At 42.3% G+C, this 144,179-nt stretch overlaps 1 protein-coding gene across 2 annotated transcripts; it reads left to right on the top strand.

The window, feature by feature from the left end:
* The first annotated feature begins 63,307 nt into the window (after positions 1-63,307).
* On the top strand, positions 63,308-128,145 carry NRIP1 (nuclear receptor interacting protein 1). Of its 2 annotated transcripts, none has more exons than XM_075263443.1 (2): positions 63,308-63,587; positions 122,240-128,145. In XM_075263443.1, exon 2 carries the CDS (start codon positions 122,534-122,536, stop codon positions 125,939-125,941), a length of 3,408 nt encoding a protein of 1,135 aa, XP_075119544.1. In that variant the 5' UTR covers positions 63,308-63,587; positions 122,240-122,533; the 3' UTR covers positions 125,942-128,145. The 2 variants fall into 2 exon arrangements, with proteins under 2 accessions (XP_075119544.1, XP_075119545.1); XM_075263444.1 differs by lacking the exon at positions 63,308-63,587 and adding an exon at positions 113,899-114,387.
* The last annotated feature ends 16,034 nt before the right edge of the window (positions 128,146-144,179 follow it).

Genomic DNA, 144,179 nt, shown 5'->3' with positions numbered 1-144,179 from the left:
CTCTTTTCAGATGGGACTGCCCAAGTCACATATAAAGAGACTTGCCAAGCCGATGCAATAACACTTTGCAAGATCCAGGTCATTTGCCTGCTTTTTTGGACGTCCAGAAGGTCATTCCATTTTACAGGAGCCTTCCAGACTTTGTGGGAGAGCTGGCAAGAATTTTATAACCCTGGTTCAATTGTTCCAGTTCACAGGATATCTACAAGCTCAGCGATATGTATTAGAGATGAGCAAACCTTTCAGGATTCATTTTGTTTTAGAGTCCAGGTGGCTCGGAGCTAAGATTTGTTTCGGGTACAAACTACATCTTAAAATGGCTTAAAAATATTGTAGAACACTATTAGGGCTCCTAGGAACCTGTCTATAACCCATAGTGTATAACACTGTCAGGACTCCTAGGAACCTATCTATAATACATAGTGTATAACACTGTCAGGTCTCCTAGGAACCTATCTATAAAACATAATGTATAACACTGTCAGGACTCCTAGGAACCTATCTATAATACATAGTGTATGACACTGTCAGGGCTCCTAGGAACCTATCTATAATACATAGTGTATAACACTGTCAGGGCTCCTAGGAACCTATCTATAAAACATAGTGTATAACACTGTCAGGGCTCCTAGGAACCTATCTATAATACATAGTGTATAACACTTCCAGGGCTCCTAGGAACCTATCTATAAAACATAGTGTATAACACTGTCAGGACTCCTAGGAACCTATCTATAAAACATAGTGTATAACACTGTCAGGGCTCCTAGGAACCTATCTATAAAACATAGTGTATAACACTGTCAGGGCTCCTAGGAACCTATCTATAAAACATAGTATATAACACTGTCAGGGCTCCTGGGAACCTATCTATAAAACATAGTGTATAACACTGTGAGGACTCCTAGGAACCTATCTATAAAACATAGTGTATAACACTGTCAGGGCTCCTAGGAACCTATCTATAAAACATAGTGTATAACACTGTCAGGGCTCCTAGGAACCTATCTATAAAACATAGTGTATAACACTGTCAGGGCTCCTAGGAACCTATCTATAAAACATAGTGTATAACATTGTCAGGGCTCCTAGGAACCTATCTATAAAACATAGTGTATAACACTGTCAGGGCTCCTAGGAACCTATCTATAAAACATAGTATATAACACTGTCAGGGCTCCTGGGAACCTATCTATAAAACATAGTGTATAACACTGTGAGGACTCCTAGGAACCTATCTATAAAACAAAGTGTATAACACTGTCAGGGCTCCTAGGACTATATATCTATAAAACATAGTGTATAGAGATGAGCGAACATTAAAATGTTCGAGGATCGAAATTCGATTCGAACAGCCGCTCACTGTTCGAGTGTTCGAACGGGTTTCAAACCCCATTATAGTCTATGGGGAACATATACTCGTTAAGGGGGAAACCCAAATCCGTATCTGGAGGGTCACCAAGTCCACTATGACACCCCAGGAAATGATACCAACACCCTGGAATGACACTGGGACAGCAGGGGAAGCATGTCTGGGGGCATAAAAGTCACTTTATTTCATGGAAATCCCTGTCAGCTTGCGATTTTCGCAAGCTAACTTTTCCCCATAGGAATGCATTGGCCAGCGCTGATTGGCCAGAGTACGGAACTCGACCAATCAGCGCTGGCTCTGCTGGAGGAAGCGGAGTCTAAGATCGCTCCACACCAGTCTCCATTCAGGTCCGACCTTAGACTCTGCCTCCTCCGGCAGAGCCAGCGCTGATTGGCCGAAGGCTGGCCAATGCATTCCTATGGGAATGCAGAGACTTAGCAGTGCTGAGCCAGTTCTGCTCAACTACACCGTGTGCCGAGTGTGCACACTCGGCTCTGCTATATCAGATGGGCTGACCGGCACACGGTGTAGTTGAGCAGAACTGGCTCAGCACTGCTAAGTCTCTGCATTCGCATAGGAATGCATTAGCCAGCCTTCGGCCAATCAGCGCTGGCTCTGACGGAGGAGGCGGAGTCTAAGGTCGGACCTGAATGGAGACTGGTGTGGAGCGATCTTAGACTCCGCCTCCTCCAGAAGAGCCAGCGCTGATTGGTCGAGTTCCGTACTCTGGCCAATCAGCGCTGTCCAATGCATTCCTATTGGAAAAAGTTTATGTCACAAAAATCACAATTACACACCCGATAGAGCCCCAAAAAGTTATTTTTAATAACATTCCTACCTAAATAAAGGTTATCCCTAGCTATCCCTGCCTGTACAGCTATCCCTGTCTCTTAGTCACAAAGTTCACATTCTCATATGACCCGGGTTTGAAATCCACTATTCGTCTAAAATGGAGGTCACCTGATTTCGGCAGTCAATGACTTTTTCCGATTTTTTTCGATGCCTCCGGTGTCGTAGTTCCTGTCCCACCTCCCCTGCGCTGTTATTGGTGCAAAAAAAGCGCCAGGGAAGGTGGGAGGGGAATCAAATTTTTTTGGAGTTTGCCACGTGATGTTCAATTCGAATCGAACACATCGAACAGCCTGATATCCGATTGAACATGTGTTCGATAGAACACTGTTCGCTCATCTCTAATAGTGTATAACACTGACATAGAAATGACATACAAAACAAAAATGTTAAAAACTATCAGGCTCATCATTTTTTTATGGTCCGTGTTTTCACTGTCATGTGCATGTAGCCTTCAGCTTGACGCACACCATCTACTGCCAAATTTCTTAAAGTCATTGAAATGTTTATCGGGTTTTCCTGATTCTCACCAAATAGCGAAGATAAGGGATGAGTAGAGGGATTTCAACAGCTCCATTCTTTTGTTCTTAGGGAGATGAGCTCTGGCAGTAGCTTTTTCCCCTCTCCCAGTTTATTATTTATTTATTATGCTTACTTATATAGCACCATCATATTCCGCAGCGCTTTACAAATACTGACAGTCACTGTCCCATATAGGGCTCACAATCTAAATTCCCTATCAGTATGTCTTTGGTGTGTGGGAGGAAATCGAAGTACCCAGAGGAAACCCACGTAAACACGGGGAGAACATCCAAACTCCTTGCAGATGTTGTCCTTGGCAGGATTCGAACCCAGGACTCCAGTGCTGCAAGGCTGCAGTGCTAACCACTGAGCCATTATAATAGATATATTTTTGTACATAGGAGCAGTATTATAATAGTTATATTCTTGTACATAGGAGGCAGTATTATAGTCGTTATATTCTTGCACATAGGAGGTAGTATTATAGTTGTTATATTCTTGTACATAAGAGCAGTATTATAGTAGTTATATTCTTGTACATAGGAGCAGTATTATAGTAGTTATATTCTTGTACATAGGAGCAGTATTATAGCAGTTATATTCTTGTACATAGGAGTAGTATTATAGTAGTTATATTCTTGTACATAGGAGACAGTATTATAGTAGTTATATTCTTGTACATAGGAGCAGTATTATAGCAGTTATATTCTTGTACATAGGAGCAGTATTATAGTAATTATATACTTATACATAGGGGGTAGTATTATAGTAGCTATATTCTTGTACATAGGAGGTAGTATTATAGTAGTTATACTCTTGTACATAGGAGGAAGAATTATAGTAGTTATATTCTTGTACATTGGGTACAGTATTATAATAGCACTTTTTCCATTTGGTTAAACAAAGCTCTTGTCTGTAAGTGTGATTTACACTGCAGTTTTCCTGAGCGCCACTTTTAATAATTAAGCATTGGGACCAGAATGTTCAAGGTGACACTGAAGACTTTGACATCAGATTAGCATCTCTATAACAGTGCACCAGCTGCCACCTTTTACTCTGTTATACCCATACCCTTTATACTGTTGCATGTGGTGCAAGATACTCCAACAGGGAGCATCTGTATGTAAAAAAAACATTTATTGAAACTAATTACATTGATCTGTTTTTCTCATTATCCAACTACCCAGCAGGGTCCCATCCCATCCCAGGTCCCCTCTCCCAGTTCAGCACATCACACCCATTGACTGAGCCGAGCCTAAGGAAAATGTTTGTTTTGGTACCGTGTTAGCCAGTGGTTATGAAATATTAAAAAAAAAAAAAAAAACTTTGAAAGTCTTCAGTAGGTGATACCTTTTTTAATGGCTAACTCATAATGATGACAGAATATTATTGAGCCGAGCCTGTATGTGTATGGGGGAGTTGGGTGAGATAGTTGATGGCCAATCAAACTGTATGGCTGACTTTAGACTGTGTAGGAACATACCCCCAACCCGTAGGCACCTAGCTGTCAATTTATTCATAAACGTTCAGGAGGAATAAGAGAGTAGCGGTACAGTATGGATCACGACGAGAACGACTTACACGAAAACATCTCCTGAATTGTTATTATTAGGGTGCATTCAGACTACGTAACGCCGGGCGTGTATGAGAGCCGTACATGCCGGCATTACGGCAGACTGCCGAACACTTCCCATTCACTTCAATGGGAGCGCTCGTAAACGCCGCTGTTACGAGCGCTCCCATTGAAGTGAATGGGAAGTGTTCGGCAGTCTGCCGTAATGCCGGCGTGTACGGCTCTCATACACGCCCGGCGTTACGTAGTCTGAATGCACCCTAAGGGCAATACAATTATTTACTAAAAATAACAGACATGGCAGGACAGGTGACAGGTGACAGGTCCTCTTTAAACAAAGGCATCCATGAGAAACTAAGAGGAAATAATGAAGAAACGGAGACTTTTCTAGTTATTGTAGATGAATAGTACAACGTCTTGAGTTCTTCATGCATCATCACCATTGACCTCGCACCATTATTTCTAATAGACAATCCATGACAATGAATGAAAACAAGCTCAAGTGACCACTGGGGGGAGAACACACAAACACTGGCGTAGCCGGATTGATAAATTCCCCCATTGTATTGTTATTGTCAATTTTGGGGGTATATACACTATGTGATCAAAAGTATCCAGACACCCCCAAACACATACGTTTTTCATATTCGGTGCATTGTGCTGCCCCCTACTGCCAGGTACTCCATATCAGCGACCTCAGTAGACATTAGACATCGTGAGAGAGCAGAATGGGGCGCTCCGCGGAACTCACGGACTTCGAACGTGGTCAGGTGATTGGGTGCCACACATCACGCAGGTCAATGCCAAACGACGCCTCGCTTGGTGTAAGGAGCGTAAACATTGGCCGATTGAACAGTGGAAAAACGTTGTGTGGAGTGACGAATCACGGTACACAATGTGGCGATCCGATGGCAGGGTGTGGGTATGGCGAATGCCCGGTGAACGTCATCTGCCAGCGTGTGTAGTGCCAACAGTAATATTCGGAGGCGGTGGTGTTATGGTGTGGTGGTGTTTTTCATGGAGGGGGGTTGCACCCCTTGTTGTTTTGCGTGGCACTATCACAGCACAGGCCTACATTGATGTATTAAACACCTTCTTGCTTCCCACTGCTGAAGAGCAATTCGGGGATGGCGATTGCATCTTACAACACGATGGAGCACCTGTTCATACTGCACGGCCTGTGGCGGAGTGGTTACACCACAATAACATCTCTGTAATGGACTGGCCTGCACACAGTCCTGACTTGAATCCTATAGAACACCTTTGGGATGTTTTGGAACGCCGACTTGGTGCCAGGCCTCACCCACCTACATCGATACCTCTCCTCAGTGCAGCACTCCGTGAAGAATGGGCTGCCATTCCCCAAGAAACCTTCCAGCACCTGATTGAACGTCTGCCTGCGAGAGTGGAAGCCGTCATCAAGGCTAAGGGTGGGCCAACACCATATTGTATCCAGCATTACCGATGGAGGGCGCCACCAACTTGTAAGTCATTTTCAGCCGGGTGTCCGGATACTTTTGATCACATAGTGTATTATACACTGAAAACCATTTAGTAAATGTTTTTAAATGAAGGAATAGAAAATTGATCCTGAACTTCATCCGGGTACCATAATAAATTCCTATCATTTGTCTATGCAGGGGATTTGGCGTTCTGTAACCGCAAAACGAAGCTTCGATCCCCATAAAAATATACAAGGAAAATAATAAAAGGTTTCGACTTAAAATAAAATAAAAATAAAATTAACATAGTGTTCCAATAAAAGCTTCCCTTGCGCAGTGTACAGCTTCCCCCATTACAGGCCTGAGGATTTATATGCAGCAGACTTATGGCATATTTCGGAGATTCTGCAGACATGCATCTTATCAGAGTATTCGTATATAGCGGGAAGCGTTTAGAGCCTAAACAAATATGTAACAGTGTGAATTACCATTTATTGTCTACAAATAACCAGAAGCGCAGTATAAATTATTGCTGACCCCTCTGCGCTGCCTCGGGATAGAACACGTTGTTCATTACTGCTGTATTATAGTGATCTCTCTGCAAGTTTTACTAGTCTGAGCCTTTTCACCCAAGAATAGTAAACCCACATAGTCAGCTTGTAGGGCTTTTATACTGGGGGTGTTGAGCACAGGTCACAGAGGTCTTCCCTTAGCTACAGTCAGCAGACTGGTATGTATATTCAGGAATATTTAAAATTTTGCTATTTGTAGAAGGGTTTGCTGTCCAGTAGAGGTGTACTAGTACAGTGCAGGTAAAATACAGTATATTAGAAGGACTGACTGCGACATATCACTAAGGAAGAAATTATAATAAAACAAATGTAACAAAACTTTCAAACAACTTTGTATCATTAATACATTTTACAACGCACTTTATTAAATGTTAGCTCCTTTGTGTGAAACCCTGCATTTATTCTTTCCCTTGCTTCTCTATTAAGAGCTGTCCCTGCTTCTCACTGTGTACGGTTGTATATGTAATGCCAGAAAACTAAGGGTGGGGGGGGGGGGACTTCAAACTGTTATGTCTTAGTCAATAAAAAATGTAGAACTTTGAGTCTGATGTCGTATGAAAGAGAAGATTGAAAGTTTTATCTATATTATTTCCAGAGATATCACTGATGCCAGTAAAACATAGTGTATAACACTGTCAGGACTCCTAGGACCCTATCTATAAAACATAGTGTATAATACTGTCAGGGCTCCTAGGAACCTATCTATAATACATAGTGTATAACACTGTCAGGGCTCCCAGGAACCTATCTATAAAACATAGTGTATAATACTGTCAGGGCTCCTAGGAACCTATCTATAATACATAGTGTATGGCACTGTCAGGGCTCCTAGGAACCTATCTATAAAACATAGTGTATAACACTGTCAGGGCTCCTAGGAACCTATCTATAAAACATAGTGTATGGCACTGTCAGGGCTCCTAGGAACCTATCTATAAAACATAGTGTATAACACTGTCATGGCTCCTAGGAACCTATCTATAAAACATAGTGTATAACACTGTCAGGGCTCCTATGGAACCTATCTATAAAACATAGTGTATAACACTGTCAGGGCTCCTAGGAACCTATCTATAAAACATAGTGTATAACACTGTCAGGGCTCCTAGGAACCTATCTATAAAACATAGTGTATAACACTGTCAGGACTCCTAGGAACCTATCTATAAAACATAGTGTATAACACTGTCAGGGCTCCTAGGAACCTATCTATAAAACATAGTGTATAACACTGTCAGGGCTCCTAGGAACCTATCTATAAAACATAGTGTATAACACTGTCAGGGCTCCTAGGAACCTATCTATAAAACATAGTGTATAACACTGTCAGGGCTCCTAGGAACCTATCTATAAAACATAGTGTATAACACTGTCAGGGCTCCTAGGAACCTATCTATAATACATAGTGTATGGCACTGTCAGGGCTCCTAGGAACCTATCTATAAAACATAGTGTATAACACTGTCAGGACTCCTAGGAACCTATCTATAAAACATAGTGTATAACACTGTCAGGGCTCCTAGGAACCTATCTATAAAACATAGTGTATAACACTGTCAGGGCTCCTAGGAACCTATCTATAATACATAGTGTATAACACTGTCAGGGCTCCTAGGAACCTATCTATAAAACATAGTGTATAACACTGTCAGGGCTCCTAGGAACCTATCTATAAAACATAGTGTATAACACTGTCAGGGCTCCTAGGAACCTATCTATAATACATAGTGTATGGCACTGTCAGGGCTCCTAGGAACCTATCTATAAAACATAGTGTATAACACTGTCAGGGCTCCTAGGAACCTATCTATAAAACATAGCGTATAACACTGTCAGGGCTCCTAGGAACCTATCTATAAAACATAGCGTATAACACTGTCAGGGCTCCTAGGAACCTATCTATAAAACATAGTGTATAACACTGTCAGGGCTCCTAGGAACCTATCTATAAAACATAGTGTATAACACTGTCAGGGCTCCTAGGAACCTATCTATAATACATAGTGTATGGCACTTTCAGGGCTCCTAGGAACCTATCTATAAAACATAGTGTATAACACTGTCAGGGCTCCTAGGAACCTATCTATAAAACATAGTGTATAACACTGTCAGGGCTCCTAGGAACCTATCTATAAAACATAGTGTATAACACTGTCAGGGCTCCTAGGAACCTATCTATAAAACATAGTGTATAACACTGTCGGGGCTCCTAGGAACCTCTCTATAATACATAGTGTATAACACTGTCAGGGCTCCTAGGAACCTATCTATAAAACATAGTGTAGAACACAGTCAGGGCTCCTAGATACCTATCTATAAAACATACTGTATAACACTGTCAGGGCTCCTAGGAACCTATCTATAAAACATAGTGTAGAACACTGTCAGGGCTCCTAGGAACCTATCAGTAATACATAGCGTATAACACTGTCAGGGCTCCTAGGAACTTATCTATAAAACATAGTGTAGAATACTGTCAGGGCTCCTAGGAACCTATCTATAAAACATAGTGTATAACACTGTCAGGGCTCCTAGGAACCTATCTATAAAACATAGTGTATAACACTGTCAGGGCTCCTAGGAACCTATCTATAAAACATAGTGTATAACACTGTCAGGGCTCCTAGGAACCTATCTATAAAACATAGTGTATAACACTGTCAGGGCTCCTAGGAACCTATCTATAATACATAGTGTATGGCACTGTCAGGGCTCCTAGGAACCTATCTATAATACATAGTGTATAACACTGTCAGGGCTCCTAGGAACCTATCTATAAAACATAGCGTATAACACTGTCAGGGCTCCTAGAAACCTATCTATAAAACATAGCGTATAACACTGTCAGGGCTCCTAGGAACCTATCTATAAAACATAGTGTATAACACTGTCAGGGCTCCTAGGAACCTATCTATAAAACATAGTGTATAACACTGTCAGGGCTCCTAGGAACCTATCTATAATACATAGTGTATGGCACTTTCAGGGCTCCTAGGAACCTATCTATAAAACATAGTGTATAACACTGTCAGGGCTCCTAGGAACCTCTCTATAATACATAGTGTATAACACTGTCAGGGCTCCTAGGAACCTATCTATAAAACATAGTGTAGAACACAGTCAGGGCTCCTAGATACCTATCTATAAAACATAGTGTATAACACTGTCAGGGCTCCTAGGAACCTATCTATAAAACATAGTGTAGAACACTGTCAGGGCTCCTAGGAACCTATCAGTAATACATAGCGTATAACACTGTCAGGGCTCCTAGGAACTTATCTATAAAACATAGTGTAGAATACTGTCAGGGCTCCTAGGAACCTATCTATAAAACATAGTGTATAACACTGTCAGGGCTCCTAGGAACCTATCTATAAAACATAGTGTATAACACTGTCAGGGCTCCTAGGAACCTATCTATAAAACATAGTGTAGAACACTGTCAGGGCTCCTAGGAACCTATCTATAAAACATAGTGTAGAACATTCTTACAGATGCCATGAACAGGCCCAAGAGAGGTAAGGGCAGGTGAGTATGAATGTTTTGTTTGTTTTTTTCACCTCCCCTGGGCCTCCACCTATTATACTCTTCAGACCCCAGAGTATAATGCAGTGGCCATTTTAGTTTGTCCAAGACGAATCTCCATTTGTTCGGTTTCATAAAAAACTGAACATTTTGGAATATTCAGATCAAACCCAGCTCAAACTGATTTGCCCATCTCTAATTGTGAGTTGACGTCTCTGGTCATTATGTGTTCATTAGATTTTATTGCTTTCAACTTGTGAGATTAATGTCAAGTCTCTGATGTTTCCCATGTTTTAAGTTCTTGACACACAATATACGTAGTCTGAAAACACTAATTGTGTTGCAATAGGTGAAATGTGTTATGTTTTCGGTCCCAAGCTTCTGCCCGTTAGTTAATGTTGGGTAATGGACAGTTTGGGGATCTTGAATTTTATCTCATCGAATCCTATCTTTTCTTAGTAGTTAAGTTGCTGCTAGAGATGTTTGGTAGTAACTTCGCTTTTCTTCATCAAAATCACAACCATGCTCAGCCAAGCCAAGCATGCACATGTTATGAACAATAGCTGTTACCATCTATGTGCCAGTTGGCTGCACAGACAGGGAGAGATGATCCAGGATGGACCACCCGCATTTGGTAAGAGAAGAGTTGTATACTGAATTGGAAAAGTGCATGTGGACCACTATACCACTATACAGTCATGGCCAAAAGTTTTGAGAATTATACAAATATTAATTTTTACAAAGTCTACTGCTTCAGTTTTCCTAATGGCAATTTGCATATACTCCAGAATGTTATAAAGAGTGATCAGCTTAACAGCAATTACTTGCAAAGTCAATATTTGCCTAGAAAATGAACTTTATCCCCCAAAACACATTTCAACATCATTGCAGCCCTGCCTTAAAAGGACCAGCTAACATCGTTTCAGTGATTGCTCCATTAACACAGGTGTGGGTGTTGATGAGGACAGGGCTGGAGATCAATCTGTCATGATTAAGTAAGAATGACACCACTGGACACTGTAAAAGGAGGCTGGTGCTTAGCATCATTGTTTCTCTTCTGTTAAACATGGTTATCTCTAAAGAAACACGTGCAGTCATCATTGCACTGCACAAAAATGGCCTAACAGGGAAGAGTCTCGCAGCTAGAAAGATTGCACCTCAGTCAACAATCTATCGCATCATCAAGAACTTCAAGGAGAGAGGTTCCATTGTTGGCAAAAAAGGCTCCAGGGCACCCAAGAAAGACCAGCAAGCGCCAGGACCGTCTCTTAAAAGTGTTCCAGCTGCGGGATCGGGCTACCAGCAGTGCAGAGCTTGCTCAGGAATGGCAGCAGGCAGGTGTGAGTGCATCTGCACGCACTGTGAGGCGGAGACTCTTGGAGCAAGGCCTGGTCTCAAGGAGGGCAGCAAAGAAGCCACTTCTCTCCAGAAAAAACATCAGGGACAGACTGATATTCTGCAAAAGATACAGGGAGTGGACTGCTGAGGACTGGGGTAAAGTCATTTTCTCTGATGAATCCCCTTTTTGATTGTTTGGGACATCTGGAAAACAGCTTATTGGGAGAAGACGAGGTGAGCGCTACCACCAGTCTTGTCTCATGCCAACTGTAAAACATCCTGAAACCATTCATGTGTGGGGTTGCTTCTCAGTCAAGGGAATTGGCTCTCTCACAGTCTTGCCTAAAACACAGCCATGAATAAAGAATGGGACCAGAATGTCCTCCAAGATCAACTTCTCCCAACCGTCCAAGAGCAGTTTGGCGATCAACAATGCCTTTTCCAGCATGATGGAGCACCTTGCCATAAAGCAAAGGTGAGAACTAAATGGCTCAGGGAACAAAACATAGAGATTTTGTGTCCATGGCCTAGAAACTCCCCAGATCTTAATCCCATTGAGAACTTGTGGTCAATCCTCAAGAGACGGGTGGACAAGCAAAAACCTATTTATTTATTTATCCCATATGTGCAGATACTGAACCGACTAAAATTCCGGGAGATATTTTAGCTCCAAAACTAAAAATATAATTCAGGCTGTTACTTAAAAAGTACAAATATATTCAACCTTTTATGTATATCAATTCTGTATGTAACGTGTGAAATGAACTGACATACACTTTAAGGTGTTAATATTTTTTAAATGAACAGTAAATTCTTGGTGTAAATGCACAAAATGATCCGCAATAAACAACCACGTCAGGGCTCATTCACACTTACATATTACAGGTTCAATAACATTTATTTTTTTGACATTGACAGACTGTTGGTAACACATTTAGAGGGTTTTTATTTATATTTTTGTTATTTTTTCTTCATATGCTTGGTGTTACAATATCATTTTAGCCCTTATAAGTCAAAGGGTTTATTGCAAAGTTCTGTATTTGCATTCTTTGCTCAGTATTTATTCAATTTTTTTTAATCTTCCATATGTCACTAAAATTACAAAAACAGCAAACAAATAAATCCTTCAAAGCGGTTATCTGGAGAGTTAAAATTTCCTTCATTGATCCGGTGGATTCTTGATGATGGATCCAAGAGTTCTGGCCTTATTCTGACCTCTGCGGCACGTGGTCGGAACCAGTCTCCTGACTAGGGTTGAGCGATCGTGTTCGGAAAAGATTGGATTCCAATCATCGATCGAGAAAATTTCACGATCGCGATTGGAATTCTGAACACGATCTTTTTAGGTGGGATCGAGATTGGTGATTATTTCCCACAATGCTTTGCTACTGGCCAAGCATTGTGGGAAAAGATAACAATGTTAGCCTTCACACAGAGTATACGCTCCGCTCATTCTGAGTGAAGTGTATACTCAGTGTGAAGGCTCCGCTGTGGTTCCATAGGAATGAATGGAAGCAGCCGGCACACAGCCTTAACCCCCTGTGTGCCGGCTGCCTCCATTCATTCTAATGGGAGACTAGCTAACATCTCTAGTAGCTACTTACCTGCAGAGATGGCTGGTCCGCTGCCCGGTGTTCTCGTTCTTCTTCGCCTCGCTTCTGCCGCCTCCCAGGTTAGTGTTAAAGAGCTAGGAAGAAGGCAGGGCTTGTGACTTAGGAGAGTGTGGGCGGGTAAAGGGTGGGGAGACGTGACGTCTCCCTTCCCAGTACCCGCCCACACTCTCCTAACCCGCCCACACTCTCCTAACCTGGGAGGCGGGGGCAGTGAGGCGAAGAAGAACGAGAACACCGGGCACTGGACCAGCCATCTCTGCAGGTAAGTGGACACCAGGGGGGACTAAGTAGCCAAAGGATTAAAAAAATTCCTCTGGCTACTTAGTGATTAAAAAAAAACACTACACAGCACGGATTCTAACATTTAAAGTGTTTAATTGTTAGATTCCATGTTGTATAGTGAGTAGGATTGTTTTTAAAATCTGATCTCCGATTAGTAAAAAAATCCCATTGACTTGCATTGGGATCGGAATTGGGATCGAGATCGGGTTCGAATGAAAAATGATCGGAAATCAGATTTCAAAATCGATCCTGAAAAGTCAAGATCGGCTCAACCCTACTCCTGACCCTGGGGTTATCCCCTGATCTCACAAGTAATTTCCTGTGATGTCAGGAAAGGAGGGAAAGGGCAGAGCAATCCTGGATCAGGGGCTTTTTCTGGACACATGACCCAGGGGTTGGAACCAAGCCGGAACTCCTGAATCGGATCAATGAAGGTAATTTTAATTCCCAGACAACCCCTTTGAACTTATTTTTTTTAATTAATTCTTTATTAATTAACAGTATAAAATAATTTAATATCACTTGTCTTACCAATTCCTCCATGTTCTGACGTTTCCCAGGTCACACATGGTCTTTACTTCCTGGTCTCTTTTGACAAACAGGAAGTGACAGCTCAGCCAATCACTATCCTTATCATCCAGTGATCCACCAGTCATTGGCTAAGCTGCCATTTCCTGTGTGTGGAGAATGATCAGGAAGTAGAGACTAGTATGGGATCTGAGAAGCCTTGAAATGGGAGCAGAGGGTGGATAGGTAATATTTAACTTAAAAAAAAATAATGGCTGGCCAACCCCTTTAACAAAAAACACATGGATCACTGCTTTAACATAACCCTGTTGGTACCCACAATTTAAAATAAAACAAAAATCCCATATACTTATCCAGACTTCTGCACAGTCTTACCCAGAAACTAACCCAAGAACTGAAGTTGTTCACGAAAAATGGTGGAGTATACCTTGGCCTCGGTGAGCTGGACCTTGGGCGCATGGGCAGTGAAGTCAAGGTTTACTTACGGGGGCTCAAGCAATTCATGTATAATCCTAGCAGCAAGTATTGAATTTGCTAGCAGTGCCCCCACAGGGAAAATGAAGTACTACGCACTCCCCATTGAACTCAATCAGCACAGACGTGTTGGGTCCTCCAGATTGCGAGACACTCTTTGTAACTTTTATCAGTTCTGGCTTATATATGACAGTCCTGAACGGAGACCTCAGAATTCCCTAATAGGGTATTAAAATGGGTTTTCTAAATTAGACAACTCCTTTAACCTACAGGACATCAATGCAAACCAATAAGGAGAGCGGCCACAGCTGCCGAAGAGCGAGCAGACAGAGGAAACACCAGAAGACAGACATGAAAAGAAGCAGATAATAGGCTGGTCAGACACAGGACAAAGAGGCAGACAGGCTGATAAGGATGTAGATAATCAGCCCCAAGCAAAAAACAAGAAATCTCCAGACATCTCCAAGGAGTCTCAGGATCTCACACATGTCTCATGGTGGGCGGAGGGGGGGGGGGGATTTCTTCAAGTTATGCAAATTTATAAAAGGCCGTTTTTATTTTCTTAAACACTTTCCAATGTGGAAATGCTATTTTTTGATGCAGACATTAAAAATAATAAAAAAACAAGTGATTAACATCTGCTCTTCTATCCAGCAACCCGTGGTGTGAACCGAAATCTTCTTTTCCCACAGTAGAATGTTGGATGGAGATCGGGAACACGAAGAACAGACAGTGAAGTTAGCAGATGTGATTTCTGAGGGTGTCACCATGATTGCTTTTGGACGGGTGCCACCGGCAAAATGTTTTGAAATTCCTATAGCTGTATTTATCCATATTCACTGCTTCCTACCCCGTCTACAGATCGGGACTGACCCCGTCTATGCTTTACAGATGTTCAAACAAAGTGGGTAGAGGAGTTTGTTTTTAACTCTCGCTTTACTGCTGAGGTAAGAATTCAGAATAGTTCTTACTTTTACAAGGGCTTGTCGTGGTAAAGTGTTTTGGACAATACTCGGAATGGAAAATTGGGTGACGGAAATGCAGCTTTGTTACAAATTTTGCTGCGTTTTTTGGGCCAAAGTATGGAGTGGATTGAGCAGAAGGTAGAAGTATAAGAACTTCATATATATTTCCCATTCCTTTGCTGGTTGTTCTTGGCTTTGGCTCAAAAAAATGAAGCAAAATCTGCCACAGAAAAACATGGGGCCTCAGCCTAAGTTGGGGGAACCAGTTTCAGCTGATGGGCTGACCATCTACGGTGTATGATTTGGCCAGTAGCAAAGCATTGTGGGAAATAACCTCCGACCTCGATCCCGCCTTAAAAGATCGGGATCGGAATTCCGATCGCGATCGTGAAATTTACTCACGATCGGAATCCGATCTTTTCCGATCCTGATCGCTAAACCCTAGATAAGACATTTTTTCTTCAAATTTATTTTTATTTTTCAACATGATCTTCTTGTAATTGTATACACTTCTCCCAGCGATGCGCCCATCTCTTTAACCCGTCCCAAAAAAATTTGGTATCTTTCTCTTCAAACTAGTTGTTCACGAAAGTGATGACTTCTTCATTTGATGAAAATTGCTGTCCTCCGAGTTCAACTTTTAGCTGAGGGAACAATAAAAATTTGCTTGGGGCTAGATCTGGTGAGTAAGGTGTGTGGCACATTGTCCTGGTGAAACAGAATTTTCTTCTTATGCAAATGGGGCCGTTTTTCCTCAATTTCCGCTTTCAGCTTGCTTCCGCTGATTCATTGTGCCGAAACTGCGCCAACAGAGCTTTACAAGTGTTCATCCGAACATGTTTTTGGTCCAGCGTGAGCAATCGTGGCACCGAACGCGCAGTCAGCTTTCTCATCCCTAAAATTTCAACCAATATGGGGCAAACACGTTCTTTCGATAGGCTCATAGCCTCTGCTATCTCTCCAACCTTAATTTGATGGTTCTCTAGCACCATTTGGTGAGCTTGAGCAATGTTTTCGTTTGTGGTTGCAGTTTTTGGCCATCCTGAACGTTCATCGTCAACCGAGCTGGTACGGCCACGTTTAAATTCAGCTGCCCAAAATTTGACGGTGGTACATGATAGTGCAGAGTCCCCGTACACAGCGTCCAACTCTTTAGTTGGCTTTCAAAAACAAATATCTAATGACAGCTCGATATTCCATTTGATCCATTTTCACAAAATTACTCACATCGACTCACTACAACGCCTGTCAGAGAAAAACCGCTGGTGCAAAATGGCTGAAATTTTTCTGAGTACATTCCAACGCATGCGCGAATACATTCCCCAACTTTGGTTGACGAGTGTTGCCATCTATATGTGGAGGTCGGAAACTTTTCAGAGTAGCCTCGTATTCCTGCTACTTGTACACCCGGTAATTAACCCTGTGATGGTGCCTGAGATCAGACAACAAACAAGCCAAGGTTTGGTGTTTTGCAGCACAGTGTTTGTCGATGACTGTTGCGTGTAAATGTAGCCATTGAGCAGCCTCATTCTGTTCCCGATCAGGGCTCCGCTAAAAGGGCCCTTTCTCTATACAGCCAAAGGTCACTTTAAAATAGGCTGACGCATAAACCAAATGCATCCTTAGGTCACATATACCTGTCCTCAAACTGGACATATAACATTTCTTGGCCAAGGTCAAAGACATCTGGCGAAACTATTTGTAAGAGATATTTACCTATAACAAAAGCAAGAAGTAGAATGTGAACAGGCCCTTACGCCTTGAGCACATGGACCCAACGTAGTTATATTGGAAAGAATTTAGATCCCTATTGAGGCTTATAATGGTTTGATTTTGGCTCAGTAGAACATCTGAGGCTCCAGGCGTAACATCTATAATAGTAATGGGACAGATTCATATTGGTGCAATAGGCCCGTCTGGGGAAATCGTAACTTCAGTCAGGATTTAGGCTACAAGCCTATACTTTCCATACATCAATTTTATACCCTTGAAAAAGGGCTGTTTTACCCGAAACGCATAGTGTGTTATGCTTCCATAAAGACAGCGCTAGTTCTTCTGTTTTTGTGGGATTTATCCCATCATTGGATATTTTCCATAGGGACAAGCTAAATTGAACTTGACCTATCAGCTATAATATACAGTCCATGTATAGTTATACATTATATGTATGGTGTTGGAAGCCACCACTTCCAGAAGATGGCCTTAGGTGGTCAACGTTTGTCATTTCTATTGTAGATTAGGCTTGTGTGACTATTATGTGTATTTCCTTGCACTTTGTGCATCCTGTGATGAATTTTATGATGTGTATTGCACTGGATATACTGATAACCTATTGCACTGTAGGATATTACACTTTAGTTGTGTTTTGCTGCCGTTCCATCACGTCTACCTCTGTCTGATCATTTCTAGAAGTAGGGCGTTGCAATAATTCTCCAAGTGGGTGAAACCTAGTTGAACCCATTAGCTGTGCAGCGCTCTTTGGTGTAGCTTGCCTCTTACAGACTGACTGACCTTGTAGATGGGTGTGAAAACTCTCATAGAAATGTAAGGACTCCCACATATTCGAGTCTCCCATCTGGAAGTCCATGTTAATGTTCTGGCTGTCCATCTGTGCAGTTCCAGAGCTGAGTCTGAGGTATCTTGGGAATGTTGGGGCAAATCTTCCAAAAAAAATTGATGCCACCACCGATCTTGACTTTTCAGGATCGATTTTAAAATCCGATTTCTGATCATTTTTCATTCGAACCCGATCTCGATCCCAATTCCGATCCCAATGCAAGTCAATGGGATTTTTTTACTAATCGGAGATCGGATTTTAAAAACAATCCTATTCACTGTACAGCATGGAATCTAACAATTGAACGCTTTAATTGTTAGAATCCGCGCTGTGTAGTGATTTTTTTTAATCACTAAGTAGCCAGAGGATTTTTTTTTAATCCTCTGGCTACTTAGTCCCCCCTGGTGTCCACTTACCTGCAGAGATGGCTGCTCCAGTGCCGGATGTTCTCGTTCTTCTTCGCCTCTCTGCCCCCGCCTCCCAGGTTAGGAGAGTGTGGGCGGGAACTGGGAGGGGAGATGTCACGTCTCCCCGCCCTGTACCCGCCCACACTCTCCTAAGCCACAAGCCCCACCTTCTTCCTAGCTCTTTAAACACTAACCTGGGAGGCGGGGCCAGCGAGGCAAAGAAGAACGAGAACACCGGGCACCGGACCAGCCATCTCTGCAGGTAAGTAGCTACTAGAGATTTTAGCTAGTCTCCCATTAGAATGAATGGATGCAGCCAGTGTGCAGGGGGTTAAGGCTGTGTGCTGGCTGCTTCCATTCATTCCTATGGAACCACAGCGGAGCCTTCACACTGAGTATACACTCCACTCAGAATGAGCGGTGCGTATACTCAGTGTGAAGGCTAACATTGTTAACTTTTCCCGCAATGCTTGGCCAGTAGCAAAGCATTATGGGCAATAATCACCGATCTCGATCCCACCTAAAAAGATCATGTTTGGAATTCCGATGACGATCGTGAAATTTTCTTGATCGACGATCGGAATCCGATCTTTTCCGAACACGATCCCTCAACCCTACTCTTAGTCAGTAGTCAGTGATAGGTGAAGTCAGTGCTGATGTCAAATATAGTATGCAAGATTGTGTAGGCTGCAACATGAGGCATCTCAGTGATGGTGGAAGTAGGGGATGAATGTGTTATTTATCCCTGCATCATACAGAGCACCGAGTCCTGCAAACTTTACAATACAGCTAGGAGTAGGAGAATTAGAACAAAGTTTAGTCAGATTTAATCAATTACAGGCAGGTAAATTATAGCAATTATAGTTAGGCATGAGGGAGGATATCTCTGACTGTAACAGTAATGAAGACAGACAAAGGACAGTTAACCCTTTCATTGCCAAAAATCTAATTTTGTCTAAGTGTGTTTGCAATAAAATGCTTTATCAACAGATTCTTCAACAGATTATTTAACAGATAGTTTTTTTTTTTAATGACAAAATCAGTCCTGTTAGTGAAATTTTTTTTCTTAAGGTTTTTTTTTGGTTTTATCTGTGACCTCATGGACTCAACCATGGACTTCTGATGTTCCTCTGCTTTACTATTGGCTATTGTCTTCCGGATTTTGACCTTGACGTAGGTGTTGCTCTCTTGCTTGCAATAAGGTTATTGGACTGGTTCCTTGTCTACAAGTGCACCTATTTTCTGGTACCTTGTTCTGCAGTTGCACCTTGGGTCCCAGGCCATCCAGGAAAGTGCTTGAACAGCAATTCTATCACCATCTGGGAATTGCTTTAGCGGCAATTCTATAATAGAAAAATTCTGTTGAAATTCTTATGTTTGCATTTCTATTTTTGCTTCTTGCCTCTGATCGATTTCCCCACTTCCAGGTGGTCACTTCCTGATAAGTGTGTGACATGAGACCTTTGAAATGGTCATTGATTCTGTTATCTTGTACCTTGTTCTAAACTATCACCTATGTGTGGACTTTGCATCTATACTATCAGCTCTGACCCGGACTCCATGTTCCTGTATGAGTACACCTTTGTTTATACCAACTATTGAGCTTCACACGTCGAGAGATACATGGGACAATTATTATACCACCAAACCTTCCCAGACCATTTGGGTTGAGGCGTAATTTTAAGTCTGGCATTTCTCATTACATCCTCTTGTAGTATTTTATATTTTTAAAATATGTTTTTAAGCAGTAATTTTAAGTGTAGAGATGGGTGTATCAGTTCGCAACGAACCGGGTTTGACCCAAATATTCCAGATTGTTCAGCTTTTCATGAAAACAAACAGTTTGAGATTGTCACAGAAGAAAACTTGATGCCACAAGGAAGCAGAGCCAGAGAGCCGAACCCAACAAGGAGGCCCAAATGGGTAACAGAAGGTTAACATGAATATTTTGTATTTTTCTCACCTTCCCTGGGCCTCCAGCTATTATACTCTAGGGTCTCAAGTGTCTAATAATTTCTTTTTTGGTTCGACCTGAACAAGTTTGGACTGAATTGGGGGGTCGCTTTGTCCGAACACAGGTTGAAACAGATCTTCATACATCTTTAGTTAGTTCACACATTAGCTAAAAGCTCTTCAAACAGCTGATCAAGGGGTTCCTGAAAGTTGGACTTTGCTAATCTAAAGTTGGTGGCCTATCCTAAGGATAAACCCTTTACTATATTGAAGATTTCATAAATTTGGAATCCAACGGGAAGAGCACTCCGTCACTTTAAGGGTCTGCTCACACTGAGTTTTTGGCAGCGGATTTGGAGACGGAATCCACCTCCAAAAAACAGCTCCCATTGACTTCAATGGGAGCCGTTCGCTTCTTCACTGGCATCCCATCTCGGCTAGCAGAACGGAATGTTAACATGCGGAATGCAAATTCCACGGTGTGAACATACCCTTAGAGGAGAATATCTCCAACCTGTGATTCCTCTTGGAGCAGTATTAAGGCGCCAGATTATTGCGAATATCGCTGTTTTTTTTGGGGGTGGTTTTAGACAGAACCAGGATTTAAGATCTTCCTATATATCATTTACTTTTACCCCCCCCCCCAAAAAAAAAAAAACAAAAAAAAAAACAATTGTTGGGGTCCCCATTAAAGGGAGTCTGTCAGGTCCAAAATTCCTTGCAAACCAATAATAGTACTATGCAGTAGCAGATAGAATAGGAGCAGAAATATTCCTTGCGGCCACAAACTGAGATAATAAATCTTTATGGCAGGCATATTGGACCTGACACATTCCCTTTAAGACTAAGACCACATGTAGCAAAACACGGCTAAAAGAAGCAATGACGGTTGCATTTTTCCCTTGTTTTTTTGTTAATTTACTTTGCTGGTATTATGAAATGCAAGGTTTTTCCCGCTGTGTTTCGGAAAGAGCCAGTGGCGTAACTAAAGTCTTGTGGGCCCCAGTGCAATCTTTTGTCCGGGGCTCCCTACCTCATCCCTACATCAAATTCTTGATAGTGATGGTTGAGATAATGAGTTTAATCATCCTTAGTGTGGTTAGAGTAATCTGTGCATCTCCTTGGCTTATGGGCCAGATGGAAGCTGCAATCTCAATATTGAGATTGCAGGCTCCTGGGCCCCCGTGTTACTGCACCCTCTGCACCCCCTCAAGGTACGCCCCTGGCAATATCCAAGACTATGTGACCTCAGCCTAAGAGTAAAATCACATGTACATCATTGCCAATAATTGTCAATTACCCGATCCTTTTGTTCTCATGAAGATAAGAACGATCCGCCAGCAACTTTCACCCCTTCCCAGTTCAGTACACATTGCACCACTCAGCTGGGTCGAGCATGCATGTGTATGCTACGGTCGCGCAACTCTCTAAAGCGTATAGGCGGCTTTAGATTGAGGCCGAGTAGTGTTTGCTTTGTGTCATTTCACGGGTTGAAGCAATTTACTGCTTTGAGACACAATTTTCTTATAATAATGCTACAAAAAACTCTATTGACATCCAATATTTTTATTTTTGCATGAGCCGTCATCGCGAGAATCAGGGTCGTTCTCTCGCCTGAGTATCTAACCACGGATCACACATTACACCTTGTAAAATTTGGGAAGTGAGGGAATAAAGGTCAGACTGGAGGTCTCCAAGCTAAACACGCCAGAGATTATTCCGCCAGCCTCAGCTATACAACACGGAGCTGGTGTAAATTTGACTATGCCGCCTGCATTATCACAGCAATGAAAAGTCACCTTGTGGGGATTTTGTGATAAACCTGACGGAAAATTAAAGTGACTGCATGTTATTCACAATCTGCATTTTTTTTTCCCCGAAATCCCAAATGCAACTTGTAAAACATTTCTCGAAGGGTTTGTAAAGCTGAATACTTAGCAATTCATGAGCAATCTCTTAGACCTAGGTGAAGAAATATTACTTATTGCCGGCTGCGAGGAGTCTGTGATCCAGAACATCGCATCACCTGGGGTATTAAATGTTAGAAAATAGCATAAAGTATTATTAGTTCAGAAAATTGCTTAAAAATACTCTATATCAAATATGTGAAAGTTCAGCGCCCCGCTCCTTAGTGAGAGGCTGAATATATACGACGGTTTCGTTTGAGGCGCGTACAGCCATAAACTATAGAACATAAGAAAAGAAGAAGAAGAAATAAAAGGGAAGAACCCAAATAGATAAAGAGGGAGAACATTCTGCAATTTTGATGGGACCAATGAACCAATGTGTATGGGGTTCTCCTAAGGTGTCCCCAATGGTTGATGTTAAGTTACTACAGTGGCCTAGGGCAGTGTGGAAATGGTGCAGGCGGAGGTAAAGCCACAATGGTAACCTCACTGGTCATGGTGGCCTGGCCACGTTATGCATAGAGCTCATGAATACGGACCAGACTCTTTAGTTGTTAGAGTGGTCCCCGATACACTCTCATGAACCCCAACATGAAAGACTGAGTTGCCTAACAGTGACTGTTCATCAGAGGTGTCTAGTCTAAATCCTTTGATCTTGGAGCTATAACATTCCCCGCTCCCACCATGGCATTAATTGTCAGCCACGAGTGTGAGTGGGGTAACACCAGTTTTAAAGTGGTCATAGGTGCCCCACCCCTGTCTTTCTGACACCAATGAGCGTTAGCCCACTTCGTCCGGCCTTAGAGCGGTGGACCGCGCATGCGCAGTTGATGGGACAACAATAAGAGGGAATTGTGTAACCACAAATCTATTATTAGTTAGGGTACAGTAGCAGGTTGTCTATGTATGGCACTTTACACATGGACAGGAATGACTATGCTCTTCACTTCTTCATCCACTGGGGATCCCTGAGATCTGGTCCTCCTTCCCAGTCACTAGTGGTGAAATGCAGGACATGTCACAGTCATGGACACCTAGGTTTCCACACTTGTGAGCAGTGGAGACGGTCATAGTCAACATCCTTTGTTCTGTAAGTCTGGGGTCCAATGATATGAGACTGTCTGTTATCCCCAACGGCCACTAACTAACCTACAAGCTCAAGGTGCTCGGTGGGAACTAAACCTTGTCTCTAAGGCTAGCTGTCCATGCTCCAGTCACGGGGGAACATGAACTTATTCCTGGCTGTAATACTTATACCACATCAGTATTACAAATCCCTGGTTCTGTAAGTCTGGAGTCCGATGATATAAGACTGCCTGTTATCCCCAACGGCCACTAACTAACCTACAAGCTCAAGGTGCTCGGTGGGAACTAAACCTTCTCTCTAAGGCTAGCTGTCCATGCTCCAGTCACAGGGGAACATGAACTTATTCCTGGCTAAAGGCTGAGGCTTCAAGCAACCATTAAATCCTTCCACCTTCTAGAAAACCCAGGGCACAAGTCACTCCAATGCAGAAACGGCAAAATTAACCCTTACAAGCCCTCCTTAGAGCTGGAACGTGGTAGAACTGTGTGAAGCACATTGATAAAGCAACAAAAGTTATTAGTAGTCTCCTCTCGAGGGACTGTTTTATTATACACGAGCCTTTATTCTCCCTTTACCCCACTGAAAACACATGCAAGTTCAGGTAAACCAAGCGTTCATGTGTACAGGGAAATTGAGAAGGAGAGCTGACAACTGAGTTTGCAGAGTTCCTGTTACCCTTCACAAGGTTGGGTCCTGACATTGGGTGATAAGGTCTGGCTTGTAGTCAGCATTCTCATTTATCCCAAAACTATTTATTGGGTCTGAGGTCAGTGCCCTGTTCATGCCTGTCACATTCAGTTCAGAGACTGTACTGTACGTTCCACTGCCCCAGAATCCAACAGCGACGTGCTATACTATACTTGGCATTGCATTGCACATGAGGATATCAAACTTCTCAGCCATAGAAACCTAATTCATGAGGCCACCAACAAACTAATAACAAGTTCTCGTACTGAAGAGACCATATAAAACAACTCAGGCCGTATTCATGTCACCGTGTCAATTTCTTGGCCGGAAAAACAGAGAAATTGGTCGGGTTTTAGTGGCTGTTCTGGATCTCTTTTTGAGGGATGAAATGGACGGTCACTTACAAAGACGGACAAGTTCTGCATTTGTGTTTTTTGTTGGGCCCAACAGAAATCAATGCGCAGATTGTCACTGTTGTGTGAATAAGTATCCTCAGGGTCTCTAAATCTAAGTTTCGGAGTCCCTTACCAGCTATCAGTGCTTAAAGGGATCCTATCATTGGATAGACCTTTTTTCTGACTAACACATAGGAATAGCCTTAAGAAAGGCTATTCTTCTCCTACCTTTAGATGTCTTCTCAGCACCGCCGTTTGGAAGAAATCTGGGTTTTCTTCGGTATGCAAATGAGTTCTCTCGCAGCACTGGGGGCGGTCCCCAGTGCTCAAACAGCAAGGGGGTGTCCATTTTTTTATGGCCCGGGCATGCGCAGTCGGCTCTGCCCGAGGCCTAGAAGATTGAAACCCAGGACAGGTTAAGGCTATTCCTATGTGTTATTCAGATAAAAGGGTATCCAATGATAGGACATGGGCATTCCTGCACACACTGTTATGCCCAATATTGGCATAAATTATTCCCCATAGTGGCCCCTGCACACAGTATTATACCCCATAGTTGTCCCTGCACACAGTATTATCCCCCATAGTGGTCCCTGCACACAGTATTATACCCAATAGTGGCCCCTACACACAGTATTATACCCCATAGTGGCCCCTACACACAGTATTATGCCCCATAGTGACCCCTGCACACAGTATTATCCCCATAGTGGTCCCTGCACACAGTATTATACCCCATAGTGGCCCCTACACACAGTATTATACCCCATAGTGGCCCCTACACACAGTATTATGCCCCATAGTGGCCCCTACACACAGTATTATACCCCATAGTGGCCCCTACACACAGTATTATCCCCATAGTGATCCCTGCACACAGTATTATACCCCATAGTGGCCCCTACACACAGTATTATACCCCATAGTGGCCCCTACACACAGTATTATACCCCATAGTGACCCCTGCACACAGTATTATCCCCATAGTGGTCCCTGCACACAGTATTATACCCCATAGTGACCCCTGCACACAGTATTATCCCCATAGTGGTCCCTGCACACAGTATTATACCCCATAGTGGCCCCTACACACAGTATTATACCCCATAGTGGCCCCTACACACAGTATTATGCCCCATAGTGGCCCCTACACACAGTATTATGCCCCATAGTGGCCCCTACACACAGTATTATCCCCATAGTGGCCCCTGCACACAGTATTATCCCCCATAGTGGCCCCTACACACAGTATTATACCCCATAGTGGCCCCTACACACAGTATTATGCCCCATAGTGGCCCCTACACACAGTATTATACCCCATAGTGGCCCCTACACACAGTATTATGCCCCATAGTGGCCCCTGCACACAGTATTATCCCCCATAGTGGCCCCTGCACACAGTATTATGCCCCATAGTGGTCCCTGCACACAGTATTATGTCCCATAGTGGCCCCTGCACACAGTATTATGCCCCATAGTGGCCCCTGCACACAGTATTATCCCCCATAGCGGCCCCTGCACACAGTATTATCCCCCATAGTGGTCCCTGCACACAGTATTATCCCCCATAGTGGTCCCTGCACACAGTATTATCCCCCATAGTGGTCCCTGCACACAGTATTATCCCCCATAGTGGTCCCTGCACACAATATTATGTCCCTTACTGGCCCCTGCACACACTATTGTGCCCCATAGTGAACACCCATGAACAATTATAATACTCTGGGGTCTTTTCAGACACTGCAGTAGTAGTTTTACTGGAGACCAAGGCTTGTAAAGTTTGTAGTGTTTCCGCTACCGTTCATGAAGTTGGACTCTGATATTGGTCTGACTTGTAGTTGGCATTCTAGTTCATCCCAAAGCTTTCTAATGGGTTTGAAGTCAGTGCCCTGTACATGCCAAACTCTCCCACAGCAAACTCAGAAAACTTGGTTCTACACGGCGGAGACATCAGCTCAGGGACTGTCTGTTCCACTATCCCAAAATCCAATAGTGATGTGCTATATTCTTCCAGCCAACACCTGGCACTGCACATGAGGTTATCAGACTGGTCGGCCGCAGAAACCTGACTCATGACACTACCAACAAATTAGTAACAAGTTCTTCTGCTGATCTGATCATATCACATCTACTGCACAAGTATCCACCAGATATCTCAAGCTGGCCATACACTTAAAATAGACGTCAACAGGACACTTGTGCCTGCCAACATCTATTGCTTCCAAATCCCCCTTATACATGTATACTCGGCTTGGCGAACCATGTGTCTAATGTGTATTATTGCCTTAAAGGGATTGTCCAGTTTCAGCAAATAAATGTTATTGTTTGTATAATGAAAATTTGTACTATTCTCATATACACCTACTATTTCAATTCCTCACGATTTCTAGATCTCTGCTTGCTGTCATTCTTTGTTTTACTTCCAGTAGATAAATATCAGTCCATGGTCAAGTGATATACCGTCCATGGTCATGTGATATACCTTCCATGGTCAAGTGATGTACAGTTCATGGTCATGTGATATACAGTCCTTGGTCATGTGATATACAGTCCATGGTCATGTGATATACAGTCCATGGTCATGTGATGTACAGTCCATGGTCATGTGATGTACAGTCCATGGTCATGTGATGGACACACAGGTGCATGACTCATTGATTACTGTGCTGTATATCACATATGTATATCACATGACCATAGACTGTTTATCAAATGACCATGGACTGTATATATGACATGACCATAGACTGTTTATCACATGAGCATGGACTGTATATATGACATGACCATAGACTGTTTATCACATGAGCATGGACTGTATATATGACATGACCATAGACTATTTATACAGCAAAAACAAATTTCTCCGGCAACTCTCCGATGATAAAATATAACTTTTAATCAGAAAACATCATAAAATGACAAAAAATTTGATGTCGATCACAAAATAAAGAAAAAAAAATGTAAACCCCCTAAAAAATGCAGACGCGTTGCGGAACCATCGTTCCTTCCTCAGCGCATGCTCTGAATAGAATGACCTGGGTTACTATAGGTTTCTCACCCATCTCAATTTCCGGTGTTAGGGAACCACCCTAGTCATCTTTGCAAATTATTCGTCACCTGGACCTGAAGCTCCACTAGTTATAACATATGCATATATACCTAAATATATCTATTTTACTCCTGAACCCTAATTTATTATAAGGATACAAAAGAAGAACATTCAACCTTCTCTACATGTCATCCAAAAGAATTTTTTAAACCCATCAAGATTGTAAATGAATAAGTATGAATTCACACTGCCTGCGTTCAAAGAAAAAACCAAAACAAAACTGATTCTAATCCTAGGACATATTTAACCCCTTAGCGACCTTTGACGTACTATTACGTCATGGACGCGAGGTACTTTGCGCACCATGAAGTAATTGTACGTCATGGTGATTCCGCCCGCTCACTAGCTGAGCGAGCGGAATCGGAACTGGGTGATGGCTGTTACTGACAGCTATCACCCTTTTCCATAACCTCCAGTCGGTACTTTTACCGATCGGAGGTTTTAACCCTTTGATTGCAATGGTCAAACATGACCACCGCAAACAAAGGGTGCCGCGATCTCTCCCCCCCCCGCCGGCACCCCCCGCGGTGAGATCGGGGGGTGCCGGTATCTGTAGTACGTAGTCTGGGGTCTGGTTAGTGACCCCAGACAGCCCTGAGCACTTACTTACCTGGTGATGCTCCCGGCGTCTTCTGGAAGTGAGTCTGTCCCGTCCGCACAGCTCACTTCCTGTTTCTCGAGTGAGACACGTGCAGGCTGTCACTGCAGCCTGTGTCTCATTCTATAGTAGAGAATCAGTGATGCAATCATCACTGATCCATGTGTCCCATAGGGACACAAGAACAAGTAAAAAAAAGTGTAAAAAAAAAAATAAAGTATTTGAAAACAATTAATAAAGTTATAAAGTCCCAAAAATCCCTTTTTTCTATAAAAAATGAATTATGTAAAAAAAACACAAAAAATTAATAAAAACAATACATATTTGGTATTTTCGCATCCGTAACAACCTGTACAACAAAACTGAAACAATATTTAATGTACACAGTGAACGGCGGTAAAAAATAACGGAAAAAACCCGCCGGTAGTAGTGATTTTTCGCCATCTCACCTTACAAAATGTGCTATAAAAAGTGATCAAAAAGTCATATGCACCCCAAAATAGTACCAATAAAATGCACAGGTTGTCCCGCAAAAAATAAGCCCTCAACCAACACTGTCAAGCGAAAAATAAAAATGTTACGCCTCTCAGAAGATGGCGATGCAAAAATCACTGATTTATGTCCCCAAATGTGTTTTTGTTCTGCAGACTTAGTATTGCATAAAAAAATAACATAAATGAGGTATCGCCGTAACCGTACCAACCCGCAGAATAAAGGTCACATGTTACTTATACTGTACGCTGCATGGCGAAAAATGTAAAAGGTAAAACTCAATACCAGAATTGATTTTTTTCTCTTTTAAATCCAGCAAAAAAAGAGTTAATAAAATGTAATCAGTAAGTTTTAGGCACCCCAAGATGGTGTCATTACAAAATACATCGCATCCCGCAAACAACAAGCCCTTATATGGCCACGTCAGCAGAAAAATAAAGAAAATATAGCCTCTACCAATGTGAAGACAAAATCACGCAAAATCGCCAAATCATTAGAACACAACTGGGTGCGGCAGGCAGGGAATGTATAAGCAGTGTGAGCGAATATCAGGGGACACCCTATATTTACAGCTTATGAGGGAAAATATACCAGAAGTGACCCCCAAAGTGACCCCAGTGTGACTCCCCAATCATAGGAGCTACTGGGGGTACAGTAGGGAATTTAGTGTCTGCAATGTCCTCCGCACCGCTTATATATTCCCTCTTCGCCATCCGCTGTGCAGTCACGTCCGGGATACTAATACTCACTACACCCCCTGATAAATTATTTTAGGGGTGCAGTTTTCAAACTGCGGTCACTCCTTTGGGGAATCCACTTTTCTGGTACCTTACAGGCTCTACAAACATGACATGGCGTCTAGATACCAAACATCTGAATCTGTACTCCAAAAGCCGCATCACGCTCCTTCCCTTCTGCCCCCTGCTGTGTACCCCAACTGCAGTGTATGCCACATGTATGACACTGGTGTAACCGGGGTAATGTCATATGTGAGTATAAACTGATATTAGGGCACATGTATGACACTGGTGTACCCCGGATAACGTACGTAATGTCATATGTGGGTATAAACTGATATTAGGGCCCAGCCAGACACAGAAGGGAAGAAGGTTATTTGGTTTTTGGAGCACAGACTTAGACGGTTTGGTTTTTGGATGCCATGGCACTTTTGCAGAGACTCTAAAATTTCCCCTACAAAATGGGGTCACTTCTTGGGGAACTCCAGTTTACTGGCACCTCCAGGGCTCTGCAAAAACAACATGGCGCCCAGGAAGTCCCTCTAAATCTGTACCCCAAAAGCTAAAAAGCGCAGTGCTCCTTCGCTTCTGAGCCCTGCTGTGCGCCCAAGCAGCAGTTTATACCCACATATATAATTTTTTTGCCCCTCGGGAAGGCCCACTTAATAGTTTTAGGAGTGCAGGTCTCTGACAACACAAAGTGGGTGCAATGCATTGGATACCAAAATGGCATATTTCTTTAAAAATTTCAATTTTTGGGAAGCATTTTTAGTCTCAAAATCATAATACCACTTGATACATTCCTTGATGGGTGTAGTTTCTAAAATGGGGTCACTTTTGAGGGGTTTCTATTGTATTGATACTTTAGGGGCTCAGCAAATGCGACATGGCACCTCAAAACTATTCCAGCAATATATGCCCTCCAAAATCCAAATAGCGCTCTTTCCATTCTGAGCCCCAACATGTACCCATACAGCAGATTATGATCCCATATGGGGTATTGCCGTGTTCAGGGGAAATTGTGTAACAAACTGTGGGGGGCTCTTAATTCTCTAACTACTTGCAAAAATTACAAATATGGCGCTAAATGGACGATTTATTGGAAAAAAAGTAATTTTTCATTTTCACATCTCAATGGTAAAAAAATCTGTGAAACACCTGTAGGGTCCAAGTGCTCACTAAACCCCTTGATAAATTCCTTGAGGGGTCTATTTTTCAAAATGGGGTCGTTTTTTTTTGGGGGGGGGATTCCACTGTTCTAGCACTTCAGGGGCTCTCCAAATGCAACATGGTGCCTGAAACAGATTTCAGCTAAATTTGCCCTCCAAAATCCCAATAGCGATCCTTCAGCTCTGGACTTTACAGTGTGCCCATAGATCACTTTACATCCACATGTGGGGCATTTATGTAGTTGGGGCAAAGTGCTTGACAATTTGTGGGGTGCATTTTCTTTTTTAACCCCTTGTGGAAATGCATAATTTGGGGTTAAAGCTACATTTTATAGCAAAAAATGTCACTTTTCCTTTTGTTGGGCCAATTCTGTTACACTCCTGTAGGGTCAAAGGGCTCACTAAACCCCTTGGTAAATTCCTTGAGGGGTATAGTTTCCAAAATGGGGTGACATTTTGGGGGTTTCCACTGTTTTGGCACATTGGGGGCTCTGCAAAAGGGACATGGTGCCTGAAAAGTATTCTAGTAAAATCTGGCCTACAAAATCCAATTAGCGCTCCGTCCGCTCTGAGAGCGACCGTGTGCCCGTACATTAGGGTACCAGCACATATGGGGTATTGTCGTCTTCAGGAGAAATTGTGTAACAAAATGTGGGGTGCAGTTTCTCCTTTAACCCTTTGTGAAGATGAAAAATTTGGGGCTACAGTGACATTTTATTATAAAAAAAAAGTAATTTTTCATTTTCACATCTCAATGGTAAAAAAATCTGTGAAACACCTGTAGGGTCCAAGTGCTCACTATACCCCTTGATAAATTCCTTGAGGGGTCTAGTTTCCAAAATGGGGTGACATTTTGGGGTTTTCCACTGTTTTGGCACCTTGGGGGCTCTGCAATCGGGGCATGGCGCCTGAAAAATATTCTAGCAAAATCTGGCCTACAAAATCCAATTAGCGCTCCATCCGCTCTGAGAGCGACCGTGTGCCCGTACATTAGGGTACCAGCACATATGGGGTATTATCGTGTTCGGGAGAAATTGTGTAACAAAATGTGGGGTGCAGTTTCTCCTTTAAACCTTAGTAAATGTGTAAATTCTAGGGCTAAATGAATATATTAGTGACAGAAATTGAAAAATGTAAATTTGACCTCCATTTTGTTTTAATTGTTGTGAAATGCTGAAAGGGTTAAGAAACTTTCTAACTGCTGTTTTGGATTCTTTCAGGAGTGCAGTTTTTAGAATGGGGTGATTTTCGGGGGGTTTTATTAGAGAGGCCTTTCAAGTACCCTTCAGAACTGAACTGGTCCCTTGAAAAATGTGTTTTGGAAATTTTCTTGAAAATTTGGAAAATTACTGCTTGACTTGTAAGCCTTGTAATATCTGAAAAAAATGAAAGGGTGCTTAAAATTTGATTGCTACATAAATCAGAGACATGGTTAATTATATTTATGAAAAAATTCGGGTAGTATGACTTTCTATTTGAAAGGCTTGCAATTTCAAAGTTTGAAAACTGCATTTTTTTCAAAATTTTCACCAAATTTCCTATTTTTTCATAATTAAAGACAAAACATATCGACTAAAATTTACTACTGACATGAAGTACAATGTGTTACGAAAAAACAATCTCAGAATCACTTGTGTAAGTTAAAGCGTCTCAAAGTTATCGCCATTTAAAGTGACACATGTCAGATTTGAAAAAAGAGGCCTGGTCCTTAAGTCACTTTTGGGCTGTGTCTCTAAGGGGTTAATGGTGTATGCATATCATCCAAAGAATCACTTCAACCAGATAAATGGGTAAGTATGAATGAGTTCACACTGCCTGCGTTTATGAAAAAAATACCAAAAAAAAAAAACCTGATTATAATCCTGAAACATATTTAATAGTGTCTGCATATCATCCAAAGAGTCACTTCAACCAGACCATATGTGATATATGGCAGAAAGGTAGGTAGGTAGGTATGGAACAATTCACATTACCTGCATTTCTAAGGTGAATTTCCACATTTTAATTGCAACTACCTGAGGTCTGATATGCATAACGATAGTAACCAACTGACCTATTTATCACATGACCAAGGACTGTATATTACATGACCATGGACTATATATATGACATGACCATGGACTGTATATTACATGACCATAGATTGTTTATCACATGACCATGGACTGTATATTACATGACCATGGACTCATTTTAAAAAAAAAAAAAATCTATTTAGAATCCGTAATCAGGGTGTAACTAGTAAAATATGGGCCCTATAGAAAGCATTTGACTGGGGGCCCCTTAGCCCATACATAGTATAGCACAATCTTCTAGCCCCCATATGGTATAGTGTCCCCTTTCCTGACCCCCCATGTGGGCATTTTAAAGGGAGCCTTTTTATTGTGTGGGGGCCAGTAAAGGGGGCATTCTTCTGTGTGGGGGCCAGTAAAGGGAGTCTTTTTCCTTGTCTGAGTCAGTTAAGGGGGCGGTATACTTTACTGTACTCACACGGTATAAAGATCCCCCGCATAGTATATTGCCTCCTTATTGGTCCCCTTACAATTTGCTGACACCTTTAGTGGCCTCCACACAGTAAATGCCCCCTTTATTGGCCCCCACACATTACACTTCTCCTTTCTTGGTGTCTTGCAGGGACTTTAGGCCAATACCCATGGGGCCCATGACTTCCCCTTCAGCCTCCAGGAGATGCTGGGTGCTGCGCTGAATACAGTCAGTGATATCCTGACACTGTACAGCATCAGTGATGTGATGTGGGAGGTACAGGGCCCCTTGGAGGGCTGAAGGGAAGCATAGACAGGGATGGCCATGGGCAGGAGCAGGGATCAGTAAGTAAACAGTGGCCATTACCTGTTGGAATAATACTCATATAGACATAGGATGATGTGTGTAAGAATTACATCTTTTTCAATATGAGTTTTTCGGGTTGGATTTATTTAGGGTCTTTTTGTACATGGATTTTTCAGATTTTTTTTGAAGTTCTTTGGAGTAAAAGACTGAAACAAAGTGACTTGTACACCAAGCTGTGCTTTACCTCTGCAGAATTTTGCCTTTGCTTTTAACCGAAGTAGTAAGACCCAGAGGATCCAATCATAAGTTTATCAGATACAAGTCTAGTAAGAATGTATCCAAGTCCACTAGTTTTTGTTGCATTATCTCTCTCTACTCCGGCCAGACGCCAAGTACTGAACCAGTAGACAATAACAAGGTTCAGAAGCCAGTCCTAAAGGCTGTGGTAGATATAGCAGTCCGATCAATATAGCAACAAACCAAAATCAATACAAAAATCAAAGTAAAAAAACCAAATCTTTATTTCTGCAATACATCATGTGATCCATGGCAGAGGAAGCAGGGAGCACGGTAAGATTAGGACGGGTTCTATCCTGGCACAGACGAACAGTGGGTAGCAAGAATAATCAATCACATCCAAGGAAACTCCCTGCAGCTAGAAATCAGTCACCAGGAAAGTTTCTACTTGCTTAATAACTAAGAAGCTTGTTACTTGGTTCTCCTTACAGATAAATGTTAGGCTTAGGTATAACTTCAGGGGCTGATAAGATCCTTATTAACTCATTAGATGGAGCTTGATGAAAGGGAAGGCGTCGCTGTGCATATAATAGAGAACACTCGTACAAAGTGCCAGTCACAATTAGCTTGTATTACGGTTGCAACTGTATGCCACCATAAGGCTGAGGTCCCACGTGGCAGCTTTTTTGTTGCAGATTTTGAGCCAAAGCCAAGAATGGTTACAAAAGGAATGGGAAACATATAGGAAGTTCTTATATGGCTACCTTCATCTTAATCCACTCCTGGCTTTGGCTCAGAACACCACAACAAAATTTGCAACAAAAAAGTTCCGTGGCCCCACAGGCCGGATAGGCCGCGATTTGCCCATCATGGTGTTTTACAGTAACAGCAAAGTGGGTGGGATTCATGCGAATCTCGTGCCCACTTTGCTTTAAAATCCGCAGCGCGAACATGCTACGATTTTAAAAAAATGGTGCAGTTTAGGAAATTACAGTATGTTAATTATATCTACGGAAATGTTGGCAGGGGGGGAGTTGGGGTGGTGATGGTGTGGGGGGTATGGGGGGTGAGGTTGGGCGGTGGTGGGTGGAGTTTGGGGTGGTGGGGGGGGGGTTTGGGGGGGTTATTTGGGGGGTGAGGTTGGGCAGTGGTGGGTGGAGTTTGGGGTGGTGGTGTGGGGGGTTTGGGGGGTGAGGTTGGGCGGTGGTGGGTGGAGTTTGGGGGTGGTGGTTTGGGGGTCCTCCAAGGGGGGGATTAACCAGCGGGAAGGAGGGGAGAGGCATGGGCACAGACAGCTGTGCAGGGGAAAAAGGTGCATGGGTGCAGGAGCGCGTGCCGGGGGGGAAGGGGCCTGATGCACGGGGGGAGGAGTAAATAAGGAGGGGACCCTATGGCGTAAGGAGTGTCATAACCACCATGAGTTCACTACATATACGTGCCTCGGCACCGCAACCAACCCGCAGACGAAGTCGCGGGCACATGCTAGTGTGTATATATATATATATATATATATATATATCCTTAGTTGTATAACCATCGGCGTTCCTACCTATATCTTTAACACTAGATGCCCAGCTTGGATATTCCCAGCTGTGGTGCTAAAGGTTAGCGGCTCCTTCACTCTCCAGTAGTAGAACACAGATGAGCAGATAAGTAACAATTATTAATGTTATCAGTCTATTATACAGGAGCCGCTTGACTTTCTCCCTCAGCCTATTGACTTCTAGAAACCTAAGCCGCTGGATCATCTATAGAGCAAATAGAGATCGCTCCGTAATACTATCCCCTCATCAATCCCATCTATTACTATATGGCGGTAATAATCCAAACTCACAGGTACTTCATATGTGCTGAATATTTGTATGGGGTCATATTGAGTAACCGCCTGCTTGAGGTCTACCGATACAAATGGAAACTTGTCTGTGTGAGGTTTATTGAGCAACTTACATTGTGTTGGGTGTAATGAAGGTATTATTCTGTATATCGTATTTATTTTTGGATGACTAGGGGCATCACTAGGAAGGACTGGGCCCCACAGCAAGCTTTTGACTTGGCCCCCAAGGCCCTAAAACAGAATAACATATGATATATAGCCCTCTTTACTGACCCCCTACACGCTGTAATGTTCACTTCATGCGTTATAAGGTTCCCTTTACTGCCCCGCCAACCACCTTGGTATATTGCCCCTTTATTTGCCCCTTCACAGTATACAGCCCCCTTTTTTTGGCTCCCCACATGGTATAATTGCCCCTTAACCGGGCCACGCACAGCATTATATTTTTGCACCTTCCCCGGGCCATGTGTGTATATTCTAGACAACCTCTTTAATACTCCTCATTCTGCTTCAGGGCCGGTAATGATTTGCCAATTCTTAAGTTTGCTACAAAGTCACGCTACGGTAAAGTTAAGATTACCTCATAGTCTCGTGAACTCTGGTGAAAGAAAGCGAAGGTTTAACATGACATGACCTGAGGAAAGTCAAGATGTCACCCTGGTTTCAGTGACCTGAGATCTATACAATGGACGCAGTTCGGTTGATGGATTGCTTTAAGACATGTCGTACATTGGATACTTGACCAATGGCCTATTGTGTGAAGTCAGCAAGCGTGCCAATACAAATACATTACTATTGTGGATAGACTTAAAGGGGTTGTTCAGGCAAAATTGGACAAGCCCTTTAACCTTTAAATCAGCTGGAGAAAGTGAAGAAAAAAATCATATTCACCAATCCCCGATGCTTCGGTGTTCTCCCGACGTGTCCCAGTTCTTCTGTTAAGAGGGGCGTTCCTCACAGGTTAGTATCATGGCTGGGCGGTAAGGAACGCCCCCTCTGACAGTACAGAGGTATGGACAGTACTATCAGAAGGGGTGTTACTCACAGCCAAGCTAGACTGTCAGGAACGCCCTTCTGACAGTGAAGAGATATCAGTAACGGCACCGATATCTCTTGCCTCGGGGCACGTAATGGGAAAGCCGACAGTATATAAAACCACATGTGCCCGAGGACACAAAATGTCGTCTTCAAGATCTTGGCTTTTGTGGTTAAATGGTGTTGGTAATCAAATTTCGAGGCCGGGGCTCCATGTTGCGAAAATGTAGCATTCAACATTACCTGCAAAGTGGATGGGATTGCAACTAATCCCATCCACACATTGCAGAGAAAAATCAGCAGCGAAAATGTTGTGAATTCAAAAACACGAGCATTTTTGCAAATCGCAGCATGTAAGTAAGAGTTGCAGAAATGCTGGCGGTTTCCATATGGGTCTAATAGAGGTTCACTCCATGGATTTTCTGTGAAAAGCGATGCGGAACAAAAAGCAATGCGTTTGTGCCGCGTTCTTTTCCACAGCGTTTTTTTGCAACGATTAAAGGTGTTTTCTAACAATGTGTCTCGTACAAGTCTTTAAAGAGGTTTGCCCACCCCAAGTGTATTTTATTCTGATGACCCATCCACAGGAAAGGTCATCGGTAGAGATGAGCGAGTACTATTTGAAACTTTCGAATAGCCATAGGAATGAATGGATGTAGCCGGCGGTCGGATGCTTAACTCCGTGCGTGCCGGCCACTTCCATTCATTCCTATGGGTGCGTGCTATTCGAAACGGCCGTTTCGAATAGTACTCACTCATCTCTCGTCATCAGTATCCAGTTGGTTGGGATCCAACACCTAGACTCTATCATCTGATCTCAGCGCTGGAAGCTCCCGCACATGGCGGGCCAGAGCACCTATTCCTTGAATATGAGCAGAACTTCTTCCAGCTTTGTCCTCAGAGTAGGTCATAAGCATGAAAATTAAAACTTGGGTGCCAAAAAAAACTCCTTTTGGCAAAAGTCCCACACAACAAAGTGCAGCAAAACTACCCTGCGGTAAAGTCAGTGGCGAAAATGTATCATGTTTTATTTTATGTAGCATTTACCTATTCGGAAAACGCCAGCATTTCTGTCGGTATAATTGAAACGCTGCATTTCGATCAGCACATCACCGTCGAAACATATCAAGACCAAAGAAGTTACCACTAAGTTGGTTAGAGAAAATCTTCAAAAATCTGCAAATTTTTTTTTAATTATTTATATTTGCAACAAAGTTTACAAATATAAATGTGATGTGTAAATGTGTCCCTTTAAGGAATGTGACCCTGCATTGTGTCCCTTGGGTAAGTTTGAGCCTGTTTTCTTCCTGTTGTAGATGTAGAAGCATTGCCAGATACATTGAGAATAGCGGCACACCTCGCTGGACCCGCACGAAACATTACAAACATGCAGCAGGATAATATTGTGGTTGATATAGTGGAAAGCCAGCCAAGTGAATTAGGAAGGGGAGATTGGTTTAGCGAGCGATGTATTGAATGGATTACAGTAGAGAAGGAGAGGCCGGCAGCTGGCTGACTAATTAATGAAGAAATAATATTGGAATGAGGTGAGCTGAGGTGAGGCGCTCTACTGTACATGGCAAGATGGGAGCTGGCAGCTGCATGGGCTGCCCCATATAAACACACGCTTTAACCTCTCCACTGCCAGACCTCTATATAAAGCCTGAGAGTGACGGTTTAGACTCTGGGAGCAATGTAGTCAGATACATGATAAAGCCACGTCTGTGCCCTTAAAGGGAATGTCTCACTGATTTATTACTATTATTATCATTATTATTATTATTATTATTATTAATTTATTTTTAATTTATTTTTTTTACCAATTAAAACCAGATAATTATAAAAATGTTCTTATAATCTCCTTTTATTTTCTTATTATATTTTTAGATATTTTTTACTCTATTTTCTGTACATAATTATGGGCACGGCCATCTTTCCTGTGCTGCTGTTAATAGAGTTTAGAGATTTGCTATACAGCAGCCACATGAGCCATAGGAAAGCATCTTTGGGAAATATTATTTGACCTCTTTGGGTGAGTGTTTTAGGCTGGTTCTTTGACGGTGCAGGGAGGAGGAGGAGGTGAAGTGTGACATCAGTTATTTTAATGAGGTTATCTATATAATTACTGTATATACTCGAGTATAAGCCGACCCGAATATAAGCCGAGGCCCCTCAATTTACCACAAAAAAACTGGGAAAACTTATTGACTCGAGTATAAGCCGAGGGGGGGAATTGCAGCAGCTGCTGGAAAATTTCAAAAATTAAAATGGTCGGAGTTTTTGGGTGCAGTAGTTGCTGGGGAAGGGGAGGGGGTGTTTTGGTTGTCTGTCTGCCCCTTCCCTGAGCTTGAGGGCTGAGTTTTCTTCCCCCACTTGGAATTCAGTCTGGCTGAATATAGGGTACCTGCAGTGCTCCTATTAATCCCTTCCCGACAGAACAGGAGCAATGCAGATCCCCTATATTCAGTAGACCGGGCACTGTCAGACACAGGGATACCTAATGTGTATGTGTGTCACAGTCATTTTCTACTTTTATATGTATTCTAGGGAAAGGAGGCATTTACAACTTTTATTTATTTTATTTTTTTATTATATTTTTTTAAAGCTTCTTTTTTTTTCACTGTTTTATGGGAGATTCTATACATTACTATTGCAGCTGGTCATAGACCTCCCCCCCAAAAAAAAAAAATTATATATATATTTTTTTTTGCTTGACTCGAGTATAAGCCGAGGGGGGCTTTTTCAGCACAAAAACTGTACAACTCGGCTTACACTCGAGTATACAGTATATGGTATATGACTGATGAGAAGTGATCTCTACAGAACAGAAGCTGGAGTCCAGATATATAAGCTCCAGGTTTCTGACCTATGTGTGGTACAGGGTGGATCTAGAGTAGATCCTGGGATCATTATTGGGCCAGAAAAAGACTGCAGATCATGCAATGCAGTGCAGTATCCATGGAGTGAAAGGAGGTGTGTGCTTCTATCCTGTAACCTTTTGTCCGGTGAGACAATATTGTGCTTGTTTTGTTTCTGTGGCTGCCAATAAGCCACATGTATAGTTAGGTTATCAGTTGTGATTAGTTAGTGGCAGTTCACACTTGTGCCCAGTGTCCAGTTTGTGCACTCCATCGGGTTTCCATCTTCAGCCCCAGAGAAACTGGATAGGGGACAGAAACCCGGCAGTCAGTTTTAAAATCCATTCACTTGAAGTGAATGGGTTTTAAAACTGACCGCCGGGTTTCCGCCCCCTGTCCAGTCGTCGGGCTGAAGACGGAAACCCGATGGAATGCATAGACTAGACAGTGGGCGCAAGTGTGAACTGCCCCTTAGTTTCTCAGATGAGCAGTTTTTTTTATTTGGTTTTTGCCTGAAGTTAAGGCTGTATTTTGTTTTGCTCGTTTTGTTTCTGAAGTTTATTTATTCTCCTGTTTTTTTCTAAATAAGCCGGTTTGCTGCATATTTTATGTCCCTGTCTTGAATGTTTGGGTCTGCACCACTGCTGCTACCGAGCTCACTTCCCAAATATATATATATATTTTTTTATTTTTTTTTTATTTTACATATATTTAAGCCCTACCCTAGTCATGGCTTGTTTTCTGACAAGTTCTTGCATTTGTGGTCATATCCATTGGCAGCCTATCAAGACCACAGAATGTCACGAATAAGTTGGTTAGTGAACATCTCTAAAAGTCTGGAAAATTTTTGATTATTTATGTTTGCAAAAATTTGAAATTTTTAATTGTCTACAAATTTAAATATGGTTACGTTCATGAAAAAATCCCTTAAAGGGTCATCTACAAGGAACCTCCTTCGGCACTGGAGGAAAAGTGCTGTTGTGTCGCACATGGCACTGCCGTATAGACACACACAGAGCATTATAGACCATTCCTATTGTTATCTAAGTAACCGCCAGGATCCTGGGTGAAAAGGGACAGGGTAACTGGGTGAGGAGACGTCACAACCTGGAGAGTCCCTGCAAGACAGGGTGAGGGTGAGTTGACACCTCTGTTATTGCCAGTCTATTGCTTTGCAGAGTTTATTGGATAATTCCAACTAAAAATCCACTATCATATGTCATCTTCATGTGCCTTAACTATTTTGCCATAACGCTTGTCATAGAGAGTCAGAAAATCCCTACAGAATTGGCAAGTGTCAGCCTATTGTTAGACTATTGGCCAGAGTAAAAATTTACAACTTTTTTTTAAATATGGAAAAAAATTTTTTTTTTAAAAAACCATCTTAAAATTAGGTAATTTTCTGGTGACACATTCCCTTTAAGACTATTTCCTTGTGACACACATTTATATCTCAGTGGATTTAGGATAAAAATATTCTCGTTTTGCACCTGATTCTCGTTTTACAACCTACGAGCACCTTGTACAAGTGTGTAACCCATTCACCAGTAATTCCTAATTCTATCCTAAATTCTGTGCCCATATTAAGCCTGTGTAATACATAAGTCCATTGATGTGGAGCCACATGGCCATAGATGACCTTTTGGCCAAAAAACCCAACATGTGTTATGTAAATTGGATAAGCCTGGGGAAACGCGGACAGTTCTGGGAATGATCTGTGTCTTTCCCCGCACAATCTCTCTAGGATGTCTATTACCAAGGCATGGCCATCAGGACGATTTACTTGTTAGCTTTGTAAAAACTATTTAGGAAGGTCCATATTGTGTGACAGCGCCCCCCGAAATGCCAATTATCACTGAGTCCCACGGGTCTATAGGATGTCATTATGGCGTAGGTCGCAATTGCAGAATATTGTCGTTGTCACTAGGGAACTGTAAGAAAACAGGAGCACCATAACAATATATAATATAATATAACTAGCTTCTGCCCGCGACTTCGTCTGCAGGTTGTTGTTGGCGATGAGACGCAAATAATTAGCCAAATGTGGTGGGCGGTGATCCGCCTGCATCCGCGTGTCGGCTCTGCTACATCTGTGCATATCCGCAGCAGTCCCAGCTGTATGCACATCCGTATGGAGAGCAGAGCAAGCTGTGCTACCGTGCTGCCTCAGCTCAGCTACCTCAGGCAATTTCGATCACAGGGATTATCTTCTCTGAGGTTCCTAGTAGTGTCTGTGTTAGACAAGGCTGAATGGCTGCTGGTGAAATTTGAGACAGTTCGCCCTTCCCTCCCCCCAGCACATTCCGAAAACCACATGCCCCTGTGTTACACAGACAAAGTGCTAGCGCGCCACCTCAGCTCTGCTACATCTGCGAATTTGTGTGAGAGTGTCTGAGCAGCTTCTGTGTTGGACATGGCTGAACGTATGTTGCTGAAATGTACAAAAGTTCTCCCCCCTCCTCCATCCGAGGCAGAACAACAGATTCCCCGTCCTACTTACTGAAACTCTACAGCTGATATTCTCCTCTTGGCCAGACCCAGCCTGTATGTTCTGTAGTCTCCTGATCTTCTATGAGACTCCATTTTCTTGAGCTTTCAGACTGTCCGGCTCCCTCCTGTTTAGCTCCACCCCCAAATGTGTGTGTAGCTCCGCCCAACATATAGCGTGATCCTATGGGACGGAGGAAGGGCCTGTGATGACGTCATCAAAGGTCTTCAATTGTTCAATTCAAATGACCATCCATAACTTTCTTCAAATCCTGACTTGTATGTCAATCTGTACAGATATTCAGTGCCATCTTGGAATTCAGGGACCAAATTAGAAGGGATATAAAGTTCTATAAAATATAAAGTTAAGTTGACATTTTGTAGTCCCCGACATTTTGTCCATAGGAGAATGAAACTTTTTTCCCTTTTCTAATGTGAACAAGTCAAGGTAAAACCAGGTCAGCCAGGGACAATTTCCTATCGTTATTTTTGCTGCCGCACTATTGCTGCTTAACCTAACTCGAAAAGCATTAGGAGACTCGCTAGAGCAGCACATAACAGGGAATGACCTATATTGTAGGAGCCATTATTTACTCATGTACCACTAATGGAACTACTTTACTGGGCGACACGGAGCAGCACGTGGCTCTGTAAAATTATTTACCTAAATGCTTTCGGCCTTGTTCACACTTGGATTTTTGTAGTGCTTTTAAAGACATGTAACAGAAGGTCAACAATTTCATGGATTTTATGCACAGTATTTTATATTGGCTTTAGTTTTGTGTTATTCTGATGGACCCAAAGCAAGGACGTGGTGTTTCACGGACGTTAAAGGATAAGTGTCATATAAGGGTCCCCCAGTGATCATGAGGATAGGGGCCGCAAAATCCCCTTCATGGCCTCCTTATGAATGGAGACCCAGTGTGCTTGTGTGATCGGTGCTCCATTTACGTCTGTGGGGTTGCCAGGACTGTAATGCACGCACAGCTCCATAGAAGTGAATGGTGTTCCGATCACGTAAACACACTAATGTTCCATTCACAAGGAGGCCTTAGGGGCACTTTCGATCCCCTCTTCCTCCTGATCACTGGAGGAACCAACAATCGGGCCCCCAGCTTATCACCCATCCTATGGGTAAGGAATAAGTGTCCATAATGGGGCAAAACTTTTAAAAACAGAGAATGCATCCATTTTTGTAATGTCTATTTTTCCCATGTGAGCCTGACACTAATATGATATACACATGTGTGGTGTACAACTATACTGCCACGCTCTGGCAATTGTCACGGTCATGGTCTGGGCACCTTGTGGGACATATAACCATTTTGACTGCCATTCGTTGTGATGTGGGACCTGTCACGGGACCAGAGTAGACCTAGTCGATCAGTCACTCTAAACATACTATACCTATACTAGAATACAATTAGCTTTGCCATAGAGTGTGAGTGCAAGAAAAATCTGAACGTGGGACAAATCATCTCACCTTTAGCACATGATATGGCCCAAGATATAAGAACGCAATTTACACACAGCAGAAATTTCTGCGACTATCCATTCAACAGAACGGGGCTTGGAAAAATCCATGTGCCAAATCCATGTGCCAAATCCATGTACCAAATCCATGTGCCAAATCCCTGTACCAAATCAACCCCTTTCAGAGAAATGGTAGGGTTGAGCCGATCTTGAGATTTCAGGATCGTTTTTAAAATCCGATCATTTTCCAGCCAATCCCGATCATGAAATTTGCTCGATCGCCCATTGGGATCCAATCTTTCCTGATCCTGATCGCTCAACCCTAATAAATGGAACTTACTTTCAGCTAAAAAAAAAACAGCTTCTCTTCAGCTCGCCGTAATTTTATGCATGTGTCTGGAAGAGCCCGGAAAATTTTTCAATAAAACTTACGAAACGACCAATTCTGAAGACTCCTTGTTTTTAGATCAGGAGTCTGTTCTCCATTATATTATTTTGTCAATGCTACGTGTGAACATGAGAAAGCGATCACTTTGTACATATCATAATCTCGACTCATCAGCTACTTTGCCCAGAGTATCAGTCACTCCCTACAGCTGCCTATTAACTTTTTCCTGTCTGAATCGCTCCAAGTCTCCTTCCCTATCTCTTTACACAGCGAGGGGGGGGGCTGAGGTTCTCCTTATTTGTTTATGTAGGGGAAGTGATGATTCCTCACCTCACTTGCCCTTTAATTCTCTGGTGTTGGCCGCTATCCACTATCCCCTCGGGCTATGTGATATGTCATCATTGTAGAGCCAAAAGTCGAGGTGATATAGGGCCAGTTCTATACGCCTAAAGGGGAAATGAGGTGAGGAATGCTTAGATCCTTTACATTAGAAAACATACTGATTGTTCCCGCACCCCAGTGGACCTACCCATAGGGGAGTAAGGAAAAGTAGACGGGTGTGCGTGAACTGTGATGACCTTCTCTAGTCAACCTTGTCTGAAAAATCAGGAGGACCATGTCTGCACTTCGCTGACCTCTCCTCACCTTTTCTACACCTCTGGTTTATGCCCAAAATTAAATTTTTTTAAATTAAAAAAAAAAATCGAGGGTCAACTGTAACTTAACCGGATCGCAAGAAATGGGTGATTTTTCATAATGTGGAAAGTCCATATGTACATGGAGGATATGGACTTTTTTGGACCATTTAAGTCTGTGTTGTCCACAATACGTAATAACATGGTACTGACCATGGATTGGTATGGTCATTAATTGTGTGGTCCATTGTGGACCTGGATCAATATGGCCATTAATGCATAATGGGTATGACAGGGTTCCATCAAGATTTCTATCATGCATGTGGCCATCTCCATGGTGGTCAGCATTGTCTATGTCCATCTTCTGTTCAAGTAAGTAATACAAATCCTTCCTGGACTATATTTTTCCAATGGATACTACAATATATGTGAAGCAATGAGCATGCCTTTAAAGCATGAGATATGATATGCCTCATATCACCAAACTTTACTTGGGTCCACCAAGAAGGCTTAAAGGGAGTCATTCGCCAGAACCCAAAGTATCAACGCAGCCCTGCAGATAGATAGGCTAGGGTCACCAGAATCAAATTATGTTTTTTCCTTGTGAATTGATTCCTTCAGTGTCGAGATATCACTGTAATGCAAATTAGCAGCAATGAGGGTGTTGCCATTTTTCCAAAGAGGCGAGCAGCCTGCCCTCATTGCTCCTTGACAAAAATGTCAATCTTGGCAATGGAGGCACCAATTTACAAGGGGAAAACACTGTTTGATTCAGGTTCCCCTAACCTATCTATCTGTAGGGTTGACTTACATGCCGGATTCTAGTGAAAGACTCTTAAAGTGGCCATTAGGGTTGAGCCGATCTTGAAATTTTAGGATTATTTTTAAAATCCGATCATTTTCCATTTGAACTTGATCCCGATCCCAATTCCAATCCCAATGCAAGTCAATGAGATTTTTTTTAAAAAAATCGAAGATCGGATTTTAAAAACGATCTTATTCACTACACAGCATGTAATCCAAAAATTGTTTCAATTTTTGGACTCCACGCTGTGTAGTGATTAAAAAAAAAATCCCCCCTGGTGTCCGCTTACCTGCACAGATCCTCTGTCGCTCCCAGTTCTTCTTGGTCTGGTCCGGTCTTGGTCTCTCCTTCACAGGCCTTCAGAGCGCCACCACCTCCCTAGGCTAGTGTTAGAGATGATGGGAATAGGTGGGGCTTGTTGTGCCTTAGGAGAGTGTGGGCAGGGAGACGTGAGTGCATCACTCGCGTCTCCCCTGAGTATACGGTAAAACAGTGGCGAAGCAGAAGAGTGGCAGGCTGCGGTAAATCCATAGGAATGAATGGAGACAGCCGGAACGCAGGGGGTTAAGCGGCCGGCCGCTTCCATTCATTCCTATAGGTGCTAAGCTTTTCCCACAGTAAAGAACATATACCAGCTATTTACACCATTTGCAACCAGATAATGCTTCCATCCTGATTAATACCTCCCGGTATCCAGTGCTCTCCCGGTGACGTCATGCATCAAGTGTCACCAATAGTAGCCCAATCACAGACCTCATATGGGCATGGCGAGCATTATGAAGTCATTATGCCGCAAGGAGGCTAAAAAGAGGTGATAAAAGGTGAGTAGGAATGTTATATTTTTGTCACCTTCTCTGGGTCTCCACCTATAATACTCTAAGGTCTGAAGAGAGTCCCTCACACACAGGTAATGTTATAAATTGTGGGTGGCACAATTACTGTACTAGAGCCCTAGAAGTGCCTCTTATGGGTAATAGTCCCCCTCTTCGCTACACATTACTATAATTACGTAATACACGTTATACACTATGTGTTATAGATAGGTTCCTAGGAGCCCTGACAGTGTTATACACTATGTTTTATAGATAGGTTCCTAGGAGCCCTGACAGTGTTATACACTATGTTTTATAGATAGGTTCCTAGGAGCCCTGACAGTGTTATACACTATGTTTTATAGATAGGTTCCTAGGAGCCCTGACAGTGTTATACACTATGTTTTATATATAGGTTCCTAGGAGTCTTGACAGTATTATACGCTATGTATTATAGATAGGTTCCTAGGAGTCCTGACAGTGTTATACACTATGTATTATAGATAGGTTCCTAGGAGCCCTGACAGTGTTATACACTATGTTTTATAGATAGGTTCCTAGGAGCCCTGACAGTGTTATACACTATGTTTTATAGATAGGTTCCTAGGAGTCCTGACAGTGTTATACACTATGTTTTATAGATAGGTTCCTAGGAGTCCTGACAGTGTTATACACTATGTTTTATAGATAGGTTCCTAGGAGCCCTGACAGTGTTATACACTATGTATTATAGATGGGTTCCTAGGAGCCCTGACAGTGTTATACACTATGTATTATAGATGGGTTCCTAGGAGCCCTGACAGTGTCATACATTATGTTTTATAGATAGGTTCCTAGGAGCCCTGACAGTGTTATACACTATGTTTTATAGATAGGTTCCTAGGAGCCCTGACAGTGTTATACACTATGTTTTATAGATAGGTTCCTAGGAGCCCTGACAGTGTTATACACTATATATTATATCTGTTTGAAGCTGATTTAAGATGTGGTTTGTACAAAACATGTTCAACTTGAAACAAATCTGAGACCCAAGCCACCTGAAACAAATCCTGAAAGGTTTGCCCATCTTTACTTATAGGGAAATTAGATTGTGAGTGCTACTTAGTACAGTGTTGACATTATCTGTAAAGCGCTGCGGAATATGATGGCGCTATATAAGCAGACAAACATAAATCAATAAAATATGTTCTACGACACTGCAGCAACAGTACAGGGTAACTTATAGGTACAGAGTGACTTGTAGGAAAATGTGTTATAGCGTCCATCAATAACATGTGAAGCATATTGTCAGTGATGTGAATGTGAGCAATGATGACCTGTAGAAATCTCCATGGTCAGACTTCAGTATACTTCTTAAGAAACCCCCTGACCTTCCCTTTTTGTATCCTCCTTATCTCTAAAACCCCACGGTTCATTTCCTCTAAAGTCATTCCATTCATCAACAATTTCCCCTTAGAGCAGTCACTCTTGTCCTTGCTTCATCACTTCCCCTTCCGCAATACCCCTAAATGTCCCTTTTCAGGCAGATGTTCACCATTTGATAGGATGTAGTTTAGGATGTAGATACGCAGAGTATTTATTCTAAAATATTTTGCCCACACAACTGTTAATCCTCCTCCATTCTGAACGGACCCTCTTATATTCCATTCTAGATAAAGTCATGGCCAGGAGTGTTGGCACCCTGAAATTTCTCTAGAAAATTAAGTATTTCTCCCAGAAAATTATTGTAGTTACACATGTTTATTTCCTTTGTGTGTATTGGGACAAAAAAACACAAAAATACAGAAATAAAAGCTAAAAATAATATAATTTCAGACAAAACTCCAAAAATAAGCCAGACGAAATAACTGACACCCTCAACTTAATATTTGGTTGTTGAATACTACGGTATTCGAAATACTCGCACTTGATCGAACACTACTAGCTGTTCGAAGTTTAAGGTTCGATGCAGAACCAGCGTTGATTGGCAGAATGCTATACATTCTGCCAATCAACGCTGGTTCTTCTCTTACCTTTAGAAGTCTTCTCCGTGCAGCGTCCCCGCGGTGTCTTCCGGCTGGAATTCACTCTGCCTAGGCATCCGGCCTAGGCAGAGCCGACTGCGCATGCACGGGCATGCCCTCGCATGCGCAGTCGGCTCTGCTCGGGCGTCAGGCCGGGCAGAGCCGACCGCGCATGCGCAGTCGGCTCTGCCTAGGCCCCGATGCCTAGGCAGAGTGAATTCCAGCCGGAAGACGGGAGAAGACTTCAAGGGGAATCCAGCCCGACCGTCACTCGTGGACTTGGTAAGTATAATTGTATCGAATTTTGCGTACCCCAGAAACGAGCATTTCACCCCATAGACTATAATGGGGTTCGAAATCCATTCGAACAGCCGAACAGTGTGCGGCTGTTCGAATCGGATTTCGAACCTCGAACATTTTAGTGTTCTCTCATCTCTAATATCCATCGCTTCCTGTAACCATCCGCAAGCCTCTTACACCTCTCAACTGGAATTTTGGACCGCTCTTCTTTTGCAAACTGCTCCAGGTTTCTCATATTTGAGGGGTGCCTTCTCTTCTCCCAATAGCGATTTTAAGAACTCTCCATAGGTGTTCAATGAGATGTAGATCCAAACTCAGCACTTCAGAACTCTCCAGCGCTTTGTTTCCATCCATTTCTCAAGGATTTTTGAAAAAAAGTATTGGGTTATTGTCCTGCTGGAAGATCCCTGACCTAGGATGCAAACCCAGCTTTCTAACAATGGGCCCTTCATAGAGACACAAAATCTTTTGGTAATCTTTAGATTTCATGATACTTTCCACATAGTCAAGACACCCAGTGCCAGAGGTAGTAAAACAATCCCAAAACATATTAGGACCTCCACCATATTTGACTGTTGGTACTTTTCTTGGAAACTTTTTCTTTTTAGGTCTCATTCTGTTTTCAGTAGACAGTAGAATGATGTGCGTTACCAAAAAGCTCTATCTTGGTCTCCTCTGTCCATATGGATTTTGGCTTACTTGAGTACATATTAGCAAACTACAGTCTAGCTTTTTTTATGTCTGTGTCAGTAGTGGAATTGAATTTATTTGCAACTTGATTGGGGCTTATCCTCTATCCAGACTATCCTGTCTTGTAGCCTTTTATCAATTTTTCTCTTCTGTCCATGCCCAGGGAGATTAGCTCCAGTGCCATGGTGTCACGGAGCAAAGGTATACGTCTTCCTCCGGATGGTCTTTTGAATCAACACGGACGCAAGAGGTCGGGAGACAACAGCAATTTATTGTAATCCACAAAGTTAGTAGCCGGCGGCGGTCACATCAACCGTAATAACAATAAGTCCACAGAAGTCACAATCCAATGATAACTTTGGTTCCTTGGTCCTGTAACTAAGTCCTGGCTCTCTGCAGAGCTGTGCACAGGCCGGCTAACACATACTAACTGCTAGCTACATCTATATACTAAACTGTTACTTCCTATATCTGTGGGTGGGAAGGGCTGAGTCACAGATCCTTCCCCCCTCACCTATACCAAGGAGAGCAGACTCCCTGTCTACTATGGACAATGCACCATCCAACATCTTCTTGGAGACACTGATCAGATTATCTCCACCCATTGTCCTCACTGGTCCTCACTAGTTAGAGGTATTTGCATACAATGTGCTAACACACTAGACCCCAATCAGCCAACTACACACTGATGTTTACAACAGGTTAGAGAATACATTCCACATGAAATATATATTACACATGGCCTATAGTATAGACTCTAACCATCCCGTGACACATGGGTTGTAAACTTCTTGATTATATTATGCGCTGTGGACAAAGGAACATCAAGATCTCTGGAGACGGACTTGTAACCTTGAGATTTTTCCATAATTTTGGTCCTCAAGTTCTCAGACAGTTTTCTATCTGTACTCCATGCTTAGTGTTGCCCACACAGACACACAATGCAAAGATTGAGTCAATTTCTCTCCTTTTTATGTGGTTTCAAGTGTGATTTGTATATTGCCCACACTTGTTCCTTGCCACAGGTGAGTTTCTATGAGCCTCACATACTTAAAACAAACTTATATACCCACAATTTTGAAAAGGTGCCAACAATCTTCTGGAATTTTGTGTGAAATTATGTCCAATTTGACTTTTTTTGCAGTGTTTTTGTATTGTTCCAATACAATAAAGGAATTATTATTATTGTTTATTTATATAGCACTATTAAATCTATGGTGCTGTACATTATTATATTAATTCCATGGTACTGTACACAATTATTAGAGATGAGCGAACAGTGTTCTATCGAACACATGTTCGATTGGATATCAGGCTGTTCGATGTGTTCGATTCGAATCCAACATCACGTGGCAAACTCCAAAAAAATTTGATTCCCCTCCCACCTTCCCTGGCGCTTTTTTTTGCACCAATAACAGCGCAGGGGAGGTGGGACAGGAACTACGACAACGGGGGCATTGAAAAAAATTGGAAAAAGTCATTGGCTGCCGAAATCAGGTGACCTCCATTTTAGACGAATAGTGGATTTCAAATCCGGGTCATATGAGAATGTGAACTTTGTGACTATGAGACAGGGATAGCTGTACAGGCAGGGATAGCTAGGGATAACCTTTATTTATGTGGGAATGTTATTAAAAATAACTTTTTGGGGCTCTATCGGGTGTGTAAGGGTGCATGCACACTACGTAACGCCGGGCGTGTATGAGAGCCGTACACGCCGGCATTACGGCAGACTGCCGAACACTTCCCATTCACTTCAATGGGAGCGCTCGTAACAGCGGCGTTTACGAGCGCTCCCATTGAAGTGAATGGGAAGTGTTCGGCAGCCCTGCTGTAACGCCGGCGTGTACGGCTCTCATACACGCCCGGCGTTACGTAGTGTGCATGCACCCTAATTGTGATTTTTGTGAGATAAACTTTTTCCCATAGGAATGCATTGGACAGCGCTGATTGGCCAGAGTACGGAATTCGACCAATCAGCGCTGGCTCTGCTGGAGGAGGCGGAGTCTAAGATCGCTCCACACCAGTCTCCATTCTGGTCCGACCTTAGACTCCGCCTCCTCCAGCAGAGCCAGCGCTGATTGGTCGAATTCCGTACTCTGGCCAATCAGCGCTGGCCAATGCATTCTATTAGCATGATGAAGTAGAGCTGAATGTGTGTGCTTAGCTCAACTACGCCGGTGGAGTAGTTGAGCTAAGCACACACATTCAGCTCTGCTTCATCAGGCTAATAGAATGCATTGGCCAATCAGCGCTGGCCAATGCATTCTATTAGCGTGAGCTGAGTGTGCACAAGGGTTCCAGTGCACCCTCGGCTCTGCTACATCTGATGTAGCAGAGCCGAGTGTGCACAAGGGTTCTAGTGCACCCTCGGCTCTGATGTAGCAGAGCCGAGTGTGCACAAGGGTTCTAGCGCACCCTCGGCTCTGCTACATCTGATGTAGCAGAGCCGAGGGTGCACAAGGGTTCTAGTGCACCCTCGGCTCAGATGTAGCAGAGCCGAGGGTGCACAAGGGTTCTGCTGATTCTGTATACTGATTCTGTATACTGGCCAATCAATGCTGACCAACGCCAGCGGTGATGCAGAGCTGAGTGTGTGCCAAGCTCGCACAGCAGGGCTGACCGACACACGGTGTAGTTGAGCAGAACTGGCTCAACACTGCTGAGTCTCTGCATACCCATAGGAATGCATTGGCCAGCCTTCGGCCAATCAGCGCTGGCTCTGCCGGAGGAGGCGGAGTCTAAGGTCAGACCTGAATGGAGACTGGTGTGGAGCGATCTTAGAATCCGCCTTCTCCAGCAGAGCCAGCGCTGATTGGTCGAATTCTGTTAACTGGCCAATCAGCGCTGTCCAATGCATTCCTATGGGAAAAAGTTAGCTTGCGAAAATCGCAAGCTGACGGGGATTTCCATGAAATAAAGTGACTTTTATGCCCCCAGACATGCTTCCCCTGCTGTCCCAGTGTCATTTCAGGGTGTTGGCATCATTTCCTGGGGTGTCATAGTGGACTTGGTGACCCTCCTGAGACGGATTTGGGTTTCCCCCTTAACGAGTATATGTTCCCCATAGACTATAATGGGGTTCGAAACCTGTTCAGTGAGCGGCTGTTCGAATCGGATTTCGAACCTCGAACATTTTAGTGTTCGCTCATCTCTAACTATTATATTAATTCCATGGTGCTGTACATTATTATATTAATTCCATGGTGCTGTACATTATTATATTAATTCCATGGTGCTGTACATTATTATATTAATTCCATGGTGCTGTACATTATTATATTAATTCCATAGTGCTGTACATTATTATATTTATTCCATGGTGCTGTACATTATTATATTAATTCCATGGTGCTGTACATTATTATATTAATTCCATGATGCTGTACATTATTATATTAATTCCATGGTGCTGTACATTATTATATTAATTCCATGGTGCTGGACATTATTATATTAATTCCATGGTGCTGTACATTATTATATTAATTCCATGATGTTGTACATTATTATATTCATTCCATGGTGCTTTACATTTGGGGGGTTTACTTATAGTACACAAAATATACAGGTAGATATAAAATTAACAGTGACCGACTGGCACAGTGGGGTAGAGGGCCCTGCGCACGAGGACTTACAATCTATGAGGGAAGGGGATAGAGACAGAAGGAGAGGGGGAGACTGTACAGATGGCGGTGCGGTGATAGTGTTATTGGAGGTTGTAGGCCTTCCTGAATAGGGGAGTCTTCAGGGCCTTCTTGAATCCTGTTATTGTGGGGGTCAGTCTTATGTGTCTTGGTAAGGAGCTCCAGAGTATGGGGGATGCACGGGAGAAATCTTGGAGACGGTTGTGTGAGGAGCGGATGAGAGCAGAGCGGAGTAGGAGATCATTGGAGGATCTGAGGTTACGTGTGGGCAGGTAGCGGGAGATTAGGTCGGAGATATATGGAGGGGACAGGTTGTGGATGGCTTTGTATGTTAACGTTAGTAGCTTGAACTCAATTTGTTGGGCTATAGGTAGCCAGTGGAGGGACTGGCAGAGGGGAGCAGCCGATGAAGATCGGGGGGTGAGGTGAATTAAGCGAGCAGCACAGTTTAAGGTGGACTGGAGGGGGGCGAGAGTGTTTGCTGGGAGTCCATGCAGAAGGGTGTTGCAGTAGTCTAGGCGGGAGATTAAGGGCCTGGACGAGCATCTTAGTAGTTTCAGGGGTGAGGAAGGAGCGGATTCGATGGATGTTCTTGAGTTGGAGGTGGCAGGAAGTGTTGAGTGTTTGAACGTGTGACTTGAAGGATAGGTCAGGGTCCAGTGTTATCCCAAGGCATCGGGCCCGTGAGACAGGGGTAAGTGGGGTTCCGTTAACTTTGATAGATGGGTCAGGTGGGGGGGCCATAGGTGGTGAGGCGAAGATGGTGAACTCCATTTTCTCCATGTTGAGTTTAAGAAAGTGGGAGGAGAGGAAGGAGGCTACGGCCGCTAAGCAATCTGGAACTCTGGCCAGCAGGGAGGTAATGTCTGGTCCAGAGATGTATATTTGGGTGTCATCGGCATTAAACATATGTATAACAAAACGTATAATTGCAATGATTTTCTGGCAGAAATCCATTTTCTGATACAATTTCAGGGGTGCCAACACTTAAGGCTATGACTATATGGGATGAATTGAAAGGATTTCCCTTCTCAAATGCCCTTATTGGACATCAGTCCATTCACTATTGGAGCTTCCATGCATGGACATTAGACAAGTGACCTCATAACACAGCATATAAGTTTTCTGTGGATCAATCTCAGTGTAAATACACAATAGAATGAGAAAATTAAGAGATCTGAGAGTTTTCAATCAAGGTCTTGTCATTGGTACTAGACTGGGGCCAGCATTTCATACATTACCAACACTTTGGGATTTCTAGTGCAATGGTATTGAGTATGTGAAGAAAGGTATGATCAAATATCCAGTGAAAGGGAATGCAACTTGTGGACCAAAAGGGTCAGAGGTAGAGATGAGCGAGTAGTGTTCGATCGAGTAGGTGTTCGATTGAATACTACGGTATTCGAAATACTCGTACTCGATCGAACACTACTAGCTGTTCGAAGTTTAAGGTACAATACTCGTGTCCAACTTACACCCACAACCCATAGCATGGATAGGTCCTAACAGCAGATGACCAGTTCTGTCTGGGGGAATCAGAAAATCAAGACTCCGGGGGGCAAAAGAGCACAAAAAATGGATGATATAGCGGCAGAAAACATGAACTACTTGTGGTGATTCCAGATTCTATCACAGCGAGGGTAGGGTTGTCTCCTCCTTTACCAAATAAGGCCTGCTTGGGTACATGGTTTTCCAGGAAAAAAACCCAAACACTTTATTTTACTCCATTTTCTACAAGTACATTTTTACTATTTCCTTGAACTCCCATTGTAGTGTGAATGAAAGAAATTGTTTCACTTACAAAAATAATGGAGATAATTCCATCTGCCTCTCATAGTTCTAGTAATATAAAGAATTTGTCTTTCGGAGGATGTGATACACAGGAGGTTGATTGCGGAACATAATCTATTCCTGAAGGTATTAGTTCATTTTACCAAGCAGCTTGAGCCTGGAGAACAAGAACAAGTTTGAGCTCTGCAAAACAACCTAGAGGACAATATCCTACTTAATCCACACTGTGCAGGATATTCTTAATGGGGGGGGAGGGGCAGGGGTAGTCTGGAGTGGAGGGTTTCACTCCCAACTGGGACTCACATCAAAGGTCACCATCTGAGATGCCGAGAGCAATGAGCATGTACCATAGGTCAAAGACCGTTAGGTGTACATTAGTAGGGAGTGCTTGAAAGTATTTTGTGCCAAGTCATCTGCGGAGGAAGCTCGAATGATATAAGTGGAAGATACCAAGCATAAAAGAAAGTGAAATTGTACAAAAAAAACAATATTGTCACATCAATCTCCACCTTTCCATCACAATAGGATTCCGAGCCCAGCATTGACTTGGAGATTCAAGTTCCATGCATTTTCTTTTTTAACCGTTCCTTAAGGGATCTACAAGAATACTTAACCCTTTATTGCCTCCCATTCATTTCAATAAGAGCCGGTCATTTTGCTCGCGGAAAAAAGAAGTGACATGCCCTTTCTACAGGCAGATTCCGCGGCTAAATCACGTCCGCATCACGACACTCCCTCCTGACTAGGCCCATTCATTTGAGCCTAATCCGTAGTTGATTTCCGCGACTGAATGCCGGTGCACTCTATGCACTGCGTCAGCATCCAGTCGCGGCTAGTCGTTTTTTGGACCGGATTCTGCAGCGGCCTCCGTCTCAGAATCCAGTCCAAAAAACTCCTATGTGTTCCCGTGTAAACCCGACCAAAAGGGGTTGTCCAGGATCTGCAGGGATACTGATGACACTGTAGTGGTGGCGCCTGGAACTGCAGTCCCACTCCCAATCAGTATTCAATATCTTTAGATCCTGGACAACCCCTTTAAGGACTTCCCTTTGGATTTCCTTTTCCATCATCCAAAATTCATTTGTCACGTGAAGGTTAATTCTTGTACTTTTAATTTCCTCTATTTTGGGGTGCACATAATATTTTGAATACCTTTTATTAGAACTTTTTGGGGAGTCGCTATGTAAAAAAAAGAGTTTAGTTCTGTCAATAATTTCTGTTAGTCATTGTGATTACGGCAACGTCATAATGATATCAGTTGTATTATGTTTCACCAGAAGACAGCCATGTTTGTAAACCCAGTGGGCTGCCATATGATGTACTGAGAAGCCTGAAAAAATTCTGAATTAGGTGGAATTAGAGAAAAACAGCTGTAACGCAGCTGTATGTACATCCCTATGGAGAGCAGAGAAAGCTGTGCTACCGCACTGCCTCAGCTCTGCTACATCTGGCAATTTGGATCAGAGGGGATGTCTGTGTGAGTGTCCTAGCAGCCTCTGTGTTAGACATGGCTGAACAGCTGCTGCTGAACCTTGACTCAGTTCACCCTTCCCCTCATAGAGCCTGAACAGCACATGGCCTCGTGTTACGCACACAAACTGCTACCCTGCCGTCTCAGCTCTGCTACATCTGGCAATTTGGATTACAGGGGTTGCCTTGTGTGAGATTGTCTGAGCAGCTTCTGTGTTACAAACAGCTGAACGGATGTTGCTGAAATGTGCCACAGTTCTCCCCTCTCCCCCATCAGAGGCAGAACAACACATTCCCCATCATACTCACTGAAACTCTACACTCGTATACTCCTCTTATCCAGACACATCCTGCATGTTCTGTAGTTTCTCCTCTTCCATGAGACTCCATTTTCTTCAGCTTTCACACTGTGCAGCTTCATGTAATATAGCTCCGCCCACAAATTAGTGTGTAGCTCCGCTTACCACACAACCTGATACTATCAAAGAATGGCTCAAGGACCTGTGATGACATCATCACAGGTCCTTTAGTGTTGTGTGAACCTAAATTCCTTCATAGCTGTCATGTAGGGACGTCATTTACCGGGATAAAAAGTAGCCTATGTTTTAATCGGGGTTCCTATCTATGTATGTGGCATATTTCAGGCAAATCCGTTCAGCCGTTTTTGAGTGATTGAGGAACAAACATCTAAATATCTAACAACTTTTTTTTTCTACTTGTATCATTTTGGGGAATGTCTGCCGGCTTCATCGCTTTGTATTAAAATGTTTTTGAAAGGCAAAAAGGAGAAAACAACATGGTTCGGCTCTTTTGATTTATTTTTCCTACTACAACATACACTGTGCGGGAAAATATTTCAATAAATTTGTAGTTTGGGCATTTTGGGATCAAGATACCTAATGTGTATGTGTTTTATATTCTACAGATTGGGGGGGGGGATATTTAATTATTTTTAAAATGTATTTTTAGAACCCATAGTGGACTGTCCACTATTACAATACACTGCATTGAAGTGTATTGCAAAATCTATATCTAGTGCAGCCTGTTGATAGGATCCAGTCTATCTAGCCAATGTATTGCTGCCCCTGGATATTGTCATGGAGGATGACGATCCTAGGCAAAATGGCAGTGCTCATGCGCCACCTATACAATGGTGACATCGGTAGGATTAATGTCCACAATGATTGCCTGCATTAGCGCTGAGTTATATGGCAGAGATCTGGCAGGTATGGCGGCCGCTCAGCTCCTGAGTGGAAAGGGTTAATATTAGAGATGAGCGAGTAGTATTTGATCGAGTAGGTATTCGATCGAATACTACGGTATTCGAAATACTTGTACTCGATCGAGTACCACTCGCTATTCAAATGGAAAAATTCGATGCAGAACCAGCGTTGATTGGCTGAATTCTATACAGTCGGCCAATCAACACTGGTTCTTCTCCTACCCTTAGAAGTCTTCTCCGTACAGCTTCTGGCTCTGAATTCACTCTGCCAGGCATCGGGCCTGGGCAGAGCCGACTGAGCATGTCTGCCCTACAAGAAAATGGCCGCTTTGACTGTAAGCGGCCATTTTCTTGTAGTGCGGGCATGCACAGTCGGCTCTGCCCAGGCCCAATGCCTAGCAGAGTGAATTCAGAGCCGGAAGACGCCGCGGGGACGCTGCACGGAGAAGACTTCTCGGAGGATCCAGCCCGACCCTCACTCGTGGACTTGGTAAGTTCAATTTGATCGAATGTTGCCTACCCCTGAAACGAGCATTTTTCCCCCATAGAGTATAATATGATTTGATATTCGATTCGAGTAGTCGAATATTGAGGGGCTACTCGAAACGAATATCGAGTATTTAACTACTCGCTCATCTCTAGTTAATATATTACATAGCCTAGTTTGGTAAATTTGTATTAGAGCGCCCCCTACTAAATGCTGCCCAGGACATCTGCCTATTCTGCCCAACCCTTTCAAGTCTATGACTAGCTTTGGAGAATAGCTATATATGGCTTTTGCTGTGTATATATTGAAATAAACTGAGCAAATCCCTAATTGCCCTCCATCCTAAAAGTGCCCTGGCCTTTAGGGGGCAGTACTGAGTCTCATGAGTACTGATCCATAACATGACTACAAGTACAATGTACTCATTTACCATCATGGACAGCATTGCCCTAGGCAGGTGACCCCTGACTGAGCTCATAAGTATCACCAGAATCCTATATATTATTTTCTATAGGATTTATGGCTTCGCGGAAAAGAGGGTTTGCAATAATTTAGAGAGTAAATCTTCTCCATATGTTACACTGTGCACTTAAGAGAAAATAACTGCTACTTGTGTTTTCCTGTAAATAAGAAGCAGTGACCTCACCGAGGGACCGCCACAGATTGTGGAGACTTGGCAGAGACCTAGAAAATCTCAGGACAGTCTAAATCCCTACTGCTCCGAGGCAGACGGCAAATCTTGTACACAGCTGAGCATATTGTACCTGAGCATTGAGGAATTGGAATACAAGTGACAACATCACCTCGCTGCTCCCTTGTCTTTCCATTGGCACCGCCAGCACACTATGTACTTCCCGATATAGTAATGAATTATTTCCTGCATTTATTCTGCTGACCTGCTTGTATATACATGCCATGCAGTGAAAAGTATTTGCCCCCTTTCACATCTCATCTATTATTGTCTATGTGATATCAGAGTAAGACGACCCGAGCGAGCACATACATTTCCTGGATTATGACTGCAAGCTGCATTATTACACCACAGCCATTTCTCATAACTTTTTTTTTCCATTCACAAAGCCATATGAGGACTTATTTTTTGCAGGATAAATTGTACTTTGTAATGGTACCATTTATTAGTACCGTATATACTCGAGTATAAGCCGAGTTATTCAGCACAGTTTTTCTGCTAAAAAAGCCCCCCTCGGCTTATACTCGAGTCAAGCAAAAAAAAATAAAATATATATATATCTATATATCTATATATATATATATATATATATATATATATATATATATATATAATTTTATTTTTTTTATTTTTTTTTTTTTTTGGGGGGGGGGGGTCTATGACCAGCTGCAATAGTAATGTATAGAATTTCCCATAAAATAGTGAAATAAAAAAAATAATAACATATAAAAAAAAAAAAAAAATTAATAAAAGTTGTAAATCCCTCCTATGTTAGAAAACATATAAAAGTAGAGAATGACTGTGACACACATACACATTAGGTATCCCTGTGTCTGAGAGTGCCCGGTCTACTGAATATAGGGGATCTGCAGTGCTCCTGTTCCATCGGGAAGGGGTTAATAGGAGCACTGCAGATCCCCTATATTAAGCCAGACTGAATTCCAAGTGGGGGAAAAAAAAACCCAGTCCTCAAGCTCAGGGAAGGGGCAGACAGACAACCAAAACACCCCCTCCCCTTCCCCAGCAACTACTGCACCCAAAAACTCCAACCATTTTAATTTTTGAAATTTTCCAGTAGCTGCTGCATTTCCCCCCCTCGGCTTATACTCGAGTCAATAAGTTTTCCCAGTTTTTTGTGGTAAAATTAGGGGCCTCGGCTTACATTTGGGTCGGCTTATACTCGAGTATATACGGTACCTATAATATACTGGAAATCTAGAAAAAAAAATTCTGAATGGGGTGAAATTAGAGAAAAACTATATTCTGTGGGTCAGTACCCTGATGCCAATACCAGCGCTTTTATGTTTTAACCCTTTAAGCAAATCCAAAATTTTGCAAAAATAAAGTTTCTTAGAGTTGCCATAGTCATTAGGTTTCTTTTTTTTTTGCGGGGCGAGGTGTACTTTTTATTTATACCATTTTGGGGAATGTCTTGATCGCTTTTTAGGCTAAGGCCCCACGGGATGTCGGGAACGCATCGCGGTTCTTCCCGCAGCGCTTTAAACAGAAAGTTTGCAGAGTTTTCCTCTGCGGAAATTTATCATCTGTTTCAGACACTATTTTCTACCAATTCCAAGAAAGGGGTGGGATTTAGCTAAAAGGGGGGTGGCTTACTGAAAGGGGTGTGGTTTAGGAAGCACCAATAACATTCACCAGAATGGATCTGTTTTGTTACTTCCTTGCATGGCGGATGTCCACCAGTGATTGGTTGCAGTGGTCACCTGAGTCCCTCCATTCTCTGTCCCTAGAATCCCAGCATTGAAGGGAGAAATGACCGCCATGGATAGGTAAATATAACTTTTTTTTTCTTTTGCACTCCCCTTGCCTCCCCCCTAATATTAATGGACAACCCCTTTAAAAGATTTATCGCCAGATGCCAGTTTTATGGTGTAAAAAACTTTCATATTTTTGTACAAACCTATTGACTATAATTCACACCAGACACTGGGAAAGGTTATAGCGCAAGTACACATAAGCTCCTAGATGGCGTAGATGTGAGTTTTTGGTACACACAAGGTCAGCAATGCTCATAAAGGAGGAAAAAGACGTCGCTGTCCACTTGTACCCAGGGTTTCCATCCAAGAACTATTGAAAACCAAATCACCAGGGCCACCAGAATACCAAGATCAGAGTTATTAAAACAATACAATACCAAATAGGAAAACAATCGGGTGCCCCTGGTCGTCACATATAACCCTCACCTGGAGACGCTGAGAGGAATCACACGCAAATTACATCCACTATTGCAAAAATACCACCGTCTAAAATCCATATTTCCAGACCCCCCTCTCCTGTGCTACAGACAGCCACCAAATCTCAGGATCATGGTGAATAGCAGCTCACTGTCACCTCCAACTAACACAGGAACATTTCCATGCAGACAGAAAAGGTGCAAAACCTGCCCCCACATACTGACCACTGACAGGATAGAGATACCAAACTCTAACAGGGAATATAAAATCCCAGGTACGTTCACCTGTAACACACCTAATGTAGTGTATTTAATAATATGCACCAAATGCTCCACTGATAATCTGCATGTTGGAGAGACTGGTCAGAAGCTTAGAATGCGTATGAACTCATATCTCCATAAAATTAGAGAACAAAGAATGGACTTTCCCGTGTCAAAACATTTCAGCAGTAAAGATCATATCACCAATGAAATGAAAATTTTGGTTTTAAGAGGGAATGTTAAATCCAGGGAACAGAGACGGATTTATGAGTACAAGTTTATGACCTTGTTTGACACACTTGAGAAAGGGATGAATCTCTCACATGGGTTCATGGCATCCTACAGAAATCACTGAACTGAGCCAGTCAGCCATAAAGACACTCTGTGAACTGATAAGAACATTAAAAACTGATGAATTGTTTAGTTGTTTAGTTGTATAACCAACAACCTTCTTCCACCCTCCCTCCTAGAATTATATTCCTATGTGTCCCTCTTGTACATAAATATGCAGCCTTCAGAAATTGTTTTTAGATATACCTGAAGAAGAAGCCGAGAGCCATTAAAAAAGGTATCAACTACTGAAGACTCTCAAGTTTTTTTGTTTTTTTCATAAAGGAGGAATCGTTCACTGGGGACCAAGAATGACATAGAAAATACCAGTCTTGATAAATCTACTCCAATGTTGGCGCTCCGTTGTTCTGGTCCAAAACAATGGAAAAAAGGTGGAAAGCCTATACGGTTGGGTTACAACTGACACTGGCAGATGAAGAAGACCTCTGTGCAATGGAGTCTCCAATGCAGATGTGAACGTAGCCCTATACTTAAATATCATCATGACCATTAGAGCGCCCCCTGCTGTCTCAACATTAGCAGCTAAATAGCAGTAATATTTTGTCAAGCTATAACATTCCCTGCAGCCATCTTGAGTGTGGGCAGGGTATTCCTGTGGTGCTGACACTACCCTGCACACCTCCGCCTACAGCCGGAGGAGTAGGAGGTGATTGATGCTGACTCACCAAACACTATTCAGCCCCTGTCTTACCCCTGTAACAGGTCAAAGATTTATACGCTTTCTACTTGCTTGGAAAAATCTCTGGGGCCTTGTCACTGACTGAGAATAAGCCAGTTTGTGCTTGACAAAGCCCTGCTGCGTTTCTCTGTGGTCTGATGTCCCTATTCCCAGAGCCAGCGAGCGGATACAATGTAGCCAAAAATCTGCTATTCCTAGTTATAAAGATGACATGTGATACAATGGATAATAGTAATAAAATAATAATAGTGTAGAATACAAGTCCTTGGATCTGGCATCAAACAAAATCTCTACCCAGGTATTATCTGGAACACTAGGAGATAATATGGGTTGGGTCTGTGTATTGTGACTCCCCCTGCTAGTGAGAAAGCTCCTGTCTACTAAAGGAAGCAAAACATACAGGGAATACATGTAATGTGTATGGGGGTCTTCCAACTCTTCTCTCAAAGTTCAACTTGTCTGAGCCTTTGTTTCTGCAGGATATTATCCATTGTAAGAGAAGCCTGGCAATAGTTCATTCCCTGGAGTAATATGAGATATAGATAGTAAAGATAGATAGATAGATAGATAGATAGATAGATAGATAGATAGGAGATAGATAGATAGATAGATAGATAGATAGATAGATAGATAGGAGATAAATAGATAGATAGATAGATAGATAGATAGATAGATAGGAGATAGATAGATAGATAGATAGATAGATGATAGATAGATAGATAGATAGATAGATAGATAGGAGATAGATAGATAGGAGATAGATAGATAGATAGATAGATAGATAGATAGATAAGAGATAGATGATAGATAGATAGATAGATAGATAGATAGATAGATAGATAGATAGATAAGAGATAGATGATAGATAGATAGATAGATAGATAGATAAGAGATAGATGATAGATAGATAGATAGATAGATAGATAGATAGATAGATAATATTTTTATTTCTATAGCGCCAACTTATTCCAAAAAACTTTACAAATCAGAGGAAACTTGAACAGATAGTATGTGACATTACAATGGACAGATAAATAAATAGATAAACAATGATAACTAAAAATGTGATTGATAACACAAATGAGATCAATAGATGTACATAAGTAAATTTGATATAGATAAAAAGATTGGTGAATATTATATAGATAAGGGATGTATGGATGTATGGATGGATAGATAGATAGATAGATAGATAGATAGATAGATAGATAGATAGATAGATAGATAGTAGATAGACAAATTAAATGATAAATAGAGAGATAGATGAAATAGCTAGATAGATAACTATGAGAGATAGAAATGAGCTAATCAGCAGACAGCTATATAATAGGTAGATAGATAGAAAGTACTAAAATGAAATTATAGGTAAAAAGATTGATAAATATGAGAGATAGATAGATAGATAGATAGATAGATAGATAGATAGATAGATATGTAGATAGAGATATTAGATACATAGACAGACAGACAGACAGACAGATAGATGATAAATGAACAGATAAATAAATAGATAGATAGATAGATAGATAGATAGAAGATAGATGATAGATAAATAGACAGACAGACAGATAGATAGAAGATAGATAGATAGATGATAGATAGATATATAGATAGGAGATAGATAGAAGATAGATAGATGATAGATAAATAGATAGAAGATAGATAGATGATAGATAAATAGATAGATAGACAATAGACATATAGATGATAGATATAGATAGATAGATAGATAGATAGATAGACAATAGATATATAGATGAGATAGATAGATAGAGATATATAGATGATATAGATAGATAGATAGATAGATAGATAGATAGATAGATAGATAGATAGAGCCCTGAGCTGATACACATGTAGATATTGTGTTAGTACAATGACTAGCTCCCCTTCCTGTGGTGCTGTAGGTTCCCCCCATTCTGTCCGTGTGGGCTCAGACCCCTATAAAAGTCTGGTCTGTCCCCCCTGCCCTGGCTCCAGTGACAGCAGTGCTGTCTGTGTGGGTGGAAGGGTTAAGGTGCTGGCTGAGTGGATGAATGGCACACCAGTGGGAGGGCCTGTGTGCAGAGCCGGGTGAGCTGGAGGAGGACACTCAGACATTGCAGCAGAGCCCTGAGCCACACACAGGAGGAAGGAGGGAGGAAGACACGGCAGCCGGGGAGGAGGAGGAGGACACTGCTGCTGCTGCTGCTGCTGCTCCCTGCAGGTCATACTCTGGGATTTGGGGGACAATGTGGATGCTTGGTGTGCTGCTCCCTGGACATGTGGAGACCTGAGGCCCTGGCTCTGGGGTGAGTACTTGTCCTCCTCTGCTGCTGCTGCCGCTGCTGTATTGTTACAAGGGAATGGCCATGACTGTAATCCTTCTCATCTAGCCCAATGTCTGACTCAGCCAGGCTGGGGAGGAAGAAGGAAGGGGGAGGCTGGGGGCTCACAGCAGGACGGTCCCTGGAGCATGGACCCCTATTGTCCAGTGGTCAGCAGGGCTGTGTGTGGAGCAGACTGGGGGCCTCCTGGTGTCACCAGGACATGTCTGGTTTTGTGATTAGACCTCTGGCTCTGGGGCTCATGGAAATGAGGTAATGCTGTACCTAGGGAAGCTGGCACAGTGACATGACACCGCCAGGGGTTCCCAGCCCCACTGGAGGGGCTATGCTACTAACTTACAGGAAGGGGGGGGTCATCATCACCCTGGAGGGGGCACCAACCTGAGCTGTCACAATGGAACACTTGGCTGATCAGGGTGGGGGAGTGAAACTAGGTTGCAGACTTTGTTATTGTCAGGGTGTATGGTGAGACTTGCTTGTTACATTGATGAGACCTGTTTGTTACATTGTATCAATAATATTGTATACAGCTTGTGTGGACTGTCAGGCAAGGGACGTAGTCTATACCCTGTACTTGTATAGCACCAACATATACTGCAGTGCTCTGCCATGTGGAGATGTAATTACAGTGTATGATATGGCACCAACCTATACCAAAGGGATTTACCATCAGCATGGATCAGTGATAGTAGTATTGTACATTAAATAGTACCTAATAGTGCTATCTATATTAATATATGGCACCAACCTATGCTGCAGTGCTGTACAATAAATTGATATCAACATGGATCAGTGATAGTAGTATTGTACATGAAAATAGTATCAGAATAGTAATAACTACATTACTATGGCACCAACTTATGCAGCAGTGCTGTACAATCTAGAGGGGTAATAGCAGTGAATTGACATGGCACCAACATATACCAGAGTGTTTTATAATAATAATTAAAAAAAATATATTTATATAGCGCCAACATATTCTGCAGCGCTGTACAATTTGTAGGGTTCAAATGGGTCAGGACAGTAGTACTGTACATTACTATAGTATCAGAATACATTACTATGGCACCAACCTATACAGCAGTGCTTTACTATGCACAGGATTACTAGCAGACATTGATATGGCACTAACATATGCCATAGTGCTTTACCAGAGAGCAATGATAGTTGTATGTATTATGATATCTCATCAACATTGTGACCCAGGATCATCAAGTATAACAATGAATTAATATGGCACCAACATATGCAGCAGTGCTTTCTAATTTAGAGCAGTAGTAACAGTATATTGATATGGCACCAACATATACCAGAGTGTTTTATGGTAGGGTTTCGGTATATCAACATAGCACCAGCATAGAAATAATGATGCAATAGCAATAAATTGATATGGCACCAACATATACCAGAGTGCTTTACTATCAAGAGGGAGCAATGACAGCAGTATTGTAATATGGCACCAACATAGGAATAACAACCTAATAACAAATTATATGGCACCAACCTATGCAGCGGCGTTGAGTAGTCTTAACAGTAGATTGATATGGCACCCACCTATACCAGAGTCCTTTACTATCATTATAGCATCACTTTAAACTCTTAAGATCTTGACAATAACACTATATGGATATGGCACCAACATATAGTGCAGTGTTACACAATCTTGGGGAATTATAGCAATGTACTGTACAGTCATGGCACCAACGTTTGCCAAAGAGCGTAGAGGAAGCCTTGCTAGTAGTATATATCAGTATACAGCATCTATATTCTTTAGTGCTTTACTATCCAGATTAGAAATAGTAGTATATAGATATGGCACCAACACATACTGCAGTGCTTTACAATCTACTGTGTATTGTTATAGCAAGTGGGAGTAACGTGGGGGGGTAATACACTACAGGCTTTAATAATATGTCACCAACACATACCAAGGTGTTGTAGAATTTGGATTAATCTGTATTAGTATAGTGAGTTTTGCAGTAACTATACAATAGCTCTGCCCCAGACGTAAGGAAGATAAGAGTGTAAGCTCTGCAGACCAGGCCTCGCCTTCGCAATGTATGAGTGTTCAGCTTATGAGTGATAGCATGTGGCAGTCACAGTTAATCTCCTCGGTGGGGTGATGGGGGTTACATAGTACAGAACAACCTCAAAGTCATGTACAGGAGGGAAAATGACTGTTTCCGTGACTCATGCTGACGGCCCAATAACTGGCAGCACTCCCAAGTTATGGTTGTAATCATCACACAAGTGCGGTTGACTTTAACCACAGCTGGCTTCCCCTGCATTGTTTTGACCTTATATTGCAATTTAAGATGTCACATTTCATGTAACACAAATGCTGGAGACAGAACAATTGGTTCTTTTTTTTTGCCTTGGAACAAATTGTGAGCTCTCTGTATCAGAAAGAGTGAAGAGAAGTCGCCATTCGTTTTCACTTCGCTTTTGCGTGTTTACTTAGTGTGTTATTTGTAGGGTGTGATATGACAACTCCTTATAATTGACATCTGCAGTCTACAATCATTCGCGTAGCAGAGCTGGGTTTGTAATTTGGCATTCGTTGCGATAACATCTGTGGTATGACATAGCAGTGCGTGTAAAAATGTATCATGATGCACAACGATGTATACTCTTGTATTGTAACAAGATACATCCTCCAGCCTATATCTGTATAGGGTTGCCATTCAGGAGGCTGGAAAAGCTGAATCAAAGACCATGTTCTACAGTAGATACCATTCAGGGTTGTCAATTTACAGCTCCTAAATGGTAAATCTGCCAATATTCAGCAAGATATATACCCCAACCAATGTATACCTATATATTTGGATAGTGTTGCCATTCAGGAGACTGGAAGAGCTGAGTCAAAGCCATGTTCTACAGTAGAGGCCATTATAGGTTGTCACTCTACAGCCTATATATAGCAAGATACAAACTCCAACCAGTGTGTTCCTATATATCTGGATACTGTTGTCATTCAGGATACGGGAAAAGCTGGGTCGTGTCCATGTTATTCAGTAGAGACCATTAGGGTCACGTTACAGGTCCTAAACGGTAGATCTGCCTACTAAGCTATATACCTCAATCAATGTACGCCTGTATATTTTGACAGTGATACCATTCAGGAGTCTGGAAAAGCTAAATGAAAGATTATCTGTGATTTTCAGCCTATGACTCCTCAGTGCTGATTTGTCTATATATATATATATATATATATATATATATATATATATATATATATATAACGAGATACATCCCACAACGTCTATATGCCTGAATTCATGGATAGAGTTGCAGTTCAGGAGAGTGGAAAAGCTGGGTGAAAGTCCATGTCTGCGATTTTGGCCATCACCTTGGATCATCCAGCTTCTCTCGGATCACTACAGTTCATAAATGGCTGAAAACAAAGGGTGTTTGTGCTTACACTGTCTTCATACATTTTAGGAGATGACACTGATGGGGGGGGGGGGCACTGGCACTCACCCATTTTTTTGTAAATAGCTTTTGTTTACTATCGGCCATCCACAAATATGACGGGGCGGGGGGGGGGGGGGGTACAGAAACGCACACATGCAAAGTAATACAGACGCACAACATACAGTACAGGCACGTTACACCATACACTGCATCCTGCACTACCGCAATACTGCTCCTTGTTGTAGACATTGGTGGTAGTCCTGATGCCCGGACCCTCATTGAGACCCTCCATAAAGACAATATCTGGGATGGTACTGGCAAAGATCTAGTAGGCATATAGAGACATGGGAAAAAAGTATGTGAACCCGGCCTTACTAGTAATTTACATTATATCGGAGATTCCCCTGATGGACCCAAACATCAGAGAGCCGTGAGGGACCCATTTTGTGGTTCTTGTCCCCTATCACTGCAAGGACCTTTTGTAGAGGAGAACTTGATCATTTAGGGTATGTTCACACGGAGGAAACGGAAAAGGAGTTTTAGGCGGACGTCCCTTACTGCTTCTTTGGCCTAATCCACGTAGTGTCTCGCGCCGCAAGTTGAATTAGCTATAGAATATATGACAAGATGGAGCAGGACTCTTATTTCATTCTCCTACTTCGATGTCTGTCTCCTATTCATTACAATGGGTGGCAGATTCATTAGACCTGATGTTTAGTCCGCACCAAATTCTGCTGTGTGAACAGGCCCTTATAGTAGCCATTTCCATTTGACTAACATACAAAGCTTCAGTAAATCACATAAAGCTCTATAACGTAGTAGCCCTAAGACTTGTAGTTGCCAAAGACTGGTAGCGTCAGGGTGCCCATGCCAGGACGTTGGTCTTTTTATAGTTGTTTTCCCTGTTTGTTTATATATAGGTGTTTTCGTAATCTAAGATCATGAATGTGGGATGATTTACGCTACCTGTAAAACCATTGGCCTGCCGGAGAACATGATCCCATCACTGAGTCGTCATTTCTTATTAGTCAGTGTAGGCCTCCAAATAGCAGCCAGCAACGTGATGGGCAGCTCGATTTGGGGTCCTTTCTCGTGCCTTGGAACTGTGTATGTCCATACATCACATCCCCAAAAAACAAATATCCAACTGTATACATCAGACCCCTCCATATTGGCCAAATGATATATAACCCTGCAAATAATGACACTAGATATGTGTAGTCTTGTCAGTGATCCATGTCCAAGCGCTGGACTTTGGGAAAGGAGATTACATCGGCTGGACTAATGTTTATTTTAAAGACACGGCGCGTTTTGTCCCGAATGCTATTTCGGGTTCCTTGGTATAAACCACTGTCGCTGTATTAGGTCTTGTTCGCCTTTAGGATTGGGGCAGAGCCTTGTTTTCGTGCTGTTACATGTCAAGGAGTATTCTTTGGCTGGTTCCTTAGAATGTGAAGTCATGAAGTGTTCTATTATCTTATCTAAGAGATTCCATGTGTTCTCAATTAGAAAGTGATGGCGGTATACTTTATATACTCCGATACAACCAGTAGCTGGCTGCGGGCTGACTGTCTGGCCTTGCTTTATGAATCATGTGCAGCATCTTGTGTACTTGCAGATGACTCTTTCTATGAGACGGTGGCATGTATTGATCCAGTGTGTAGGGCTCTATGGTTAACGTAAATGTCTGTCTAGAATTATTTTGTGTTTGTGGTGCACGACTGAGATCAATAGAGACAATAAAAGCGTAAAAAAAAAGTATCCTGGGCACTAAAATGTTAAGTTGTGTGAGGGGCAGCAAAGCATTGAAGAGTTCCAGCAATGAAAGAGTCATTCTTTGCCGCAGGGCCTTAAACATAATGATTAATTATTTTAAATTATATTTTACATGTTTTATATTATTTTATTAATTAGATGTATAGTTTGTTACATATTTCATTTCATAGGAATTCTAGATTGTTTTTCTCTCGATTTTTAATGGCCAACTCTGACTCCTCTCTTTATCCACAGCCCGATTCTGACTCCTCTCTTTATCCACAGCCTGACTCTGACTCTTCTCTCTATCCACAGCCTGACTCTGACTCCTCTCTTTATCCACAGCCCGATTCTGACTCTTCTCTTTATTCACAACCTGACTCTGACTCTTCTCTCTATCCACAGCCTGACTCTTATTCCTCTCTTTATCCACAGCCCGATTCTGACTCCTCTCTTTATCCACAGCCTGACTCTGACTCCTCTCTTTATGCACAGCCCGATTCTGACTCCTCTCTTTATCCACAGCCCGATTCTGACTCCTCTCTTTATCCACAGCCCGATTCTGACTCCTCTCTTTATCCACAGCCTGACTCTGACTCTTCTCTCTATCCACAGCCCGATTCTGACTCTTCTCTTTATTCACAACCTGACTCTGACTCTTCTCTCTATCCACAGCCTGACTCTTATTCCTCTCTTTATCCACAGCCCGATTCTGACTCCTCTCTTTATCCACAGCCTGACTCTGACTCCTCTCTTTATGCACAGCCCGATTCTGACTCCTCTCTTTATCCACAGCCCGATTCTGACTCCTCTCTTTATCCACAGCCCGATTCTGACTCCTCTCTTTATCCACAGCCTGACTCTGACACCTCTCTTTATCCACAGCCTGACTCTGACTCCTCTCTTTATCCACAGCCCGATTCTGACTCCTCTCTTTATCCACAGCCCGATTCTGACTCCTCTCTTTATCCACAGCCTGGCTCTGACTCCTCTCTTTATCCACAGCCTGGCTCTGACTCCTCTCTTTATCCACAGCCTGACTCTGACTCCTCTCTTTATCCACAGCCTGGCTCTGACTCCTCTCTTTATCCACAGCCTGGCTCTGACTCCTCTCTTTATCCACAGCCTGACTCTGACTCCTCTCTTTATCCACAGCCTGACTCTGACACCTCTCTTTATCCACAGCCTGACTCTGACACCTCTCTTTATCCACAGCCTGACTCTTACTCCTCTCTTTATCCACAGCCTGACTCTGACACCTCTCTTTATCCACAGCCCATTCTGGTATATGGGTGTGCACCTAAATTCTGAAGAGGCCGGAGTCTTTTCATAACTCAGCCATGACTTGCACCAGTCAGGACCTTTATTAACACTGGTGTACGAAATGTGAGACTTCATAAATCTGGCCCAATATATGCACATGATGCTGTGCAAACATTACTATATACACGTTATATCTCCATTACTATTCAGGGACTACTGATGTGCTCTATTACGGTCTCTGATCTCTTCTTCAGTACTGAAATGACATTGCAAAATTTTGTCTAATATCTTCAGTTAAAGTTGCACGATGACGCAGCATACTGTCATTTCTATTTTTCGTGGTATCAGTTGGGCCTAGGTTCTCATCTGCACTTGTAGCTCCTTTTTCCCTGTATTCACCCGGCAAGTTTACCAAAACCATAGCAATTTTTTGCCGGAATCTGTGACAGAGGCTCCTAATACATCCTGCAATACAGACGTGCCTAGCCTTGTATGGTCGCTTCCATTACGGCTATTGACTTGGTTCATGGTTGAGGAACCTTCAGAAATATCGTAAGTTATTTCATCAGCCGCTGACCAGTAGTAAATAATAAATACCTTCACGGCTCCATGTGAAAAATTTTAATATTTAATATTTTATATAGTGGATTCCGTCGAGCTCTTTTCATACTACGCCCGTGTCTCAGATGTAGCAGAGCTGAGCCGGTCATTTTTGTCCAGTGCACAAAAGTCGCAAGTAAATGACACATTCAGCTCTGCTACATGTGTACACCGTCCCCATTGGTTGGCAGATTGATAGGTGCTATTAAATCTTTTATGGTTCAGTGTTCTGTCTTTGTTTTGCAACAAAAAAAAAGCATCAAGGTGAAGTGTGCCGCTCCCACGTGCGCAACTGGCGCCATAAAGCGAGAGCTGTGGGAGGCTTCTGCACTAAATTATGTAAAGGATTGCTCCGACTGTACAAACCCTGACCTATTCTTTCACATAATTGTTCTTTTTTTAACTGTTTGCTCAGCTAACCTCTACATTATTTGGGTCTGTTGGGGGACCCAAAACACAAACAGTGGTAACATACAGACCCCATTGACTATAATGGGGTCTATTGTGTGTCCGTTCTTATAAAACAGATTGCCTGTTTGAATAGGCGGCAGCGCTCATGAGCGCCAGTGATGTCATATGGGACAACGGCTCAGTCCCATTCAAGTGAGCTGCAATACCAAACATAGCCTGTATGTTGTGTATGGCGCTGTGCTTGGTAGTCAGTGATGAGGTCACTGTTCTGATCCTAATGGGTGTAGCCTCTTCAGCCAGCTGATCAGTGGGGTTCCTGGGTCACATATTGATGACTTAGGTATCAATATGTTAAAACCTATATTTTGTCCATATATAACTGTGTATATTCCAGACGTTATACCCGATCACCCATAAATATAGGTCCTGTATGGGTAGATATTAGGCTTGAGCGATTGGTATCGGAAAAGATCGGATTCCAATTGGCGATGGAGTAAATTTCACGATCGCGATCGGAATCACAACCCGATCTTTTCCAGCGGGATCGAAATTGGAGGTTATCTCAAGATCGGCTCAACCCTAAAAGTGACTTTTCCCATAGAGAAGCATTGACTAGGGTTGAGGATCGAGATCAGCAGGAAAATGATCGGAAATCGGATTTTAAAATCGATCTTGAAATCTCAAGATCAGCTCAAGCTTAGTAGATATGGGTCCCTTAATATACAGTAGATATCGGCCATCTTTGTGGTATACAGTAGACTTTGGCCCTGTGTGTGTCCTTATGGTGCTGAAATTTTGTATCCTGGGGTATCCAGATATAGCATCGGACACGTGACATGTGAGGGTCCAGGCGGAGGCAGTCCCACATTTACGTCCGCAATCTTCAAGTCGACACCTCTCGTAAAGACTAAGATGACAGAATTGATCGAAGTGTCGCTGAGCTGCATCCCCCATGATGCTTAGCAGGTCCTGCAGATTGCCCATTATTGACCGCTCTTCTGCTTAGTAAAGGTTTTCATTTGTATTATTTAGCTGTAGAAAAGCTGTAATTCAGTTAACCTGAACCCGCTCTACTTATTATCTTTATGGTTTGTGAGTCATAAAATTATCAGCAGATATTTGCAGCGCTAAGCAATTCGCCCTTGGCTAGAACAGAGCTGCAGTGCTGAATACAGAGGCGTCTTCTGGGGCCGCATCGCAAGCCCTACTGCTAATCTGTAGGAAGGCGAAGGGTTAAAAAATCCTGTAGGAATTGAATTGGAACTACAGGTACATCAAGTATTATCATGCCGGCGATCCTATATATGTGGCATCGTATCAGGGGCAAAGGCAGGATTTTTAAATGGGGGTTTCCAAATAAATTGCTCTCCTTGAAGGACTGCCAGAATTCACCTCCAGCCCTTCCGGGTGTTGCTCACTTTCGGATACAGAGTTCCCAATCTCCTGCTTTTGCGTAAGATTTGTTTGCATGGCAGAATTTGGGGCTGATTTTGTGAGATACCACCTCAAAATCAGTGCCAAATTCCACCCTCAATCTGCCTTACAGTCGTAGCGTGACATAATAAAATTCTTGCTGCCTGAAGCCATCACTAGGGGGAGCTCACTGTCATGGATTTATTCAATATTCAGGCCTTATTCAGACTACCGTGATGTCAATCGGTTATGAAAAATGGATATAACAGCGCCCTTTTTCATGGCCGATTGGCATTTTATGGTTTGGTTGTAGATTTGAGATTATTCGAGGATCTGTGGCCAAAAAATAGGACATCTTCCATCACATGTTCAGTCGATAGGATAGACACGTGAATCCCTCCGTAGACTCTTTGTTTTGAAAGCAGGTGTCGCAAAGTTCTTTCTTTTTTTTTGTTTTCAGTGTTTGTGTGAATAAGGCCTTAGGCTTTATTCACGTGTTGACGTATTAAGGTGGCAGAAATCCAAGGCTGGCCGCTTCCACTTATAGTCCTCGCCTGAAACTATTCTTTTTGAGAAAAACTGGTGTATGAATCTTCGAGAAAACCTGTGTGGACTCTGTATGACGTTATGGACACGGAGGAGCAGTATAGGATTGTGTATATGTTGTGTGTAGAAGACCTCATAAGGGAAGTCCGGTAGAAATACAATGTGATTTATAGGGAGTCCTGCCAGCAGAGGATGCTGGGAGTTGTAGTTTTTAAACACTGGCGTACTATATATATATATATATATATATATATATATATATATATATATATATATATACATACTACGTCATGCTAGGTGTTCCTAGGCATGATGACTTGCACACTGTCTCCAGTACACATGGGACACGTCGTGTTCTCTCGCCTCCTCTTGGGGAAATGCAGTTTACGTGCGATCCCGAGTGGCTAAGCTTTGGTTAATCTCTGTTTACTGACAGCTTGAGTGTGGTGGTTTAGAGGGTGCCATTACCTTTATCCTAGTATATATGTATACGTGTGTGTCTGTATACATATACATTCCTCTCTGTGTATACTGTATATACAGAGTACCAGCGGTTCGTTTTGCGTCCCTTATATGTGACTTCTCACCTCTTTGGACTCTTGTCTGTAACCTCTGCCTCTCCAGTTATTGAAAAACTACAACTCCCAGCGTGCCGTGCTACTCTATGGCTGTCAGGACATAACGGGAGTTGTAGTTGTATTAATGGCTGGATCTAAATGATACTTTAGCCACTGTTCACACCTGCACTCGGGTTTATGTTCTTCAGGTCCGCTTTGCGACCTGAAAAACGGAAACCCAATCCGCTTAAAAAAACGTTTACCTGCGCAAACCTGCGCACTCCATAGACTATAATGGGGTCCGCTGGGTTTCCACGCGATTTTCGTCCATCTTTCAAGTGGAATGGGGGACAGAATCCCGGAGGACCCCGTTATAGTCTATGGGGCCAGCAGGTTTTCGCAGTTAACCGCTTTTTAATCCGTTTTTCGGGTCCCCAAGAGAAGCACAGGTGTGAATTCATTTGTAAGCTTTTTTTTTTTTTTTACAAAAACATTTGGGGTTTTCAGAGCGTTTTCTGCAAAGACGCCTCCAGCAATTGTTATTTTCGGTCTTCCACTTTTCAGGCAGAATCTACCTGAACATCTGCATTTTTTTTAAGGCAGAATCTGACTCAAAAATCAGCTCGGTGTGAACATACCCCAACAGAACCTATGACTAGGACTCCAAACAAACCTCCTTTGTGAATGCGAACGTAGTAGTACTGGTCACCAGAATCCTATACTGGGCGACAACAGTACAACTAGACAAATTTGCCATTCAGGAGCACGGGAAAGCTTGGTGACTATTTTGTATTGATGGGTCACATTGAATGTGCAGATGATGTCATGGCGGTCGAAGTCGTGTGACATAAACATTGCCGCTAAACAACCAGATAAGCAACGTGAAATTGAGCTCAAAATGGCAAAGGCAAAGCATAAAGCAAATATTAGTGTTGTGATTGTGAACTTTCTCACAGTGCCGTATCTGTACAGGTCCTGTATATAGTGCGCGTTGCGTCATGTCCCTTTTATGTGGTAGGATTCAGTGATATGAAGGGAGAGCGGTGTTGGTTGACGACAAGTGGTGGGGCAGAGCGAGAAAACTTTCTTTGTTGTCCGTTGACCAATCACTGCGTGCGTTACATTGAAGGGGTTGCGTCGCTGTGGATACTTATTGACTATCCACAGGCTGGGGTTGTGTTTGATCGCTGGAGTCGGGTCCCGGGGACCCTAAAGCCGCTTTGTGAATGGAGAACCAATGGACGTGCGTGACCGGCGCTCCATTCACTCCTATGGGGCTACCAGGCCTGTCATTTTTAGCAGTGCCCGTAGCCCCATAGAAGTGACTGATGTGCCAGTCACACAAGTACATTGGTACACCATTCACTTTAGAAGAGGTTTCATCCCCCCCGTTCTCCTGGTCACTGGGGGTCTCAGTATTCGGCCTCCAGCGGGTGGACATTTATCTCCTGTGTCCATAATGGCACAACGGCTTTAGGCCGGGACCCCACATGGTGTAAACTTTACGGAAAAAAATGTTTTACACTCGCTGCAAGGCGAACCCCGTCCACACGTTGTGGAAAAATACGCTGTGATTTCCAAAACCGTTTCCAGTAGAATCCATTGCTAATGTAATGAGGATGCGGCCTTACAACAATACCATGACTGTAAATATCACCTCACTCCATTGAAATAAACATGGACACCCAGGCAAGCCAAGCTTGCATGTTTATAGTCTGACTGTTTGCAAAATGAACATCTATCGGATACCTCGACTGGTCCAATCTAAAGTCCCCATCTGACGTATCCTATACAGGTGTAGTAGTCACCAAATAAATATTCCCGCTTTCTGTGTTACACGCTTTGTGTAGATCAGCCACTTCCCATTCTTAGTGAATGGCGGTCGCACGACACAACTTGCGTGAGCGTGAAATGAATTCTTGTTTCATGGCTGATATAAATGGAAAAGCGCTGTTGTGTAAAGTGGGGGTTGTAAATCAGGCCGTATACTTTAGCTGTCGGCCAAACACTTGTTCGTTGATATTCTTCCCAAGCATACATGTATTTCCAATAGGGAGCGAGGACTAATCCATTGCCAGATACCTGGAGGAAGCTGATCTCATGTATGAACAAAGTATCCACTATTTAGGTTGGACTTGATGGATTTAGGTTGGACTTGATGGACTTAGGTTGGACTTGATGGACTTAGGTTGGACTTGATGGACTTAGGTTGGACTTGATGGACTTAGGTTGGACTTGATGGACTTGATGGACTTAGGTTGGACTTGATGGACTTAGGTTGGACTTGATGGACTTAGGTTGGACTTGATGGACTTAGGTTGGACTTGATGGACTTAGGTTGGACTTGATGGACTTAGGTTGGACTTGATGGACTTAGGTTGGACTTGATGGACTTAGGTTGGACTTAGGTTGGACTTAATGGACTCTCTTCATCCAACCTCATCTACTATGTAACTATGGTGAAATTCAGGACAACTCCATATACATTAGATGGGCTGTCGGCCTAAATAGTCAGGTAAAGTGTACAGCTATAGTCACATGACTGCGTTAATTTAAATGTCTGTGAATAGGGCCTATTCACATGACCAATATTATAGGTCATGATCTAGTTCTGTTTTCATTAATACATTCAAATTACGAGGGATCCGTGAAAACGGGTGCCCCATGGGTGCAAAACGGCCGTGAAAACTGTACATTTTTCACAACCATTCTCACTATCGGTCGTCTAAATGTAGCCTAAGAGTCTGACAAAAGATGGCCAGGAGGAGATCATCCATACTTGTCGATTCAGTCCAGAAAAATGGACGATATGACCACTTAGCCTTTTCCAAAAAGAGCTTAAGTGGTGTTTTTTGTTCATTATTTATCTCATTAAAGCTACTTCTTATGGATATTTTACTGGAATCCTTCATTGTGCGTCTTTAGGAAAGGAAGGGCTGAATTAACATAAGTGACAGCAGTGAGGAGAGACTGACAAAAAGAGCTCATTTTTTTTTATTAACTGTGGTAGGCGCAGCTCACGGTGAGGTAGTGCAGTCTGCCACATGGTGCACCCACTTTCAACCATCTGCTTCGGAGCTGCTGTTTTTTCCTGTGCCCACACCCTTTACTTTCTTCTCTCTCGTCTGCATAATAAACTTTGTTATTTTGAACTTGAACCTTCGCCCCTGCAGTTTTTACGTCGGTCACATTTCCCCTTTTCGGTGTCTGAGTCGAAACCACTTGATTTATGCACAGGAATAAAAAAAAAAAAAAAACTAAAAAGTGCAAGAAATTGACTTTGAACTTGTGAGCGGAACTTGGCTTGTATGCGAGCTTCACGGTGTACCATGAATGATGTGACCTCTGGTGGATAGAGAGTGAAGTAGACAGTGTATGGGGTCGCCATTATTGAAGAGTAGTGATTGACGGTGGATTTTATAAAAAGGAGAATGGTCGCCCTTTTCTGGCCCGAAACGTTAGAAAGTTGGTCTACGTACGAACGGCCAAATGTGCGTCCACCAAGAACATGTCCTCCTGAATCATATGTACAAGTTCATCTATCTTTGCTACACAAAAGGGGGCACCGAAAAATTTAGCCCCCCATAAAACATGACAGGTTTCCACCGCTTGGTTTCCGTGAAAGTTTTTCTCCGTACTCAGTTCTTGTAATGTTTCTGGTCAACTGTTTTGGTTTAACATGAAACTTCTCCAGACTAATTCTTCGAGAAGACAATCCCCTCAACCAGATTTCCTGTGATAGGTTTCGGTTCCATTATTTATTGCATAGACGACATCGGCTTTCAAAAGACCAACCCCTAGAAGACAACTTTTCAATGCTGGTCATCTCAACAAGTACTGGCTACCTAAAGTAACCTACACCCAGCACTTTCCTCACTTACATGGAGATTTTGAGACCTTCCAAGAAGACATGTAGTACTGTTCTGTACATCTTCTTAGAAGGTCTTAAAATGTCCATGTAGATGAGATAACGGCTGGGTGTAGGATGCTTAAAATAGACAGTCTCTACCAAACGCCTCCGATGCTAATGTCCATTTTCCGATTTCATATTTCATGCACAGTGTGATAAGCTAGGAGTAGGTGTTAAAATATTCAAATTTCCAGATTGCTAACAGTGCAGGGTCCAGCACAGTGGTTCTTAACCGGGGTTCGATCGAAACCCTAGGCCCTATGCACGGTTCATTTTGTGTACCAGTAAAAAAAAAAACAAACATATACCTATCTCTTGAATTTGGAAAAAAATCATATTTGATTTATCAGTAAAGAAGGGTTTGGTGAATGTGTGTATGAAACTGGTGGGTTCGGTACCTCAAACAAGGTCCCTAGACCCTAGAATATAATGATTTTACTTAATTTTTGGAGGTGATGAACCCAAACTTGGGGAAAACTTGAATCTTTTTGAAAATTGAGGTTGAATTTGCTCATTTTTAATAATAATAAATGAAGTGAAGGAGAAGCTTTGCTACATAACACGTTTCTACCCAGAAAATGGGCCTTCATCAGCACCAATAGAAGCTATCTATATAATAGGAGGGGGAGGCTTGTCTGACGTGATTGATTATCTCATGTCATAGGTCAAATTGATGTGTCAAATAAAGCAGAGCCTTCACCTGAATATATTACCTAAAATTTTTTGCAGAGGTATAACTCAATGGGCCACAGTGTATTGTATTGGCAACCTCTGACATAACTGCATGAATTGAAAGGTTTGTACTTTGTACTTATGTACGTGACTGCAGAATATATCACCACTTGACATAAATAATGAGTCATTAACCCTGAGGATCCCAGAGCGAGTCGAGAATTGATGGCTATTTTCCAAAATTAAGACACTGCACGTTATTGTCTTGCGATGATAGAAGCGGAGAAACATCCCGGCGTACCATCCCGACCTGCTCGAAATGAACATTGTGCCATGCACGTGCTATAACTTGTAAATTGCTCATTTCATTCCAAACTTATCGATACCCGATGACGTCATCATGAGCCAGACTCCCATTTATAACTCTGCTACATCTACATTTATTATTATTATTATTTATTATTGTTATTATTATTATCATCATTATTTATTATTATTGTTATTATTATTATTATTATTATTATTATTTATTGTTATTTATTATTGTTATTTTTATTATTATTTTATTATTATTATTTTATTATTATTTATTATTATTTTATTTATTACTATTCTTATTATTCTTATTATTATTATTATTATTATTATTATTATTATTATTATTATTATTATTATTTTATTATTATTTTATTAATTATTATTATTTTGTTGTTGTTATTATTATTATTATTATTATTATTATTATTATTATTATTATTATTTTGTTGTTATTATTTATTTTATTTTATTATTATTTTATTATTATTTTATTTATTACTATTATTATTTATTATTATTATTATTATTATTATTTTATTTATTATTATTATTATTATTATTATTATTTTATTATTAATTATTATTTTGTTGTTATTATTATTATTATTATTTTGTTGTTATTATTATTATTATTTTTATTATCTGAAGATTCTTTTTACTTAGAGGAAAGGTTTCAGCAGGAAATTGCCTATTTTTACATTACATTTTTAACTTAAACCTATATTTTAAGAATTTTTGGTGAATTTAATTTTAATCTCTGGTTGTCTTTAATTTTCCTATATTTAAAAAAAAAAAAAAAATCCTAAAAATCTTGCCATTCCATCTCTTGCTGCCGAGCCTAAAATACTTTGACTTCCTGTCTCCTGGGCCATAGACACAAAGGTTTTGTATCAGACCCTATTGACTTGTATGGGAGACCTCTGCAGAGGTCATGGCACAGATAAACTGTGAACTCCTCTATTGTGACTGGTGGATTCTGTGTCTTATCTACATATACAAGATAGCTGTGATCATCCGTGTACTGATAAGTGAGGTAACGGCTGCTAAGAAATCTCCAACAGAAAATAGGAAGTCTCAGCCTATTATTTGGCTTAGTGGCCAGAGTCAGAATTTTTAGGAATTTTTTTTTTTTTTTAAATGTAGATAATAACGTGAACGTGTTTAAAAACCTCACCATCAATTGTTTAACCTAAAATTTGATTTACTAAGGAGGATATTTTCTGGTGACACATTCTATATTCCCTTTAAGGTTTGCTACGTCCATGTCATTCTATAAAGTTGTGTTCTACAGAAGACCTTATGTCTCCCATTGCATTGTCCTTAATGACTCTAGATAAATGACTAATGATTGCCCTTTGGCCCGTAATGAGCTCAGGATGACATCATGCAGATTAGTGAATCATGCCCTTCATTTTAAAATGGTAGAATTTATACATCCCTATAATCTCTTACGCGTTGACCTAGACACTGCATAATCCATACTGTCTAACCTGTTACTGTAACTCCGGCCATTTTATTGGCTGTCGGGAACATGCCCTTTCGTTGCTTGCTGAAGGATTTAGGGAATCGTCTCTTCAGCTATACATCTAGACAAATAAGCTGCTTAGTGCACAGGGCTTACTGTATGATGACAGGCGCTCCGAGGAGGTCTCTAGACATGAAAGCCGGTGTCGTCGGAATCTTTGACAGCACCATTTCCTTACCACCTTTTCTTGCAATGTTAGGAACTTGGAATGGATGGAATCAGAACAGTGCAAATATCTTATATATCCCCAATTATGTGCATCAATCTTATGGTCTCCAGGGCTGGAATGATGTTGTCTGAAGGAAACCATAGACTTAAAGGGGTTGTCCTAGATTTAGAATTTTATGGCTTATCGTTAAGAGAGGTCGTAAATTTCTGATTGGTGGCGGAGTAAGATCAGCTGTTGTGGCTGATTCTGACACCCATACTAGGTACAACATAGGCCCAAAGCAGTTGGCCCCGTTCCCTGTAATGTTGCAGCTCAGCTCTCATTGACTTTAGTAGAACCTGAGCTTCAGTAGCTGCACCACTACATATATACATATATGCATACTATACAGAACACAGGGATGGCAGCCTGATACAGTTGATCTATGTATTAGTGATAAAGGCCTGAAAAATCCTTTAGTCTAAGGCCCCACATTGCGGAAACCCAGCTTTTTTTGTTGCAGATTTTGCAACGTGTTTTTGAGCCAAAGCTAGGAGTGGATTGGACAGAAGAGAGAATTATAAGAACTTCCTGTATATTTCCCATTACTGTTGTAGCCACTCCTGGCTGTGGTTCAGAAAACTACAGCAAAATCTGCATTAAAAAAAGCTGCCTAGGGTTTGTTCACATCTGCGCCCGGTCTCCATTCTGCAGGTTTCCGTTTCCTGCACAAAACAGAGGCAGGAGACGGAAACCTGCACGGCTCTTTCCTACCCATTCATTTGAATGGGTTTGAAAGATGTCCGGCTGTGAGCGGCGGTGAGTGTTTTATGCTCTCCGCGAAACATGCAGTACTCTGTGTCCGGTTTTAAAAGAACGGTTTCACGGCGGAGAGCATAAAACGGTCACCGCCGCTCACGGCCGGACCTGGTCTGACAGCTTTCCGTCTTCTGCATGAAGAAGACGGAAAGCTCAGAACGGACTCCGGGCGCTAGTGTGAACCTAGCGTAAAGCCTCACGTTGCAGAAACGCACCGTTTTTTGTTGCAGATTTTGCTGCAGTTCTTTGAGCCAAAGCCAGGAATGGAATTAACAGAATGGAAATGTCTGAGCGCTTCCTATATCTTTCCTACTTCTTTTGTAGCCACTCCTGACCTTGGTGCAAAAACACAGCAAAATCTACAATAAAAAATCGCTGCGTCTCTGCAACACCAGGCTTCAGCCTTAATCTCCCCGCTCTGCGATATCGATTTTTCTGAGTCATCTCCTAAACAGTTGAGTCATTTTTAAAGTTCATTTGTAAAGTTCTTTTTTGCACAAATCCCAGGTCGGATTTACCTTTTGCATTTCAAAATGGACCTCGGGGTTCATTGATTTCCCCATAAATGTTTTATGCTGGTGTGATTTAGGATTCCAGGGAAGCAGGCATCCTAGGACGGATCACACAAAGGGGGCCAGCCATCATAGAGCGTAATAGGTGTGCGAAGGAAGCGTGCGACGTTCTTCTTTATAATCCACTTTATGCCTGAACTGTAACCTACATGACATGGCAAACAAAGCTTTCCTGTGCTCCTTCGGTCGCCGCTCGCCGCACATTCCCCAATTAAGTTTATTTTTCTTAAGCATTTGAACTTCTGCTTGGTAAGGATAATAGAAGGAACAAAAGGTCACAACGTGAAGACATGGCGTTAATTAGAGCGGCGCAGGAGTGTCCTCACTGTGTGACAATTAAGTACATTTCCCACAGTCCTCTTACTCTTCTGCCATTTTTCAAGCTGAATGACTGGCTTGGAGTAAAGGGCAAAGGAATCTACCATGTTGACACGTGAAGCGTCCTCTGTCATTTTTATGAGAGTCGATGTGTCCGCGTTGTTGGTCGGCGCAGAATGGTAAAATGTGTTCTTATCCTTTATTTTTCTCTTGTAGGTAGCAAAAATCGTATAGAAAATAAATGAATTGAAAACATATTGGATATCGGGGCTTGGACAACAGTCAGATGGGCTGAAAGTGCTGAGGGGTCCTGTCTTTTTGGGGTGTTTTTGCTGATCTCTGTGGAAATAATAAATTTGACTTCTGATTTCATCTGACAAGTTCCTAAACTGTCCGTGTCGTGGTGCATATTCAGCATATACAACACATCCAGTCTGCTATACGCTTGCCTGTATATTAATTTTTGGCATAGGTGGGTGTACATGTGGTACATTCTTGGCGCACAAACCAAAGAGGCGCCACTTGTTTCTGCAAACCCCCCTCGCCCCACAAATAATCACCATTGCACCAGTTGTTGGTTATAATGGATTGAAGGAATATTCCCTTCGACATCTATGATATATATATATATATATACAAGATATGCCAGAAATGTTTCCACCTCTGGGACTAGCCCCTTTATGGCGAACAGGGGTCCCATTCCCCACCTGATGAGGAGGCTGCTGCATCCAGGTAAAAAAAAAATTGAGGTGGTAACGTGTGTACAACATTGTCGATTCACTTCTATGGCCATTACAGATGGCTCTACCTGGATGTCATGGCTGGTGGCCACCGCCAAGTGGGTAGGGAGACCACCTCTGTATAGGTGAGGGTCACAGAGATGGGGCTTTGCACCTGTAAGACACTTATATGAAATCCTGTAGATATAACATACATGTTCAAAGTAGAAAAATCTCTTTAATTCTAAGATAGAACATTTCTTAAAGGGGTTATCTACAATTGATGGTCTAGCCCTGTGATGGCGAACCTATGGCACGGGTGCCAGAGGTGGCACTCACAGCCCTCTCTTTGGGCACTCATCCGTGGAGCAAATTATACTGTGTGGGGACCACTGTGGGGTAGATTGTACTGTGTGTGGGCCACTGTGCAGCAGATTATACTGTGTGGGGGCCACTGTGCAGCAGATTATACTGTATGGGGGCCACTGTGCAGCAGATTGTAGTGTGTGGGGACCACTGTGCAGCAGATTGTAGTGTGTGGGGACCACTGTGCAGCAGATTATACTGTGTGGGGGCCACTGTGCAGCAGATTATACTGTGTGGGGGCCACTGTGCAGCAGATTATACTGTGTGGGGGCCACTGTGCAGCAGATTATACTGTGTGGGGGCCACTGTGCAGCAGATTATACTGTGTGGGGGCCACTGTGGAGCAGATTATACTGTGTGGGGGCCACTGTGGAGCAGATTATACTGTGTGGGGGCCACTGTGCAGCAGATTATACTGTGTGGGGGCCACTGTGCAGCAGATTATACTGTGTGGGGGCCACTGTGGAGCAGATTATACTGTGTGGGGGCCACTGTGCAGCAGATTATACTGTGTGGTGGCCACTATGGAGCAGATTGTACTGTGTGGGGGCCACTGTGCAGCAGATTATACTGTGTGGTGGCCACTGTGGAGCAGATTGTACTGTGTGGGGGCCACTGTGCAGCAGATTATACTGTGTGGGGGCCACTGTGGAGCAGATTGTACTGTGTAGAGGTCACTGTGGAGCAAATTGGAGCAAGCTGTATAAGGCTCCATTCGTATGATCATATTTTGCAGGTGTGTAATTGTGTGCAATTGTTGATCCACACATTATTAAGGTTAAATTGCCATACTGGCACTTTGTAATAAATTAGTGGGTTTTGGGTTGCAGTTTGGGCACTCAGTTTCTAAAAGGTTCGCCTATAAGATCTGTGGGGTCCAAAACCCGTTCCATTGCAGATCAGCTGTACCGAGACAGCATGTCTCCACGTATTGTGTGCATTCTGCCAGCCAGGCTACTCACTCTCTATAGAATATGTAATAGCAGGTGTAGGTATAGACTTCAATGGGCAGTACCTGCACCCCCAATGTAAATGAAACTGGACTTCTGCTTATTTGGTACAGCAGATCTGTCAGATCCCCACAGATCAAATATCCTAAGAATAGGCCATGAATATTAGTAAGTGGCTAACCCCTTGCAATAACATAAAATATATGCAAATAAAATATATAGGGTGTATTAAATATTCCGTTACACCATTTCATCTTGGTAACAGCATTGGACTGTTCAGCAGATCAAATTTATTACCATAGACATTAATAGGAAATTACCCAAAAAAGGTTACAGATAGCAGAAATGTAAGTGCATTGGCTACCCGGGATTTGTTCTTCTACGGGATACATGTACGTATGTGTATAAGTGTGTATGTGAGTATATATACTATATATAGTACGTCTATATTTTGTAGGCTTATGCGCTATAGTATCTTGCATCCCTGGCTTTGTCCATGTGCGTTCTTTACTTGTTCTCTGCTGTAACGTTGCGACACCTGCCTTCTCTTTTGCTTATGCGTCCCATTCTACGTGTTTTTGTCCACCGCGTGACTTTGTAAAGTTAGAATTGAGTTATCTCTCGCAATTTGATACTATTAATAAAATGTTGATGAGAGTAAAAGCTGCCGGGGATAAGGTTTGTAGTTCATTTACAGTTCAAGGTTGTTCTCCGGTTTAATGTCAGGCGGAGGTCAGGCTGCGTTGTCTAATATTAACACAGTCTCAAGGACGTGTGATTGACTTGGCAACAAAGGGAAAAAAATATGTTGACTGTGAACATCAGACCGGGTTTTTTTTTTTCTTCCTCCTCTGCCGTTCTCGCTGTCACACCCCTTTGGAAAACAGATCATTGACTTTGCTTGTACCCCTTGCCCCATACTTATTGTTAACAGCGAGGCGTTGTTCGGTATATGGCTCGCTTTAAAACAACATTGACATCTGTTACCTCAGAGTAACCCCGGTGAGTGGGTTTTATGAGGTTCTTGGTTATTGTGCTTACATTTATACGGAACTCGCACTGCGCAATATATACCAGTAAATCTGAAAGATGGTAGGCAGTGGAGGCGGATGTCTGGAGAGGCGAGCGCTGAGAGTTATAGGGAAGCCTTCTGTTCGTTTTCTATAAGAAGGGTATAGAGGATTGTTACTTAAAGGGATTTACCGGAAGGGAAAAAATTGGTTACATTGGGTTAATAAAAGGAAAAATATACTTTGTTGCTGCCCGGGTTCTAATAGACAGTAAATGCTGCTTAGTCGATCATGGACATTTCTTGTGTGTGGAGTCAGGACCAAGACAGGGGGGCCTGGACAGCATTGGAACAGGAGTCACAAAAAAAAAAATTTCAGGTGCTACTCTTTTCCCGCTGTTGCCCCATGTTCAGTCCATATGTGTGCAGAGGAGACGGACTGCGAGGTCATTTCAGACACCTGGGCACATTTAGTATGGCCTTATATGAAATCTGGGGCATAAAAAAAGTCATTCCAAATGCGACTTGCGACTACATTTTTGCAGTTTTTTCATCTACCGTATATACTCGAGTATAAGCCGAATTTTTCAGCACAGTTTTTTGTGCTAAAAAAGCCCCCCTCGGCTTATACTCGAGTCAAACAAACCTATCCCCTATATACAGCCAGGCTGAATTCCAAATGGGGGGAAAAAACCCAGTCCTCAAGCTCAGGGAAGGGGCAGACAGACAACCAAAACACCCCCTCCCCTTCCCCAGCACTTACTGCACCCAAAAACTCCAACCATTTTAATTTTTGAAGTTTTCCAGTAGCTGCTGCATTTCCCCCCCTCGGCTTATACTCGAGTCAATAAGTTTTCCCAGTTTTTGTGGTATAATTAAAGGCCTCGGCTTATATTCGGGTCGGCTTATACTCGAGTATATACGGTAATTTTCTGGCATAAGTAAGTTTACATAGATTTGAGTATGGCCATAGGACCTAATGGGGGATGAGCCTGACTTATGCTATGTCGCGCACCTCATCAGAAATGGCTTCTTCTCTGCTAGAGCAGATATCTTTAAGACTGGTATGGAAACTGCCCGTCTTCTTAAATCTTCTGGGTCCCTCAAAAAACCAGACTGAAGTTGCGTATGCTGCAATTTTTTCACCTGGAAAAATTGGTGGTCCACCGTGGACCACTTGTAAGCATACTACTGAGGGTCCATGTGTTCAGTCCGCTGTTCATGCGGACAGACCGTGGACAATATATATTCCTGCGTGAAAGAAGCCTTAATGTGCGCCACTTGGCATACAGAATTTACATACGGGAAATTTACCAAGCCCTATATACCAATTTTTGAGCAATGGCTTCTAGTACATAACTTGTACATCTGACTATATTATTGGGGTTTCCTATCCATTCCTTTTAACTCCTATCATATTTAGTGGGGGATAAAGTGCCAAGGGTGGAACAATTTCTTGGAACCGTTTCTTTAAGGCGAAACTAGGATGCAGAATGTAATGTATATATATACTGTCTATGACACAATATGGTAATGTGAAGTCTTTGTCTTCACTCCTCGCTCTTTGTGTCCGTGTATAATTCATTTTGCATGGCCTTACATTAGCGCGAGCCTTGTTGGGTAAAGTAAGCCATTGGCACAAATCTTCTATTATTATAGTTTGACTGTTTCTGACAACCAATAGGATCTTCGCCATTGCTTTTACAGGGGTTGTCATTTATAAGTGGGGTGTTGGAGGTGACTGTGAGCGGGGGTTGGGCGTCACAAAGAATGCCCACAAGTTCCTCTGATTTGGCCAGGGGATTTACATAGGGGGCTACGGTCATTAAATAACTATTTAGGAAAGTCTAACTATGACTCTAGTCACCCAGCTTTTCCAAGCACATGAGTAACAAACCTGATGGGTGTGGGGGCATAACAAGCAGGTAGGGGTTATTTGCTATGTTAATTATGCCTGTAAACTGGTGCAGAAGTGGTCACGGCCATATTTCTGCCAAAAATGCACCATTTTTTAAGAAGTGTGTGGAGAGATGAACAAGGCGAGCCAGGGTAGAGACAACTCGGCCTGTCGGATTTAGTCTACTCCACCTGAAATCTTTGCTAGTCCACGACTGGCTCACGTTTCAGTTATGGCTCACAGGACCTCCTGAGACGTGCCAGGACTATTTAGAGGCCAAAGCTTAAGGAAAACACCCTTCTTACACAAGGTTCACACCAAAGTTTGCTTTCTGTCGTTCGGGTCCTTCAGGGGGGCCTGATCAACTGAGAGGCAGACTGCTAAAACACTGGTTATACACTCCATTGACTATTATGGGTCCTAACCTTAACAAATTTCCATAATTGTCTGTAGTTTAGAAGTCTAAAGACACCCAATGTGACAACCACTAAGGGATCTGTAATGTCAGCCATATTGCCTGGCACCCAGCTTTTCAAGAAATCAGTATAACTAATGCTGGATTCACATTCGGGGATTCCGTCCCCCATTCCGCTTGAAATTTTATAGGCGGAAACTGAGTGGAAATCTAGCGGAACCCATTGTAGTTTCTGCAGGTAACCACTTTTTAAGCAGATTAGGTTTCCATTTTTTGGGTCCCCAAGCTGATCTGAAGAACGGACACCCGAGTGCAGGTATGAACCCTAACATAAGGCTACATGCACACGAGTGTAGTGGTTTTACTGTCCACAAATACTGATCTGCATACTGCGAAAAAAAACATGGCGGTATGTCATCCACAATCACAGATCCGCCAAATGACTTTTATAGATCCAGTACACTTGTCTGTGCCGCAAATGCAGACAAATATAGGACATGCTTCATAATTTGTGGACCCCTTCTATGGCCTGGGCGCTCGGGTTGAGCCGATCTTGACATTTCAGGATCGATTTTAACATCCGATTTCCGATCATTTTCCAGCCGGTCCTGATCGCAATCGTGAAATTTTCTCGATCGCTGATCGGGATCCGATCTTTCCCAATCCCGATCGCTCAACCCTAATTGTATACTATATGTACAGTAGTGTTGAGATTTCAAAATTTGATTTTCAATCATTTTCCAGCCGATCCCGATCATGAAATTTGCTCAATCGCCGATCGGGATCTGCCTGATCACTCAACCCTACTGGGCGCACCTCTGCAAAAATTGTGCGCACATGTATAGGCCTGCAGTTGTGGATAAAATTACAGTAGTGTGCATGAGGCCTGAGAAAGCATGCTGTATTAGAAGACATATGGAGGACTTAAGGACGTGTTCTATATCTTATTTACTACTTGAAGCAATTGTGTGTTTAACACTAGGTGAACCTGTATGAAGTGTAGAAACCTTGACCAGTCTCGTCTTGTAGGATTGTGTGATATGGGGCCGCAGCCGTTTCGTTTAGTCTCCTGTTTGTTCATTATACAGTATCGGTAACATTTCTTTTGCACACGGATTGTTTACTTCTGCTCAGCCGACCTTCCAGATTGGAAAGGTTATTGGAGGTTAATAGAGGTTAGATTTCCACCTCTAAGATTTTTCCAGTCCTGGAGGTCATGGGAGAATGTGCGATAAGGGAGTAACCTGACCTCTCTTCCACGACCTGCTAATTCTTGCTGCTGCTGCAAACATATGACCCATGTAAACCATCAGACGTGTCATAGGGAAGTCTTCATGTTGGGAATACATGTTTACAAAGATTATACATATTCAATATCATTGTAGCTATGTAGTAAAAGTCTCATCGTACAATATAATGTAGAACTTCATATAACATGAACTAAAAGTATCCTTGATATCCCCACCTTGTATCTTTTATGTAAGTATATGTATTGTAAGGGCACTTAGCAGGGCTTCCCCATAATAGACATGGGTAGCATATCAATAGGATGTGTAATAAATGTCTTATTGGTAGGAGTCCAAGTACTGTGACCCTCGCAGACCCCAAGGATTTGTTTTCTCATCCGCCTTTTATTGTAAAGGACAGAGACCGAGCAATTTTGGCTGATGGCCATCTTTAATAGCTGATGGCTAAATGTAGGCTCGGCCGAACCTTTTTGTGTTCTCAATGGGGAGTGTGGAGTAAGCCACCGACAGGAACATCTCTGGTTTATATGCGCGAGAACATGATGATGGGGCATATTGAGTTTCACATGCCCAATCGTTCTTTCTCCTATGTTGGTACACACCTTATATAGTCAGGTTTACCCAGCTTAATTTACTGTGTATACAATATTAACAGCAGTGACATCCATGGGTCTGATAATAGGGGTTGTATTGGTTGCAGTCGCTACCATGTCCTGGACCCTGAAAGGTTGAAAGGTTCCTTTGCCACTTAAAATATTGCCCAACTCTAAATGGCGCAGGGTAGGTAGAGGTCCCACTAAATATTTTGCAATGGAGCCCTCGAGTTTCAAGTTACACCAGTGGTGTCAACAGTTGAGCCCCTCCATGAGATACTTATGGACTATCTTAACAGTATGATGGGAATCATTATATACTTATATATTTTATATTATACACTTCCTCTACTCCAACCCAATGTAAGATTATCTGAATGGTCTCCAATGGTCTCCAATACTGGATGATGTTGATAGCTTGCCAGTAACTTAAAGGGGTGTCCAAGGCTACAAATTGATGTACTTAATCTTCGGATAAGTCATAAGTAGTCTCCAGAATGGGGGTGCCCATTCCCAAATGTGTGCTATATCCACCATATAACAGTATGGGCCTGGAGCACAACGTCGACCCATCTCTACAACATAGATTTGTAATACCACCACGTCCATGATACCTAATACCTAAAATCTATTTTTACAAAATCTCCTAAGCAGCCATTATTTTCACCCGAGTTGCCTTGAGATGGTCTGCATTTTCCTTCTACGTATAGCTCATTATAACTTACTTAGCATTTCTTAAAGGTGAGGACATTACTGAGGTGGAATTCTCTCCAATGGTTATCTCCTGTAACGTTATTTATGTGAAGGACGTAGGTGCTGGTATGTGAAGGTCAGTGCTAAGATCAGTCTCAGCCTATGGAGGCAATTTTACATTTTGAAAGAGTTTCAGCGAGACCTTGAAATCTCTGCACTGTTCTCCTTGCCAAGTAACATTTTCAGCTATAGCTTTGGATATATTTTATCAACCTTGCCAGGAGCAAATTGTTGCAGCGTTTCCATAACTTGCAAACAAAAGCCGTTGATCCTAAGATTTATTTTTTTTTTGCTCTCTATTGTTTTAACGTGGAATATTAATTGCTTATTTGCTGAGCGTGGCCGTCAATGACCCCTTCATTGTATAACCCGTGAACCCAAGGGTGCATGGGCCTGTCGCTCTGCAGATACTTTCTGCACAGAATACAGGGTGCATTTAGCCAAGGCAGTACAACTATATCCATCAAGTTCTGCAAAAGTCTAATCCACTGGCTATCTTCTTGGGTGGCCAAGATGAATAAGGTGGCCCATATTGGTTGGAGGATGCCCAAGAGAAAGAAAGTTGAGCCTGAAACCTACACCAGCTACAGTCTGCGATGTTGCCCATGACATCCAGTTGGTTGCAATGAGCACAAAAGACCCTTTTTTTTGTCTTATTGTTCAAGAATTTCTCCGTCACTTAAATTTTGAAGGCTTGTCCTTATCTTAAAGAAAAAAAATTTGATGGTACAACCTCAGGAATAATGAAGGGGTCATAGAGTTTCAGCAACTGCTGTGACCCCTTTATTGCTTACACAAGCACTGGGGGAATTTATCAACCCATTGACGTCATTTCTTCCAGATAATAATGTAGCATATCTTTGGCGCAAGGTCCTTTTTTTGTGCCAAAGATGCTCCACATCCTTGTCCTGTTCATCACTTGCAAAGCAGGGCAGGGATATATTTTTTAGAACTCCCGCCAAAAAGTTAGCATAAGTTTTATAGGAACTAGCAGTGGCGCAACTAGGAATGGCGGGGCCCCGTGGCGAACTTTTGACATGCCCCCCCACCCCCCCCGACCAACACCGACGCCGAAGACCTCGACCGACCCCCTCCTATGCATTTCTGTGCGTTCTATTATGCCCCATAGTGGCCCCTTCACACAGTATTGTCCCCCATAGTGGCCCCTGCACACAGTATTATGCCCCATAGTGGCCCCTGCACACAGTATTATGCCCCATAGTGGCCCCTTAACACAGTATTGTCCCCCATAGTGGCCCCTGCACACAGTATTATGCCCCATAGTGGCCCCTTAACACAGTATTGTCCCCCATAGTGGCCCCTGCACACAGTATTATGCCCCATAGTGGCCCCTTAACACAGTATTGTCCCCCATAGTGGCCCCTGCACACAGTATTATGCCCCATAGTGGCCCCTTAACACAGTATTGTCCCCCATAGTGGCCCCTGCACACAGTATTATCCCCCATAGTGGCCCCTGCACACAGTATTATCCCCCATAGTGGCCCCTGCACACAGTATTATCTCCCTTAGTGGCCCCTGCACACAGTATTATGTCCCATAGTGGCCCCTGCACACAGTATTATGTCCCTTAGTGGCCCCTGCACACAGTATTATGTCCCTTAGTGGCCCCTGCACACAGTATTATGTCCCATAGTGGCCCCTGCACACAGTATTATGTCCCTTAGTGGCCCCTGCACACAGTATTATGTCCCTTAGTGGCCCCTGCACACAGTATTATGTCCCATAGTGGCCCCTGCACACAGTATTATGTCCCACTGTGGACACCCATAAACAATTATTATACTCTGGGGTCTTTTTAGAAAAACATAAAAAACTACTGTTACTTACCTGTCCCCCGGCTCCTACGTGGTCTGCTCCGCTGCTGTCTATGTTCAATGACGTCGGACGTCACATGACCCGGGATGCAGGCCGGGTTCATGTGACGTCAGAGACGTCAGGAAGGAGGCCTGGCAGGATCGTGGAGAGGTAACATGTTTTTTATGTTTCTTACCTCTCCCGGTTCGCCAATCATTATACTCGGGGGTCCGAAAAGACCCCTGAGTATAATGATAGCAGCGGTAGCAGCTGTCACCGGGCCCCTAATGTTCCGGGCCCTGTGGCAGCTCCCTCTGCTGCTATGGCGGTAGTTACACAACCGGGAACTAGGTTTCTATTCGGGCACATGTTGCACCAGTCGGTGCTTTTATTAAGACCAGACTAGGAAACGCCAATCTAAACAAATTCCCCTTATAGTGTCTTGTCCCATTGATTGATGGAAGTGTCGAATTTAGGAAAATTCCATTGCAGGCTTTACTTGTCTACCATGTCGTACGTGTGTCTGACACATATATCGTGCATGTGCTGCCTGACTCTCTTCTCTGGAAGACGTTGCCTGTATTGGCATTAGGTATCCGTCGCTATGCACTTTTTGTTATTAATAAAGCCTATGCGGTTCTGCCCTATTGGTACAGTTTGTGCATGGAGGCGTTCACTCTTTTCAGATTAATAGGACTGCATTATCTGCTGCGTGGGAAGAGTTCTTTACAGAATATGAAACAATATTTCTTTAATGATAGCGGCTCTTATGTAACTGTACTTTTTGTATGGTCAGGGAGGGAGGTCAAGCTTAATGTCATGCACAGTGCACCAAAAATACTACCATTCACCATTAGTCCTGAGTCCTATTTAGAAATGAATTCTAATCAAGATGCCCTTTCTTTACTGGAAAATGTTTCTTAAGCTTGCAGATACCGTGCAAGCGAAAAAATGTTCTATCTGCAGTTTGGAGTAGGGCAGATTTACCAGCAATAGAGCAGTGCCGGAGGACATGGGGACGGAGAGGGCGCAACCAGGGTCCTCAGCTGCAAGGAGTGTAGTACTGGCCAAAAAAATGCAAATAATAGTATATATGTATGTATGTTTGTGTACGTGTGTGTCTGTGTGTGTAATTTATATCATAAAAACTTACCAAGGGTTTAATGATGGCTCTAGTACTTGGTAAGGGGCCCATGAGCCCTGGTGGCTAGTGTCTGCTCCTGCTTTGGAGTATAGATGGAGTATAGCATTGGTATTAATAATATACTGGAGTTAAAGTAGCACTCTTGCAAAAAATTTTATTCTCTGATTGTAGACAATGCAATCTTCTAAACTGTGGCTATATTTGTAAGTTATCCGCTCCTGTCTGGTCCTCAGCCGCGTCATGTGACCAAGACTCTGACTCTCCAATAGATGCAATGGGAATTTACCAATCCAACCAGTTTTTTAGAATAAAGGGGTATAAATGTGGTGAAGCTTTGGTGCCCAGTCCTTTCTTGCACCAAAGCAGCGCCACATTGTTCCTTCTGCGCTCACCACTTTTCGAAAAAGTTCCTGACTGACATAGATTTCGGCTCTGGTTGAATTAGTAAGGCCCCATTCCCAAGCCCGTAGTCTTGTCCGCAATTGCTTCTATATGGTCCCTGCATAGAGTCCAATTTTCATGAGTGGCAAGAAACTACATGGGGTCAAGATTAGAGATGAGCGAACAGTAAAATGTCCGAGGTTCGATATTCGTTTCGAGTAGCCCCTCAATATTCGACTACTCGAATCGAATATCGAACCCTATTATAGTCTATGGGGGGAAAATGCTCGTTTCAGGGGTAGACAACGTTCGATCAAATTATACTTGCCAAGTCCACGAGTGAGGGTCGGGCTGGATCCTCAGAGAAGTCTTCTCCTTGCAGAGTCCCCGCGGCGTCTTCCGGCTCGGAATTCATTCTGCCAGGCATCGGGCCTGGGCAGAGCCGACTGCGCATGTCCACACTACAAGCAGGCATACGCAGTCGGCTCTGCCCAGGCCCGATGCCTGGCAGAGTGAATTCAGAGCCGGAAGACGCCGCGGGGAATCTGCACGGAGAAGACTTCTAAAGGTAGGAGAAAAACCAGCCGACTGTACAGCATTCGGCCAATCAATGCTGGTTCTGCATCGAACTTTTACATTCGAATAGCGAGTGGTACTCGATCGAGTACGAGTATTTCGAATACTGTAGTATTCTATCCAATACCTACTCGATCGAGTACTACTCGCTCATCTCTAGTCAAGATTTCTATTGGTGGCCCAAGTGTTACAACAAAAGCGACCTCATTTTTATCTTTGCTACAAATCCCCCTGTCCCGTATGAAAGCCACCGCTGAAGTCCATTCTCCTGGCATCTTATAGACGGATAAACACTTGCTCGTGTTACTCCACATGGATTGTAGTGACATTTTCAGCGTGACCTTTGTGCCCAGATATTCCGACAATTATCAGCTGTGAACATATGTACACGTATACGTTTGCTAATAATATTAAGGGTTTAGCCGATATTCATAAAATCTAGAGGACATTCTGTGCTTTGTCTCGGTGATGTCATGTGGTGAATATTTTTTAGGCCCCTGCTCTGACTTTGGACACTGAGAGAACTTTATCTTGGATTAAGCCCCACCACCCATTATAATTGAGGAAGGCCCCCGAATTGGAGAGCTGTATCGTCTGGCTTTTGCCAGAAGGGCTTTTCAGCCAAAAATGGGATACTTGGCCTCAGACAACCTTTCAACTCTGCTTTTAATAAAATAGCTGTGGATTACAGTCACTGGTTCTGCTTTATTATTGGGTTGGCAGCTGTATTAGTATCCGCATACCGATGTGTCCTCATATCCTTCTATAAACCAGGGATGATTTTTAGTCCAAGTCCTCAGGGCATGGTCTACACATTTGACCTTCTACGACTTAATGATGAAGGTCCGGTGGTTATGACCTTCCACCGCACAGTACGTTCTCAGTTCTTTATGTTTTTTGTTTGATACATTGAATCTTCTCTGTCTTCTCTACAAGTATCACGTACCCTATGTACAGTTTGTATCTGCATCCCCGCAAGGCCGAACGCTAAGGCCGATGATCAGATGAAGCTTGGACTTGAGATAACCGCATCGCGTTCTCTGTCTTCATAGTAAAAAGATGTTTCTGGAGCCGTCCTGCTGATAAATGAATAATGAAACTCAATTACTCGAGGAGGAAGCCCGCTCATTAAGTATTCAGTAAAAGATGTCAATCGGTTGGCGATGGAAACGTTTCAAGTTTTTTTTTTTCCCCCTTATGAAACCTGTTAATAAATTACTTATTGCTCGTGTGAACCCTTTAGTGACGGGCAATAAAGAGTCAGCCAACAAAGAACAACTGTGTCCTTCTTCTTACCCGGTATCTGTGTGTATCTCTAAGATTATCTCAAGACACCTGCCGTAACCGGAAGTATTTTTGTTAATAGGTGAACATGGGCCTGTAACTGGTCTACTGGTTATCTTTGATTGTTCCTTCTTAGTCTAAGTGTCTCGTCTCAAAAACCTCCTTCCATATGCTGTGTAGAGATGGGAGAACCTCCCAAGGTGCGTTTCGGTTCCCCGATTTGTTTTGGGTCGGTTCGGAGAGAACCCAAAGTGAAATGGTTACACCTCCCTTAGGTGGAGGCCCAGTGGAGGTGTAAAAAAAATTAAGATATTTATACTCCCCTTACCTCTTTTTTGTCTCCTCTCAGACTCCTTGGTGATGTGTCCGGTGTCACTTGAGGCCTCAGCCTCGAAATATATGTATCACTGACCATTTTAGTTTGTCCGAAACCAATAGCCAATTGTTTGGTTTTGTTAAAAAAACAAACCATTTGATTTATTCTATTCAAACCCGGCTCGGAACGAATTGGATCGCCCATCTCGAATACCGTCTTGTTGTTGGACACCGTTTTATAGTCCTGTTGGGCAAACCTGCTCTATCCAAGTATTATATAGATAATAATATACACTAAATTCCCAGAAAATTTGTCCATTGATATGTTGGATTTTTTGGTCATTGTTGGGTTCTTATAAGATGAAAAGTCATTTGTAGATCTGCGACGTGTCAATAGTGTGTCCGTCATTCTGTCCAATTTGCTATTATAACTTTTTGATTCCAAGAACGTCCATCTTTGTGATCAGCTTTACCGATGGCCAGATACCCCTCAAAGTGTCTAGGCATACTGGTTGTAGTTTATATATTATCACTGATGGTTACTATAGAGGACACTTTAGAAGATGGACCTCTCCATTGAACATTTGGGTAGTGGTTGGGTTATCTAGACATCTAGATAGTTGCATGTATGACAACTTTCTAGTCTACCAGCCTGTGCCCTTAGGGCTAGTTCACTCGGGGGGCAAGGAGGCGGATTTTGGCAGTGGATTTCGCCTCAAAATCCACCTCCATACAATGGTGGCCTATGGAGACCACTAGAGTTCTTTTTTCCGTTATCGGCACGTTGCCGCTAGCGGAAAAAAGAAGCGAGCTGCCCTTTCTTCAGGCGGATTCCACGGCTCGCTAAGCCGCGACTTCCGCCTGGCGGCAGCAACCTCTAGCGTCGGCCCATTCATTTGAGCTGACTCTGGAGGGGGAAGCCGCGACCATAACGGTCGTGGCAGGCGGGTTTTGACTCAAGAGTGACGCGGCTCCCCAAAATCCGCCCCACCGCCCCCGTGTGAACGAGCCCTTAGTATTGCCATGGAGGCCTTGTTTTTTACTGCTGCTTTCCCCTACGGTGACCTTGGAGTCTCTGACTTCAGGTCTGAACAATACTATGAGTCATGTAAACAAATGTAATTAAGGCAATTCTTATCCAAGGTGTCTGCTGTTCTATCCGAGGGTGGTATGGGCTTATGTGACTGGATCAATGTCACCTGCCCTTCCAGTTAAGAAGATTTCTCGTTCCCCTGTGCGATAACAAGACATTTTTATTCCAATGTGTGATTGCAATTAGATAAATAGAAGTAATTCCAGATTAGCGGCCCATGCGGTCTCTGATATACAGTTCTCATAGCCTTGTGGTCAATAACGGATGGTAGAAGGTTACTCTATATTAGGTCTCATGTTGAGCCGAAAATACGTTCTACTTTGCTTTCGCTGTAACCTTTCAGCTCATTTTATAAGGATGTATCTGCGGTATTTTATGATATTCTGAGCATATGTCTCAACTCTTAAAGGGCTTGTCTGTCCTAAAGGGACACTAAGTATACAGTATATATTATCGTCGCTCTACGGTTCAATGCATTGCAGTTATTTAAGGCTTGGGAGATGCTAAGGAACGGGATCACTGACAGGAAGTCCAGAAGAATCCTTGGCCCGTGACCAAGAAGATCTCACATATCACTCTTTTTGAGAAGCTCCAGAAAAAAAATTCACTTAAGGTGGTTGTTTTCTCTCTCCACCAATGGCAATATACGGGCGAGGAAGGATCAGGATTTGGGATTTTAACATGTCTGATGTCTCTATAGACCAAGGCCCCAAAGAGACAAAGTCAGTGGTGGATTTCACAGAAGAGAAACATTTAAGAGCTTCCTTTATATTTTCCATTCCTTTTGAGGGCACGCCTAATTTTGGCTGAAGAAATTTGCAAAAAAAAAAAATTTGCAACATTTCTAAAATGTGGAGCCTTAGCCTAGGGGAGGCTAGCCGCTGTTGTCAGTTTTACCTGTCAGTCACTGACTTGCTTTCCGCTAATAAGAAATCATTCAGTCTTGAAAGAGCCCACCATGCATGTCTATGGGGAAGTTGTTAGAAGTAGCTATTTAGCTGACCGCAGCCTAAATTCTGTAATCTTCTCCGTAATACCAAGCGCAAGCCCCTATGCAGTATATAACATCGTGCTTGGTATTCAGAGGACAGAGCTCACTCCAATGATGTGGCTTCTTCATCCAGCTGATTGGTGGGGTGGGGTCCCACCTATTGGTGACCAATGCAAGGGATTGGTCATCAGTATTTAATGCAGTTTTCTCATCTCAGGATTTCAGCTGTCTCCCTTCCTCCGCTCCCCTCCACTTCCTGGTTTTTAACTTCTTTTTGCACAGTGCTAACTCTAAATGGAACAGTTATCTCTGGAATTATATACGCAGTGAACAGAGCAATGTATTGGATAAAACGCTGGTGACATTAACCTATCTATCTGCAGGGCTGGGGTGATATGTTGGTTCTGGTGACAGTAACCTATCTATCTGCAGGACTGAAGTGATATGCTGGTTCTGGTGACAGTAACCTATGTATCTGCAGGGCTGGGGTGATATGCTGGGTCTGGTGACAGTAACCTATCTATCTGCAGGGCTGGGGTAATATGCTGGTTCTGGTGACAGTAACCTATCTATCTGCAGGGCTGGGGTGATATGCTGGTTCTGGTGACACTAACCTATCTATCTGCAGGCTGGGGTGATATGCTGGTTCTGGTGACACTAACCTATCTATCTGCAGGCTGGGGTGATATGCTGGTTCTGGTGACAGTAACCTATCTATCTGCAGGGCTGGGGTGATATGCTCGGTCTGGTGACAGTAACCTATCTATCTGGAGGGCTGAGGTGATATACTGGTTCTGATGACACTAACCTATCTATCTGCAGGGCTGGGGTGATATGCTCGGTCTGGTGACAGTAACCTATCTATCTGCAGGGCTGGGGTGATATACTGGGGTCTGGTGACAGTAACCTATCTATCTGCAGGACTGGGGTGATATGCTGGTTCTGGTGACAGTAACCTATCTATCTGCAGGGCTGGGGTGATATGCTGGGTCTGGTGACAGTAACCTATCTATCTGCAGGGCTGGGGTAATATGCTGGTTCTGGTGACAGTAACCTATCTATCTGCAGGGCTGGGGTGATATGCTGGGTCTGGTGACAGTAACCTATCTATCTGCAGGGCTGGGGTGATATACTGGTTCTGATGACACTAACCTATCTATCTGAAGGGCTGGGGTGATATGCTGGTTCTGATGACACTAACCTATCTATCTGCAGGGCTGGGGTGATATGCTGGTTCTGGTGACAGTAACCTATCTATCTGCAGGGCTGGGGTGATATTCTGCTTCTGGTGACAGTAACCTATCTATCTGCGGGGCTAGGTTGCGTTGACAAACTCCTTTTAAGCTGTTGTATGGCAACCTCATACACAAAGTTTTTGTTCTTGCCTCCTTATGGTATTAACTTTACTGAACGTTACATTGGATTTTCCTGTACGGCTCCTCCTTTCATAATTCGCCTTTTGTTATTGATTTGTAGGAACAGACTGACTGGTCGCCATGACCCGCTTATCATCATGCTTTCCATTCTTCTGCTGCACATGCTTGTGTTTATAGAAAACAATTTACAGATTATAAAGTCATGGTTTTTTTTCTGTTTTTCTTCATGTAGAAGTGTTCTGAGATTCTTCCTCCGCTAGAACGCCGGCCACGTCTTTATTTTCTATTTCAGCTCTTTTACGGATACATGATAGTCGGCATTCTGGCTTAGTTTTTTCTTACATAGGTCACCTACATGAACTTTTTTTTTGGCAAAATTCAAGATCTATTGTACTGTAAAAAAAAAAGTTATAGGCAGGTGTGGAAAAATTGCTACAAAGTAAGACTTTTCAGAAAGAAAAGGGTTAATAGTTTATTTGTGTCAATGAACCAAATGAAGTGAATGAAGAAAAGAGAATTCCATCAATATTTGGTGTGACCTTTGCCCTTTGGAGGAGAAGTCCTGGAAGTGATGATACGGCCCCCACAGATAGAGCCCTGATCTCATCATCATCCGCTTGTCCTTGAATTCTGTCCATGTATTACATCCATAAATAACCAATCATTGGTATCAATGCAAAGTCAATAACATTGAGGGCATTTGCTTCGCTTCCCGTCGTTTGGCACCTGCGTTTAATGAATGTCGTCCTGTAATGATTCAATGAACAATCAGATTGTTGATTTCTTTGTTACTTCTGTGGCCACAGAGGCCAGGGACTTCATGATTTACCATTTCCTATAGCTAATGAGATTATTTGCTGTGAGACGTCTCTCATTTATTGTGACTTGTGAAAGGTGTCTAGACTGTGGTTTACTCATCTGTCTTCAAATAAAGGGTTTTGCATGTTGCATATACAGCCACCACCTGCACAGAATGTCAAACCGCTATATAGGAGACCTGCAATAACTACATGAGAAAGGAAATACATGGGCAGCACAATAACTTGGCAGGATTCAGCCATGACAGTGGTTATGTACCTGCACTACATGTTCTGAACTGCTGTCTGTCTGTACTACATTCACTGCACTGTATGTTCTGTACTGTTCCCTACACTAGCACAATGCATACTGTATTGTATTCCATGCTATATAGGTGTGTGTGTGTGTATGTATATATATATATATTTTTTATATAGTGCTGCTCTGTACTTGTTCTACACTCACAATGCTGCACTCTATCTGTACCAAGTGTATCTGTACTCCATGTACTGTACTGCTATCTACCTGTACTACATGTACTGTACTGCTCTCTATCTGTACTACATGTACTGTACTGCTCTCTACCTGTACTCCATGTACTGTACTGCTATCTACCTGTACTACATGTACTGTACTGCTCTCTATCTGTACTACATGTACTGTACTGCTCTCTACCTGTACTCCATGTACTGTACTGCTATCTACCTGTACTACATGTACTGTACTGCTATCTACCTGTACTACATGTACTGTACTGCTCTCTACCTGTACTACATGTACTGTGCTGCTCTCTACCTGTACTACATGTACTGTGCTGCTCTCTACCTGTACTCCATGTACTGTACTGCTATCTACCTGTACTACATGTACTGTACTGCTCTCTATCTGTATTACATGTACTGTACTGCTCTCTACCTGTACTACATGTACTGTACTGCTCTCTACCTGTACTACATGTACTGTACTGCTATCTACCTGTATTACATGTACTGTACTGCTCTCTACCTGTACTACATGTACTGTACTGCTCTCTACCTGTACTACATGTACTGTACCGCTCTCTACCTGTACTACATGTACTGTACCGCTCTCTACCTGTACTACATGTACTGTACCGCTCTCTACCTGTACTACATGTACTGTACCGCTCTCTACCTGTACTACATGTACTGTACCGCTCTCTACCTGTACTACATGTACTGTACCGCTCTCTACCTGTACACCATGTACTGTACCGCTCTCTACCTGTACACCATGTACTGTACCGCTCTCTACCTGTACACCATGTACTGTACCGCTCTCTACCTGTACTCCATGTACTGTACCGCTCTCTACCTGTACTCCATGTACTGTACCGCTCTCTACCTGTACTCCATGTACTGTACCGCTCTCTACCTGTACTCCATGTACTGTACCGCTCTCTACCTGTACTCCATGTACTGTACTGCTCTCTACCTGTACTCCATGTACTGTACTGCTCTCTACCTGTACTCCATGTACTGTACTGCTCTCTGCCTGTACTCCATGTACTGTACTGCTCTCTGCCTGTACTCCATGTACTGTACTGCTCTCTGCCTGTACTCCATGTACTGTACTGCTCTCTGCCTGTACTCCATGTACTGTACTGCTCTCTGCCTGTACTCCATGTACTGTACTGCTCTCTGCCTGTACTCCATGTACTGTACTGCTCTCTGCCTGTACTACATGTACTGTACTGCTCTCTACCTGTACTACATGTACTGTACTGCTCTCTACCTGTACTACATGTACTGTACTGCTCTCTACCTGTACTACATGTACTGTACTGCTCTCTACCTGTACTACATGTACTGTGCTGCTCTCTACCTGTACTACATGTACTGTGCTGCTCTCTACCTGTACTACATGTATTGCAATGCTTTCTTAGTATTATATCTACTGTTCTGTTCGCTGTCTAGACTATTGCTGCATTGACTCTACCATAGATGTATTTATTGTATTGTAGATGTTTTGTATCTATTGCTATGAGATTGATCTTCAGTATTCTTAGTGAGGGGGTTTTGCTGCCAACTCGTCCTATTGTTTCTTTCCTTCTTATTTAGAAGTTGTTGCTATATGTATGGAGGTCATTGTATGTATTAAACCAGCTCTTGACCTCTTTCTTCATTCTGACTTTTCCTCTTTCCTAGTGATGACATAGATGTAATCCTGTGTACAGTAGGTCATTCTCACAGTACGGCTTCCTGCACTTGTTTGTCTTTCGCCTGTTTGGTTTTTTGGCGGTCACTAGTACCGCTTTAGTTACAAAAGGTCTTTTTCTGACCTTTAACCTGTATACAGAGTGCCAAGAGCAGACACAGCTTGTTGTATTAGAAGAAAATATTATGCATGTATGTATCCGTGTGTCCCGAGCCATGCCGTACACCCAGCCTAAATAATAATACTGGCCTTGCAATACTGGTGGGGATGGGCTGAAGTAGCAATGTTGGGGCACGGTAGGACAACCCTCATAGATCTCAAGTTGTTTGTGATGAGTCTTGAAGTTCCCTTGAGCAAAATATAATGTGCATAGCCAGCTACACGTGTTCAAGGAAGATGTATTGTATGTAGGGACCTCGCTGGTAGAGCTCAGTCCTCCGATATTCTTGAGCAATCTCCGATTACAAGGAGAGGTGTGTAGGCCCCAAGTCATTGGAAAGTTGACTAAAGTTGTCCTCAAATGTGACCTCAGGAGAAGCACGAAGCTCTTGGATTTCACATACCCTTTAAGGTTCCTGAAGTCTCATTTCAATGTATACAATTTAGAGACGTGTGTGTGTGTGTGTGTGTGTATGTATATATATATATATATATATATATAATATATATATATGGCTTGATTATATACTTATTCTAGGTGCTCTGAATTAATTCCAGTGAAGGTTCTATGTGTGGACAATATGCACATGAGGTCTGGAAGAACCTCCGTCATTTACTTGGCAAAACCTAGGTGGATTTCTTGTTTCTATTAATGTGATTCTTAGAAAGTATTTATAGCTCTGACATTAATATTATTACAGAGTCGGGTCATTGACATGGTCACTAACCTTTCAACAAGTGGGATATAAATCAATAGAACAAATGAATAGAAGAAACTTTCAGAGAAAAATGCTACTTTCTCCTCTCACTCTAAATTCTCTGTTAAATCAGTCTATACCATTCATTTTGTATAGGTTCTTGTTTTTGGGTGGGGGGTTGTAACATGTATGGCCACCTCTCCTTCATTCTTTGGTACCAGTTGCTAGTTTTGCTCATGTGCAGGGATGTGGAGTCTGTTTTGGAACCAGTTTTGGGTGGAGTTGGAGTCAGAAAAAGTTTCCAACTCCAATTCCCACTTCAAAATAAAAATTTCCAAATTATTTGCACTTATTTTAACCAATTATCGGTATTATAGCAAACCAGATCCATAGCAATGGAAAAATAGAGAAGTCGGAGTTGGTGCTTTGGTCTAATATCTCGGAATCCTGGCTAGAATGGATACATTTTGTAACATAAGAGAACCCAGTTCTTGAATGAGACTCTGTGACATGTCCGACCAGAGGGCCACTTTAAATATGGGAACGGAACTGTCTATATATTCAGAATATCACCGCATCCCTTTAATATGAGTCTGGAGGCTGATATTTCCGTCATACATTAGATTTCCAGGAAGTTAATATGCCCCTGGAGGGGGTCGGCTCGGTATTAGCTTTCCTGAGCACTCGTTCTCAGGTGCTTGTAAGGTTCACTTCTCCACCCGGTGTTTACATCAGTGTAGAGTTATTTTTAACAGTATTGGTTGGGTGCGGGGCGTCCTCTTGGGCTTTGCGGATTGCTAATAGCAGCTTTCTAAGTTTGTACCTCAACAGCAGTTTGTTTTCGGCGATGAAGTGACGATTATCTATATATAAGTATTTTCGAGTATACAATCTGTAGGGCGTAAATAAGTTACCAAAAACTTTCAGACCATTATCTTAGGACACCCGTCTGCTCCCCCACCACTGGTGGCCTGCGGCATTGGTTTCATGTCTTGTTTTGTGTTGGTTGTCATGTTGGGTGTTTTCCAAAATACTTAAAGGGGTTTTCTGAAGCCAAAACGTTGTTGGCTTATTTGTAAGGTTGATCACTAGTTTGATGACTGAGTGTTTGACTAATGTGACCACCGCCGATCTGCCTCTTCATTATTTACCCCAGCCCATACTTTGTACCACAGCTCTCCTTTAGTCCTGAGAATGGGGCTGATCTGCAATACCAGGCATGGCCAGCTTGTATGTGACTCTCCTTTAGTCATGAGACACAGTGCACCCCAGTTTTGGTGGTTCATCGGGACTAAAGGATTGGAAAACCCCACGATCAAACAATCCTTTAGTTCTGGAAATCCATTTTATTACCAGTCCATTTGGTTTGAAAATTTTTTTGATAATCACCTGATCACAGGGTTCCCCATTTCCGGGACCCCAGAGATCATCTGAGACCCGATGGGTTGTAAGTTGTTTAATACTATTTATAGGCTGCCAACATTTTGGGATGTAGATATGGGAGGTCCAGCATGTAAAGCAAGCCAGGAAAATTTTTGGGTGACCATGCATAACCCACCCCTTTGGGGCATGACATCCCCTCTTTATTACACGATATGCCCTTTTTCGTGAAATGGGTATGAAATCTGCCCGTCTCTTCCCATTCTTGTGACGTGACCAGCACAAAAACTCATAGAATATGACCAAGAGACTGGCAGATGTAGGAGTATTCTGCCCACTCTTCTGGGATGTCAGGAGGTCACCCTTTACCCCTTGCCCAAATCACATAGAATATGACCAAGAGACTGGTGAATGTCGGAGTATTCTGCGGGGCCCAGAAGAGTTGACAACTCTTCTGAGATGTTGGGAGGTCACCCTTTACCCCTTGCCCAAATCACATAGAATATGACCAAGAGCCTGGCAGATGTAGGAGTATTCTGTGGGGCCCAGAAGATTTGACAACTCTTCTAAGATGTCGGGAGGTCACCCTTTACCCCTTGCCCAAATCACATAGAATATGTCCAAGAGACTGGTGGATGTAGGAGTATTCTGCGGGGCCCAGAAGATTTGCCCACTCTTCTGAGATGTCGGGAGGTCACCCTTTTGTGCTGGAGCCTTTGATATATTTTGGGAGAGTTGGCAAGGATAGACTAGCTACGTTTTTTCCCTTACATATACCCATAAAGCAGAGTCTAAGATATCATTTAGCCCGACCCAATGTGATGTAACAATATGGTTTCTGTAATTTTACATAGGACTGCAGGTAGCTTGGTATGTTTACGGTACCTAAGTGCACAAACAATAAAAGGTATAACCCCATTTCCAAAGACCGCAATCCCATGGTAGAATTGGATTTGGTTTCTACTGGGGCCTATGGACCTCCGTTATCCAGTTGGAACAGCCCCTTTAAGTGAAAGTTCCGACCCTGCTACATCCAACGTTTTAGCGTTCCTTTTTGATACAGAGATATTAAGCTCTAATAAGGGTCTGTTCCATGTCATCTATTTGACTTTTGCTTGGCGTTATGCTGACTTGTACCATTTTTTTTTCGTCACTGTCGGGTGTTACTTCCTTCTAACTATGCAGAGGTGTTCAAAATAGATTGTATGATGCATGGCGAGTGAATCCGATCGCTCTGTAAGGCAGTATTGGTCTCTGTTTCACCTCTTCTGTCTTCCCCCAAGGACATCTGTGACCTATACGCTAAAGATGCTTGAAGGCATTGTCATAGTGAGCTTTACTAGCTGGAATTCTCCCGCCCTGACCAAATATAACCGCTCTTACCGATGCTAGACGGGAGAGATAGGATCAGCTTCCTGCTACAGACATGTATTCCTTCTTATTTACTCTATGTATTCGCTCGGGTCTATTATTTCCATCTGCTTGATGCAATCTGAGTCAATATTAGCCCTAGCTTAAGATTTAAAGGTGAATTCCTTAAGGTCAAAATAATAATTCCTTTCAGATTCCTGGTTCACAATTCAATTAATGAAATTTTCTTTTGTTTTCGTGCGTAAGTCAGAAAAACTGAATAGATTCCTAGAAGATTACTTGAATAATTTGTCCCCGGAGTCTGAGCATTTGTATGGTACTAGAACGCGCTCTGCAGAATCTATCAGGAAATTGCTGAAATAATTACGTTGGTTGATATGTCTTTGGGGGTGAAAATATTCTCAAATTTCCCCATCAGCTTCATGGGGTATTCTAGCTGATAACCTTTAGTCTCTTCCACTGGGAAGATGGTTGGGGGTTCGACTGCGGGATTCAGAGACCGTAGCCTTCCATCCGTCCAGGCCAAGCACTACCACAAAGCGGATTGTATGGAGAGGTGGAAGCATTCCAGAAAACTCAATTTGGAGTCTTGGAAGTCTTGGTAGTCAGACCCCCTGTCCTTTGAAGTTCCGTCTGTAAATGTTGCTTATAGGAGACGTCTCATGAGAAAGGTGTCTTTCTGAATGAAGGCAGAGAGCCACCTTATAAAGGTCTCCATACACATAAGATAATGGTTGGCCCTACCTGCCAATTTCAGTGGGCCCAGCTGACCATTGGGAGGGTGTCCTGAATCTCCATTGGAAAGTATCCAGGTTGGCATGATGGGTTCCAACATGGCTGATCCCTCTGTTTTCAAGGGAGATTAGCCACCTATTCCTTGGTCCTTATTGAGAAGGAACCTTTGGCCAACAGTTATTGGTGGTGTATGGTCACTTTAGGACCTTACCCTTTGCTCATAGTTTTTATGGCCAGCCCTTGTTAAAATGGTAGCCATCTAATACTACATGTACACTGTGGGAATGAAGAGTATTGGTAGTTGGGAGGACCACTATGTACTACAGCTTCAACACTGACATGGGATGGTCTTTGAGATAACCCCTACAAAGACATTGTCTAGGACTATGAGACTGAGTTCCACTTCCTCTTCTTAGTCCAATGACATCATAACTATTAGACACCTGACTGCAATACCAAGCACAGCCACTATACAATAGGTGGCGCTGTGCTTGGTAAGTGGTTAACAGAACAAATCAATGTTTATTTTATAGTCCAGGACAACCGCTTTACCTAAATCTTCAGCTAAATTACTCAACTTTTGTGAACTATAATTCTTACCTTGAAATTTATAATCATTTCAATTTCCCAAATTTACACTTTAGTAAGTTTTCTAACCTTGTATGTAAAATATGTGCTATTTTTTGTTTTTGTGAACATGAGCAAAGCCTTAGGTCACACATTACTTTCTTAATATAAACTACACTTTTTTTTTTTGCCTTTTATTTCTCAATGATGTTACAACTATAGTGATAATATATTACTGTCCGGCACATTGGGGTAGCCCACATCAATACACAGCAGTGCCATGATGTAATCTGTCTCCCGTGACCACGTACCAGTCCATCACGAGCTTGTTGCATTGCTACGTGTGGGGTTTGTCTTCGCCACTATCGATATTTTGCAAAATGACAGTCGCGACAATGAAAGTTATGACAGCTTGAAAGGGTTAAGAGGAGACCACATGCCTGTCAAAGACCTTGTTTTTCATTTTGCCTTTCATACTGGCACAGATCCGGCTAAGAGCAGCCCAGATTAGTTCAGAAAACCTTTGAAGAGATTTAAGATGTCCTTCAGCCAGTTTGAAGGTTTTTGTCTTGTAAATCCAGTACAAGGACGCCTGCAGGCATCTCGACCCTTGCTGTGTTGCTGATGCATCTCAAGGTCAATCTAACCCGCCCTGTGACATTCAGCGCACACAAAATTATGCAGTGAAACTGCTACAGCATCCAGCCAACCAAAACTTCTCCGCTCATCAGTAGACGAGGTGCTTATTTTATTTCTTTTCCCGTTTTTTTTTTTTTTCAATTTTTTTTTTTCCGCTGTAAGACATAATCCAGGATTTCTGCTGTGTGTGATGACAAGGTCATTTCTTACTTAATTAGAACACATGTAAAGAACAAAGCTGAGCTGCTTCAAAACAGCTTTGTAGTTGATGGAGAGGATTTCAATTATTTAAAGGGATATTCGACCACTGTACAACCCGGTCTGAAATCTGAAGACTTTTTCATCTAACCTTCGATCTTCCTTCTGTAGTACGATGGTCAAAGACCCAGCAATAGTTTTGCCAGTTTTACCAGTAATGAATTGTTGGGACAATAATTGATGTATCTGCGGTGGCCAAATATTTTACTACAGGATGGATGGTGGTCATACCAAAAGCGGATCCGGTCTCCCCTATAGGAACAGAGCAGCATATTGACCATGCATGGTGTCTACAAGTCTCTCGAAGATGGCAGAATGGTTTACTCTACTTTTCTTCAGCATTCTCATAAAGATGAACAAAGGAGCAGGACATTCCCTCGAAATACCTCATCGTTCTTACGGGGCAAAACAGGGCCTCTGTTCTCTTGACCGATGTGAGGGGCTTCCCAATGAATGGACACCCAACAATTATAGATTTTTTTTTGCCTATCCTGTAAAAAGTCATCAACTTGGCTCAATTCCTTGACAGATGTGCGACTATTCGGTCTAGAAGATGTCATATACCTTCTCAAGCTGGTTATTATACACCTTGGATAGCTGTTGGCCAAATGAACTTGGCGGGGGACAGTTATACCCCCTGACCTCCCGCTATACATGTGTGTGACGGACTCCTTTGATAGTGACTTCTCTCCCTTGACCACAAAAGGATGAGACTTGTTGAAATCCATTTGCTTGGTCTTTCCGCTTCTTAAAGGGATCCTATCTTTTAAACACAATTTTTTCTCCGTAACATGTCGGAATAGCCTTAAGAAAGGCTATTCGTCTCCTACCTTTCCTTTTCTTCTTGGCGTTGCCGTTCGCCTACAGTCCCTGTTTTTCTCGGTATGCCAATGAGTTCTCTCGCATCACTGGGGGCGGGCCCCAGTGCTCTAATAGCACTGGGGGCATCCCCAATACTGCCAGAGAACTCTCCAGTGCCACCTCTGCAATGAGGTCTTCTTCCGGCGGCGTCATCTTACTTCTAGGCCTCAGACAAGCCAACTGCGCATGCCCTCCGGCCACGAGAAAATGGCCGCTTACAATACTGTGGAAGCGGCCATTTTTCTTGTGGCCGTGGGCATGCGCAGTTGGCTTGCCCGAGGCCTAGAAGTAAGAAGACGCCGCCGGAAGAAGACGTGGTGAAGACCTCGTCACATAAGAAGATGGAGGCGGCGCTGGAGAATTCTCTGGCAGCACTGGGGCCTGCCCCCAGTGCTGCGAGAGAGCTCATTTGCATACCGACAAAAATCAGGATTGCAGGCGAACGGCAGCGCAGAGAAGAAAAGGAAAGGTAGGAGACGAATAGCCTTTCTTAAGGCTATTCCGACATGTTAGGGAGAAAAAATTGTGTTTAATAGATAGGATCCCTTTAACATTTTCCATCAGGGGAGAGAAGGGACAGTCCATACAAATCATACATTCAGCCGACGCCACCAAAATCTACCAGTTGGACCTACATCTGTATGATCACCTTTATAAAGAAACTCCTATTGCCTTTCGATTCCAGTTTGTCCAGTGTGCCTTAGGTGGACTTTTGGAGATGTTTCATTGTATTGGATGTTGGAATGGAATCCCAAATTATTGGACATATATATATAGCCCAATCCCTAAACCTTCCTAAAAAGGACCTGCCTTTTCCCATCTATGTGCAGTTCCCATTCTATTGGGCAGTCCCACAAAATATGAGGGTGTTTCATCTCGCCCCTTTCTTAGGCCATGGGTCACTATAGGCTGCCAAATATCCACAAAGGAGAGGAAGTCCTGATACATCAGCCACCGGCTATGACATGCTGCTTATCACATGTTTGGGCCAAGTTATTATTATTTTATTCGGAAGTCTGAAGTCTTATAACAATGAATCTCCATCGCTAGCGAGAATCCGCCATATGCAGGTGTTAATTTGTATTTTTTCTACTACAATTACAATGATTTTAGAATTAGAATATGTTTCTACTATGTTCAGGCCGTATACCTATAGAATGTGTCTGAGCTTTATGGCTACCTGTGGCACAGTAGTGACTTAGGCATAGTTTACATTCTAGGTCAATTGGTGGAATCCAGTAGAATCTATGGCCATTGCCGTTAGCTCTATCCATTATATTTTACATGTTTTTTTAATCAATTTTTTTTTACTATTTACAGTTCATCTATTCATTTTAATAAATTCTACATGGTGATTTAGTTGGCGAACCTCATTTACATACATTAGCCTTCAGTTTTTTTCCCATAGGTGCAACATGCAATATGGTGAAATCATAACATTGTATCTCACCGGACTCCTGGCAAGCTGAGTCAAGTTGTCTGTTCCTCCACCTGCCGCTTCCATTAAGGAGCAACCTTCTAAGGCAACAGATGGTGCTATGCCAAAGTGTACAATGGATCTGAGCATCGATAAACGCAGAGACAATAGATTTCACATCTATATTTCCATAGGTATATTCCTTCCACTCCATTAAATGTGTCTTGACTCTTAGGTTTATTACTCCATTCCACACTTTTTAGACATTCAGAGCTGTTTGGGGGCGGACAACTATTTATGGACCCTATCGATTAGCTTTAAAAATGGTTTCATGGACTGGAGGACCCAACCCACCCATGCATTACACGTATTTCATGACCCCGTGGTGGCGCTGAAGGGAAATTAAGCACCTGCTATTGTGTTCCCTCTCGGGGAATCGCTGAATTTGGAGTAGTTGGAAACAATGTGAATGGCGTATCGAATGTCTTGTCAAATGGCCCTTGGGAGGAAAACAAAATGTCAAAAGCAGAAAACCCCTTTAAGGCAACTGCTAAATAAAAATACTTGGAACGTGTGATGTAATATATACTTTAACGCCCCATGCACACGAAGGAAGATTTGGTCCGTAGAGCGGACAGATTTTCCTACGAGAAATTAGTCTGGAGACTTGACCTCCCTGCATGACGGTGATCTGTGATGCTAGAGGTCACTATGGGCCGCAAAATTTGCCTGATGTGTGTACCGGATTTTCTGGTCCATATTCCCTGTGCGCATGGTACCTGCAACTAATTTGCAAAATTTTGTTCTATTTTTCTTACATTTGCATCTTGATATCGTGTGTCAAGGCTTTTAGGCTGCTCCTATACGGTGTGATTTTTGACAATTTTTTGGGCTCACTCATTTGCTCTTTGGACAGTAGCAGCTATCACAATGGACAAACTGTTGCGTCTCTCTATATGACATCTGTCTCAAGGGGACCATCTGTCAGACATTGTGAAAAATCATTTTAACAGACGTCTGCCATTCTGATCTGTCGAAGCGGCCATTACGTACCGGTACAGGAATTGTTGCTCGCTGCTACTTCCTTCTTACCTAATCTATCCCAGTATTCGGTAGGGTGAATTTATTGGCAGATATTTTGCATTATACTTTGCTAGCTCTTAATATATTAGTGTATGATGAAGTCAGGGGTATGTACACGAAGAGGCAGATAATGATGAATTTCAGTAGTTCCCAAGTTTCCCCTCACGGTCACATCTGTCGGCGATTGTTCTGCCTCTCCGGGAATGCTACTTGGCTGTCTGGAAGAGGAAATGATATTCTGTGTATCTCCGCGCAGCCAATGTTTTCCAGGATCTCCTTGCTGTAAGCGGAAAGTTTGCTCCTAATGCCAGTTCCTTGCTTTGCTTTCTTACGTCTTCCAGGCTTGCCAAAAAGTGTCAGATAGGTCACTGGTGTAACTGACGGCTAAATCCATTGACCTATTTATTGAGAAGGTGACGTGGCTGGGATCACACTTTATCCGGGTTTTAAGTTTCTCCTCCAAATAAACAGAATGAAATGGAAAGTTTGTGAATTTTTGATGTGGCTACAACATAGCGTGGGTGTTTTTTTTTGTTGTTTTTTATAGAGCCGACTGCTTTCCAGTTAAAGATTCCTTAAAGCTAAATACCCAGCCTTGCATTGTACATGGACAGGTTTTTGTTGGGTAGATTTGGTTGGTTGTTATGATCAACACGATCATGGATGGGCGACCATGTGATAGGTGGTCAAGCCGAGTCAACAAGAGCAGGCTTATAATCATTACAGGGTCAACCCATTCTGGGTAATAGAAGAGGGTTAAATAAGTAGGGTCACCCCTATAATGATGTCCATTTAGTATAAGAGTTCAAAGAGTGTTCAATAAGCCCTTATAAGGTGATAGATAGATAGATAGATAGATAGATAGATAGATAGATCTGCGCAAAAGTGTTAGCAATGCGTGGAAAAAATTCTGCAAATTCAGAATGCTTTCAGAAAAAGGATTAACAGTTAAGTTAAATGTAAATCCCATCAATATTTGGTGTGACCTTTGCCCTTTGGAGGAGGAGTCCTGGAAGTGATGATCCAGCCCCATACATATAGCCCTGATCTCACCATCACCCAGTCTGTCTGTAATGACATAAAGAGACAGACGGATTGCAGCAAGCCGACATCCACAGAAGATTTGGGCTTCGTTGTCCAAGATGGCGGGAACAACCTCCCTGCCGAGTTCTGCCAAAAACTATCTGCAAGTACCGAGAGGAACTGATGGAAGGCAAAGGGCAAAGGTCACACCGAATATTGATAAGATTCATATTCACTTTGCATTTTGTTAATTGACAAAAATAAACTAACCCTTCTATTTCTGAAAGCATTCTTACTGTGCAGCATTTCTTATACTGTTGTCTAAAACTATTACACAAGACTATCTATCTATCTATCTATCTATCTATCTATCTATCTATCTCCTATCTATCTATCTATCTATCTATCTATCTATCTATCTATCTATCTATCCATCTTTCTACCTATCTCATATAAATGTGTCTCTCAAATTTCACAAAATACAAACACCAAAGCACTCCATTATTTCGGAATAAGAGATAATTACTGTTGGTTTATTCCATATGTGACGTTTCAGTCCAAAAGTACCTGGACCCTTCTCAAATAAATTTCAGATATGAATATTTCTACTATTTCTATATACTTCTCGTACACTAGTAGGCCGTCGTGTGACCTCCCTGCACTTCTGGTAATGGCCCCATCATTACACAATGCCCTACTTTCTTAACCTTGTTCTTGTATGGAATGCCATTGAGGTCGGTGGCACATACATGGGATGATTGAGCGCTTACCAGTCTCGTAGGTGGCGAGTATTTCCCATATTGGTCAGGGAGATGGGATACTGGTAATTTACATGGACAGGTAGTTAAGCGGTACATTATCTAATACAATAGATGGTGCTTTTAACCCTTTAATTGTCATCCTATGCGTCCATAAATACCCAAGTTCACGAGGGTCATTGTACGACTCTCCAGGCATGTCCTTGGTCATATAACATCTCTCGCTCTAGTTCAATGCCACGCTGTGACAGATTCCCCCCCCCCCTTCTGTTGTTTCCTTGTGGTTTCCGGCACCCAAAGGGTGGAAAGATTGTTGTAATTGGCACCCGCAGCTGCTCTTTCTTTTGACAGGGGATAATTTTGCATCCAATGCTTTGTGTGACAGCTGCCTAATTGGGCATTCTCTCCTTGTAGCAAGCATGCCTCCTTCAAGCCTCCCCGCTGACAAATGGTGGCGGATTATAGATGGGGACATGCTGACCCGTTCGACCTTGCTGAGACAGCAGGGAGGTGTCTCCTGCCTCATGCAAGAGGCTTCGGGTCAGCTAAAGGACAAGGTCACAAGCCAGGTGGGGAAGCGAGTCAGTATCACATGAGCGCAGTCCAATGTCACTGTGTCAAGGGCGATGGCCGCCGCGTTATTGATTATTGTCCCTTTCATGATGTCTCATTGCGGCTGCTTATATATTGGATGTCAGTGATTAAAGTACGGTGCAGTGAGCAAGCCATGGAGAATGGAAATTATAATATGGAAAGCCCTGGAACATTGATCTACATCCTTGTCATTGGAATTAGCTTAAACGTGTGATATCGTCCCAGTCGCAAAAACTTATTTACGTTGCAATTCAATTTTTGCAATTGTAACATCAGACCGTTCTGTTTGTTATTAGATGTTAACTCTTTTTTTTTTTTTTTTTTTTTTTTTTTTTTTTTTCTTCCTTCCTTCGTCTTCTTCCTCCTTCTTTTGAAAGGTTAATAAGATGTTTCATGGCTGAGCGGCTGGTTTTATAGAAGTGGGTGCTCAGTCAAGGGGAATAGCTTGGCAGATTTTTGTGTCTGCCCTCAGACGTCTCCGGACAAAGAGGTTACCTGCTGTTTGGTGCTATAGCCGCGTAACAAACCGTGCAGGTGTAGTGACACGGATCGAATGAGAATTTTTCTTTAAAAAAAAAAAAATTTGTTTTTTGCAAAGTGACCTCTGCAAACACAACCCAAAGAGGCGGCGTAAACACGAAACCCTGCGATACACAGAATGCATTTTGTTACCCTTACCCCAAGATGTAATTGCTATCCCTGGAGGTAAAAGTCAGTCAATGGTACTGAGTGATGAATTAGTGCACTCAAGTCTACTTGCATGTGTGTATACGTGTTTAATGCTGACCTTGTTCGGCATACGCTTAGCTGCTCTGAGTGATTCGAGCGTAGTAAAGGTTTTAATCCTATGCCCTGACACGCAGACTGTTGATTAGTACCAGTAGGTGTCTTAGAGGATATTCTCTCCTCCTTACGCACCGGTCAGGACCTGGGCACTGGGGAGTCAAGTCGAAGGAGAAAGAAGGATGTATTTTCATTAGTATTCTAAGGAAGCCGTTCTGTCTGCAGAACAAATTGATTGCCACGCCGTACCTGCGCCGGGCACCAACGCTTGCAGCGAGAGAGCGAAAACATAGAGGTAGGCTTGTAATCTCTTCTTACCGTATCACGAATCGAGGCATTCCGAGATTATTTTCTGTCGTATACATTGGGAAGATTGAATTACAATTAAGAGACGAGTCAAGTGCGAGCGTGTTACGGTCTAAGGTCCGTCATCTCTGTAGGGTGACACAAAGTTGCTTTATTGACTGGCATAAGATCTGTCAAGTCTTTGTATCTCCTCGTAGATAACCGCACTTGTCGGAATGTTTTGCTCTAGGTTGGCAACTCCAAACGGAGATCCTCCCCCGACACGAAAGTGGCCAGAGATGGAGTCTGGTTGTGATGTTGGTTTAGTATGTGAGCAACGTGCTGTTTACATCCTCGAGTATTTTGTTCACTTTCGCAGAACAGACCGTTAACATTGTGGGGCAGGTGACAGACGTACATGAGTGTAAATCTGCGTGAGAGCTTATCGTATAATAGGAGGAGGGGGTGGAGGAGGTATATAGGAGAGGACAGACCTTAGAAGACCTTTCTCCTATGTACTCAGTGTTAAGAAGTAGTGTGCAGAAGATTAGGAGTATACAATCTATATTCAGATGTGTATGGTGTGTGTAAAGTATGTACAGTCCTATGAAAAAGTTAGGGCACCCCTCTTAATCATTTTTAGTTCTAAATATTTTGGTGTTTGCAGCAGCCATTTCATTTTGATATATCTAATAACTGATGGACACCGTAATATTTCAGGATTGAAATGAGGTTTATTGTACTAACAGAAAATGTGCAATATGCATTAAACCAAAATTTGACCAGTGCAAAAGTATGGGCACCTCAACAGAAAAGTGACATTAATATTTAGTAGATCCTCCTTTTGCAAAGATAACAGCCTCTAGTCGCTTCCTGTAGCTTTTAATCAGTTCCTGGATCCTGGATAAAGGTATTTTGGACAAACAATTCAAGTTCAGTTAAGTTAGATGGTCGCCGAGCATGGACAGCCCGCTTCAAATCATCCCACAGATGTTCAATGATATTCAGGTCTGGGGACTGGGATGGCCATTCCAGAACATTGTAATTGTTCCTCTGCATGAATGCCTGAGGATTTGGAGCAGTGTTTGGACATTGTATTGCTGAAATCTCCATCCCCGGCGTAACTTCAACTTCGTCACTGATTCTTGAACATTATTCTCAAGAATCTGCTGATACTGAGTGGAATCCATGCGACCCTCAACTTTAACAAGATTCCCGATGCCGGCATTGGCCACACAGCCCCAAAGCATAATGGAGCCTCCACCAAATTTTACAGTGGGTAGCATGTGTTTTTCTTGGAATGCTGTTTCTTTTTGGACGCCATGCATAACGCCTTTTTTTATAACCAAACAACTCAATCTTTGTTTCCAAAATGAAGTTGGCTTCTCCAAATGTGCTTTTTCATACCTCAGGCAACTCTATTTGTGGCGTACGTGCAGAAACGGCTTCTTTCTCATCACTCTCCCATACAGCTTCTCCTTGTGCAAAGTGCGCTGTATAGTTGACCGATGCACAGTGACACCATCTGCAGCAAGATGATGCTGCAGCTCTTTGGAGGTGGTCTGTGGATTGTCCTTAACTCTTCTCACCATTCTTCTTCCCTGCCTTTCTGATATTTTTCTTGGCCTGCCACTTCTGGGCTTAACAAGAACTGTCCCTGTGGTCTTCCATTTCCTTACTATGTTCCTCACAGTGGAAACTGACAGGTTAAATCTCTGAGACAACTTTTTGTATCCTTCCCCTGAACAACTATGTTGAACAATCTTTGTTTTCAGATCATTTGAGAGTTGTTTTGAGTAGCCCATGATGCCACTCTTCAGAGGAGATTCAAATAGTAGAACAACTTGCAATTGGCCACCTTAAATACCTTTTCTCAAGATTGGATACATCTGGCTATGAAGTTCAAAGCTCAGTGAGCTTACAAAACCAATTTTGTGCTTCAGTAAGTCAGTAAAAAGTAGTTAGGAGTATTCAAATCAATAAAATGATAAGGGTGCCCATACTTTTGCACTGGTCAAATTTTGGTTTAATGCATATTGCACATTTTCTGTTAGTACAATAAACCTCATTTCAATCCTGAAATATTACTGTGTCCATCAGTTATTAGATATATCAAACTGAAATGGCTGTTGCAAACACCAAAATTTCTAGAACTAAAAATGATTAAGATTAAGAGGGGTGCCCAAACTTTTTCATAGGACTGTATATGTGTGCGTATATATATATATATATATATATATATATATATATATGTATATACACACACATTCTAGGTGTCTACATATATCCAATTACATATATTCCCCCTTTTTGAGTTGGTCAATCGCCTACCATGCATAGACATGAGATGGAACCTTCCATAGGAATACTATACTATAGTTGATGTCTATTAGCGTACCATGTTACATCATTTTTTGTAACTTTGAGAACTTTTTTCATATGTAGAATCCGGTGTATATAACAGGCTCATGGTAAATCCTTTACCATAACAGGTTTCATACTGACTAGATTTTTGGAACTAATACACCATGAAGGTAGTAGCTCGCCAGAACCCAACATATCTACCCAGCCCCACAGATTGATACAGGTGATCCTAACCCATCTAACAGTGGTGAATCGGTGATTCCAATGCCAATATGCAGATGGACTCTTTGGAGCACTTAGGGGGATGTCACTTACCTCTTTGGTGCAATGGTAACACCCTCGTTGCACCAAAGACCTTATTTGCATATTGACAAAAAATTGGGGCTTAAAATGTATGTATAAGCTCTGACTAGTCAGTAATAGAGATGAGCGAACAGTAAAATGTTCGAGGTTCGATATTCGTTTCGAGTAGCCCCTCAATATTCGACTACTGAAATCAAATATCGAACCCTATTATAGTCTATGGGAGGAAAATGCTCCTTTCAGGGGTAGGCAACGTTCGATCAAATTATATTTACCAAGTCCACAAGTGAGGGTCGGGCTGGATCCTCCGAGACGTCTTCTCCGCGCAGCGTCCCCCGGCTCTGAATTCACTCTGCCAGGCATCGGGCCTGGGCAGAGCCGACTGCGCATGTCTGCACTACAAGTGATGCCTGGCAAAGTGAATGAAGAGCTGGAAGACGCCGCAGGGAAGCTGCATGGAGAAGACTTCTAAAGGTAGGAGAAGAACCAGCGTTGATTGGCCGACTGTATAGCATTCAGCCAATCAATGCTGGTTCTGCATCGAACTTTCCCATTCGAATAGTGAGTGGTACTCGATCGAGTATGAGTATTTCGAATACCGTAATATTCGATCGAATACCTACTCGCTCATCTCTAGTCAGTAATACATATTAGTTATATACCAATCTAAATCTGACCAGACACATCGGACACCAGTTTGGCGTCCTGCTCTCACTTACAAACCTCCCCTATAGATATAACGTATATGTTCTGGGGGAAGACGCTCTCAAGACATCTTTGGCAGCTGCTTAGCTCCTCAACAACAAAAGGGTCAGGCATGATGAAATCCACTTTTCTCCCCAGTAAGGAGTCAGGAGACCCCTGGACTAAAGTTGTATCAGCACAATGTGTAGTATACAGGGGGTAAATAACAATAAAAATGACAAAAGAATACTTTTTTGTTTTTAGAATTTTCTGAAATTCCATTACTCCTATCTAATATTCAACGTCCGATTTATACACCAGGACACCTAATACTATAACATAGGAGACTGTTACTCCTAAGACATCACCAGATAAAAATGTACAAAGCACAAAGGCAAAATAAGTTGTTGATTCAGTGACATGACCGGTACAGTGAGCGTATTGTTTTTAGCCGAGAGTTCATTTATCGGGTCATTTAACTGCTGTAAGTAGGTACGGCATTGTACTGAATGTCTTTATGCCAAATTAGCCGAGTGGCCAGAGTTTAGCGTGAGGTCATGGACTTTAAATAAATGTATGCTTTGTTCCATGCTAAGACTGAACGTCAGGTTTATGCAAATTGTATTTCTAGCAAACACCAGGAGATTTGCTTAGCGCTTCTTAATAGGTCGCTGTACCTACAGGCCCTTGTCTACAAGATCTGCAGCTATATACTGAATGCTAAAGAAATAACGTATATCCACGTTATACCAAGGCGTCATTCACATCGCTGCAATGTAGCAGGGTACAATACCCCAAAAGAGCAAGTGTAGGGGCTGGAGGCATAGATAGATAGATAGATAGATAGATAGGAGATAGATAGATAGATAGATAGATAGATAGATACATAGATAGATAGATAGGAGATAGATAGATAGATAGATAGGAGATAGATAGATAGATAGATAGGAGATAGATAGATAGGAGATAGATAGATAGATAGATACGATAGATACTGTAGATAGATAGATAGGTGATAGATAGATAGGATATAGATAGGAGATAGATAGATAGATAGATAGATACAATAGATAGATAGATAGATACAATAGATAGATAGATACAATAGATAGATAGATACAATAGATAGATAGATAGATACAATAGATAGATAGATAGATAGATAGATAGATAGATAGATAGATAGGAGATAGATAGATAGATAGAGAGATAGATAGATAGATACAATAGATAGGAGATAGATAGATAGGATATAGATAGATAGATACGATAGATACTGTAGATAGATACTGTAGATAGATAGATAGGTGATAGATAGATAGGATATAGATAGATAGATAGATAGATAGATAGATAGATACTGTAGACATATAGATACGATAGATAGATAGATAGATAGATAGATAGATAGATACTGTAGACATATAGATACGATAGATAGATAGATAGATAGATAGATAGATAGATAGGATAGATACTGTAGGGGGAGGTCATAAAAGGGAGCAACATACTCTGTGCCAGCCATAAAAGGGAACCATATACTGTTTGTGGGCAGGAAAAGGGGGAAAACATACTGTGGTGTCCAATAAAAGGGTCTAAATACTGCATTGGAGCCCATGAATGGGGTAATATACTTGTAGGGGTTAATAAAGGGGAACGTTATATTGTATGTACTATTTTTGATGAGGGTGGCCCCAGACATAATTTTGCTTAGAGACCCGACCATTGGTGCCTGGCAGAGGCTTACTCCCTTCTCCATATTAATAACACACGATACCTTGCCAAATCTAGAGTGCATATGTATTGGGGTGGGGTGGGGGAGTACCTGACCGATATTGAAGGTGTATGGGCACCTTTATACGGGCTGTAAACTGGGGAATGGATGTATAATTGGCTGCAGTCCTATGTAATAAGGTATTGTGCTTGTTTATATCCCCGGTAGCATTGCGTCAGACATTGGGCGGAGATTCCATATTGGCTCTAGGGTGTTCCTTTCTCTTCAAGTTTTATTAAAAAAGGAGAAGAAATTGAATTTCCTGTTTTGTTTGCTGATGCGGAGACTTCGGTGTTATAAGGAAAAAAAAAAAAAAAAAGTTTATATTCGTTGCCTGCAAAGTTATTGCCTAGATTATTTCTGGAGTTTGAGATTTGCATTTCTCAAGAAATTCAGCAATTTATGTGTGACATCAATTATTGTAGATGGGGAGGAACCAGTGACGGCCATCCATCAATAGGGGAACGTACTGAGAGCCAGGAAGACGTAGCGTAAGGGGGAAATGGGGAGGAACCAGTGACGGCCATCCATCAATAGGGGAACGTACTGAGAGCCGGGAAGACGTAGTGTAAGGGGGAAATGGGGAGGAACCAGTGACGGCCATCCATCAATAGGGGAACGTACTGAGAGCCGGGAAGACGTAGTGTAAGGGGGAAATGGGGAGGAACCAGTGACGGCCATCCATCAATAGGGGAACGTACTGAGAGCCGGGAAGACGTAGTGTAAGGGGGAAATGGGGAGGAACCAGTGACGGCCATCCATCAATAGCGGAACGTACTGAGAGCCGGGAAGACGTAGTGTAAGGGGGAAATGGGGAGGAACCAGTGACGGCCATCCATCAATAGGGGAACATACTGAGAGCCGGGAAGACGTAGTGTAAGGGGGAAATGGGGAGGAGCTAGTGACGGCCATCCATCAATAGGGGAACATACTGAGAGCCGGGAAGACGTAGCGTAAGGGGGAAATAAAACCTTTAACAAATACCGTATATACTCGAGTATAAGCCGAATTTGTCAGCACAGCTGCTGCATTTCCCCCCCCTAGGCTTATTCTCGAGTCAATAAGTTTTCCCAGTATTTTGTGGAAAATTAGGGGCCTCGGCTTATATTCGGGTCGGCTTATACTCGAGTATATACGGTAAGTCATTACTTTCTTACCTTGCTATGAAATATTAAGTAGACGTGCCATATATATTTTATTAGGGTTAAATGAAACTTCATCATGTTGATGGGTAGCTAAAGGTCCCATGTATGGGGCAAGGGTGAAACATTGGGTGGTGCAGAGATTGGGCCCCCTATGCCTTAGGGGGCCCAATGGTCCATTAAAACCTTATTCATGTGTCACATTCACCATCCTAAGTGCCGTTCTGTAACCTCCAATACATTTGGCCGTCTTACAATGTGATATTTGTAAGTCATTTTTGCCTTTTTATGTTTTTCGCCTTTCATTTCTAATCTCGGTGAGACGATGACTGGCATGATTTCTGATGTGCTGTAATTGATGATAGAAGGCTTTGTTACAGCGTTTTATTTCCCTCTTTGGTTGCTGTATTTTTGATGGTTTACTCAAAATGTCATGCAAGGCTAAACATTCGGTTGTCCTTAAGGGCGATAAACACTTGTGATACAATGTACAGTATGCGTAAATTGAGTGTGTGTATGTTAAGTGTATTCTAAACCCCAGGAGCCTGGATCAAATGCCAGCTGTTACATCAGTCCTGTTTGTAATCTTGCATGCTATTCTATGACCTTGACATTGCAGTTGTGGGCTTACCCTGTGTCACATCTATTTTTATGGGTGAATTGAGTTGCACGTTTTTCAGAACTTAAAGTGGTTATGCAGGGAACAATAAAGCTTACCAGTACATTCCCTGCAGTGGATAAGCTTTATTACTAATATATTCTGGCCCACCCTAGACCCTTACCAAAGAGGATGTCGAAAATTTGTGCACACTGCCTCCCCTGCTGCCCTACGACTCTGTGACATCACCGACTCCGCTCTATTCCGTCTTCAGATCTACAGAGTAGAGCAGAGTTGGCCATGTGATCCAAGTCAACCTATCAGCAGAGGAGGCAGAGTACTGAGGCCTTGACATCCCCATCTGTGCTCGGATAAGGTAACAAACAAAGCTCTGGGGGAGCTGCTTATATATTAGACATATGCCCATCAAGTTTAACCAAGGGATGGGAAAGGTCTTAACAGTAACCAAGCTTTTCCTGTGTAACGCCGTTTCATATAGTCGTTCAGATTTCCATTTGGGGACGCGTTAAAAAACCCGCCGACTCCGTAGACTATAAATGGGTCTGTGTGGTTTCCGCTCTGTGTCCGCACAAAAACCATGCGAACCATGGATGTTTCATGTGGAAACCACACGGACCCCATTTTAGTCTATGCGTCTTTCCTAAAGATATCCTCTTTTTAATGCATATAGGTTTACGTTGGGGGAGTTGGAACACTGATGTGAACCGGGCCTTAGGAGTCCAAAACCCAAACAGATCAGGTGTTCAAAGGGCAGTGGGCGCTCCATCAAACACCACTTCCATTTCACGGGCCACGTCGTCATGACCATTGTTCTAGGTCACTGTTAATCTTATCTAGTGATTTTTTTTTTTTAGATTCAGTTAAATGTATTTTCATTATATAGAAGTGAGGTTTGATATCATTATTGTTGGTTGACTATTTTTGGTTAAAAAAAATTTCCAATACTTATACGTGTTTTCTTCTCTTTGGTTTCAAGGTGATCTCTAAAAGATGAATTAAAGCACTGTTTCCATGGATAAACCAAGAAGATCGTCTTATGTGAGCAGAGTTCTGACAGATTGATACACACCATTTCAACATGTTGCCTCAACACATTTGATGGAACATTCATATTCTTGGCAAAAGATTCCCCAGAGGACATCTGCTTGGAAATTAATCTGGAAATGATTTCAAAGAACATAGACATCTAACTTTAGAAAATTTCAGCCCAAGTCTTCAGAGTTCTCTAAAGTAGGTAAAGACTTAGCTTCTACGCATACGTTTGTTGAACATGACTCATGGAGAAGAGCTTAGCTCTGAAATGCAACAGGATCCCATTGTTTTAACGTATCTCGAAGGATTACTAATGCATCAAGCAGCAGGCGGTTCTGTAACAGCGGTTGACAAACTCTCAGGCCGTGTAAAAGCCGATGACAACTTCAACATCTCCGGGAATGTTTTTACGAACTGTAAGAATAATGCCCCAGTGCACAACGGTAGTCCGTCATCCGGCATGTTACATCTCAAGAAGGCCAGGCTCTTGCAGTCTTCAGAGGACTGGCATGCTGCAAAGAGAAGGCGTTTATCTGATTCTATGAATGGAAATGGCAAAAATGAATCTCTCTTAGCTGGAATGGTTGAAAATGTTCCAAAAGGGAAACAAGATAGCACGTTGCTGGCTTCTTTACTGCAGTCATTTAGCTCTAGGCTGCAAAGCGTTGCACTGTCTCAACAGATTAAACAAAGTCTTAAAGACCAAGGATTTTCCCTCAGTCAGCAGGGAAACCTGGATGAGAAGGATGCCCAATGTTATGGTTTGGCTTCGAATCACCTCAAGACTCTCTTAAACAAAAGCAAATCTAAAGATCACACAGTGGACAGTAACTTGGCTGGTCTGGCTAAAAGTTCCATTCAGGAAAAGTTTGTTGAACCTTCTCTTTCTGCACAAAGTAGCACTAAAGTGGTAAGCGAGCCAATTTCTTGTGCTGCGAGACTCCAAGCTGTTGCTAACATGGTGGAAAAAAGGTCAAGTCCCACCGCTTCGCCTAAACCAAGTGTGGCCTGTAGTCAGCTTGCTCTTCTTCTTTCCAGTGAAGCACACTTGCAGCAGTACTCTAGAGAACATGCCCTGAAAGCACAGAGCGCAAGTCAATTAGCAAGTGAAAGGTTGGCAGCAATGGCGAGATTGAAGGAGAGTTCGGAGAAAGATCTTGGCCGGCTTCAGATGTCCTCAAGCGTGCCAGCTAGTCTCAATACTCAAGCAAGGACAGTAACCAATGGATTAAGTAATGCAGGCAATATTTCTCCTTTTTCAAATACTCTCGGTGTTCCAAGTTCACCTCTTAAAACAGTTGGGTATAAGAATCATTTGGAAAGAAGTCATGGAAAGCCATCACCCAACAACAGTTTGCTTCTGCACCTTCTAAAAAGCCAAAATGGTGCAAGTGTTAGTAAAAACCTTTCGCACAATGAAAAATATTCTGTGTTTGATGAAAGTGCTACACCGACAACTACAGATGACTGTTCTGATAACAATCCTAGCTTTACAGAAGAGGAGAGCAGTGATGATGAAAGCACTCATTCTAACTGTGTACCTATAGATTTGTCCTTCAAGAACAGACCAGAAAAACCCAAGATGTTGCATTCTGCATCCTCTCTTGAGAACCTAACTGAAACCTTGCTCCACAATTGGGATCCAAAAGTCAACGGAATCGATATCAGCAAAGAAAATAAGGACTTGTCAGTGGATTCCACACTAAAACCATATCAAAAAGTAACACTGTTACAGTTATTGCTCGGACATAAAACAGAAGATGTTCCACCAACAGTGGAAGATCTTCAGACACAACAGAAGGCTACAGACTTGTCAAAGTTCACTTTCTCATCACCTGGTCCTCTCTCAGAAAGTCCAAGTATACACAATTCATCTCCAATAAATGCACTCTCTTTGCACTCATCTTCAAAAGCAGATTCTCCAATGAACCTGTCTCACCAGCCGTTTCCAGTCAAGCCTCCTTTCACGCCGTTCATCAACAACATTCAGCCAGAAAGGATTCTAAATCCAGCATCCAGCCATTTAATAGAGCTGACCAGAAGCAAAACAATTCAGACACCTGTCCCAATAGCCGAACCTGCACAAAATTCACCTTTCAGTGCTAGCAAGTTGTTACAAAATTTAGCTCAATGTGGGAAGCCGACGTCTTCTCCCGACGAACAGAGGCCATCGAAACCAATCGTCCCGGCAAATTCCAAGTCTTTAGGGTTAATTGAAAGGCTAAACAGTCCTCTTGTTACAAATCAACCATCACGGACATTTGAAGAAGGTAGAGGATTTAGTAGTCCCTCTACTCCAATGGATTCTTCGTTTCCAGGTTCGGAAATTGAAAACCTTCTAGAACGGCGCACCGTACTTCAACTGCTTTTGGCCGCACCCAACAACAAATGCAAAAATGAAAAAGTGCAGAAACCACTGATAAAAGATGAAGTGAACACGGACAGGACTGGAAAGTCTCCAAGTGAGCAAATTGTGGCTTTCAGAATTAAAAGTGAGCCCGAGGATGACATCTGTCCTACCGACCATGAGGCAAGTGCTCCGAGCCCCTTAGCGGTCTTGTTGAACAAAGCTACGAGACCAACTCCAGAGGATGTCCGATCTCCACACTCTTCTCCACAGGACTTTTCACTTTCAAAAAATGGCCTTTTAAGTCGTTTGCTTAGTCAAAACCACGACGGATACGATATCCGGGATATAGACGTGAATAACGGATATTGTGAATCCAAACAGACGGATTCAAAAATATCTTGTATTGTGCCTAAAAAAAGAAAGATGCACCAAAATGACCACGTAGAAAGCCACGTCAAACTTGCAAAAATGAACTCACCAGAGGCTGGAAACTTGCAGTTCTGCACTTCACCGTCGTCGGGCGAGGCACTTTTTCTTCACGAAGACAAAATCAATGGCACAAAGACTGATCATGACAACAAGAACCTTACGGGTCAGAATTCCTTGAATGGAAATAATAAAAACTTGAGCTGGTCAAGAGAGAGTAAAGGTTTTAATGTGTTGAAACAGCTGTTGCTTTCCGAAAACTGTGTCAGGGACTCTCAGCATAGGAACAATACACCAGTCGATGAACTTCTAAGAGGAAACAGAAGTAACTTGTCAGGAAACTCTGAATTTATGCTTCCTTCTCTAAACATGTTTATGGGAAAGCACTCTCACCAAAATAATTTAGGTCAAATGTCATTTCAATATCCATCTCCTTTAAAGAACTCTCCTCATTCTTCCCCGGATATTTTAAGAAGTAACCCTCCACGGACTGAGCCTGGACACATGAATATGTGCCCTCCCCTTAGTGATAAAGGTCCCATTAAATGGGTCATCACCGACATGGAAAAAAATGACTTTGGGAAAGATTCTCCTAGACTGACAAAAACCAACCCCATCTTGTATTACATGCTACAAAAAGGGGCGCATACATCTCCTAGTCAGGACTTACGAGATCGGAACAGCTGGACTGAGTCACTGTTGGGACAAGCGGCAGAAATGACTTTCAGAAGAGAATCGGCCCACAGTAGAGGAACAAATGGGATTGGTTTTACCAAACCGCCCAATGTTGTAAATAACACATTGCATAATTCCAATAGCAGCAAATACGGGCTTCTCGATATGCTATCCATAAAGAAGGAGCCCGAATAATAAACTGGAAAAAAAAAGTTATTTCAGATTTCAAAAAAAATATTTTTTTTTCATTGTATCATGCATGACGTAATAAATGGCATGATCTTATGGACACGTTATCATTTGATGGACTTAGGTTGATCTTGCTTGTGGTTCTAGTCAATGTACACGTATTGTTATTAAAACTTCTTTATTTTTTACCTTTTAATATCTTATGTTGCTCCTAATTTTGGTGGATTGGCTTGTGGATAACGTCACCAGTTTCAAAAACATTCTGGTAAAATTAGGGCTTTTTTTTCTGGGGTACTTGAAAAAAAAAAAATAGGACAAAAAATGAGTTTATAGTGTTGAACACTTTCATTACGGGTAAACTATTACATTACACCTTCTAGGACTACATCAGTCATTGCCCCTTCCCCCCTGAAAAAAAAAATATTCTAAAAACACATTTACACAATTTTTTTTCCCAAAAAATATCATCTAATTTGTAATGACAATATGTTGCTAAAAATGTCTTGGATGTTTCCGGTGTCTGTAGGCAAAATGTACAAATACAAAGGTAGTATTTAGGTTTTCTGAGTATTTTAAGCACATACTGTCAGTAAGAGACCAGATGGTGACAAGAACAGAGTGTTTTTCAATAGGTAATCCTTATTCTGATTATGGTTTTCTTTTGGATACTTTTATGTTCCCGGCAGTTTGTCTTTAATGTATAAATCAATGCAGCAAGCACAGTGAACCTGGCTGGTTACCACAAGGTCACAGCGGTGCAACCTAGTGGTAAATGGAATACTTAGAGTCTTTTTCCCAAGGTAACAACATAACCGTTTGCATCGACACAAGGCTGTCCAGTTCTACGAGGACAACATTGTGACAGCACCTCATTTGTGCAAATATCCATCTTGACAAAAAAAAAATTTGACCATAGTGATAACTTTATTATTGTTACCAAGACTGATCTTCATATTTGGCAATTTTATTTTTTTTTTAATCTATATTTTTATTTTTTGACCAAAATAGCACACGATTTACAATAAAGGGATAAATATAAATGGCATATCGTTGAGATAGTCTATCAATGTGTGATCGTTGGGGGTCCTACCGATTGGTAGAACAATGAGACTATGGTGGTCCCTCCGAAACTTATCTAAGCATAGTAGGTCCATGTGACGGTGTCTAGTACTGGTGTTAGGCTTCATTCACATCAATGATTAGAGGAGAGCTTTAGTACCAGACACGACTGCATTGACGGAGTCTGTGCCTAGATAAGTAGCGAAGGAGTCATGGCATTCCTTCATTCAGGGACGTTCTAGAATTTGGAACTCAACAAAATCACACAATGATGTCCTATTGTATTTTATGGGAAAAGGTCCCATGGAGCCATGCCTGTAAAAGTTCATCTACCGGCTGGACGTACTCAACGAGATCCAGTACCGTCAAAGCTATAAGGATAGGCTATCAAGTTTAGGTTATGGTAAAGCACAGTACAATTAATGCCCGAATGTGGGAGAAACGGTCATAGTAGAGATCAGGCCAAAGAAAACGAGTGCCGATCAATATGTTTCTCGTTGATCGGCGCTCAACCCATCCGACATCTGGCTGTCTAATACATCCTTAATTCTGGTCATACACGTTAGATGTGTATCAGCTGCAGATGTTGGAAGAGATGAGGATCCTTTTGTTCCCGGGAGATAAGCTGTTACCAGAAGAGTCTGAAAGTTCCTTTGTCCTCTCTCCCATTTCAGTACGCATGCACGGTTTTGCCGTGTCAAGGGTATATTTGTATGAGAGAGTTGGGCAAGATCATTTTCTAAAGTTTGTGGCCAGCTAAACTTTTTGCCCCAGGAACTGAATAATTGAGCCTTAATTTAAGGTGGTCATGCCAACAGAAGCCCCCTCTAAAAGAGTCAATACGTATCGCAGTTAGGAAATATTAAGGGGCATACAAATGGATATTTCCAAGCAATGTTTTCAACAAATTCTACAATGACACATTCAGTGAACGTGTGTATTGTAAGCAATTGATACTATCTGGTGCTGAATACATGGAATAAATCTAACCATTATAATCATAAGCGCAAAAAATGTTAAGGATCAAACTTTTCAGAAGGTTAAAAAAATACTACGAAGTATAAAAATTGCCATACTGCACTGAAACATGTCTCTGTTAGCTTGGGCCCCATTCCCATGGAGTAACGCGCCGCTCATTCTGACACGTAAACACATGTCAGAGTGTGGCGCTTCGAAACAGATCCCATTGACTTCATTGGGTGCCGGCTTACGCACGCTACACATTGAAATCAATGGGAGGCTTTTTAACCCATTGATTTCAATGTGTAGCGCGCGTAAGCCAACACCCATTGAAGTCAATGGGATCTGTTTTGAAGCGCCTCACTCTGACACGTGTTTACGTGTCAGAATGAGCGGCGCATTACTCCGTGGGAATGGGGCCTTGAAGTGACACATGGAGTCCCTGTGGTCCAGTAATACAGAGCCATAGGTACTCCAGGTTACTTTCACCTATATAACTTTCTTCTTTTGTGATCCACCATCTGGTAATCCATGGCACCGTATTAGGTTTGTATGCCTTTGTAAAAAAAAAATCAGAGGAACACAGGGGCCCCTATAAGGGCTTCTTACATTATGGAGCTTGTACAGAGCTGTAATACAGATTTGGCCATCCTAATAAAAATTTTGATAACCTATAAGACAGAAACGCACATTTATGGGTTGCTAGGTTTATTTTGGTATCAGAGTAAAATAAAAAAAAATACAGCTACTCAAAATATTTGATACATTTAACTAAATTGCTTCTAAAATAAGAATTTTTGCTGTCATTGATTAAGGAAAAAATTCAACAACATTTCAATAAAACTTCTAGAATCCTATATATCATCTTATAGGGTTTTACCATTTTTTTTGTACCCTGGAACACAATATAAGGCCTAATGGATTTGGTTACCAACATCCTTTTTTAAGAAAAAAAATTTAAAAAAATTGTTATAATTGATTAAGGTAAAAAATTCAACAAAATTTCAATAACATTTCTAGAATCCCACATTTTCTTGTAGGGTCTTACCAATTTTTTTTCAACCCTGGAACACAATATAAGGCCTAATGGATTTGGTTACCAACATCCTTTTTTAAGAAAAAAATACAAATGCTAAAAAAGATCTATTTCTCCGTATGATAAAACAAAAATTTGACTTAGGCAAATGATTTATATTTTAGAATTTGTAATTTAAAAAATAAAGCCAATGTGCTTAAAAATTATTCGGAATTTTTATAATGAAAATAATAAAAATGACAGAATAATCCATGAGTTAGATTTTTTTTTAATCTAATGACACGAGCCTATTGGCTAAACCCGAGGCTGTATATTGGGTGTGTTCTTTACTACTTCTGCATATATTTTCTTTCTACATTAGCTAAATTAGACCTGACTTTTCGAAGGTTATTTTAAGTTGAATGCTGACCTGGCTGCTATTGAAATTATCGGAAGCTAAAGTTTCATTATCTGATTTCCCCTGACTTATTTTATGGGTGATTAACTTTAAACATCTTGTTTACAGTCTGCCAAAATTTTACATTCATCTCCGGACTTGCGCCCCACACTTTTTACAATTACGCATGATAAATCTAGTTCCTGTGAGTATCCAACCCATCGTAGCTTTATTTGAAACACAAACTTTTTTTTTTTGTTTTTTTTTACACTGAGACATTTACTTCTTTAAGAGGCAGCTAACAAAGTTTACATGTTAAATACTGAAAATAACATTTTATTATGAGTCTCTCTGTGATACGCCCTCCCTTGTTGTGTGCCTAAAATATGTATATAGATCTCTGCTGTGTATGTAAATATGATGTAAAGCGACAGAAGAGGGGAGACCTTTAAATCTGACTTCAGAAAATATTATTTTTCTGTGCTATAATGTATCTGATTTTTTTTTTTTTGTAATTCTACATAAATTATGAAATGGGTACATTTTTTTGTTTTTAGCAAATTGAAGAATTTACTTTTTCTGTTGAGTGGAGAATTCGGGGGGAAAAAAATGAATGAAAGGATTCTTAAAATATTTAAAGATTGTAAAGTTGTAATGCAAAAATATCGGCACACTGATTTGAAGGTTCCACGTTCACAATAGAGCCGTGTTCACAGGGGTATGCACTATGCCACTCTTAGATGGCTCTGTCAAGCACTGTCTTTTTTTTTTTTTTTTTTTAAAGATATTTCAGGAAGATGTTATGGGTCCCACATACATTTAGAATTTTTAGCAGTTGTACTAAACTCTAGTGCACAAGATTATACTTTTGGTGCAATTTTAGTCAATGCGTTGTCAGCCAAGGTACTAAATCTTCTAAAAAAAAAATTTATAATTTAATTTTGAACTATTGGCAACTATTATCTTGGACATGTCTGTGTTAGGGTCAATGCACAGTTTTTTGGCGCTGATTTTGATGCAGAATCCGCCTCAAAATCAGCCTCTAAAAAAAGCCTCCTCCTTTTTGGAGGCTGATTTTGAGGCAGATTCAGTGTAAAAATCAGTGCCAAAAAACTCACTGTGCACTGACCCTTGCAAAGGCGTAAGAAAAAGGAAAAACACAAGTCAGCACCATGTTACGAAAAAATGTAGGTGCCCTGACTTTTTTCTTTTATCTACTGTGATCTCAGAAAAGCACGATTAGAAATTTTTTTAAATGTTTTTTTTTTTGTGGAAACGCTATGAAAAAATAAAAAAAAAAATAAAAAAGATCCATTTTTTTAAAAGAAAAAAATGACACAGGCATGAACAGAATTTTGGGGATTTCAAGTTGCTTATAAGTGTCAATGAAAGTTAAAAAAAAAAAACAAAAGTATGTGATCCATTATCCATTTCCTAATATATTTTTTAATAGAGGCAAAATTTAAATTAGATACAATTTTAAAAAAAAATTATGTTACAATATAATATTATGAATATTATATTGTAACATTTATTTTTTTTTACTTTAAATTTTTCTTAAATTTTATTTCATTTCAATTTTGCCTCGATCAAAAAATACATTAGGAAATCGATCACCCCAGAATGCTGAACCTTTCTAGGGACATGACTTTAAAAAGTCTTTCAGCTCACTAGAACTAGGCCTCGTAGTTTCCTATGCTAACGGTGAGAAAATTGGTGTCTTGGCAGATCATGCACTGGCCTAAAATGCTCGATACAATAATAAAGTTGTATTTTTTATTTTTTTTTATACCAATTTCGCCCCCAAAAATTAAGCTATTCCAAATCGACAATTTATTTAATTTAACTGAATTTAAAAATTGCAAGATTTTTTTTGTGTGTGTGTTGCAAAAAAATATTTAAATCTATGTAAAAAAAAAAAAAAAAAGAGGAAAAAAATTCAATTGGAGATAACCTTTTAAAATATATATTGTATTTTTTATGACAATGTTTTTCTTCCTATGTAAATATGATTGTAAATAATGTATCAGTTATGCATTGGTATGTTAGCATTTTTTAAAAAAAAAAAAGAAAAAAAAAAAAGAAAATGGCTGTAAATATTGTTTTCCATAAGTCAACTTTTTTGTATTATTTTAATGAAACCTGTTTTTGGGGTTCTATACAGTCTGTGAATATAGGTGTATATAGAAGCAGGTGGGTTCTCTGCCTTCTCGTTTTGCATGTATGCATATCATTGTACCTTGGGAAAAAAAATGTACAGAAATTAAATTTTATTTAAAAATGTAATAAAATTCTGCATGTACGATGCATGGGAAGACGTCCTGTGCGTTACGACTTCACGATCAGGTCAGAGGTTAATCAAAAATAACAGTATTGTGGGTTTTTTCATAGTCCCCCTGGAGTAGTCTACTAAGTGGTGGGCCCCATTTAATGATACGAGATGAGATTGGATTTCAGTGGGGAGTCCACAATTGTAATGTGACCGATTAGTTTATATATTTTCATTTTCTAAAAAAAAAAAAAAACACATAAAAAAGTAAATGAAGTAATTTAGCATTGCAATATGACATCTCGTTTCTTTGCCATTCAGTTATTGGTTCTGAGGTTTACAAAAAAAAATTGTTTAAATTGTGTTATTTTAATGCAAGATTTCTCGTTTTTCTGTGGTGTCATAAGCCTTGTATATAATGCGGTGTGATTCTTTTATTATTATTTTTTTTTTTTTTTTTAATTTTAGTGTTCATTTCCTGATGAGGATTTGAATAAATATTAAAATGAAATTTGTTTTATGTATTTTTTTTATTCTTTTATCTCTTGCAGAATAAGGTTCATCGTATGCTAAGTATGACACTTTGTTAACAGTTTACTCTTCACATTAGTGATTCAGCACACTAGGCCACCAGGGATGTGTACATTCACCCCATTCTGCCCTAGACCCCCTGGGATGCTGACATTAACCCGTTACTTTTCTAGATTACCGGGGATGTTGACTACCACAGACTCACCACACTAGACGACCTGTGATGGTAACATTAACGTGTAACCTTCTTATAGCACCAAGGATGACTATATTCCCCCCTCTAGACCCCCTGGGATGCTGACATTAACCAGTTACTTTTCTAGATCACCGGGGATGTTGACTGCCACAGACTCACCAAACTAGACGACCTGTGATGGTAACATTAATGTGTTAGCTTCTTATAGCACCAAGGATGACTTTATTTACCCCTCTAGACCCCCTGGGATGCTGACATCAACCAGTTACTTTTCTAGATCACCGGGGATGTTGACTGCCACAGACTCACCACACTAGACCCCTGGGATGGTAACATTAATGTGTTACCTTCTTATAGCACCAAGGAGGACTATATTCCATCTCTAGACTGTATGGGATGACCCAGTTCTTTCCCTAGCCTCCAGGGATGCTGACATTAATGGTCTCACACTGGACCATCAGGGTACTTACATTAAATATACATAGCCTTAAAGAGGGCCTTCAGCAGATCTGAAAAGTCTAGTGACCGCCTGATCACCATTGACTCTCTGAACATATTACGTGTATCCAAATTCATTCAACCACTCCAAAGATATATTGCCTTGCAAATTAGGGTATAATAGCCAAAAGGAAAAAGCCAAGGAAAACCCAAATGTCATAATCTCAGAAAATTAGAATATTATATAAAACTACCTGTAAAAAGATTACTTAACACAGAAATGTTAGCCAAATAAAAAGTCTGTCTAGTAAATGCTCCCAATACTTGGTGGGGGCTTCTTCTGCATGAATGAAGGCAATGTGGCCTGGAGGGATCAGCCTGTGGCACTGCAGAGGTGTTTTGGAAGCCCAGGGTGTATGATAGCAGCTTGTCTGCATTGTTGGGTCTGGGGTCTCATCTTCCTCTTGACAAGGTCAGGCGAGTTTGCTGGCCAATCAAGCACAATGTTACTGTGGTTATTAAACCAGGTCTTGGTACTTTTGGCAGTGTGGACAGGTGCCGAGTCCTGTTGGAAAATTAAAATTTCATCTCCAAAAAGCTTGTGGGCAGAGGGAAGCCTGAAGTGCTCTAGAATTTCTTGGTAGATGGCTGCGCTGACTTTGGTCTTGATGTACCTACACCAGCAGATGACATGGCTCCCAAAACTATCACTAATGGTGGAAACTTCACCGTCGACCTCAAGCAGCTCTGATTTTGTGCAGTGGCCTTTCCACTTTTCCTCCAGACTCTGGGACGTCCCAAATGAAATGCAAAATGTACTTACATCTGAAAACACCTTTTACCACTGAGCAACAGTCCAGAACTTTTTGGTGATATTCTAATTTATTGAGATGCTAGTACTTCATAATGGTCTTACCCAAGCAAACGAAAGACGTTAATCATGTCAGAACAACTGGTGATAAATTTTGCATAACTTTTATAACAGCATGTCTGTGTCCCACTCTTACGGTTCTGTATATATATATATATATATATATATATATATATAGACGATGACAGAACCACTAGACTGCAGAACCCTGCAGTGAGGTCCACAAGCCCAGGTGGGCAGCCATCTGCCTGAATACACACTACCAGTTAAACTGCACTGGCAGTGGTGTTTGTGCAGTTCTAAATGTGAACAGGCTGCAACCAAACCTCAACAGTTGGCTTCACTGGAAAGGAGCACCTTTGTATGGCTGATACAGCAAGGCTGCCAAGGGTTAAGCGTTACCCCAGGTCAGCAACAGAACATGCTCCTGCAACAGCTAGGAGCTACAAAGTGAGTAGACAGTTAAATGGGCTACTGATTCCCACTGGCAGAGCCAAGGAATCCTACCTAGATCCCTAGAGACTGCTCCTACCATTAACTGGAACCTGGCCCTAACCTCCTGTCTTAAGGTACTTAGTCAAAGTGTGAGCGTCGGGCGTCGGCTCACACCATATAAAGGCTAGTCCCCGCCCAACAGGGCAGTGGCCATGATGTCACCGATCATGCTCAGTATGGGCAAAATGGGACTTAGCCTTTGAGCAGCTCCAAAATGTCTGAGCATGCTCAGTAGGGAAAGAATGGTACTTAGCCTCTGAGCGTCTCCAAAATGTCTGAGCATGCTCAGTAGGGGAAGAATGGTACTTAGCCTCTGAGCGGCTCCAAAATGTCTGAGCATGCTCAGTGGGCCGAAAGCTGGACTTAGACTCCAGACACTTCACTGCACGATGCCGAGGGCGAGGGTTGGATTGGCCTGCAGGTGGCACTATGCGCTGTATGGGAAGCCTGCGGGACCCCATCCTAACACCCGCCCAGTATTTTTAGATGTGAAAGTTAAGGGTGGACATGAGTGTACTGCCTGAAGAGTGTATTAATGGAAAATGGCCACTAGTGACACCTTGCAGAGCAGAGAAATCTATATCTATATCCAAATGTAAATCCATTCTATAGTTCTAGAGAGTCCATGTGTCCAAAAGTTCTCACAACTGGAGACATTCTTCTGGACTTGACTGTAATTCCATTAAGATTCAATATAATTGCCTTGAAGTGGCCCCTGCAGAGAGGACCTTTCACCACTTCTTCCAACTCTGATTCCTTCTAACCCAGTGTAATATCTACATCTTGTCATCTTTAAACAAGACCTTTCACCACCCCTGCCAACTGTTTGAATACTTCAATAGATGCCACTCCACTGATTCCAGCACAGTTGGAATTTTCTTTTCTAGCCCCCACTAATCCTGAACAATTGATGCTGTGTCAGCACTTAATATGCTATTTAGACTTAGGTTGGCAACCCTTTGCTGGAGCAGATAGTCTGGGACCGCCCACCTGACAGTAATGAGTTTAATTAGCATGAAACTGATATAAATTATATTGCTCAGGAATGGTGGGATCTAGAGAAAAAAATCCAACTGGACTGAAACTGGTGGTGTGGCGCTTATTGAGGGATACAAAGAGGTGGAGGTGGTGAAAGGTCCTCTTTAAAGATGACAAGATGTAGATATTACTTTGGATTTAGTGGTTTCTGCACCGGTTTTTCTTCTCCGATACCACTTGTATTATTTTCACGCTGGCAGCCGCGGTGTCCTTCAGGAGATGCCTGTCGGGAAGTGTTGGGGTTAGGTGCAGATCGCCTCCCACAGTCATGACCTTATCTCAAATATTTGCTAGTGTGATAAGGCCTGGAAAAGTTTTCATTGTATATCTGTGAAAATAATAAGTAATTCCTTTTGAACTTGAGGTTTTAGTTACAGATGTTGCAGATGACTAACCAGTGCCCGCTATCTAGGCCGCCAACTTCCTGTTGTTCCTTATCGGGTGGTTCTTGCATTTGTTAACTTGGTGGCACCTGTTGTGATAGAGGTCACCCTGTATAGCCTCAGCACAGTATGCAGATTAGGTAACTTGATGTAACACTAAGTATATATCAGAGCAAGCCCTGTTGTCCATGAGCTCTATAAGAGGATATGGATGGGGTTATAACTAGACATGAGCGAACACTGTTCGGATCAGCTGATCCGAACAGCACGCACCCATAGAAATGAATGGAAACACCTGTGATGCCGGCCGGCCGCCGGCAAAGTCAGCGTCACAGGTGCTTCCATTCATTTCTATGGGTGCGTGCTATTCAGATCAGCTGATCCGAACAGTGTTCGCTCATCTCTAGTTATAACATGAAGCTCCTGGTTCCCAATGAAAGCTCTGTACCAGGTCCCCAACTAGGGGACATCTTCTAGGGACATAGTTATAGGAGGTGCAGAGGTAGAAGTCACACCCGGGACTGGGGATCTGGATCTGCATTGATAGCTAATCATTGAATCATACTCCTTGTTAAAGGCTATGTGTGTTCTGCAATTAAATATATATAGGGTCAGGGGATAATCATACACATTAGGGAGAGTGTGTGCCTACATAGGCAGTACAGAGACTTACAAGTCATTCCTGCTCCGCTAGGGATTTTGGGTAAAAATATGCAAATCTATTCTCCAGGATGTAATTAGGAGAACAGTGCCTCTGTACACCGCCCTCTAGAGGGCAGCCCCTTAACATCATGCATGACTCAGTTAATAAGCCTACTGACATGATGCAGAGTTTATTGCCAAATTAGTATTTCTATTCCAAAAGGAACAGATTCCAGCTATGGACAGCGCTGTTTCGGTCTTTTGGACCTCCTCAGCATAGGGCAGGGACACTGATTTGGCAGAGTGAAAGACTATAGACTAAGGTCTGGGGATAATCATACATTAGGGAAAGTGTGTTCCTACAGGCGTACGGAGACTTACAAGTCATTCCTGCTCTGCTAGGGATTCTGGGTAAAAAATATGCAAATCTATTCTCCAGGATGTAATGAGGCACTGTTCTCCTAATTACATCCTGGAGAATAGACTTGCATATTTTTTACTATATATATATATATATATATATATATATATATATATATATATATATAGGCATAGACTCCGCCAAACAATGCTATAGCGGATATATAGATATTATATTGATAGCATATTCAGCAAAGGAAGTTGTTAGTAGATAAGATTACAAGGTCAAGATCCATAACCTTGTGAGGCCTTGGGAATGTACAGGGTTTTGCAGTAATACGAGTATGTTTATTGCAGGTCATGTCATGGTATATATGTCACGTCATGCGGTAATGCATTTGCCTGCTGTGTCTGCATTTATGGTATGTAAATGAGCACAGATAAAGGTAATGGCCTCGGAGATTTCATCATAGTGTCACCACATTGCTGTTTAACTAAAGATCTTACACACGTTAAGATTTGGTACAAAATCAGATTGAGGTCCTGACACGTTATTATTGCGACAATCACTAGGGCAGGCGATTTACATGGTTGACGTGGCTTATGTGGTTTACATAATTTGATCATTTAATAGGATACAATATAAAACTTCACTATCTATTAAAATGGCAATGACTGGTAAAACCACTCCTGGGGTTAAATCAAAATGGTGGTTGGATCAGGTCAAATAATGATTAGAGATGAGCGAGTAGTGAAATATTCGAGTTTCGATATTCGTTTCGAGTAGAGCCTCAATATTCGACTACTCGATCGAATATCGAATCCCATTATAGTCTATGGGAAAAAATGCTTGTTTCAAGGGAAACCACTATTCGACTAAAGGAGTCACCAAGTCCACGAGTAGCAGGAGGAGAGTGTTTAGGAGGAGCGCTATGCAGTTACAGAGCATGAACCCCATTATAGTCTATGGGGTCCGTGTGCTTTAACTGTACAGCGCTTGCAGTTGCACTGATAAAAAGTCGGCTCCTATTTGTGCGGCGAATTCTGCAGAAATGACTTGTTGCTGGAAGAGATAATATAGTAGTCTGCAGCGGATGGAGAAGAAAATGTCGGCAATCCAAGAAAACATCAAATGATATAACATGGATTTTCTCTGTGATTGCATATGAATATACTGCCGTAGATATATTTGACATGAACAGGGGGAGGTAAGGGGGTATACAAAAGCCCCATGGTAGTCTTAATCCACCCTGATCTGATCATTATTAGAGATGAGCGAGTAGTATTCGATCGAGTACTACGGTATTCTAAATACTCGTACTCGATCGAGTACTAATCGCTATCCGCAGTATATATTCGATTCAGAAGCAGCGTCGATTGGCCGAATGCTATACAGTGTATAGCATTCGACAAATCAACGCTGGTTCTGCAGCAGGCTCATCCTTGCTAGTCGGGAGAGGTGGCAGCTTTCTGTTATGAGGGAGCTGACTTTTTCTCATAGGAATGCATTGACCAGCATTGATTGGCCAGTGTACAGTATTCAGCCAATCAACGCTGGTTCTGCCGGAGGCTCATCTATGAGGAGGCGGAGTCTAATATTGGACCACAATGGAAACTGCTGTGGTCCAATCTTAGACTCCACCTCCTCACAGGCGAGCCTCCGGCAGAACCAGCGTTGATTGGCCGAATGCTGTACACTGGCCAATCAACGCTGATCAATTCATTCCTATGAGAAAAAGTCAGCTCCCTCATAACAGAAAGCTGCCACCTCTCCCGACTAGCAAGGATGAGCCTGCTGCAGAACCAGCGTTGATTTGTCGAATGCTATACACTGTATAGCATTCGGCCAATCGACGCTGCTTCTGAATCGAATATTTACTGCGGATAGCGATTAGTACTCGATCGAGTATGAGTATTTAGAATACCGTAGTACTCGATCGAATACTACTCGCTCATCTCTAATAATGATCAGATCAGGGTGGATTAAGACTACCATGGGGCTTTTGTATACCCCCTTACCTCCCCCTGTTCATGTCAAATATATCTACGGCAGTATATTCATATGCAATCACAGAGAAAATCCATGTTATATCATTTGATGTTTTCTTGGATTGCCGACATTTTCTTCTCCATCCGCTGCAGACTACTATATTATCTCTTCCAGCAACAAGTCATTTCTGCAGAATTCGCCGCACAAATGTCTTCAGTTCTTCTCTTTCCATCATCCTCTGAGTCCTGCTGTGACCACAAATACTGAGCCCCAAATACTGCGCCATATAGAGGAAAATACTGAGCAAATTCAATATCTAAAATCACACGGTGATGAAACTTCCTCAATTGCCCTTCCCACAGTATTACCCATAGTCACCCCACACAATATAATGTACCATAGTGACCCCACACAATATAATGTACCATAGTGACCCCACACAGTATAATGTGCCATAGTGACCCCACACAGTATAACCCATAGTGACCCCACACAGTATAATCTACCATAGTGACCTCTACACATTATAATGTCTCCTAATGACCCCACATAGTAGAATGGCCTCCACACAGTATCTCCATAGTGGCCCACACAGTGTAATGTCCTTTAGCGGGCCCCTACAAACAATATAATGTTTCATAGTGCTCCCTGCATGGTATAATGTCCCATAGTGGTCTCACATACAGTCAGGGGCGTAACGACTGAGGTTTGGGGCCTGGCACAGCCGGTACCGCAGTTTTTTAAAAAAAAATTTTTTATTTCAGCCGATATGGGACCCATTTACTTACCAATGCTGGCAGAGGCCTGGATCGGTAAGTGACACCGCAGATCCCACAAACACTATTATTATATAATGATCGGAGGCTCAAGAGAGGTAAGGGAACGTAAAAAAAAACTGTTACTTACCTCTCCGGGCTCCATGCAGACTTTGGGCCTACTTGTGTGACGTCCCTGACATCCTATGACGGGGGCCTGCGTCCTTATGCGTTGCGACGGCCCCCCCGAGTCATGTGACATCCCAGACGTCATTGAAGATGGCCGCCATCAGCAGGGAGCGCAGGGATAGGTAAGTAACAGTGCTTTTTTATGTTTGTATCCTTCCTGGGTCACCGATTATTATACTCTGGGGTCTGACAAGACCCCAGAGTATAATAATTGTACATGGGTGTCCACAATGGGGCATATTACTGGGTGAAGGGGCCACAATGGGGTATAATACTGGGTGAAGGGGCCACAATGGGGCATAATACTGGGTGAAGGGGCCACAATGGGGCATAATACTGGGTGAAGGGGCCACAATGGGGCATAATACTGGGTGAAGGGGCCACTATGGGACATAATAATGCGTGCAGGAATGCGGGGGGGGAAGTCAGTCAGGGTCTTAGGCATCAGTCTTTCGTGGTCGGGGGGGGGGACCATGTCAAAAGTTCACCATGGGGCCCCGCCATTCCTAGTTACGCCACTGCACACAATATGATGTCCTATAGTGGCCCCATAAACAGTATGGTGCTCCCTGCATAGTGTAATGTCTCATAAAGGCCCCTGTGCTAAACTCAAATCAAAAACCTCACTCCCGTTCCAACCATCACACCTTATTATAATCCTCCCCTGGATCATATTCAGCCGCTCTTCTCCATCTACTTATATACATCATCTTTAGTCAAATAATAGTGAAAACTGAATGTGACTATTGGATTCGACTTGATCAGGAGCATAGACCGCGCTATTGTGAGGGCTATAGGCAATAACCTGCTCGCTATCTATGGGTCAGCTGGATGTGAGCTGCTCATAAAATACGGCTGCGACAGTATTATTAATCCATGCTGCTCCTGCCAGTCCACACTATAAAACCAGCCATGAGTAGCAGAGTCTCCGGCACATAGGACATCTTATTTATTCAAGCAGAGAATTCAACATCATTTCTGCTGCCGAGATTTAAAGGGTTAAGATTTTACGTTTATGGATATGAAATATCTCAGCCATGCGAAAGCCGCTTGTTGCTATGCTGTACGACTGAATCATGTCTTGTTGATAGGGACCATTCCTATTACACAGGTCTTCAGCTCAAGACCACATGGTCGCTGAACATAGGGCAGACAATGAGGGACGTCAGGACCAAAACCACAACTTTACCTAACCCTTGCAACCAAGTGAGATCACAGGTTTCCAAGGGGCTTCCAAGACCTCCTAGATGTCATAAATACATTTTTATTAGGCCTTGACCTATCACACATCATCCTAGGCTACTAATATTATAAATGTGAAAGTTTGTGGGTTTGTTACTCAATCACGCAAAAACGGCTGTACGGATTTGGATGGAATTTGGCACATAGATAGTTTGTAACCTTGATTAAGACATAGGCTACTTTTTATCCCAGCTGTTATGAATCTATGTTCATATACTATATTAAACTGCTCTTGCTGCCAGGACTCTCACTTTGCTGATAAAGCAAGGTCTGTTATCTCTCTATGTAAGTACTGCAGCCCACCACCAGGGCTGCAGGAATTGCGGTTTTCACCGCAGCTCTTTATTATTTTATGTACTACTCCACTCTGCTATTAAGTATCGCTCTCCTGATGAACCTTTTTGAGGCGAAACGCGTCGAGAGATAAATGAGAAATATGATGTATTGATAGACAACTGTAGCACTGTTAGACTGGCCAGGAATTAGCTGGGCTGCATGAATATTGGGTTTTTTGTTTAGTCCTGCATATAAACAGGCCACTTGTGTTACTGACCCACAAGAGACACTATGGGTGTTGCCCTCATTGCAGTTAACCCTTAGCAATTAACCCTTTGTTGGCCATACGGTGCTGGTTGTCTGGTTTTACATGGTGTGGTATTAGGAAGGGGTCATATGGAAAGGGGTTTCTTGACAGTTAAAATAATCCAGTGAAACCTCCAACTGGATTCTAAACCCTTGAACTGACAGGAACCAACCCCCTCCTAAGTTATTTTCACTTATAGAGTCCTGGGTGTGTATGTGTTTGTGTAGTGGGAATATAAAGAATGACTTTTAGCAAATTATTTAATAAAAGTTAGGTTTTAGCCATCAAGTTAGGGGTACCCTTTGTGATAACATCTCTCTATGTAAACACACAGATAAAGGAGCTGAAACGTTGGAGCAGGTGGATCATCAATGCCAACAACATACTCATTATATGGCATCTCAGTGATCTGCTAAGATGCCAGAACAATCACAGGCATGGTGCGAGAAACAAATTCAGCAACAGGCCAACTTGGCAGCTGACGAAACACTGGGGCATTGACACCAACAGCATGCTCATTATATGGTGTCCCAGCCAGTTGCTGAGATGCCGGAACAATCACAGGCACGGTGTGAGTAACAAGTTCAGCAGCAGGACAGCTTGAGAGCTGCCGAAACACTGGAGCAGGCAAACCATCAATGGTGGCAATTTGCTGAATATAGGCGGCTCATCGATGCCAACAACCCGCGGGCAGAAACTAGTACACTATATACTGCAATACTGTAACAGTATTGCAGTATATGGTACAGGAAATCAAGCCATCTCAGATTCAAGTACCCTTGCGGGACAGTAAAAAATAAAGTTTGGATAAACAAACATATTTGGTATTGCCGTGTGCGTATAAGTCCAAATTATACAAAAATAATGTTATTTCTCACTTATGGTACATGTAAAAAAAAAATCTGAGCACTATATGACATGAATTTTTTTAATTCTTTTATTCCCCTTTCATTTCTTGAAACTCCATTTTAAACAAAGCCTTTTTTTTATACGAGATGTTACAATTTTTTTTCATCAGTGACAAAAATGTTAATTGTTAGAAATGTTGAGTTCAAAGTGTCCTATGAAATTGGCCAAATTGTACATTAAGGTTGCGCCTGGAGACAAGCACTTATCTTATGATGACTGAAGAGCTTGTTTCCATCCCGGGAAGTCAATATTTCACCAATTTAACTTCTGTCTTGCATACGTTAATTAAGAAATATTGCACGCTTGGTTTTGCTCAAGAGTGGACCCGTTTGCCCTTCGGCTATGTAGTTCAGATGCTACAATGCTGTTCTCTTGCTTTCTAAGTGATCCTTTACGTCCCAGAAGCCTGTAAAAGCGTGGCTGGAGAAGTAGGGACACCTCTTGTCTCCTTTCCTAAGGCACTCCATCACTGCCTGGAACTGCGGAGTAAGGATCTTAATTAGATTCAGACGCAGCTCATTAACTTTTTACCCTGCCCCCCCCCCCCCTTCATCAAGATCTCTTCTGAGATTAAGTCAACGGTTTGGTTAGGGATGCAGCTACTATGACAGATACGGCTGGAAGCCATTGACGTGTCCTTCTATAGAAGGCAGAAATGTTAGTAATGTCATTCATCAAATATATTACATATTATATACTGCGCCGCCAAAAATACAAGCACATTAAAGAATTAGACGGTGTAAAAAGTCAAGTGGTTATAAACAGGAGCAAAAAACATTCAAAAGGACATTTCAGGTACATTAAAATGCAAAAATCTGGGACCTTGTGTTAATTAAGAGGGAGTCTGTCACTGGAAACTCAGTATATCAACCCAGGATAGATAGGTTAAGTTTACTAAATCATACAATATCTTTGAGTTGTGAAGCCGAGCCTCCATTGCCAAGATCTCATTCTTTTTGGCCTTATACAAAAGAGCTCTTTGGAGCAACAAGGGTGTAGTCGCTTACCCATTGGAGCAATAGCAATAAGATCATTGCTCCAAAGAGCTAATATGGATATCAATAACAAAAGGCAATATCTCGGTAACAGCAGCATCGATTCACAAGGGGAAAACAACATTCGATTCAGATGACCCTAACCTATCTATCTGCAGGGCTGGGGTGATATGCTGTTCTGGTGACAGTCACCTATCTATCTGCAGGGCTGGGGTGATATGCTGGTTCTGGTGACACTAACCTATCTATCTGCAGGGCTGGGGTGATATGCTGGTTCTGGTGACACTAACCTATCTATCTGCAGGGCTGCGGTGATATGCTGTTCTGGTGACAGTAACCTATCTATCTGCAGGGCTGGGGTGATATGCTGGTTCTGGTGTCACTAACCTATCTATCTGCAGGGCTGCGGTGATATGCTGGTTCTGGTGACACTAACCTATCTATCTGCAGGGCTGCGGTGATATGCTGTTCTGGTGACAGTAACCTATCTATCTGCAGGGCTGGGGTGATATGCTGGTTCTGGTGACACTAACCTATCTATCTGCAGGGCTGCGGTGATATGCTGTTCTGGTGACAGTAACCTATCTATCTGCAGGGCTGGGGTGATATGCTGGTTCTGGTGACACTAACCTATCTATCTGCAGGGCTGCGGTGATATGCTGTTCTGGTGACAGTAACCTATCTATCTGCAGGGCTGGGGTGATATGCTGGTTCTGGTGACACTAACCTATCTATCTGCAGGGCTGCGGTGATATGCTGTTCTGGTGACAGTAACCTATCTATCTGCAGGGCTGGGGTGATATGCTGGTTCTGGTGACACTAACCTATCTATCTGCAGGGCTGCGGTGATATGCTGTTCTGGTGACAGTAACCTATCTATCTGCAGGGCTGGGGTGATATGCTGGTTCTGGTGACACTAACCTATCT

The sequence above is a fragment of the Leptodactylus fuscus genome, chromosome 2, assembly GCF_031893055.1.
Source record: "Leptodactylus fuscus isolate aLepFus1 chromosome 2, aLepFus1.hap2, whole genome shotgun sequence".
NCBI lineage: Eukaryota > Metazoa > Chordata > Amphibia > Anura > Leptodactylidae > Leptodactylus > Leptodactylus fuscus.
Note: the sequence above shows the minus strand (reverse complement) of the source record. Positions and strands in the feature narration are given on the sequence as shown.

What these genes read in the sequence shown, in the direction of transcription:
- NRIP1 (XM_075263443.1), top strand. Translation starts at nt 122,534, where the DNA reads ATGACTCATGGAGAAGAGCTTAGCTCTGAAATGCAACAGGATCCCATT.